General features: G+C 38.6%; 1 protein-coding gene and 1 pseudogene across 5 annotated transcripts; both read left to right on the top strand.

Moving 5' to 3' along the window:
* Positions 1-38,267: 38,267 nt before the first annotated feature.
* ZBTB44 (zinc finger and BTB domain containing 44) lies at positions 38,268-129,886 on the top strand. Of its 4 annotated transcripts, none has more exons than XM_081038001.1 (6): positions 38,268-38,802; positions 99,750-100,823; positions 120,831-120,915; positions 123,458-123,621; positions 124,975-125,275; positions 127,547-129,886. In XM_081038001.1, the coding sequence occupies exons 2-6, from the start codon at positions 99,806-99,808 to the stop codon at positions 127,827-127,829; spliced, it is 1,851 nt and encodes a 616-aa protein (XP_080894127.1). In that variant the 5' UTR covers positions 38,268-38,802; positions 99,750-99,805; the 3' UTR covers positions 127,830-129,886. The 4 variants fall into 4 exon arrangements, with proteins under 4 accessions (XP_080894127.1, XP_080894130.1, XP_080894129.1 ...); XM_081038004.1 differs by having other exon boundaries at positions 38,269-38,802; positions 123,509-123,621; positions 124,975-125,058; XM_081038003.1 differs by having other exon boundaries at positions 38,269-38,802; positions 124,975-125,058.
* LOC308492422 (high mobility group protein B2-like) lies at positions 54,813-55,405 on the top strand (annotated as a pseudogene). Its single transcript has one exon. The product of its transcript is annotated as a high mobility group protein B2-like (transcript).
* Positions 129,887-144,179: the final 14,293 nt, after the last annotated feature.

The following is a 144,179-nucleotide window of genomic DNA, read 5'->3' as shown; positions in this document are numbered from 1 at the left end:
TATATCCATACAATGGAATATTATTCAGCCATTAAAAAGAAGGAAATCCTACCATTTGCATCAACATGGATGGACCTTGAGAGCATGATGCTAAGTGAAATAAGTCACAGAGAAAAACAAATACTTATGATCTCATTTACATGTGGAATCTGAAATAATCAAATTCATAAAAGCAAAGAGCAGATTGGTGATTGCCAGAGCAGGAGGTAAGAGTGGGGAAAATGGGTGAAGGTTGTCAAAAGGTACAAACTTCCAGTTATAAGACAAGTTCTGGGCATGTAATGTACAGCATGGTGACCATGAGATCTGACAATTAGGTTTGCGAACTCATCCTAGAAAGAGTGCTACATACCTCATTGCTGAATATCACTACAGTCACCTTCAAAGTACTCCCTTTGGGAAGCAATGCAACTAGTTCACCCTTCAAAGAAATTGTGGAACTCTTTCTCTGGAATGGCCATCAGAGCTGTCATTGTATTACCCTTGATGTCCTGAACGTCATCAAAATGTCTCCCTTTCAATATTTCCTGTATCTTCAAGTAAACAAAGAAGTCATGGGGGCCAGATCAGGTGAGTAAGAAGGGTGTTCCAATGCCGTTATTTGTTTACTGGCTAAAAACTCCCTCACAGACAGTGCCTTGTGAGCTGGTGTATTGTTATGATGCAAGACCCATGAATTGTTGGCGAAAAGTTTAGGTTGTCTTAACTTTTTCACACAGCCTTTTCAACACTTCCAAATAGTAAAATTGGTTAACTGTTTGTCCAGCTGGTACAAATTCATGGTGAATAATCCCTCTGATATCAAAAAAGGTTAGCAACATCATTTTGAGTCTTGATTTGGATTGACAGAACTTTTTTGGTCATGGAGAATTGGCTGATTTCCATTGTGGACTTTGATGCTTTGTTTCAGGGTCACATTGGTACACCCATGATTCATGACCAGTGATAACATGGCCCAAAACATCATCTTGCCTCTCCAAAAGGTCTTGGTAAACTTTGACTCTCCTTTGCTTTTGTTCATAAGTAAGCTCTTTCAGGACCATTTTTGTGCACACCTTTCTCATGCCCAGATTTTCGGTTAAGATTTTCCTAACTGTTTCTCTGTTCCTAACTGTTTACTTGGTCTGCTATGCTTCTCACAGTCAGCCAACAATTTTGACACACAATTTGATGAATTTTTGCAATGTTTTCATCAGTTCTGCTCATTATTGGCTGCCTTGACCTCTCTTCATCAGTGACGTGTTCTCTCCCTTCAGAAAAATGTTTAATCCATTTGTACACTGCCATTTTCTTCATGGCATTATCCCCACAAACTTAGACTAACATGTCCCTGATTTCACTTCCACTCTTGCCAAGTTTAACAAGATATTTGACGTTTGTTCGTTGCTCTAATTCAAGCTCAGACATTCTCACGATGGCACACAAAAACACGCAACAACAATAATGAATGCCACTCAGCAAGACACCACACATTGACACAAACACAGCTGTGAGACCCTGATATACCAAGTTTATGACACCTTACTGAGTTGTTGGTACAGTGCTGCCAATGTAAATACATGGTGACAAGTTTGTTCCCCTCTTCCACCTCCCCCCTTCTCACTCTCCCATTTGAGAACAAGCCATTGTTCTCAATCTAGCTGTAGAGGGCTCAGCTCACTGACCCATGTGGTGACCTCGGTATTAGGAGCACAACACTCCAACCACCTGAGCCACCTGGCCACCCCTCTACTTTCATTTTTTTTCTAAAAGTCTATCCAGTTGTCTTACACCAGTTGTTGAATTATCCATTTTTTCCCACTGATTTGTAAAGCTTTCTTCATATGATGCAGGTTTCTTGATTTTAATGATCATAGTATTTACCATTATTTGAATAATAAATTTCAATTTTGATTGTAGTTTATAAACAGCTTCCCTGTGTCTGCACATTTGAATTTTTATCCAGTAGTGGCAGGTTTGGTAGATTATAATAGCTATAATATTTTTTATGCCCAGCATACTTTCCCATCTTCTGTTTCCTGAATCCTTTAGGGAATACTCTCTCCATGCTGTGAGAGCCTGGAGATGCAGTCAGTTATGGTATTCTAACCAAATCACGGGTGATACATATGACCTAAGCTGGCCAATAAAAAAAAAAAAAATTCCCACCACGCAGTGATTGGCTAGGGTTTAGACATCGGACCTGAGCAAAGCAATATCATCTTCCCTGGGAGTAATATTTGAGTGAGATTTTTCTGTTGGAATTGTTAAGCTGGGCGATAACTTTTTAAAATCTTCTTAAATGACATAAATTAAAACTGCCTGAGGATAAAGCTAAGTAAACACAAGCAGAGCTAAGAAATGGAGAGTTGGAGAGGTCTAAAGGCATCCTTGCTCAAAAGCCAATGCCCCTTAGACATCCAGGAATGAAAGCCTCTAAATTCTTTTTTTCTTTTCACTTAATTTAATTTAATATGCTTTCTTGTAATTTGCAATCAAAACAGTTTTAACTCTTTTTCAATAGCTATTATTGTTCCCACATTACAGAGGAAGAAGCAGGTTGGGAGAGGTTAAATTCAATCACAGTGATAAAGTATTTCCCACTCTTAACTCTTACTTTCTGGTAACCATACTTCTAGAATTGGCAGACTGACACTCACTTGTGTACTGTATCCCAAAGATTCTCTGATGATGACTAGGAAGAAAGGCCATATAAAGGTATGGAGGCTGCTTATTCTCTTCTAAAATAGTCAAGATCTTGAATTAGAAGACCTGTTATATTCCAGCTCATTAGCCTTTGTTTTCTCATAGCAAGGTGAAAATCTCCCTGACCTGACTTCTTAGGTCATAATACGGCTCATAATACCAGCATGGGCCAGGGAGGTGTGTCCTACACAACTAGATTGAGAAACAAGGGCTTGAACCGGAGTGGGCGGGTGGGCAGAAGAAGGGAAAAATAAAAAAGAATGAATTGAATTATACAGGTTTTCTGAGCCCTGAGGGAAGGCTCTAAGTTAATGCCAGAACTAGTCATTCTTTTCACATATTCTTCTATTTGGTCATTTTTGGCATTGCTCAAGACCCTTCATGAGCTGGAATTAATTTGCATCCAGAAATCAGACCCAACCATTCATAGCATGTAACTGCAGCTGTCCCATGCTGTCAACAAACACCAGCTCCCCAAGCAATTTACTACCTGGACAGAACTCATTTCATATGTTTATCTGTTCTCAACTGTCAGCCAATATCCTTGTAGATTCTTCGTCTATAAAAGTTTAATTCTCCAAACAAATTACTATTCCAGACCTCTTTACCGTGGCTAAGAGTGTCTTTGTTCCCACCGTTTTTTTGTGACTGTACACACTTTCATTTAGGTTATACGCCAAGTCCTCTGATGGTCCAAGTGAAGGCAAAGCTATGTTGAAGAAGAAAATGACAAACTAGAAAGCTCCAAGCTTTCGATCCCCCCACAGAAATATTATTTTTTCAATTTTTCAATTACAGTTGACATATTAGTTTGAGGTGTACAACATAGTAATTAGACATTTATATACCTTATGAAGTAATCACCGCCATAACTCTAGTATCTATATGACACCATACACAGTTATCATAATATTATTGACTATATTTCTTGTGCTATACTTTACATCCCCACATCCCATGACTATTATTATAACTGTCAATTTATACTTCTTCATCTTTTTCACCTTTTTCACCATTCCCCCTAACCCCTCTCCCATCTGGCAAACATCAATTTGTTTTTTGTATCTACCCCCACAGAAACTGTCTGAACCAACCTTATTGGAGCTCCGGAAAACAGTCAGAGGTTTACAGCCACCAACCAAATGCACAATAAAAAAATAAATAAAATTTTTAAAAAGTCATGCTTAAAATGATAAGACAGTTTTGTGGCATTTTTACTCATTCTTACTCTACCCCTCCCCAGCATGGCAGTAGTTTTGGTCTTGAAGTGGTGGCAGCCTGGTTTACAGTACCATACCTCCAACTAAAAGGAGAAAGCAGACCTTATTTGCAAATTATTGTGTATATCTATTCTAAACTGTCTGGGGGATACCTGAAGGACTGACACAAGGAGCTTGTCTATGTTCTGTTTAACTCAGAACTTAGGTGGGGAAAGTGATGGACACTTCTTGTAAAACTTGCAAGATGACTATAGACACAGACTCCTGAGGCAAGAGATTACAGGTGGGGACAAACAATAGACCATCTAAGGCCCAGAAGAAAAGCTGAGGTGAGACAGGAAAATTAAGACATTTAAAAGCACACACATATATGTGGGAATTTAGGAAGCTATATGCACAACCAGGCAAGATGTATGCTTGGAAAAGACCTGAGAAGATCGTAAGCTTTCAACTCGGGCTGATTGTTAGCTTTAGCTAAGTGTTGCCCCTAGCACAGAGCCAAACTGAAAACTTACCTGAGACTCAAGGAAATCTCTGTCAAAATTTCAGCTGAATGTGAGCTAAAGGAACAGAAACTAGTGAGCACACATGACAAGGAAGAGCCTCTGCAAAAATAGTTAGGAAAACTCTCAAAATAAACTACAATAGCCTTCAACAACAACAACAACAACAACAACAATAACCCTAGGGAAGCGGAGAATGTGATTTCTAGAGTTACCATATTATAATAGTTAAATATCTAATTTTCAGCCAAAAAAAAAAGAAAAAGAACTATCACAGGGCATAAAAAGGAACAGAAAAACATGCATCATTCAAAAGAACAAAATTAATTCACAGAAATCATTCTTGAGGAAGCCCAGACATCAGACTTACTAGACAAAACTTAAGTATGCTCAAAGAGTTAAAGGAAAACATAGATAAAGAACTAAAGGAAATTAGAAATATGATATATGAACAAAATGAGAATATCAACAAAAAATAGAAATTATAAAAAGGAATCAAACAGAAATTCTGGAGCTGAAAATTACAATAATTGAAATGAAAATTTCACTAGAAAGATTCAACAGCAGATTTGAGCAAGCAGAAAAAAGAACCAGAAAACTTGAGAATAAGATAATAGAAATTATGGAGTCTGAGCAGTAGAAACAAAAACAAAAAAAAAGAAAAGTAAACATAAACTAAGAGACTTGTGGGACACCATGAAGCAGACCAACATACACATATGAAAGTCCCAGAAGGAGAAGAGGGAAAAGGGGGGAAAAGATTATTTGAGAAAATAATGGCAAAAACATCCCAAATTTGATAAAAATTCAACCCAAAACAGTACACAATAACATAGCTTTATAATTATTGTTGATACGTTTGTCTCAAATCCTTTATCAGAGATCTTTATTTCTTCAAACAGCTTGAAGTTACTATCTAGAATCCATTCATTTTAACCTGAAGGACTCCCCTTAGCCTTTCTTGTAGAGCAGGTCTAGTGGTAATGAATTCCCTTGGCTTTTGTTTTACTAAGAGTGTCTTAATTTCTCCCTTATTTTTTTTCAATTGAGGAATATTGGGGAACAGTGTGTTCTTCCAGGATGTCAAGTCATTGTTTTTCAATCTAGTTGTGGAGGGCACAGCTCACTGGCCCATGGGGGACTCAAACTGGCGACCTTGGTGTAATAAGCACCTTGCTCTAACCACTGAGAAAACCGGCTACCCTCTCCTTTATTTTTGAAGGAAAGTTTTACCAGATATAGTGTTGGGGTTGAAACCTTTTTTTTTATCTTTCAGTACTTTAAACATTTCATCTTGTGTCCTTCTGGCCTCCAAGGTTTCTGATAAGATACTGACTCATGTTCTCATTGAGGATCCCTAGTATGTGATGATTCACCTTTCTCTTGCTGCTTTCAAGACTCTCTTTTTGTCTTTGGGCAGTTTTATTATAATGTGCTTTGGTTGGGTCTTTTGAGTTTGTCCTCCTTAGAGGTCATTGGGCTTCTTGGGGTTGCAGATTTATGTACTTCATCAAATTTGGGGTGTTTTGCCATTCTTTCTAGCTCCTCTGTCTAGAATTCCCAGTACAGTTTTACGTAAAATTGGCAAAAGTGGGCATCCTTGTCTAATTCCTGATCTTATAGAAAAAGTTTTCAGTCTTTTCAGCATTGAGTACGATGTTAGCTATGTACTTTTGATATATGGACTTTATCAGGCCAAGGAAATTTATTTCTGTTCCTAGTTTATTGGTTGTTTATCACAAAATTGTTTTCTGTACCAGTTGTTTTTTCCTTTCATTTTATTAATTCTATTAATAAAAGGTATCCAAATTGAGCAAAACAATAAGTAAAATTATCTGTGTTTGCAGACAACATTATTTTATATGTAAAACCCTAAAGACACACACACACACACACACACACACACACACCCGTTAGAATAAACAAATTCAGAAAACTTGCAGGATACAAAATCAACACTCAAAAACAGTGCATTTCTATACAATAGCAACAATTTGAAAATAAAATTAAGGAAATTCCATTTACAATAGCAACAAATATAATAAAATACTCAGGAATACATTTAACCAAGAAGGAGAAAGAATTGTGCGTTTACAACTATAAAATGTTGCTGAAAGAAATTAAAGACCAAAATAAACGGAAAGACATCTCATATTTGTGAATTGGGAGACTTCATATTGTGATGACATAAATACTACCCAAAGCAATCTACAGATTCAATGCTATTCCAATCAAAATCCCAATGACATATTTTTTTTTCAGAAACAGAAAAATCCACACTAAAATTCATGTGGAATCTCAAAGGATCTCGAATAGCCAAAACAATTTTGAAAAGTGAAAACAAACTTGGAGGACTCATACTTCTTAATTTCAAAACTTAATCCAAAGCCACAGTAACCAAAACAGTGTGCTACTGGCATAAAGACAAACATATAAACCAATGAAAGAGAATAGAGACCCCAGAAAGAAATCCTCATGTATATGATCAAATGATTTCCAACAGGGATGCTAAGACTATTCAATGGGGAAAGGACAGTCTTTCAACAAATGGTGTTGTGAAAACTGGATATCTACATGCAAAAAAAAATGAACTTGGACCCTTATCTTACATAATATGCAAAAATTAACCCAAAATGTAGCAAAGACCTAGACATAAGACCTGAAACTATAAAACTCTTAGAGGAAAACATAGAGAAAAGTTTCATGACATTAGATTTGGCAAAGATTTCTTGGATATGACACAAAAAACACAGACAACAAAAGAAAAATGAGATAAATTGGATTTCATTAAAATAAAAACTTTTGTGAATCAAAGGATGCTATCAAGAAAATAAAAAGACAACCCACAAAAAGGGATAAAATATTTGCCAATCACATATCTTATATCCAGAATATATAAAAAACACTTATAACTCAACAACAAAAAAGTAAACAACCCAATTTAAAAATAGGCTTGAAAAGACATTTCTCCAAAGAAGAAACACAATTGGCCCTCAAGAACATGAAACGATGTTCAACGTCTCTAGCCATTTGGGAAATGCAAATCGAAACCACCAGGACATGCTACTTCATATTCAAAATGATGGCTATTATTAAAAAAGGAGGGGGAGGGGTGGGAAGAAAGAAAAAGAAAATAACTGTTGGTGAGGATATGGAGAAATTGGAACCCTTGTTCATTACTGGTAAGGTAAAATGGTGTGGGCACTGTGGATAACAGTATGGTGATTCTCAAAAAAGTAAACATAAAATGACCATATGATCCAGCAGTTCCACTTCCAGGTATATATATCCAAAAAAAGTGAAAGCAGTGACTCACATAGATACTTCTACACCAATATTCATAGCAGCATCATTTACAATAGCAAAAGGTGGAGACAATCCAAGTGTTCATCAATATATGAATGGATAAACCAAATGCAATATATACATACATTGGAATATTTTTTAGCTTTAAAAATGAATGAAATTCTAGTATATGCTACAATATAAATAAATCTAGTAAACATTATGCTAAGTGAAATAAGTCACAAAAAGACAAATATTGTGTGATTCTACTTATTTGAGTTACCAAGCATAGACAAATTCATAGAAATAGAAAGTAGAATAGAAGTTACCAAGGGCTGGGAGGAGGGTTGAATGGATACAAAGTTTCTGTTTGGGATAACGAAAAAGTTCTGGAAAGGGTTAGTGGTAATGGTCGTACAATTTGAATATACTTTGTCTCACTGAAGTGTGCACTTAAAAATGGTCAATTTTATGTTATGTATATTTACCACAAAAATTAACCATATTAAAGATAAAATGTGTTTTCATAGCCCTCTGAAACCACCTATTAAGTGCCATTTAATTTTTTCCCTTTATAACCAAAATGTATTGAATGCTAACCAAATGTCACCTCTCTGATACGTCCTCAGCTTTCAAAGATACACAAAATAGTCTCTTTTTCATCAAAGACTTCATAATCTGTTTGGAATGACATGGAAGTAAAATTAACAAACAAAACCATGTAATAAATACCATGATATTGGTAAATATAAGGAATTTAGGAAGGTAGGAGTGTTTAGCTTAGGCAGGAAATATCTGGAAACACTTTCAGAAAGATGGGAGTGACTAAGCTAAGTCTCAACGTATGTGAGTTAGCCAGGAGAAACTGCAAAAGTGTTTCTCAGGCAAGAGGAGTAATATGCAAAAAGACAAAGAGAGTAAAGATGACATGAGCAGATTGGGAAAATATGATAAAATATTCTATTAAATGGGTGCAGGTGGGGTGGAGAGAGGAAGATGAATTTTGAAGAGCTGGATGAGGTTCAGAAAAATGGATATTTTACATAATATGGAAGTTTGCACTTTATCCTAAGGACAATAAGTAGCCATTGTATAAAATTTCAGAAAGAGGAATCATGTGATCCACTATGTCTTTAAAGCAGACCTCCCTGACTGCACTGGAGAATGGACAGAAGAGGGCCTTGACTCTACAATCAAGTGAGAACTGATGCAGAGCCTGAATTAAGGCACTGGTAATGGCCATGGAGAGTAGTAGACAGAGTCAAGAAATGTTCAAGATAGTGACTCAGAAGCCTAGTTACTGGTTGGAAGTGGATCTCAGGCAGACTCTTGGGTTTCTAGCTTGGGAAATTTGGTGAATGGTAGTACAATTCAAATGAGAAAGTCAGATGAAGAAATAGGTCCGGGGCAAGAGAGATCATTTCTGTTTGGAGATGTTGCATTTGAGGTGACTGTGGAGCAAAAACAGATGACTATTTAGGTGTGGGATTTAGGAAAAATGCTTGATATACAGATATAGATTGGAGAGCCCACTGAATTGAAAGGAGAATTTTCTTAAGTTAAAGGAATTGGTGTCTAAATGTACAATCTCATTATAGAAGTAAGTATATTCCTCCCACCACAGGGCAATTTAAAGAATGGAGCAGCTCCCCCATATGGCATCAAAATCAAACCACATGGGCAGTTGTCCACTCAACATGGCATGTAATAAGGCTTATGAAAGTGAACTGGTTATAGATAAACTTGGAAGCTTTTCAAACTGATTTTTATTTTGAAGCAATGAGGGACTTCTAATACGTATTTTGTTTATGGTGAATCAAAATTCTGTATCTCTTTTTACTTGTATATTTTAGATCAATCCTTTGAGAATTTTGTCACTAATCAGAAAAAAAGTGACTAACAATCAAAAACCAAAATAAAATAAAAACAAAACAAGTGTTAGTGTGCTCTTTTTTTTAATTTTTTTTATTTTTTTATTTTTTGTGTGTGCTCTTTTTTTTTCTTAATGGGCATTCATCAATTTTCCCCATATCTGTTCTTCTTTCCTTCGGCTGCTGACAGAAATTAATGTTCCTAGCAACTGGATCTATCTGCAGAATTTCTAAGGAACTGTATCACATCACATATGGAAGAAGAAGACTGGGTTTTAGAGTAAAAGTGCCATTTATGTGATTTATAGGCAAATTTATTTATTCACTCAGTCTTTCATTCATGCAACAAACTTGTATAGAGCACGTTCTACACTATAGAACCTGTCCTATTACATATAATACTGAGTTTAAAATGCAATCCTTGTTCATAGACCAGTGAGGAAGCAGACATACAAACCCAGAGTTATAGAATGATGTAAATGAGAGAAAATTGGGGAAGTAGGTACATCCAACTCTACTTTTAAAAAAAATTATTAAAATATATCTAACATACAATATTATATTAGTTTCAGGCCTACACCATACTTATTCAACATTATATATCTAAAGAAGTGATCAGGGGCCGGCCCGGTGGCTCAGGTGGTTGGAGCTCCGAGCTCCGAGCTCCTAACGCCAAAGACTGCCAGGCTGCCTGTTCGATTCCCACATGGGGCAGTGGGCTCTCAACCACAAGGTTACCGATTGGATTCCTTAACTCCCGAAAGGGATGGTGGGCTCCGCCCCCTGTAACTAAGATCAAACATGCCACCTTGAGCTGAGCTGCTGCTGAGCTCCTAGATGGCTCAGTTGGTTGGAGCGCGTCCTCTCAACCACAAGGTTGCGGTTGGACCTCCACCAAGGGATGGTGGGCTCCGCCCCCTGTAACTAAGATCAAACATGCCACCTTGAGCTGAGCTGCTGCTGAGCTCCTAGATGGCTCAGTTGGTTGGAGCGCGTCCTCTCAACCACAAGGTTGCGGTTGGACCTCCACCAAGGGATGGTGGGCTGTGCCTCCTGCAATTAACAACGGCAACTGGACCGGGAGCTGAGCTGCGCTCTCCATAGCTAAGATTGAAAGAACAACTTGACTTGGAAAAAAAAAAGTCCTGGAAGTACACACTGTTCCCCAATAAAAAAGTCTTGTTTCCCTTCCCCAATTAAAAAAAAGTATGTAAAAAAAAAAAAAAAAAGAAGTGATCACCATAAGTCCAGCAACCGTCTGACATCGTCCCACGCTTCCGTGTTTCCCCGAAAATAAGACCTAACCGGAAAATAAGCCCTAGAATGATTTTTTAGGATGACATCCTGTGAACATAAGCCCTGATGCGTCTTTTGGAGCAAAAATTAATATAAGACCCAGTCTTATTTTCAGAGAAATACAGTATCACAATATTATTGACTATATTCCCTATGCTGTACGTTATATCCCCATGACTTATTTGTTTTATACCTGGGAATTTGGACTCCCCTTTATCTTTTCCCCTCTTTTTGAATTTTTCAATTACAACTGACATTCAATATTGTTTTATATTAATTTCAGATGTACAACATAGTGGTCAGACATTTATACAATTTGTGACATGATCCTCCTGACTAGTCTAATACCCACCTGGCACTATGCATAGTTGTTACCATATTATTGACTATATTCCCTGCTTTACTTTACAGTCCATGACTACCTACCAATTTGTGTTTCTTAATCCATTCATCTTTTCACCCTTCCCCCAACCCCTCTCCCGTTTATCACCCAATAAATCTAATACCCATCTGACACAATACGTAGATATTACAATATTACTGACTATATTCCTTATGCTATACCCTACATCCTCATGACTACTGTGTAACAACCAATTTCTACTTCTTAATCCATTCTCCTTTTCACTCACCCCCAACCACCCTTCTATCTGGCAACCATTAAAATGTTCTCTGTGTCTGTGAGTTTCTGTTTTGTCTGTTTATTTTGTTCTTTAGATTCCACTTATAAGTTAAATTATATGACATTTGTCTTTCTTTCACTACACTCAGCACAATACCCTTCAGGTCTATCCATGTAGTTGCAGATGTCAAGATTTCATTCTTTCTTTATGGCTCAGTAATATTCCAATGTATGTATGCACCACTTCCTCTTTATCTATTCAACCATTCAGAGATACCCAGGTTGTCTTCATATCTTGGTTATTGTAAATAATGCTGCAATGAATATATGGATGCGCATGTTCCCTTAAACTAGTGTTTTGGGTTTCTTTGGATAAATACTCAGAAGTGGGATTACTAGGTCCTTCTTAAACTCTTGTTTGTTTCTTTTGTTTTATTTTTTTTTAATTAAAGTTTATTGGGGTAACAACCGTTGGTAAAGTTTCAGGTTTCAGGTGTACAATTCTGTAATACTATATAGAATACTATATATACTATATATATTATTACTCTATATAATATATTACATATTATATCTATATATTATATATCTATATATTATACTCTATATAATACTATACAGAATACTGTAATAATATATAGAATTACAATTCTGTAATTCTATATATCACATTGTGTGTTCACCAGCCTTTTTTGTTTGAAAGTCTGTTTTGTCTGGTATATAAGTATTACTACTCCAGTTTTTTGTTTGTTTTCATTTTCATGAAATATCTTTTTCCATCTCCTTACTCAGTCTATGTGTGGCTTTCAATCTGAAGTGAGTCTCTTATAGGCAGCACATTTTGGGTCTTGTTTTTTATCCATTCAGCCACCCTGTGTCTTTTGATTGGAGTATTTAATCCATTTACATTTAAAGTAATTGTTGATAGATATGTAGTTTTTGTTTCTATGTAGTTATTATTTCTGTTTTCTTATCTTTTTTTTCCCCATCTTAAAGAGGTCCCTCTAACATTCCTTGTAATACTGGTTTGGTGGTGATGAACTTCTTTAGCTTTCTCTTGTCTGAGAAGCTCTTTGTTCTTTAATTATGAATGATAGCTTTGCTGGGTAGACTAATCCTGGCTGTAGGTCCTTGTTCCTCATAAATTTGAATATTCCATGCTAATCCCTTCTGGCCTGCAAAGTTTCTGTTGAGAAATCTGCTGATAGTCTTATGGGAGTGCCCTTGTACAGAATTAACTGCTTTTCTCTTGCTTTTGTTTTTTTATTTACTTTTTAATTAGTTTCAGGTGCACCAAACAATGTAATAGTTAGACATTTACCATTTATATCCCTCACACAGTGACAACCCCTCTTCCCCCATCCACTACCCCGCTGACATCGCACACATCCATTATATTTCCACTCTCTATTCCTAATGCTGTAGTCCACTTCTTGTGTGTGTGTGTGTGTATCAAACTGTAGTTGACTTTGATTATTGTTCAGCTTCAGGTGTACAGTGCAGTGATCAGGCATCTACATCATCCCTGAGGTGGTCTCCCTAATGAGACAAGTGTCCATTGGATACCCTACAAAATATTAATGACATTATTGATTACATTCCCCAAATTGACTTTCATATCCCCATGGCAATCTTGTGGTTACCGACTGTGCTTTCTAATTCTCTCACCTTTCCCCTTATCCTAATCCCCCCTCCCATCTATCAACCCTCAGTTTTTCCTCAATGTCTCTGAGACTGTTTCTGATTAGTTCATTTATTTATTCTTTTCTTCAGAGTCCACATATAAGTGAGATCATATGGGATTTGTCTTTCTCTGTCTGACTTATTTCACTTCACATATGTTCTCTAGGTCCATCCACATTGTTGAAAATGGTAAGATTTCCTTCTTTATGGCTGCGTAATACTCCATTGTATAAATGTACCACAGTTTCTTAATCCAGTCGTCTACTGATGGGCATTTCGGTTGTTTCCACGTCTTGACTATTGTGTATAGTGCTGCAATAAGCATAGGAGTATATACATTTTTTTGAATTAGAGTTTTGGATTTCTCCGGTTAGATACCTAGGAGTGGAATTGCTAGGTGATAAGGTAGTTTCGCTTTCAGATTTTTGAGATACCTCCATATTGTTCTCCATAGTGGCTGCACCAATCTGCAATCCCACCAACAGTGCACAAGGTTCCCTTTTCTCCACATACTCGCCAGCACTTGTTTGTTGATTTATTGATGATAGCCATTTTGACTGGGGTGAAGTGGTATCTCATTGTGGTTTTTATTTGCATTTCTCTAATGATTAGTGAGGTTAAGCATTTTTTCATATGTCTGTTTGCCATCTGTATGTCCGTTTTAGAAAAATGTCTCTTCATGTCCTCTGCCCATTTTTTAATTGGTTTGTTTGTTTTTTTTGGAGTTGAATTGAGTGAGTTTTTTATAAATTTGGGATATAAACCCCTTATCAGATATATCTTTGGCAAATATGTTCTCCCATTCATTAAGATCCCTTTTTGGTTTATTTATGGTTTCATTTGCTATGAAAAACTCTTTAGTTTGATGTAATCCCACTTTTATTTTTTCTCTTACTTCCCTTGCCCGAGGGGATATATCAGTAAAAATCTTACTCCAGGTGATATCTGTGAAGTTTCTTCCTATATTTTCTTCTAGGATTTTTACGGTTTCAGATCTTCCATTTAAGTCTTTAATCCATTTTGAATTTATTCTTGTATATGGTGTAAAGAAGTGGTCTGGCTTCATTTTTTTGCATGTGTCTGTTCAGGTTTCCAAGCCCCATTTATTGAATAGACTATCTTTACCACACTGTAGTTTCTTGCTTCCATTGTCGTAGATTAAATGACCACATAGGCATACATTTATTTCTGGGCTCTATTCTGCTCAATTGATCTATGTGTCTGTTTTTATGCCAGTACTATGCTGTTTTGATTACAGTAGGCTTGTAGTATAATTTGATGCCAGGTATCGTTATACCTCCCACTTTGTTCTTATTTCTCAAGATTGCCATGGCTATCTGGGGTCTTTTATGGTTCCATGTAAATTTTAGGATTCTATGTTCTATTTCTGTGAAAAATGTCCTTGGTAGTTTGATGGGAATTGCAATGAATCTGTATATTGCTTTAGGCAGTATGGACATTTTAACTATATTAATTCTTCCTATCCATGAGCATGGTATGTGTTTCCATCTATTTGTATCCTCTTTAATTTCTCTCTTCAGCATCTTATAATTTTCTGAGTACAAATCTTTTACTTCTTTGGTTAAATTTATTCCCAGGTATTTTATAGTCTTTGAAGCAATTGTAAATGAGATTGTTCTCTTAATTTCTCCTTCTGATATTTTAGTTTTGGTATATACAAATGCAACTGATTTCTGAACATTAATTTTGTATCCTGCTACTTTACTAAATTTATTTATCAGTTCTAATAGTTTCTTGATGGAGTCTTTAGGTTTCTCTCCATATAATATCATGTCATCTGCATATAATGACAATTTTACTTCCTCCTTACCAATTTGGATGTCTTTTATTTCTTTTTCTTGTCTGATTGCTGTGGCTAGAACTTCCAGCACTATGTTGAATAGGAGTGGAGAAAGTGGGCAACCTTGCTTTGTCCCCAAACTTAAGGGGAATAGTTTTAGCTTTCCCCATTGAATATGATGTTAGCTGTGGGTTTATCATATATGGCCTTTATTCTGTTGAGATATGGTCCCTTTATTCCTACTTTCTTAAGAGTTTTTATCATTAATGCCTGCTGGATTTTGTCAAAGGCTTTTTCTGCATATATTGATATGATCATATGATTTTTTTTTCATTTTGTTAACGTGGTGTATCACATTAATTGATTTGCAGATGTTGATCCATCCTCGCATACCAGGAATTAATCCCACTTAATCAACGTATTGCTGAATTCTGTTCGCTAATGTTTTGTTGAGGATTTTTCTTCTATGTTCATTAGAGATATCAGCCTGTAGTTTTCTTTTTTTGTAGTGCCTTTGTCTGTTTTTGGGATCAGGGTGATAGTGGCCTCGTAAAAAGTTTTTGGGAGACTTCCCTCCTTCTGGATTTTTTGGAAGAGCTTGAGGAGAATAGGTGATTTTTTTTTTTTTGAATGTTTTGTAAAATTCACCTATAAAGCCATCTGGTCCAGGGCTTTTGTTTGTTGGGAGTTTGTTGATTACTGATTCAATTTCCCTGATGGTAATCAGTCTACTCAGGTTTTCTGTTTCTTCTTGAGTTAGCCTTGGAAAGTTGTATGCTTCTAGAAAATTGTCCATTTCTTCCAGATTGTCTAATTTGTTGGCATATAGTTGTTCATAGTAATTTCTTAAATTTTTTTGTATTTCTGTGGTGTCTGTTGTCACTTTTCCTCTTTCATTTCTGGTTTTATTAATTTGGGTCCTCTCTTTTTTTTTTTTTTTTTTTTTTGGATGAGTCTGGCTAAAGGTTTGTTTATCTTTGTTTATCTTCTCTAAAAATCAACTCTTGGATTCATTGATCTTTTATAGTGTTTTTCTGGTTTCTATTTCATTTATTTCCACTCTGATTTTTATTATCGCCTTCCTTGTACTTCCTTTGGGCTTATTTTGCTGTTCTTTTTCCACATCCCTTAAATGTGAAGATAAACTGTTGATTAGTGATTTTTCTTGTTTCTTTAGGTAGGCCTGCGGTGCTATGAATTTCCCTTTTAGGACTGCTTTCACTGCATCCCATAGATTTTGGGTCGTCTTGTTTTCATTTGCGTTTGTCTCGAGATATCTTTTTATTTCTTCCTTGATCTCAAGGTTGACCCATTCATTTTTTTAGTACCATGTTATTCAGCCTCCAAAAATTGGTGTGTCTTCCAGTTTCTTTCCTGTGGTTGATTTCTAATTTCATAGCACTGTGGTCAGAGAAGACAGTGGAATGATTTCAATTTTCTTAAATTTATCAAGACTTGTTTTGTGGCCTAACATGTGATCTAACTTGGAAAATGTTCCATGTGCGCTTAAGAAGAACGTGTATTCTGCAGCTTTGGGGTGAAATGCTCTGAAAATACCGATTAAATCCAACTGGTCCAATGTGTCATTTATGGCCATTGTTTCCATATTGATTTTCTGTCTGGAAGACCTGTCCCTTGTTGTCAGAGGTGTGTTGCAGTCCCCTACTATGATAGTGTTACTGTTGATCTCTGTCTTTATGTCAGTCAATATCTGTTTTATATATTTAGGTGCTTCTATGTTGGGTGCATAGATGTTTACTAGAGTTATGTCCTCTTGTCGGTTTGATCCCTTTATTATTATGTAGTGCCCATCTTTGTCTTTTAATACATTTTTCATTTTTTCATTTTGTCAGATACAAGTATTGCAACTCCAGCTTTTTTCTCATTTCTATTTGCATGAAATATCTTACTCCAACTCTTCACTTTCAGCCTGTGTAATTGGATGCACACACGGGGGAGTGAGGTAAGATGTGGTAAAAATCTGTCAATTTTCTTCTTACTGCTTTTCTTTTCTCTCTGAAATAGGAAGGGTTGTCATTGTGGTACACAGAGTAATGGCCCCTCAAAGATGTCCAGGTCCTACTGTGTTTCCCCAAAAATAAGACCTAGCTGGACCATCAGCTCTAATGCATGTTTTGGAGCAAAAATTAATATAAAACCCAGTCTTATCTTACTATAATATAAGACCGGGTCTTATCTAGCACAATATAATATAAGACTGGGTTTTATATTAATTTTTGCTCCAAAACATGCATTAGAGTTGATGGTCCAGCTAGGTCTTATTTTCGGGGAAACACGGTAATCCCTGGAAACTGACTTACTTTACATGGCCAAAGGGAATTCACAGATGTGATTAAGGATAATGACTTCAGATAGGAAGATTATGATGGATTATCTGTGTAGGACCAATCTAATCGCATGAGTTGTTAAAACTGGAAGAGGGAAATGAAATATTGATACATGCTACAACATGGATGAAAACATGCTAAGTGAAAGAAGCCAGGCACAAATGAGCACATATTTTATGATTCCATTTTATATGAAATGTCCGGAATAGGCAAATCTATAAATAGAAAGTAGATTAGTGATTGCCAGGGTTTGGGGGTGGGGAGAATAAAAGTGACTGGTAAAGAGTACAAGGGTTCCTTTTGAGGAGGATGAAAACTGATGTATAATTGGTTGTGGTGAAAAATACACAATTCCACGAGTATAATAAAACAATCAAATTGTATACTTTAAATGGGTGAATTGCATGGTATGTGAATTATATTATATCTTCAACACAGCTGTTACTACAAATGTGGAAAAAAGAAACAGAAGATTGGGTCAGAGTAACATATGACAATGGTGTGGAAAAGATGTTAGGAAAATTTGCCTTCATTGGCTGATGTTATCTTTTGTCTGTTCGCTTTTTGTTCTTTTGTGCCCTCACATGAGACTGCATGTGAGGTACTGGTTAGCTGATTAACTTTTTGTTCCTTTGTTCCCCCACATGAGAGACTGCATGTGAGGTTCCCTCACTTGACAGACTGCACGTAAGGTACTGGTTAGCCTTTTGTTGCCTCACATGTGGAGGACTGCATGTGAGGTTTGGTTTGTTTGTTCCCTCACATGTGGAGGACTACATGTGAGATTTGTACCAGACTAACTCAGAGTTGGTTTTTTTACTATTTTGCCCACATCAGCAGATGAGGTAGGAAAAAGTAACTAAGTAAATCAGAATGATGTAACAGGCATGTTGCCTGGCTTTGGAAGGCTTGAGGCCAACGGTCCCAGGCAAAAACAGTATTTTTTGTTTGAATAAACTGGCCCTTCGGCCAGATAAACAATATTTTTATCACAGTAACTGCCAGACCCTCCTGGAACTGGCCATTCCCTGAGAGGGAGGCAGGAACAAGGAGCTTGGCTCTAAGGAACATCTGAAAAAATATGACAGACCTGAGTTGGCAGTGTGATATTTTTTGTCTTTTGTCATTGGTGATTCTTCATCAGTCTAACATTTTGGAAACTCATATACAACATGCAGCTTACAACACCAGGAGACTCCCTGACTTCCAGCCGCGGATCTGGTGAGGTCTGGTTGGTTCCCTATCTCTCCAGTGTTGTTCTGTGTCCCATCCCGTCTCCCCACCCCCCAACCCTGTTAGCCTTAAGAACTTGTTAGCCATTTTTGGAAACTTGTATGCAGCTTGCAGCTTGCAGCATCGGGAGATGCCCTAACTTCCAGCAACAACAATGGCAACAGCAATAGCATTCTTGGGAACTTGTTAGCATTTTGGAAACGTGTATGCAGCTTGCAACATCAGGAGATGCCACAGTTTCCCAGCCACAGAGCAGACAGGTTTTGATTCTTGACCTTTCCATTGTTGTTTCCCCACAGTTTGGTGAGGTTTCGGCATCTACTGTAATAGTTGCTATCCTATAAAATTTATTTACTGTTTTTGGATACTCCTTATTAATGTTATTTGTGTGTTTGTTTGGCCAAGTGATTTTTGATCAATAGTGAACATATGTTGGGATCTCTTAAACTTATATATATGTATACTCCTTTGGTATATAGTTTAGTCTTAACCGCCATCACTTTCTGTCATTAGCATATTGTTTTAATTTCCTTTGTCTTTTGCTACTGCATATTGCTAAATAAATTGATTAGATATTGCTAAATAAATCAATTAATCCCTCTCTAGCGTGTCCTCCCCTTTCTTTTCCCTGCTCGTTGTTACACATGGAAAAAGGGTCAGAGTTGCTGACTTTTACTTAGAAGGAGACCATGAGCCAAGGAATGCAGGTGGCCTCTAGAAACTGGAAAAGACAAGGAAAGAGTGTGGGGACGGAGTCCCAGACAGCAGTTTCCATGCTCTTGGCCTCACGTGGAGAGGTGCTGACTCGGGTAGTAGATGGCCATCAACTGTGACTAGTTGGCCGTCAGCTGCAACCAGTTAGCCAATTAGCCACTGATACAGCTGCCATGGCTGCGCTGTTGGAGTGAGTCGAGTCAGTCGGTTGGTTGGCAGGCAGAGAGGTGACGGCAGGTTGCAGGTTGTGTAGATCCAGCCTCCAGTGAGACGATAGTGGTATGACTCCCCTATCTATGGCCCCGTGGGTGTTCCTTTTTGGCCTAGCCATATCCTGCGTTCTTATGTGGGGAGCGGGACCAGAGACCCTTAAAGGCTGCCTCGCGTGATATATGGTGGAGCAAGCAGGGTCTCTCCCACGACAAATGGCACAGCGAGCAGGGTATGGCGCCAGCCAAATCTTTCCGAAGGATGGTGGAGCAGTTTGTGAGTGTGAAAACTCAGTCTTAGGAAGCCCATGAGGAGCAGCTCCAGAGACAGGGAGCACAATCTGCCTGGGAGAGACGTGACCCCTCAGTGAATTGGTGGTCCTCTCAAGGCTCCGGATGGCATGCCGCCCTGTTGGCCATAACAGGCATCACCGGCTTTTTGGTGGGCTGCCGCCTTAGGCTCCGAGGGTTGAGGACATCTTACGCAGAGGCCATCACCCACTCAGACACCTGGCACGGCGAGCAGGATTCCGACCAGGTAGGAATGGAGTCTGACTCTGGGCAGGAGGACAGGTGGCCCCCACACAGTGTATGCCCAGTGGCCACTGTTCTCAGGAGTTGGACCCCCAAGGAGGGGTGGGAGGACATGGATGGCTCTCCGGCCAGTGTGGAGAGGGCCCTGCAGGCTCTGGCTGAGCAGTTGCCGGAGGAGGCGAAGGCTATAGCCGGCCGTGTGGGCTGGATGTTCCTCACGGCCTTGAGTCTCAATACGGAAAATGCGCTTCATGAAATGGCCCAGGTGTCCCAGTTGGAAGCGTTGGAAGCTCGGGTCCGCCTGTTAGAAGAGGGGCCACACAGTGGAGACTGAAGCAGAGGCAGAGGAAGCGAGTGGAGACAATGTAGCTCCCAATCCCCAAGCCCGGCCAATCTTGAAGCAAAAGGTAAAACATGAGCAACACTTGGGCCCCGGGGGCATTGCTGCCGGCAACCCAGCTGTGACTGAGTTCACAACCTACACCCTTTACACTCCCACTGAGTGGCAGGAGCTGGGGAGACAGCACCCTGGAGAGCCAGTCTCGGCTTGGCTTTTACGTTAATGGGATGAGGGAGCAGACAACATTCTCTGCTCCCCAGGAGAGATGGAAAAGCTTAGACTTCGTGACAGTGCATCCGTCCCTGCGACAAAGGTTACAGAACTGCCATAGGTTGGCCCAAAACCAGGGCAACCACTCTCTAATGGAGTGGCTCACTGCTGGGGTACGCACAGTATGGGGACAGGCTGGAGAGCTGCCAGACTCTGTGAGTCAATGGTAGTCATATACGGAACTTACTCAAATCATCCGTGAAATGTGTACGAGACATGCTATTTTCAACCCCAGCATGCGGGGGCTGGATGATGAGCTTTTTACAGCCAGCATGAGAGATCTGGTTTTGGATACTGCACCTGAGAGTGCTTTTGGATCCTTGGTTGCCATTCTTACGCCCTATGTGGGGTGACAGATCCATGAAGTTATCATCGCCATGGCCACCCTAGGGGATGTTGAAAGCTGGAGGCAAAGGAAGTTAACACAGGAGGTCCACGCTGTTGAGACCTAGAAGCCCAAACCAAAGGTAAAGGGGCAAGGTCACGGGCCTCAGAGAGTAACACGCGCACAGATGTGGCGTGATCTCGTGCCAGCAGGGATCGATCAGGAAAAAATAGATAGACCAACAACCCAATGCACTCTTGTTGTAACTTTGGAAAGAGTTGTGTCTGGAACAGCGATTCTGGAGAAGCCTAAAGGAGAAATCTGGGAAAGCACGACCTGTGTCCCTCCAGGACTTCATGCGGTCACTTAAGGCCAAATCCTTTCAGCTTGATTAGGGTGGGGCCAAGGTGCCAGGTCAGAAAGGAAGGGCAGGGACAAGAGGCCCCACGTGGAACTGTTTATACATTGGTCCCCTTCTAATGTGCAGAGGGTTTTGGCCCTAGTGGACACTGGCGCAGACTGCAGTCTTGTTTATGGGAACCCAGACTGTTCCCCAGACCATCAATCTGCATTGATGGCTAAAGAGGAAAGACTGTGACTATAAAAGCAATTTCCTTACCACTGGGTATAGGAAGGCTTCCCCCTCGTACCTATAAAGTTTATGTCTCCCCCATTCTGGAGTATATTCTAGGGGTGGACGTGCTATATGACGTCAGCTTACAGACGTCAGTAGGAGAGTTCCGTCTCTGGATCCGGGTGGTGAAAGCGGTGACACGCGGGCATGCTCACCACCCTCCTCAAGTGTTGCCACAGCCCTGGCGCGTGGTTACAGTGCGACAGTACCGCCTGCCAGGAGGGCAGAAGGAGATTGGTCGTGCAATATTGGAATTGGAGAAGGCACATATTGTGAGGCCGACGCACAGTCCCTTTAACTCCCCAGTATGGCCTGTCAAGAAGCCAGATGGGACCTGGCGAATGACTGTGGACTATAGGGAGTTAAATAAGGTGACGCCAACTTTGCACATGGCAGTGCCTTCAATACATGATTTGATGGATCGTCTGACTGTCCACCTGGGAACGTATCGCTATGTAGTGGACTTGGCCAATGCTTTTTTCTCCATTGTCAAGAGCAGTTTGCTTTTACTTGGGATGGGTGGCAGTGGACTTTTCAAGTCCTTCCGCAAGTATACTTCCACAGTCCCACTATCTGCCATGGGCTCGTAGCCCAGGACTTGGCACAGTGGGATCGCCCGTATTCTGTGGCCTTGTTTCATTATGATATTTTATTAACATCTGATTCTCTTTCAGATTTAGAGCAAGCAGCTCCCTCTCTTCTCTGCCACCTGAAGTCACATGGCTGGGTGGTGAATGAGGAAAAGGTCCAAGGTCCTGAATTATCTGTCAAGTTTTTGGGTGTCATGTGGTCAGGTAAGACAAAGGTGATTATTACCTGAGGTGATTATTTACAAAATACAAGCCTTTCCCCGACCAACCGAGAGCTCCCAACTGCAGACGTATTTGGGTCTGCTAGGATATTGGCGGGCGTTTCTACCCCATTTAGCACAAATGGCAAGGCCCTTGCATAACATGATTTAAAAAGGCGCCTCATGGGATTGGACAGAGGCTATAGAGCAAGGCTTCATTGCCACGAAACGGGCAGTGCAGCAGGCCCAGGCTCTGCAAGTAGTGGACCCTGGCCGCCCATTTGAACTTGATGTTCATGTAACCCAAGAGGGGTACGGTTGGGGCCTCTGGCAATGGCAGGAGCATCTCTGGTTGCCAGTGGGCTTTTGGTCCCAATTATGGAAAAGAGCGGAGGTCCACTACTCTCTAATAAAGAAACAGCTGGCTGCTGTGTACGCAGCCCTAGTGGCCACAGAAGCCATCACAGTAACAGCACGGGTAGTGGTTCGAACAACTTATCCTGTCCAGGAGTGGGTCCATACATGGGCCCAGGGACCCAAAACGGGGGTGGCACAGACCACCACCCTCGCCAAGTGGGTTGCCTACGTGGAGCAACGTGGCACCCTTAGTTCAAGCCCTTCGAGCACAGAGCTACAACAGGTCCTGGGGCCTGTGGAGCTTGTAGCCCAGGTTGAGCCAAGCGCTCTGCCTAGAGGGGAGGACTTGGAGCCCTCGCCCTACAAAGAAGGACAGTCCCCAGTACCTGAGGATGCCTGTTTTACCGATGGTTCTAGCCGAGGAGCTGCAGCCGTTTGGACGACTATTGGTGTGCAGCCCCAAACAGACACCATTTGGTTTGACAAAGGGACGGGCCAGAGTAGCCAGTGAGCTGAGCTACGGGCTGTGTGGATGGTAATCAGCCACGAGCCCAGGCCCCTAGTTATTTGTACTGACAGCTGGGCAGTGTTCCGGGGCCTAACGTTGTGGTTCCCTACATGGAAACACCAAAACTGTTGGTAGTTCACCATCTACTGTGGGGTCAAGCCCCACATGTGGCAGGACCTCTGGGACCTAGGGCAGAGAAAGGAGGTGACCCTAATGCATGTCACAGGTCACTCCCCCTCAGTGTCCCCAGGTAATGATGAAGCAGATGCCCTAGCACGGGTCCGATGGTTAGAACGGGCTCCTGCCACTGATGTGGCCCATTGGCTGCACAGGAAATTGCAGCACTCTGGAAGCCGAACCATGTGGCAGGCGAGCAGACGCTGGTGTCTGCCTTTGAAATGGCAGGAGATAGCAGATGCCTGCTATGATGGTGCCATCTGTGCCCAGGACAGCACCCAAAGGCGGAGGCTCCCCTGGGAGACACAGCAGATTATGTGAGGGAGGGTGCCCCTCACTCGCTGGCAAGTGGATTACATTGGACCCCTGCCTAAGGCCCGCAATGCAATATACGCGTTCACAGCAGTGGACACTGCTACGGGGTTGATGTTTGCTTGGCCGTGTCCCGCTGAGGATCAGCGGCATACAGTGGTCACTCTTACACGGCTGTGTGTGCTCTATGGGCGCCCCCAAGTCATTGAAAGTGACAGGGGTAATTATTTTACGGGGAAAGAAGTGCAGCGCTGGGCTGCCAGGATGGACATGCAATGGTTGTTTCATGCTCCGTATAACCCACAAGCAGCTGGCATGATTGAACGCAATAATGGCCTTTTGAAGCAAGGTCTCCGGGTGTCAAAACACCCTCCCACGATGCGCGACTGGGCCTCGAGTCTATGGGACGTCCTGAGAGTCCTGAATGAGAGACCACAGAAGGGAGGGCCTGCACCAGTAGAAGCTCTGCTACATCTAACAGCCGCTCCCATTCAATTACAAGTTACCACCAGTGAGATTCTGTTAAAGCCAGGCTACGGCAGAAATGGAAACATTTTGCTGCCAGCACCCACATGTTTGAAAGCAGGGGAACGGCAGCAATGGACTTGGCCCTGGCAGGTCAAAAGCTCCCACTGTCGATGGTTGGGCCTGATAGCCCCATGGGGGGCCGGTTGGGCTCATGATTTGCAAGTGACGCCAGGGGTGGTGGCTGAGTGGCCACCGCAAGTGACTGTAGTATATGGAGGTCCCTATACCGGGATGATTTTGCGGGGAACCTATGTGCTCTCACTATGGCCTATTGTGGGGTCCCCTGTACTGTTACATGTTGAAACTACGCGAGGGACCCCAAGCAATGCCGTCAACGTCTGGTACCACTAACCAGGAAAGGTGCCAGTGGCAGAGACCCTCCTTTCCCAGGACAGGAAGCTAGCATGTATCCTCCCAGATGGAAGGGATTTGCCATTGTTGGTTCCTAAGACTACTGTTTCTTTCCATCCATAGGTGCCTGTAGGCTCATATGACCAGGGACCCTCAGGGAACATGCTTGTCATGTAAATTGTGAGGCATGACTCTGTAGGGTGGAGTGTGGGGACACAGTCCCAGACAGCAGTTTCCAGGCTCTCGGCCTCACGTGGAGATGTGCTGACTCAGGTAGTAGATGGCCATCAGCTGTGGCTAGTTGGCCGTCAGCTGTAACCGGTGAGCCATTGGCCACTGATATAGCTGCCACGGCTGCGCTGGTTGGAGTGAGTCTAGTCGGTCGGTCGGTTGGCAGGCAGAGAGGTGACGGCAGGTTGCAGGTCATGTGACTCCAGCCTCTAGTGAGACTATAGTGACGCCAGTGAGACTATAGTGGTATGACTCCCCTATCTATGACTCCGTGGGTGTTCCTTTTTGGCCTAGCCATGTCCTGCGTTCTTATGTGGAGAGGGGGACCAGAGACCCCCAAAGGCAGCCTCACTTGACAAATGGTGGAGCGAGCAGGGTCTCCCGCATGACAAAGGGATTCTCATCTTAAGCTTCCAGAAAGGGCACAGCCCTGCCAACACCTTGATTTTACGCCCTGTGAGAGCTGTGTCAAATTTTTGACCTACAGAACTCTAAGAAAACAAATTTGTGTTGTTTTAAGCCATTACATGTGTGGTAATTAATGTCATGGCATTCATCAATTGTGAGTGAGAATAGAGAACAAGATATTGGAGGTTTGACAGAGATGTTAGGAAATAGTCATCAAAGAAAGTAAAAGAATGAATTGGCTAGGAAAATGTAGTATGGTTACCAACCGGCATTAGGAACACACTTAAGGGAACTGGGAACAACTTTTCCCCTTCTAGATGGCTACTGTGGGAGTTTTGTTTCTTTATTATCCACCAGTGGGCAATATTTTATTGATTCAAAGATGACCATTTGTTAAAAGTTGGGCAAATCACTATATCACACTCCTAACCACAAATGATTTCTGGACTGGGTTATTAACAAACACTGTCCCTCCAAGTGGAAGCAATAGGCAATTAACTAAAGTCTTAAAGAACTAAAGACAACAAAAAACTCAATCCTTGCCAAGGGAGTTGTGACTGTTGTTACACCCTTAAGCAGAGCCCAATGTATTCACCAACAGAGAGTACACTGCTGAGATAGTCAAATCCTCTACAGAGGATTCTCCCCCAAACCCTTTCTCAGGGATGGCCCTGTGGGGTACAAACAAGGCAAATTCTACCCGACATCACCTGGGACAGAAATACTGAACTCATTCCATTATTAAGTGATTTAACAAACAGATGCTGTGGGGACAGGGCCCCAGGGAGCAGTTTCCAGGCTCTCGGCCTCACATAGAAAGGTGCTGGCTCAGGTAGTAGATGGTCATTAGCTGTGACTAGTTGGCCATCGGCTGTTACCGGTTAGCCATTAGCCATTGATATAACTGCCACAGCTAAGCTCCAAAGTAGTGTAGTGGCATGGTGGTGTGGCGTCCTGGCGTGGAGTGGTGTGGTGGCGTGTGGATTACGGATTACAGAGAGGCGGATTGCAGTTAGCAAGTGAAGTTGGTTGGCAGACACAAGTGGACGGCAGGTTGCGGATTGTGTTGCTCCTGCTTCCTGTGTCTCCAACAGAGCCGCCAGTGAGACTATAGTGGTATGACTCCCCTATCTATGGCTCTGTGGGTGTTCCATTTTGGCCTCACCATATCCTATGTTCCTATGTGGGGAGCAGGACCAGAGATCCCACCTGACTCCCCGCATGACACATGGCGCAGCGAGCAGGGTACGGTGCTGGTCAAAGTTCTCAGAAGGGCAAAGGGCAGTGGAGCAGTTTGTGCGTATGAACACTCAGTTTCAGGGAGACCAGGAGGAGCAGCTGCCTGAGAGCTGGACCCCTGTGGAGGGGTAGGAAGATGTGGATGGCATAGACTAGAGAAAGCAAAGATTGTTGCGGGCCTGTGGACTGGGAAGTGCTTGCTGAGGCCCTCACCCCCAGGTTGGGGAGGACTTGGAGCCCTCGCGCTGCAGAGAGGGCACACAATGTGAGGCCAATGCGCAGTCCTGGCGAATGACTGTGGACTATAAGGAATTGCCTTCCATCCCTGATTTGATGAACCGCATGACTATTTGCTTGGGAACATACCACCTTGTAGTGGAAATGGTGGATGTTTGCTTCCTGTGTCTTGACCAGCCGCCACCGAGAGTATGTAAGCACCTTGACTGTGAGCCACTGTTGTTCCTGCATAGTACCCTGAGAGGCCCAGAGAGAGTGGCAGTGCCCTGAGAAAGCCTGGCTATGCCCAGGAAGTCTGGCTGTGCCCAGAAGGACTGGTGGTGCTCGGAGAAACCCTGGCTGTGTCCAGGATATTGCATTCACCTCCAGGTTCCTCGCAAAGGGCCCTCGCGGAAGACGCTTGTCACGTAGATTGTGAGGCGAGACCCTGTATGGGTGGAGTGTGGGGACAGAGCTAGGAGTGCAGTTTCCAGGCTCTTGGCCTCATGTGGAAAGGCACTGGCTCAGATAGTAAATGGCCATCAACTGTGATTGGATGGCCATCAGCTGTGGCTAGTTGGCCGTCAGCTGTAACCAGTGAGCCATTGGCCACTAATATGACTGCCGTGGCTACACTAGCAGCAAATGGGGGCTAGCAAGAAGATGGTAGCTGAGCTGGCAAGCGCGGCTTGCCGTTAGCACAGCGGATTGCAGCTAGCAAGTGAGGTTGGTTGGCAGAGAGAAGTGGACGGCAGGTTGCGGATCGTGTGGCTCCCGATCAGCTCCAAGTCCATTTTCGGGAATTGAATTGGCAGACCTTGTTGTTGAGAGCTTACTCTCTAACCAACTGAGCCACCCGGCTGTCCCAAGAATTTTCAATTTTACTGTAGATGATAAAAAACAAGGAAGCTAAATGAAACTGAGTATAGAAGCAAATGGCATGTGAGGTATGTTGGAGATATAAAAATAAGTGGGGCATACATGTTCTGAACTAGATAGAAAGAAAAGAACTAAGACGTACCAATATTCATGATTCACTAAATATACATGAGGCACATTAAGAATTCGACATTTATGAGGTCTAAAATCAGTCAGACATAAATGATACCATTCTGGCCCACTTGTCCCTCTGCCCAAGAAATGTAGATGAAATCCATAGCTACTCATCAGGCTAATTGCTGAGATACAGCTACTTGCTAGGCACACCTGTCCCTGCATCTTTTCCATAGACGAGCGTGTGCATTGGCTCCATGCACTTTTAGTCTGTAGGACCTCCTTGCTCAAACCTCAACTGATCCCGATAATCCCACCATCAGAGAGGGAAGCTGACAAAGCAGGGAAAAAACAGGAATACGAATATTGTATGACCCAGATTCAGGGAGTAGCGTTCTTCTAACCCACTTGTAAGTTGTCCAAAATGTGTTAATCTACCCCACTTCTTTGCCCTTACTTCTTGCTGTGTGTTTTAAATTTTTCCAATTAACTGTGTGATTTGAGCTTTACTTTGGTCTATGAGCCTTTCTTTTCTGTGGCCTCTGGGATATCTTTGCCTAAGAAGGGTCTTGGAGACCCTTGCCCCAAGGTAATTTCTCACATGGCAGGTACTAACTTAAAAACCTTTGCAACAGATCATGACTCTACTGTTTTGAGGGTCATTCAATTTGTCATTTAGCCCATAGGTTGCAAAATTCTGTGCAACCATATCCAGATCTGATCAAGAGAGATTCTGGGAATCAGAGATGAATATAATAGCTAGTCATATCTTTGAAAACTTTTTCATTGAGGATACAAGGTATCTGTTGTTCTATGTGGGAAAACTACATTATGTTAAAGGGAATTTATGAAATTGGATGTACAGGAAGAAATACGTGTGTGCTCTACTCTGAGACCGTCTGCCTGGCATGCTCCCTTCTAGAACCTGTCCCTCAGCATCTGGCATGGAAGTGACATGTGCTTATAGTGTCTTGATTATCACCTTGATTTTAGCTGATTGGTTTATGGATGAGTATTCAACCTGAGATAAGCCAATAAGCCCCTTCTCTGGGATTCTTGAATTTAGGACTCAAAGAACTAAGGTCAGTTCTTTTCCAATGTAGTTTCTGTGTGGTATAGTCCTATAGATTGCAATATATTAGGATTTTAACTTGATACCTTAGGTTCTAGAGCCAATTGCTTAGATTTGAATCCTGACTCTGACATTTACTATCTATGTGAGCTTGCACAGTTTCCTTATCTGTCAAGAGAGACAATTATATTATCCGTTGTTGTGAATATTAGAACTTATTGTGAATAATGTAGAACAATACCTTATACTCAATAAATGTGAATAAGGTAGAACAATATCTTATACTCAATAAATATTAGTTATCTTTACTCTAGACAAATCAAGACAAAGGATTGTATTTTTCCCCAATCTGACTTCAATTCAATGTTATTCAAGTCAACATTTATTTTGTACACATACTATACAGGCATCTGTATAATCTGTATACAGAAATCTTGTGGGTTTTGTTTCAGATCACCAGCATAAAGCAAGTCTCACAATAAAGCGAGTCAAAATCTTTTTGTTAGTGGAGGGTCTTGCCTTCAGTTTGTAAAAAATATAACATCTGTGAAGCATAATAAAATGAAGCACAATAAAACAAGGTATGCCTGTATTACAAGTATTAAGTTTAGGGAAAAAAAAATGGTGCCAAAAGAGACATGGTCCCAGCCTTCATGGAATTTATGTGGGGAGGCAAATATTAAACAAACAGTCATATAAAAATCATAAATAAAAACTATGAGATGTGCTATGAAGGATAAGTAGAAAGTGATATGAGAAGTTATAATTGGAATACCAGTCTAATTTTCCTTAAGAAAGTAATGTAATCCCAGACAAGAAAAAGCTGAAGGAGTTCATCACCACCAAACCATCATTACAAGAAATGTTAAAGGAACTTCTTTAAGAAGAAGAAAGAAAATCAAAACAATGAATAGGAAAATATCACAAAGAAAAAATTCTTACTAACAAAGGCAAACACATATAAAAGCAATGGATTAACCAACACTAAAATTAGTACAAAGGTAAAAAGGCAAAAGTAGGAAGATCATGTGTAATTACAACAGTAAACTAAGGGATACAAAAAAACACACAGACACACAGGGGCTGGCCCGGTGGCTTAGGCAATTGGAGCTCCATGCTCCTAATGCCAAAGGCTGCCGGTTCGATTCCCACATGGGCCAGTGGGCTCTCAACCACAAGGTTGCCGGTTCGACTCCCTGAATCCCACAAGGGATAGTGGGCTGTGCCCCCTGCAACTAACAACGCAACTGGACTTGGAGCTGAACTGCACCCTCCACAACTACGATTGAAAGGACAACAACTTGACTTGGAAAAAATCCTGGAAGTACACACTATTCCCTAATAAAGTCCTGTTTCCCTTCCCCAATAAAAAAATAAAACCACAAAAAAGAAATAAAAAATAATGAAATAATGACAAAAACATAAACATGGAGGGAGTAAAAATGCTAGTGATTATAGAATGTGTTCGAACTTAAGTGGTCATCAACTTAAAATAGACTGCTATACACATAGCTTGGTATATATGAAGCACACAGTAACCACAAATCAAAAATCTCCAAGAGATATGCAAGAAAAAATGAGAAAGGAATCTAAACATAACACCACAGAAAATCATCAACATACAAGAGAGCAAGAGAATGAGAAACAGAAAAGAACTACAAAAACAATCAGAACACAATTATTAAAATGATAATAACTATATACCTACCCTGTTTCCCCAAAAATAAGACCTAGCTGGACAATCAGCTCTAGCTCTAATGTGTCTTTTGGAGCAAAAAATTAATATATAAACGTGGTATTATATTATACTATATTATATTATGTTATGTTATATTATATTATATTATATTATATTATACCAGGTTTTATAGTAAAATAAGACCAGGTCTTAATTTTTGCTCCAAAAGACACATTAGAGCTGATTGGCTAGGTCTTATTTTGGAGGAAATAGGGTATCAATACTTTAAATGTAAATGGAATAAATGCTCCAATAAAAAAATTAACGGATAAAGAAGATGTGGTACATATATACAATGGAATATCATTCAGCTATAAAAAAGAATGAAGTCTTACCATTTGCAACAACATGGATGGGCCTACAGAGTATTGAGCTAAGTGAAATAGGTTGGACAAAGACATACCATATGATTCCACTTACATGTGGAAGCTAAAATACAAAATAAATGAACAAACAAGACGGAAGCAAACTCATAGAGACAGAGAACTGATGGTTGCCAGACAGACGGGGGGTTGGAAGGATGGGTGAAAAAGGTAAAGGGATTAAATACAAATTGGCAGTTACAAAATATCACAGGGATGTAAGTACGGCTTGGGGAATATAGTCAACAATACTGTAATAACTATATATGGTGTCAAGTGGGTGTAAGACTTATCAAGGAGATCACTTTGTAAGTTATATAAAAGTCTAACCACTATGCTGTACACCAAAACTAATATAATATTGAATGTCAACTGTAATTGAAAAATAAGTTTAAAAAAATTAAAAATTTAAAAAGCAGTATAAAAGTTAGCAAGAGAAGAGGAAGTTGGAGAAAGCTTATCAGAGAGAGGAGTCATGTGCAAAGGCCCTGAAATAGGAAAGAGCTTGATGACTTAGGAAATGAAAAAAAGGTCAGTGTGGCTTGGCTATAGTGAGAAAAGAAGGAGGAAAGTGGCATGAAATGAGACTGGAGAAATAGGCAGGACAAGGTCATTCCGGATCTTACAAGATGCGTCAGATACTAATAATTAAGATCTTGTAGGTTAGGTTAAGGATTTTTGATCAGGATGGCAGTGGTTGAAAATGAGACAAGTAGACAGGGTTGCAAGATATTTAGGAAAAGGGCAAGAATCAAGTATTTATCCTGCTTTCTTACTTAAACTACTAAGTAATTACATAATTAATGAGGGGTAATTTCCCTTTGTAGAAACACTGCAGCTAATAAGTGAACAATGATAGAATTATATCACCATTTAAAAATTCCTGGGCCGGCCCGGTGGCTCAGGCGGTTAGAGCTCCGTGCTCCTAACACTGAAGGCTGCCGGTTCGATTCCCACATGGGCCAGTGGGCTCTCAACCACAAGGTTGCCAGCTCAACTCCTCGAGTCCCGCAAGGGATAGTGGGCAGCGCCCCCTGCAACTGAGATTGAACACGGCACCTTGAGCTGAGCTGCCACTGAGCTCCCGGATGGCTCAGTTTATTGGAGCGCGGGCTCTCAACCACAAGGTTGCTGGTTCGGCTACCGCGGGGGATGGTGGGCTGTGCCCCCTGCAACTAGTAACGGCAACTGGACCTGGAGCTGAGCTGCGCCCTCCACAACTAAGACTGAAAGGACAACAACTTGAAGTTGAATGGCACCCTCCACAACTAAGATTGAAAGGACAATACCTTGACTTGGAAAAAAGGCCTGGAAGTACACACTGTTCCCCAATAAAAAAATAAATAAATAAATAAATAAAAAGACTGATTGGTGACGATGATCAGTTAGTTAAAAAAAAAAAAAAAAAAAAAAAATTCCTAAGGATGCGGCAGCCGGTTAGCTCAGTTGGTTAGAGCACGGTGCTCTTAACAAGGTTGCCGGTTTGATCCCCACATGGGTCACTGTGAACTGCGCCCTCCACAACTAGAGTGAAACAACTACTTGACTTGGAACTCATGGGTCCCGGAAAAACACAATTAAAATAAATAAAAGTTTTGTAAAAAAAAAAAAGTTTCCTAAGGACTGAATTGATCCAGGCATTTAACATTGATACATAGCAGTTAACATTACAAAAGAAAGACAAGCACACACTGTGTGTCTCCTAATGGAAAATACATGGCCACCTATGAAGATATATTGCCAAAAAAATTCAGCATGAATCTGATAAAACATCTAGATTTACTACCAGTGTGCAGAGGACAATGGAATGTGTTAAAATACACCGTGGGGATGCCACTGACAAAACTCAGATTGTGGCAAAAACTATAGGACAATCTAGTTCCTTAAATAAAAATTTTAAATTACTGGGAAAACAAAGAGAAAAAATACAGAGGACTTAAAAGGTATACAACCAAACACAATATAGCTCCTCACTGAAGTATATTGTAAAAAGAAAAGAAAAAAGTAAGATTAATAAGTCTATTGGAAATGTGAATACTAACTCAATATTTTACATTAAGAAATCATTGTTATTTTTCAATCATGATAATGGCATCGTGTGATTTTTTAAATGTCTATCTCTTTTAGAGAGTAATCTGGGATTTTCTTCAAAATAATGTGGGAAGGGGAAGATTGATGGGGTATGGATGAAGCAGCATTGGCCATTGGTTGAATTTGGGGGCTGAGGTGATAGTTACATGTTTACATTTTATAAAAATTTTCTTTCTATTGTTTATATGTTTGAAATTTTCAATAGTAAAAAAAAGGTGTTCTTTGAAAGAAACTTGGAAAGTAAAATTGACTAAGTTAATAATAAATTGGATATTTGGCAAATATAAGTGTGATGGAAGAGTCAGAAATGACCCTGGGTTTCTGATTTTTGCGTCTGGATCTAAAGTGGTACCCTTCTGTGATTTAGAGAGCAATAAGCAAGAACTATGTTTATAGAAGGCCGTTAATCTACTTTGGACCTGTTCAACCTGAGGTATCTCTGAGACAACTAAGCAAAGTAGAAATAGACGACAGTTAGATGGGTAGATCTGGAGCTAGGCAGAGAGATCTGGGCTAATGTTGTACATTTAAGAATCAATAGCTCACAGAGTTTATGATTGAGTGGGATTGCCTGCGCACTGGTTCTCAAATTTGAGCATGAATCCAAATTACCTGGAGAGTTCACTCAAAGACGAAGTGCTGGGCCCCAACCCCAGAGCTTCTGATTTAGTAGTTCTAGGTGTGACTTAACAATTTACATTTCTAAAAATTTGACAGGTGATGCTGATGCTGTAGGTTTGGGGGCCACATTTGGAGAACCACTGGCCTAGGAAGGTAGTATACACACTAGTTCTCAGCCTTGGATGCACAGTGAGAAGAATGTCAAGAAGACAAGGAAGAGAGAGCTTCCAGTTGAAGGGAATGCTCAGCAGACCAAATGCTGCTCAAAAGTCCAGTAGGATGAAGGCGAAAAATGTCCTTTGGATCAGCACCATAGAAATAATTGGTGACTTTAAGGAGATAACATTTCAGTGGAGTGAAGGGAAAATCAAATTAGACGGGTTAAAAAGTAAAGAAGGAGGTGCAAAAATAAACGGTGAGTACAGATAACAGTTTTGAGAAGTTTGGTTATGAAGCCTGCAAAGGGGAAGAAAAATAGCATTGTGGCTAGTAGGAAGGTAGGGCTGAGAGCAGACATAAACATTAAGATCAAATCACTGAGATCAAACACTGCCCTCCATTTGAATTAAAAAAAAAATTAAACCACCAATTCCCTTTCTGAAGATGAGTTGTTCAATAGTTTCATCTTTAAAACCTGAAGAGTCTTCAAAAAATCCAAAGGATGGACTTTGATCTTGGATATTTGGGCATTTTGCAGAGGAATGGGTAAGTTTATTGAAGCACAAGCTTCTTCCCAGACATCACATGTCTTAGGAAGCTGCCATTCTACTACCTGATAAAATTGACCTCCACTTTCATTTATTTCATCATTGACTCATTCATCCATTAAACATTCATCAAATACCTATTATGTGGTAGACATTGTGCTAAGCTCTGGGATTACAGTAGTGAATGACAAGAGTCATTAGAATTAGAAGTGTTAGAGAACTGCAGGGAGCTCTCAGAATATATACCATAGGATGTAACGTAATCTGGTGAGCCAGGGGAAGGTGGCATTGAATGAATATGAAATGTCCAGAATCAGCAAATCTGTAGAGAGGTAGATATATTAGTGGTTGCCTATGCCTGAGTAGTTGGGGGGTGGGGGAATGGGAGTGACTGCTAATGGCTACGAGTTTCTTTTTGGGGTGATGAGAATGTTCTACAATTTATTGTGGTAATGGAGGCACAACTCTGTGAATATACTAAAAACCACTGAATTGTACACTTTAAATGAGTGAATTCTATGGTATGTGAATTATATCTCAATCATATATATATCTCAATCATATATATGGCTCAATCAACATATGTGTGTGTGTATATATATATGATTTGAAGATTGAATTAGTTAAAGAATAAAGTATTTTTTCACAGAGAAAATAATGCATACATTGGAAGAAAGAGTGTGGCATCTTAGATGTGAAAAAAAAATTCTGTGACTGGCATGTTTCTTGAAAGAGTATATGAGTACAATGAGAGATGAAGTTGAAGATATGGAAAGGGCCCAGATTGTGTAGTGTTGTAAAAGCCATGCTCAAGTTTTGGGATTTTATCCTAAGAACAACAGGAAACCATTGTTATGTGATATGGCTATGCATTATAACTCTGCCTACCATATAGAGTAAGAAGGGAGAGTATATTTGGGAAACCAGATAACTGATATTTCAATTCTCCAGGTACAAGGCATTGGTATCTTAGATTAGGATGGTGGCAATGAATGGACAAATTCAGTAAGACTTATTGATGGATTGGAATTGAGATGTAGTAGATTGAAGTAGCAAAGCTGACTTGCTCAACCAGGTGGATGGCGAAATGGCAATACTAGAAAAGGTGCAAGCTTCAGGGTGGGGAAGCATGATTGATTTTTTATTTTTCAAATATAGTTGGGATGATCTAATGAGGAGCAGGGATGATTTGTGCAATAATGAGCTCTCCATTGGGATTATTCAAGTCAGCCTAGAGATCTTTCTGTTGAGTGGAAAGCATTCTTGCTCTAAAATAAGTTGTGGACTAAATAACAAAGTTCCCATTAAGCTCTAATGGTCCACCACAAGAAAGTCCAACCCCTTTTTTTGCCAGAATTTGGTCCCCCAAATAGCTCATGGCTGCAATAAAACCTTGTTGCCTGGAATTTGAATTCCTCAGAATCATCTATACTAGGTTAATAATTGAAGGTTCCTCATACTGGTATCTACATGGTTTATTTCACCTGTGTGCAGGATTCCAGTTTCATAAAATCCTTCCAGAAGTATTATTTAACCTAGTATCGAAGAAAGGTATAACCCAAAAGCAAGTCTCTACTGGCCCAGGAAGAAAAAGGTGGAAAGCTACAGAAACCATAGAAACTGACCCTGCCCAAAGTCAAAACAGAAAAGAGGCCTCTTACATAGTTAATCTTAATATTTTTTTCTCACATCCACTTTAAGTATCTAGCACTCTGTTCTGAGGGGCCAATTGTCATTTGTTGATTGATTTTCCAGATCTGGGAGGAGGAGGGGATGACAAAATTTTAAAATGTAACGTGAAAAATAGAAAAGCACCAATGGGAGGGAAAGGGAAAAAAGATGACAATCCAAGGAAGGCTATTTTTTGTGCTAGGCTTGCCATGAAAGGGAGCTGCCATCTCATTCCCCTGAGAAACACTTAGTAAAGACTTGCCGAATAGGTCTTTTATTAACTGTCCTATTAAATGCCCTAATGTCCTATTAAGGGAGGTAGAGGGAATTTATTTGACTACTGTTAAAGAGAAAAACCACAGGCCCAAAATGGAGTCACTTGAGCCCATGACCCCAAACCTAGATTCCATACCTGACCTTACTGCAGTTTCAACCTTCTCTGGGAATGTAATTTTAGTCTGTCAGACTGGAGTTTTTCTGCTCCTTACCATTGAGGCCATCTGTCACCTGGGCTCATTCCATCCCCCAAAGGAAGCCAAGGCAATCCTGCCTTCCCCTAAGGGAAGGTAACCTTGCCTGAGATAATCCTTTCTTTTCTTTTGCTAATGACTTTTTTGTTCTGCCCAGTTTCTGCTTACAGAAACCTTCAATATTGTAGAGGAAGCTTGCTAGAGGGGATGCTGCCCAATTCATGAATTGCTTCATGTAAAGCCAATTAGACCTTCAGATTTACTTGAATTTTTATTCTTTAACACTTTTTTCTCACCCTGATTCTTCTCCAGTTTCTACCTTGCACATAATATTCTAATACACACCCTACCAATGCTTCAAGCTCCTGCCCTTTCATGAGCCTTGCTCTCCTGGAGTGAGCATTCCGCCTTTTTCTTCTTCAACTCTCAGCACAAAATTTTTTGGGCCTAATTCACAACTTTCTAGTTTTCCTCATCTCTGAAATGGGAATAATAAAAAATGATGGTGGGAAAAATAGTAAAATCTATGCATTACAATTGCTGTGAAGATTAAATATTATATACTTGAAAATTTGTTGGAAATGCAAAAGGCCTATACAATTAGACGTTTTTATTATGTTTATTTCTACAGTGATTTCAGTTGTTAGAATTAGGGTGCTTGGCTGCTTGTGCCTCAGAAAAATCCACTATACTTCAAGTGGAAGTCAACTCACCTTGCACAAAGCCCTTCGCAGAGGTCTTTCGGTTTAAAAGCTGGAGGTGTGGGAAAAAAAAGTATGCAAATCCAGAGCGCCGGAGGCCCACTAGGCACACACCCCACTCCACCTCTAGGCACCTTGGCAGGTAGGCTTCACCTGGGGTCGCTTCCGCCTGCTGCCTTCAGGGCCCCTCTTTACCACTAGGTCTGGTCCGGAGCGCCTGGGGAAGCTAAGACTTAGCGTCCTGGGAGTTTTAACACTTTTCACGATTTTGCAGTTGACCAAGAACTCTAACCCTCCGCCTCCCACCCCCCGACCCCAGGTAGTACCAGCAACTTCGGGGTGCCCCGCACATTCCCCACGCTGAAATGAAAGCCTAGATGATGGTGTAATAAAGTGAGATTCAAGGTTGTGGAAGGAATAGGCAGTTTTTGCAGCAGCTCTAGGTGCCCTGTGTTGGGGGAAGAGACAGACTTGGGACTCGATTTTCCAGTATTTTCAGAACAGCACGCCTCTCCATGTGGCCCAGGAAAATGATAGAGCAATCTTCGGGCACTGATGCCAGGGGATGCGAAGGCGGTACGGAATCGGGGATACCTGGCCGGGTGTCTGAAAAGGAAGCGGAACCCTCACCTGTCGGGGGCGCCACCTCTTCCAAGGCTTCGGTTTCCAAGTGTGAAGAAGGGGCGGATTACCAGCCAACCGCTCTTACCGAGAGAAAGGGGCTGCGGTGTTCCGGTTTCAGTCCGGCTACAGAAACCACTCGAGAAAACAGAGAAGTTTCTTTCGCTTTTAGTTCAAGAAAAGAAAAATTGCGGAAGCATAAACCATGCCCAGAAATGCTTATGTCAGTGCAAGCGGGGACCTGGCTGAGGGGACAGCTGGAAGAAGGACAAGTTGGGCAGAGCTTATGCAGCCTATGAATGTACATCTGCACGCGTGCACATATGCAAAGGTGCAGACAGTGTCGAAACGCACGGTGTACGAGCAGACAGACTCGCCAGCATTTCAACTCCGGACTCCCGCGAGCGAGCCCTTGTGCGCTTGCGCAATAACTCTGTCCCCGCCCCCGAGTCCGCCGCGCCCCGCCCACTTCCCCTCCCGCCCACTTCCCCTCCCGCCCCCCAGCCCGGCGGCTTGCGCGGAGCATTGTGGGACACAAACAAAGTGCCCCCAAACGGGCTGGAGTGAACCGAGCGGCCACGGCGGCGGCGCCGGCCCGCACGCGCGCGGCGGCGGCTCCCTCCCAACCTCCCCTCCCCTCCCCTCACTCCCCTTCCCCTTCCCCACCCCGCCCCGCCGGGAAAACGCGAGCGGTCGCCGCGCTCCCTAAACCGCCGTCTGCCTTCGGCCAACCGCCCCCAACGGCCGTCCCCTCGCTCCTCCCCTCTGGCTCCTCGGAGCGCCGCGGGCGCTTTCCTCCCGCTGCTTCGCACTCTCCCACCCCGCGGGCACGCTGCTGCTGTGCGCCGCCATGCCCCAGCCCCGGGCTGCCCACGGGCCTAGGCGCGGCGGCCCGAGATAGGGTCCCCTCGGTCTCCCGGGGGAGGAGAGAGGCCGCGAGCTGCGCGCTCCGCCCCCTCCCCCCGGGCTGTCGCCGCCGCCGCCGCCGCCACCTCGCCGCCTCAGCCTGGCGGGGCGGAGGAGGAGGAGCACCAGGCCTCCGGGCCCCGGCACCGCCGCCCGCAGGTAATGGGAAGGGGAGGGCGGACGGGCCGCCCGGCCGGAGCGGGGCGCTGGCCAGCCGCGCGTGCCCTCGGGGTGCGCCCGCCCGGGGGCTGGCACCGCGCGTCCCCCACCTGGCCACCCCTCCGCTCCGGGAGACGCCGCACAGGGTCCCCTCAATGGCATTGAACGCTTCGGGGAGGAGACTGGCCTTGGGCCCCGCAGTTCAGGAGCAGGGACCCGCACCTTGCAGGCTGCTGCCCGTCATTTGCACGCCCGTTTGCCCCACAGCCTCCCCGAAGAGGCAGAGGTGTGCGCCTCCTCTCACCTGGGCGAGCCGGGGAGCCCGAAGCCGGACTTCTTTTCCCTCTCCTGCCCTGCTGCTTTTTCTCTGCTACTGGCAAGAAAAGGACGGCACTTCTTTAAAAAAAAAAATAGTATAATACAATCACCTCTTTTTCTTCCCTACCTGAGGATCACTCAGCAGCTAGTCAGTTTCCTGCTGGCCTAACCAGAAAGGGGGTTACCTGGAGTGAGATGACAACTGTGTCGGACCTGAGAAAGGGAAATGACATCCTTGTGAGTCACAGGAATCTTAACCAGAAGTTAGAATAAAGCCGAATAATTTTGCACCTTATGGGAACTTATAAAAATGAAGGCAAAAAGAATTTTAATTGTTCAACACGTAGGTAGATAAGTAGATCTGTTGTGGTCAGGAAAAAAAATTCTCTTTAACTTCCACTTATTTTCTTACTGTTCTACCAGGATATATAGGCCAATACCTGAAGCAAACTTCACATTGGATAGATGGCAAGGAGTTTGGATAGGTAGAGATTAGAGAGTTTTAAGGTTTCCTTTTGCCTAGGGTTTCAGTTGAAATTACGAGATTTTAAAAAAATTGTATAAATCTTCATTTCCCTCATTGTTTCAGGTTGACCGCCAATGCATATTTAATTTTACCTAACGTAGTTTCCTCATGAATGTGAGAATAGTGAAAGGAATGTTTTCCTGTACCCGTGTTTTAGGATGATTGCATTCATTAATTATGAAAAACAGTTACTTATTTTGTGTAACACTTTTAGGCATTTCACATGTGATCTTATTTAATTCTCAGAACAACCCAATGACTTAGATATTATTACTTGAATTTTATAGATAGAAACTTAAGTGATATTAAGTAACTTGCCCTAGGCCACACGGCTAGTTAAGTAATAAAGATGAGATTTGTATCCAGATGCAGTTCCAGTGTAGGTATATTTTCTACTGAACCTTTCAGTACAGGTACACTTTTTAAAATTTTTATTATGAAAAGTTTCAGTCTTACGGAGGTTGAGAAAAAAATACAATGAATACTCCACTACCTAGATTCAGTGATAAACATTTTTGCCACATTGTTCCCCCTCTCTTACCCCATTCTGTATGTGTCTGTGTGTAACCATTTGAAAGTTAAGTTGCAAACGTTATGACACTCAAATATTTCAGCATGCAGTTTCCTAAAAATAAGCACATTCTCCTTCTAACCCCAATTATCAACAAATGCAAATTTCCTCAGTATTCCAAAGTCTCTTTGGAGAACCCACCCACCCCCCATCTGTATTCAAACAAGATTCATGCATTGCATTTGGTGATTATGCCTTTAGTTCCTTAAAAAGAAAAAAAATAGTACCCATCTCCTTTTTTTCTGACAATTGACCAAGCTATTTGTCTTATAGAATGCTTCCACATTCTGGACATGTCTGTTTCCCCAAGTGTCATTTAATTTATTCCTTTATCCCCCTGAATTTCCTGTTACTGGAAGTTAGGTCTAAAGAAAATCTTGATTAGCTTAAACTTCCTTTGGCAAGAATATTTAATAGGTGATACTATGTACTTCACACTATTAATGATGCTAAATGTGACCACTTGATTAAAGTGGTGACTAACATGTTTTATAAAGGTGTGGTTTGCCTGTTCGTGATTTGGATATAATCTTGGGGTCCTACTTTAACACCAAGCAAATACCATTTCTGACTACCTTTTTGCTTAGTAATTTTAGCACCCATAGATGACTCTGTATCAGTTATTTTATGGAGCTTTTCTATAAGGAAGACTTTTCTTCCTTATAGAACTAAAGTTCCTCCTAGAAATGAGGAGCAAATCTTTAATTTCTTTAATTATCAATATTCAGAGTAAAGAGCTGGGGAAATATCACCCCCAATGGTGGCAAGTGAGATATTTTTTTCTTTTTTTATGGGGATACCATTATCGTGAGTTTTAATTTATCCATTTTTTTATAACCACTACAGTTTTTCTTTTTGATGATGAAATTGTCCCAAATTTGGACAATAGGACCCCTTTCAAGCTGGCTCCCGTGTCTTTTTAACACTCCTACTCACCATTTAGTCTTAGAGTGCTTTTTTGTCACAAATTATTCCAGCCTTGCTTTGGTACTCTTATTTGTTCCAGGTATGGAATGGGCTGTTTTAAGGAGTCTTGGTTCTTTTTAGTGAGAAATGGTATGTGGCAACCAAGTTCTGGGTGTTTGGCATGTTCCTTGCTGCTGGAGTGTCTCTGCTTTTAGGCCCTTTAAGAGGAAAGAACTACAGCTGGTTTTTTATTTGTTTGCTTAATCATAAGTTCATAGTGATATATCCAATTTAAATTTAACATAGCAGACTTCTAGACTTTTTTAATTGTCTCTTTTGTCTTAAGTGAAAATATTAGTGCCTGATAGAATTAAATGCTTTCTACTTGCTACTTGTATATATAAAATATATACTTGCTACTATGTATGTATAAAATATTTCAAAATTACCATACAATATTACTGTCAGTAAATTTTTGAATAAAGTTTAAGATTTTTTTTTACATTTTTATCCTTAGAGTATATTGCATGAAGGATGTACAATCAGAGTACTTACAGTATTCAGAAGTCAGTTGAAATACTTTTCTCTGTTTGGTTATGCTACCAATTTAATATGGTTCTTTGGTTTCGTTTTTTATTTTAAAATTTTTTAAAATTTTATTTTTGAATAAGTAAAATATATACATAGTTAAAAAGTCAAAAAGCGTTTTAAAAGTATTTTTAAAGAAACCTCACCCAAATTAGTTCCTAAGATGAAGAAATATTCTTTGCCTTTGCCATACCTTTTAATAGTTAATATTTTCTCATATATCTTAACAAGAAAGATTCGCAGTAGACAGGTATATTGAAGCAACATAGGAGTACGACTTAAATTTTTCAATTAGATTCTGATTCCTCTGGAGAAGAGAAAGCACTAAGACTGATCTTTAGAAAAGTAGATTTCAAGTTTGCTTTTGCAAGTTTCTCTTAAATATCATTTCTTTAAAGAGGCATGTAGTTGGTAGATCTTTTATGAATCTATCTACCTGTACTTGTATGTCACACAACAAAACTGACATATACATATGCTAGCTGCAAATATAAAAGGCATTTGGACATCAGTGAAGACAGCACATTTTGTTTGGAACAAAATTTGATAGAAATTATGTCTTCAAAAGAGGGTGCAATGGTTGTCTAAAGTAGACAGAGCACAGTTAGTTTATCAGCCTCCTGTCACCCGGGTGCTGAAAAGCAAAAGATGTGTGTTTTTATGTGTACTACCTTGGGTAAGAGAAAGAGCATCTGTTTCCTTTAGGGAGTGGACTGGGAAAATGGAGAATGCATATGCGTTGGACCCATTCACCCTCATTCTGTCTTTAATCTCAGTAAAATAGATTGCCCAAGATTATTAGAACACATAGGTGATAAAAAAGAGGCCACAAAAAATAGCATAGGTATGTATAACCACATATCGTAGCAGTTAGAACCTACTGTGGTAGGTTGAGTGGACTAATATGATGATGATGATAGTACTAACTTTTGTAGAGCCCTTTCAAAAAGCCAGCAGTATGCTAAACATTTTATACATCATCTTGTTTAAATCTCACATTAACTCATTGATATTGCTGCTAGTTGTCTTACTTAGCAGGTAAGAAGCATGCTCAGTATCTCGTTTTCAAACTCAAGTCTGTTGGTCTTCAGAGTTAGTGCTTAACTACTTTGCTACAGCTGACAAATATAACACATCATAACATTGAATATATTTTCATACCATGAATTAAAGGAACTACAATGATTGATTTTGTTCTATAGCAACACCAAAGATTGCCTGCCAAGAGCCCCATGTGCTTGTATTGTCTATTACATATCCTTGGTATATCATCAGATCTTGCTTCAGAAACTGTATTTAGGTAACATTTTAATAGGCATTTAAAAAGTAGAACATCAAAAACCAAGACGTATTGCTGGATTGATAGATATGTGATAAAACAAGTATAGTAGAATGTTAATGGTACAATCTAGGTCTGGCTATCCGGACATTAACCTGTAAAATTCTTTAAATTTGCTGTATCTGCAAATTTTCATAAAAAAATGTTGGAGTGGCTAAAAATATACTCTTATATTATTGACAGTTGTATAAAAACCAATAACATGCTATATCCTCTATGTTTACAATGGTCCTCTTAAAAACTTTAGTACGTTGTTCTAGCCTTGTAAAGGATAAAACCGTTTTGTCATTGAATACGGTCAAGCATCAAGGACTATTAGGGGGCTCCTAATTGATTAGGTTACTTCCAACTATAATTTTTAAATATCTTTATAAATAGTACATATATCGAATACGAGTATATATGTATATTTTTTCCTTGTTTTCTGGTATTTTGTAGACTGCTATTGAGCATGCTTTTAGTATAAGCTTTATGGGTTTTTACTTTAAATGTCACCACATTCATGACTGAAACAGATAGTTTTTCATGTACTTCAGAATGATTGCGTAAAATTTATCTCCTTGTTAAGTTGAAAGCCACATTAGTTTTTCTTTGTTCTTTATATTACAAATACTTCACCTCATTTTAGGCAATGAGCTGGAAATCTCTAGATTTTTGGTCACAGGATCTAAAATAATGTATATGTGCCTTTAAAAATATAAAGATACATCTGAAAGTAAAACAAACAAACATACTTTATTTTTGAGTAAATATATTAAAATGTATACATACATACATTGGGTTTGTATTACACTCCTGCTTGAAGGGCACATTGAGTATTACATTAATTTCTTCACTAACATTATTATTAGTGCCAAGTGACCTTAGCCAGCACATTTTTACATAGCTGGTCCTGGAGTAAATCCCTGACTTATGTTGTCATCTTTCACATTAATAATTTTGTCTTATAAGAGTGAATATTGGTAGATGAAACTTATTAATGTTTCACTTAATTAGTAATCCTTTAAGAAGAGTGAGCTCTTCTTGGAGAACATCTTCCTTGGTCCACATCGAATGTTCTTCCATTTTAATAATTTTCTTTCATAGCTTTTTAAAAACCTTAAAACTACAAATGTTTGATACCCAGTTTGCGATTTCAATATTCTTTCTATATTGCTATCCTTCTACAAGTACTGTAGTAATGGTATATTTCTTTATGTTGACGTGATTTTCTATTTTGGTTTTGATAGTTTTTAATGCATTCAGCATAACTACAAACATCTTGGGATAGCATATAACTGAGACTATGAAACTCTGGAATCAGGATTTTGTGGAACCTACTTCCCTCTGGCTTCAGAAGCAACTTTAGATAAACCCTTTTTTAAATGATTTGTTCTTAATTCAGTTCTTAATCTGCTAAGAATCTGATTCCTAGCCTACTCTTAGCAAGCAAGTTTGTTCATTACTATTCTATTAAATATTTTATTTATGCTCTTTGATAAAATTAGTAAAATCTTTGGTCCAAACAAAGAAAATAAAATGTAAGAGTTTTCAGAGACTCAGTCATACTTGCTTGACTTCTACTTCATTTTTCTCTTTTACTGGTATTTACCGGTGTGTGTATATGTGTCTTCTTCCACTTTTACCCCTTTTTACATGTTGACTCAGGGTTTTACTTTTTCCTTGGCTGTTTGCTTTCTTTCTTTCTGCTCTGGATCTTTCAACACTGCTCATTTCCTTTTTGTGGCTTTCCATTACTGTATGAGGACAGTTTCTTTTATCTTTGGTGCCTTTTACATGTAGTATAAAACTATACAAACCATACTTCTATGAGAATTCTATTTACAGGAATCACTGCCTCTCTCTGTTTTTTGGCCCACCTGGTATTGTTTCTTCCTCATTTCTTTCTATTTTCTTCAAGTAGGTTTACTCAGCTTTACTTTGAGAGGTACGCATACTGTTACGAGCACAAACTGAACAACCACCTGGATTCATATCTTGACTCTGATGCTTACTAATTTTGTGGCTTTGGGTTCCTTAACTTCTCTGTGCTTCATTTTTCTTACTGGTAAATTAAGATACCAAGTAGTACCTGTCTCAAAAGGTTGTGTGAAAATTAAATTAATATGTAAAAAGTACTTTTAAAAAATGCCTGGTACATACTAAGTACTATGTAAGTATTAACTATTCGCTAATGATTATTGTAGTTCATTTTTTAGAAACTGATTCAAAGCCATTGATTATTTTTTGACAGTTTATTGAGATACGACTCAAAAGCCATAGAATATTGCCACTACAAATTTGTGGTCTCCGATTGGATTTTCCAATTTGTGGTCTCCAATTGGGTTTTTCAGTGCCTCCTAGCCGTCCTTCTTTTTCTTGTCTCCACACAGATTTCTCATGTTTTATTTTCCTCAAAATTCTGCCTTCTTTTCAAGTCTACTTCTGCCTATAACTTCAAAGAGAAATGAAAGCCATAGCTGTCAGACAAAAACTTGTACTGCTTCTTACCACCCATCTATAAACTTAACTGTAACTACACCCTTTCTTTGCTGTTTTTCTATCACTGAGTCTCCTGTTTAAGGCTAATTCTTTCACTCATGCAGTGAATCCAGTTCCTTTCTACCTATCCAGAGACCTTATATTATCTGCTATCACCTTTTCCTGTTTTTTTAACTTTTTCTTCTCTGCATCTTTTTCCAACAATAATCAAAACATTCTCTTATATTTTACCACAATTAAAAAAACAAGACATATCTGGGGGGAAAATTGTCTAGTTTCTCCCATTGTATAAAAATACCAGTATCCTCCCTTGAGCTCTTATTTCCCTCCAGCTAACCCCTTGCTCTGTCTTTAGAACTAAACTTCTTAAGACTGAATTGTCTATACTCAAAATTTTCACTTCCTCATTTCTGTACACTCTTTATCTTTGTCTATCCCAATCTAGCATCTGACTGTTATCTCTTCCTTATGTGCTATTATAAGGTCATCAGTGACTCTTTGTGGCTAAATTGAATAGACTTTGGTCCATATCTTATTTGACCTTTCAATAGCATTTGACACTGTCAGCCACTTTTTGAAATAATTCTACCGTCCTGTACATGTATATTTCTTTCCCTGTTTTTTTTTTCCTGCTGCTCCACCCCTTTTTTTCTCTTTTTTTTCCTTGATCAGTCTAGCTAAAGGTTTATCAATTTTGCTTGTCTGTTCAGAGAATCAAGTTTTGGCTTTAATTTTTTTCTGTGGCTTCTCTGTTTTCCATTTAATTTATGTTTGTACTTTATTTCCTTCTATTTGTTTTGGGTTTGTCTTGCACTTTTTCTAGCTTCTTAAGGTAGAAGACTAGGCCATTAACTTTTTTTTAATTGTAGTGAAATACACATTAAAAAATTAGCACCATAACCATTTTTTAAGTGTACAGTTCAGTGGCATAAAGTACATTTTTACATGTTGACTTTCTGGGTTTTACTTTTTCCTTAGCTGTTTGCTTTCTTTCATTCATCACCACCATTCATTTCCAGAACTCTTCATCTTGTAAAATTGTAACTATACCTATTAAACAAAAACTCATTCCCCTCTGCCCCCTGCCCCTGGCAACCACCCTTCTACTTTCTGTCTCTATGAATATGACTACTCTAGAGACTTCATATAATTGGAATCAGATAATAATTGTCTTTTTGTGTCTGGTTTAGTTCACTTAACATAATGTTCTCAAGATTGATATGGTAGCACATATCAGAATTTACTTCTTTTAAAAGGCTGAATAATATTCTCTGTCTGTATATAACACATTTTCTCTATTGTGAATAATGCTCTGATGAACATTTGTGTACAAATAGACGTTCGTGTGCTCACTTTCAATACTTTAGGATACATACCCAGAAGTAGAATTGCTAGATCATATGGTAATTCTATTTTTAATTTTGTGAAGAACCAGCATACTGTTTTCCATAGTTTCTACACTTACAATTTCCCTCAAGGGTTTCATTTATCCACATCCTTGTTACGTGTTTTTTTTTTATAGTAGCCCTTTTAATGAGTGTGAGGTGGTAGGGTGTGTGGTGGGAGGCCATTGATTTTTTTTTACTTTTCTATGTGTGTGCACGCACACGCACATATACAGAGGGTGCCAAAAAAATGTATACCGATAACAAAAGATAAATACAGGTCACATTTGACTACTGTAATTACCAGAGGTGCTCAAAGTGGTTCCCATCAGCGTCCAGACACTTCTGATTATGGAGAACTACTGCTTGAGCAACGTTGACCAAAGTGTTAATGTCTCTTTAAATGTGTGCATTTTTTGGCACCCCTGGTATATATGTGTATATATACATACATACGTACACACCCATATATACATATATGTGTATATTTAAAGCAATGGGAGGAAATTCTAATAGTTTAATGTTATTGATTTGAGTTATTGTTTAACTCCAGGTAAATTTCAGTCTCTCTTTCTCAAAGCTCTAAAATAGAAAGGACTTCTTTATGTAGTAAAATGATAAAAAAAAAGTTATGAAAGTTAAATGAATATGAATGTCTAACCACTGTGATACCCTCCGAAACTACTGTAAAATAATATTGAATGTCAACTGTAATTAAGAAATTTAAAAATAATTAAAGTTAAATGACTTTTTTATAACTCAGATACAGTAACCCATTTGCAATTCTTCCTGAAAACTTAACAAACATTTAAGGAAGATCCTTGGGAAATAAACGATCATCAAATAAAGATCACATACACTTTTGTTAGTGTTCAAAGTAAGTAAAAGCATGTTCTCAAATATGAGTACTTACGTGAATTCATTATAAAATGTGGTTCCTTTCATGAAAAAGTATAGATATTTGTTCTTGCTTATATTGACAACAGAATGATAATGCTTTTTTGGAACAAAACTTAAAATATGAGGTACTGTATGTAATATTTGTAAAGAAAATAGTGAAAAACTTCATATTTTAACAGTAACTTTCTGGAAAAGTAAGTAGAGTTGTCATTTTCACTGGTTCACTCAAATTTTCTATGTAAGTTTAGACTGAAGTTTTTACTTTGAGTTAGGGCTCTTCCATTCTTAAACCATCTATATTAACAAGTTTTCTATAAAACGTTTTCATGTGTTATATATGTTAAATTCTTTAAAAATATTTCTCAGGTTCTATTTTGTTCATCATTTGCTGTTATACTTTTATTAATGTGATTAAACATAAAGGAATATGCGTATTCCAAAAACAAACACCATAAACCACAAACATTTATTCAACATTTTAAAAATGCCCTCTGTGTTGGGCAGTTACAGAATACGCACAGGCTCAGCCTCTTCCCTCAAGTAGCATGTGGATCTATAGAAGGCAAGGTCTGTAAACGACTGATTGATCACCTGTTTTACATAAAATACTCCATGAGGAATAGAACAGTGATCTTTTTGTGGCCATAAAGGGATGCTCAGTTGAGAATTACTGCCCTGTAATAAGCAGTATTACTGCTTATTATAACACATGTTGTAAGTGGTGTGGAAACAGCAATGATTAAGAACCTCTGCTGGTGTGGCCACAGAAAGACCTGTACACACATGTTCACAGCACCTTTATTGATAATAGCCCCAAACTGGAAACACCCTAAAAGTCTATCAACAGTTAAATGGTAAACATTATGGTACACCCATACAATGGAATAGTATTTAATAATATGAAGGAACAAAAAATTCTTGAGCCTGGGGCCGGCCCGGTGGCTCAGGCGGTTAGAGCTCCGTGCTCCTAACTCCGAAGGCTGCCGGTTTGATTCCCACATGGGCCAGTGGGCTCTCAACCACAAGGTTGCCAGTTCAATTCCTCAAGTCCTGCAAGGGATGGTGGGCAGCGCCCCCTGCAACTAAAATTGAACACAGCACGTTAAGCTGAGTTGCCGCTGAGCTCCCGGATGGCTCAGTTGGTTAGAATGCATCCTCTCAACCACAAGGAAGCCAGTTCAACTCCCGCAGGGGATGGTGGGCTGTGCCCCCTGCAACTAGAAAACGGCAACTGGATTTGGAGCTGAGCTGCGCCCCCCCTACAACTAAGACTGAAAGGACAGCGACTTGAAGCTGAACGGCACCCTCCACAACTAAGATTGAAAGGACAACAACTTGACTTGGAAAAAAGTCCTGGAAGCACACACTGTTCCCCAATAAAGTCCTATTCCCCTTCCCCAATAAAAATAAAAAATAAAAATTCTTGAGCCTAACAACATGGATGAATCTCAAAAATAATTATATCCAGTGAAATAGATCAGTAAGAAAGTATATATTGTCTGATTCCATTTATATAAAATTCTAGAAAATGAACCTTATGTAAAATAGAAAGCAAACCAGTGGCTGCTGGGGGAGGGGCAGGAGGGAGAGACTCGCAAAGAGGCATGAAACTTATAGGGGTCATGGAAATGTTCCTTATCTTGATTGTGGTGATGATATATGTCAAAACTGATCAAATTGTGCATTTTAAACATATGCAGTTTATTGTGCATCAGTTTTATCTGAAGCATTCAAATGATTTTTTAAAATAAATTTTATTGGGGAACAGTGTGTTCCTCCAGGGCCCATCAGCTCCAAGTTGTTGACTTTCAATCAAGTTGTGGAGGGCGCAGCTCAGCTCCAAATCCAGTTGCCGTTTTGAATCTTTAGTTGCAGGGGGCGCAGCCCACCGTCCATGTGGGAATTGAACCGGCAACCTTGTTGTTGAGAGCTGGCGCTCTAAACCGCGGTGCCATCCGACCGCCCCTCCGGAAGCTCAGTGGCAGCTTGTCTTCAATGTAGTTGGTTGTGGATGGCACAGCTCATTGGCCCACGTGGGAATCGAACCGGCAACCTTGTTTTTCAGAGCTCGTGCTCTAACCAACTGAGCCACCTGGCCACCCTTCATTCAAATGATTCTTAACACAGATATGATAGATTCCAAAATATGTTGGAATTATCCTTGGAGACACAGGACATACACTCTGGTAAACCTGTTGGTGCTATATCAAATGCCAGGTCAGTTGTCATGACAGATACTACAGGAGTTCAGTGAAGGGACAAGCAGCATAGGTTAATAATAAAAAGAGGACAGGATTTAAATAAAGTCAGAGTTCCTGATTTTGAGCCCCTACTAGGCCACTTATTTTCTCTAATCTTTATGTTCCTTGATCTTTAAACTTTCCTCATCTACTTCATAAGGTTTTTAAAATCCAAAGAAAATGTATTTAAAAACACATTGTAATCTGAAAAGTGACATACAGATGGAAGGTATTGCTGACATGTAGGGTGGAAGGAAGAACAAAGCAGAGAAGTATCTGACTGTTCAGAGCAATAAGGAGGGGAGTTCCAAAAAGAGACCAGAAGTAGGGAAATGTAAATCCATATGGTGTATTCAAAGAGTAAGTCAAAATCAATTTGGAGTTAATAATTAATATTGCAGACTAAGGAAAAGGTAGCAGCCTAAGGCATCTAAAGATGTAAAAGAGCTGAGAGAATATGAGGTACATGGCAAGAAAGCTTAGCATCAGTATGTAAATTGCTGTTTACTAGCGCTATGACCTTGAATGAGTCATTTATTCTCTGAACTTCAATTTCTTTATCAATGTAATGGGAGGATTTCAAGGGTTTTATATATTGAACTTGGTATCAATTGTATACAAACGTGTTGAAAAGAACAAAATGTTATTAAGAGTTGTTCAGTGTGACAACGAAGGCATGAGGTAATAAGTGCTGGATTCAGATTGTTGTATTTTAGAGGGTATTTGAATAATGGAGGGTTTATTCAAGGCTGGTGACACTAAAGGCAAGGAGACCAGTCAGGATGCTATTTAAGTAATCGTAGGCAGTGGCTAAAGGAGAAAAGAAAGAATGGATCTGAGAAAGGTCTTGGTATCCAAGTCTGTGTTGGGAGGAAAAGGGAAAGATAGAAGTTGTATTAGTTTCCTGTGGCTTTTATAATAAATCATCATAAACTAGATGGCTGAAAACAACAAATTTATTCTCATAGTTCTGGAGCACAAAAGTTCAAAATTAGTATCACTGCGTTGAAATCAAGGTATTGACAGATAACTACTCCATCCAAAAGCTCTAGGGGAAAATCCATTCCTTGCCTCTCCCAGTTTCTGGTGGCTACAGGCATTCTGTGGGTTGTGGCGACATTACTCTGATTTCTGCCCCGTCTTTTCATCACCTCTGATAGGTGTGTCATCTCCTCTGCCTCTTATAAGGATGCTCTTTAGAGCCCACTTGGATAATCCAGGCTAATCTCCCTGTCCCAAGATACTTAATCACACCTGCAAAGTCTTTGCCATAAAGGTAACATTCTCAAATTCCAGAGATTAAGACATGGACATATTTGGGGGGAGTGACCTTTTAAGTCTACCACAGAAGTCAAAGATAACTCTCAGGTTTTCTACTTTTTGGAATGGTGGTATCATAAAAGAAAATAGCATTTGTGAGAAATGATGATGACTTCATTTGGACCTGCCGAAGTACCTACCTATGGGATTTCTGTGTGTGGATACTCATTTTATGTATCAGAAAATCTTGAATTAAGTGGCTTAAATGCCAAGGACATTTATCATTTTAAACAAAAAACAAGGAATCCTGGAGTGAGGCAACTTCAGACTTGATTGTTAGCAATTCATTGACATCATCAGGGACCTAAGTGCTGAACTTTTTTCTTTGCCATACTTAAACTGGCTTTCCTTATGATCACAATTCTAGGTCTTAAATCCAAAGATGAGCACATATAGCTGGCTTGTTTTGTGTGCCTTGTTTTATCAGCAAGGAGACCTAACCCTAACCCCTGAAGCTCCCTAGCAGGCTCTATTCCTCTTTGCCAGATAGATATTTAAAACATTTTCTTGATTATCTTTTACCTAAATAGACCTATTATATCTACATTGCAAATTTGTTGAGGTAGGTACCCTCCCCCACCTTTCCCCCACACTGTACACAATCCTCCTTTATGATTATCTTAAGTGACAAATGGATTTTACTACTCATTGATGTGCAAATTTGAAGATAGGAAACCAGCTTTTTCTGGCGCGGGTCAGAAGTTTAAACAACAGCCCATTCACCTTGCTTAGCCTTCTTTAAGTTCTTGTTAACAATTTCCTAACTGTCTCCTGATTTAACGTTAAGGCAGTGGTTTAGTGTGGTATATGGACTCGCCTGGGTATCCCCGGAACCTTTCTGAGGGTCCACAAGGTCAAAACTTTTTCATAACAGTATTAACATACTATTTGTCATTTTCATTCTCAGTCTCACGATATTCAGTGGAGTTTTCCAAAGGCTACTTGAAATGTACTATCACAATAGACTCAATACAGATGCAGATGAGGGATCTGGCTGCTGTAAATCATACTTTAAGAGATTTGCAAAAATCAAGTGCCACTTTTTCTGAGAAAATGTAGTTTTTTAAAAAAAATAACATGTAATATGCTTATTTAAATAAATCATTTTTTTTACATTTCTAAATTTTTTTTACTTATGACACGGTAATTATTAGTAGATATCATTCACATAAACAAGGGGTCCTGAGACTATAAAGAGTTTGAAATCTTGCCATCGAGTGTTGATGCTACTCTAATTACATAGTCAAAAGTTTTTCAATTTCACCAATCATTTTCCCTTGTTACTTGCTGACTATTATCAATTATGTAGACAAAGCATCTTCATATGTTGCAAGATTTGCTGTGGGTACTTCAGAATCATTCATACTATTCAGTGATTTATCCCATTCATGGAGCAGCATGCTTTCTTACTCTTTATTAATATGTTTAACTGCATTTTATTTCCAACATAATCAAAGACTTCTGTGAATCACAGACTAACCTCTAAGATAGTATTCAAGTTTACACTTTTAGCATTCTTAGGATTTTTTGCTTACTGACTATGCTGGATTTAATAACATCCATAACCACCTCAAAACTAAGCAGAGGACAATGTAATGAAGACTAGAGAGCAATGACTCAACCACCTTGCAAGGCCATTGTTACCATCTCTTGGTCGTGGGCATAATTAACTCTCTTGCTCTGGAGAATGACTTTGATTTATGAATAAACATTCATGAGCAGAAGAGTAATTTTTCTAAATTGGTTTGTAAAGGGAGAATAGCTGAGGGAAGATTTCCAGGTGTTGACAAAAGATGGGAGGTGGTGAATCAAAAACGAGTACCAGATTTTAAGCTCTGGGTGACTGAGCAATTGAAAGCATCCATCATTAACAGAATTAGAAAATCTGCAGTGGCGTATCATTTGGGGAGAAAGAATTTAAGTTCGGTTTCAGGTGGTGAATTTGAAAGATAGCAAACACATTTAGATGGAATTGTCCAGCACTAGCTGGTCATGAGAGGCCCAGAATTGAAATTCAGGAAGAATAATGGGGTTAGAGATTTGAGGTGAATTCAGCCAGAATTGATAGAGTCAGAGATCTGTCATTAAAGATACTTCTTCTGTTACTTAGTGTTGTGTCACATTCTTGTGTATATAGTATGTGTTATGCACAGGTGCTTTCCATATACAGCTAGTCCCTGACTTACGAAGTTGACAACAATTTTTCAACTTTACAGTGGTGCGAAAGTGTTACACATTCAGTAGAAACTGTACTGAAACTGATGAGTTTTGATCTTTTCCTGGGCTAGTGATATCTACTGTGAAACTCTCGTGATGCTATGTTGTTTTGCAGCAAGTACTACAATTGATACTCAGCTTGTAAAATTCTGGCCTGATAGCAATGTCTTTTTCAAATATCATTTTATTATAGAATTTGCCTGACTTTCTATCAGTTTGACAATTTTCAAAAGTATTTACTGGAATGAGTCATAACTTTTCCCATTCCAGTCTGTTTAGTTGTACAAAAATGGTTTGTCGTTTTCAGGATAGTTGATTACTAATTTGAACAGATTGACTGTGAGTTCTAGAAGTAATAAGATAAAATTTTATTTCAATAAGAACAATTGTTTCTATATGGAAACTGAATAGTTCTTACAGTATTATCAAATTAATGGCAGGAGTGCTTTAACTTAGGAATACTGGCTCCAGGGCCTGTTTTTCAGTATGATTATTATACAAAGCAGTAGATTCCCAAGAATAAAGTAATCTGGGTTCCACTCCCATCTTACATTAATTTACTGACTTGGTTAACCTTTCCGGGGTTTTTTTTTAGCACAGCATCTAGTCCGATAAATGTTTCCTGAACTAAACTTAATTTCTTAAACTATAAAATAATCTCCTTATACCCCTTTCAGCTTCAAAATTCAAATTCCTTTATTCTATTTCTGAGGGGTTTTTTTCTAGTTGAGGGGAGAAAAATGCCTCTTTACGATCTTTTCCTCCATCCTTTATCTCTTTTAACCTCTAAGATAGTATTCAAGGCATGAGTAGTAATATCTGTAGTATAAGAGAATGAAAACTATCAGGTCCAGAGTCATACCTCACAGTTTGGCTTATGTATGGTAGCTCTGGAGACACTTAAAATAGTATTGACTGTATTAAAACTAGATGTTTTCCCATAAATGTCTATATCTTCAAAGGCTGGTGATTTCCAGAGTTGCTATAAGAAGTCCTTTTCTTGAGCAGCTTTAGTCGGGGTCCTCAAAGAAGCAGATCTTACCAGAGGTTTTATAATTGCTATCTCTTTATCAGTTGTGAGTTAAAACTAGAGCTTAAAGAATGGGGCTTCCAAAACCAATTCACACCAGAGCTCAGTGAAGGCAGAGCCTGTGGAGTCCTGTTCTGTGGAACACCGAGGAAAAGCTACTACCGGACGCCATCTGTCACCAGGGGTAAAGGAGACCCCAATGAGCCGAGGGGCAAGATGTCCTCGTATGCTTTCTTTGTGCAAACCTGCCAGGAAGAGCACAAGAACACCCAGACTGTTCCGTCAGTTTTGCCGAATTCTCCAAGAAATGTTCAGAGAGATGGAAGACCATGTCTGCAAAGGAAAAGTCAAAGTTCGAAGATAATGGCAAAAAGTGACAAAGCTCGCTATGACAGGGAGATGAAAAATTATGTTCCTCCCAAAGGTGATAAGAAAGGAAAGGAAAAAGATCCCAATGCTCCTAAAGGCCTCCATCTGCCTTCTTCCTGTTTTGCTCTGAACATCGTCCAAAGATCAAAAGTGAACACCCTGGCATTGGGGATACTGCAAAAAAATTGGGTGAAATGTGGTCTGAACAGTCAGCCAAAGATAAGCAACCATATGAACAGAAGGCAGCTAAGCTAAAGGAGAAACATGAAAATGATATTGCTGCGTACCGCGCCAAGGGCAAAAGTGAAGCGGGAAAGAAGGGCCCTGGCAGGCCAACAGGCTCAAAGAAGAAGGAACCAGATGAGAAGGAGGAAGAGGACAAAGATGATGAGGAGGAGGAAGATGAAGAATAAATGGCTGTCCTGTAATGATGTGTAGAGTGTGTGTCTGTGCTTAGGCAGTTGTTTTGCTAAGAATGTGAATTTAAGTGCGGCTCAATATTAGCTTCAGTATAAAAACTACAGATTTTTGTATAGCTGATAAGATTCTTTATAGAGAAAATACTTTTTTAAAAATGCAGGTTGTAGCTTTTTGAGGGGCTGCTACATACAGTTAGATTTTAAGGCTTCTGATGTTAAATGTTTCTAAATATTAAATGTTTTCTTAGTTTCTTGTGTATGGTAGCACAGCAAACTTAGAGAAATTAGTATCAATAGTAAATTTGGGGTTTTTAGAATATTGCATTTTGTTTCTTTAAAAGATTTTGTAATAAAATTATGTATATTAAAAAATGGGGCTTCCATATCTTAATTGCCACAACCTAATGTGTAGTACCATTAATAGTTTTAGGAATTATGAATTACTTAAGTATTTGTCATTATTGCAGTTACTTCAGCTTTATTTTGTCCATGAATACACTTCTCATGAGAAGGGTGAGGAAGCAAAGTGTGCATATTGTCTATTAGCAAGAATGACACAATGAAACAATTTTCAGTAACATAACACACAGTGTAATTATGTAAAATTTACCTACATGGTTGCTGCATTTTAAATATTACATGTGGCTAGAGAATCAGAAAAAAAATCAAGATTTTCATCTCAGTGTCAAAGCTTAATTTTTTTCCCCCTTCTTTCGCCTCCCTCCCCCCACTCCGGTTTAAGCCATTGTTTCTCCATCTAGTTGTAGGGCACAGCTCCCTGGCCCATGCTGATAGTATTATGAGCTTTGCGCTCCCCCCCCCCCCCCCGCCCCCTGAGGCAGTTGGTGACGTGTCGTTGGTTGGCTGCTCATAGCAGCTCACGGCAGCTCTCACTGGCTGCGGGCCACTCATGCTGGCCACCGACTGCTCCTGGCAGCACATGGTAGCCCGTGGCTGCTCATGGCAGTCCAGCTCCAGGGAGAGCCGTTGTTCACAATCTTAACTGTAGAGGGCGCAGCTCACTGGCCCTTGTGGGAACCCAACTGGTGATCTCAGCATTAGGAGGAGTACGACGCTCCAACCACCTGGGCCATCGGGCCGGCCCTATTTTATCTATATTTTATGCAGTTTTTAAAAAAATCTGGCCTTTCCCATGGAGGTGTATCACGTGTGAACATCATCTGTCATGTGTCATGGCTAAATTAATTAAAATACTGATAACTGCCAACTTGAAAAGAGACTGTGAATAGTTTGAATTGGTAGCTACCCATACTCAAGATGAAACTGCGAAATACCAGAATTTTATGATTGTGATCGCTTCTACCAAGTGATGTATTAGAAGGCGGAGGAACTCGGTGACTTCAAACATTCCTCTCTACCTGAAGATTCTTTGATTTTGTGAATAATCCTTGCTTTTATTAGTTAAATAGGGGATTGAAAACCCGTGGAAACAACCTGAATATCCAGCAACAGATGAATAGATCATATATATATATACGTGTGTGTGTGTGTGTGTGTGTGTATATCTACATAGGTGAATCTTATGTAGCCTTTTAAAAAGAAAAAAATACTGATGCATGGATGAACCTTGAAGAAATTATGCTAAGTAATCCAGTCAGTCAGAAAGGGACAAATAAATATTGGGTGATTCCACCTACTTGAGGTACCTAGAGTAGTAAAATTCATAGAGACAAAATAGAAGAAGTGTGGTTACTAGGGGCTGGGGTGTTGTTTCTTGGGTCTTAAGGTCTCTAGATAGTTTTTATCCACCTTTCAGAGTTGTTTTATATTTATTTTATATATAAAGTACATAGTACTTAACTGCTAAGTGGAAGGAACAGGAAGAAGTACAGTAGTACCTCAGTTTTCAAATATAATCTGTTCCGGAAGACCATTCGAGTTCTGAAACGTTCGAAAACAGCTGACAGCTAGGCCTAAGGCTCTTGCACTCAGCGGAAGCTACGTGATATGTTCGACTTCCGAAGGTGTTCGAAAACCCAGGTTTACGGCATTCGTAAACCAAAATGTTCGTCAACGGAGATGTTCAAAAACCGAGGTACTACTGTGTATTTCATCTTGGCCCAGAATCTAGTCTCTTGCCCATCTTTTCATTGGGTTGTTTGTTTTCTTACCATTGAGTTGTAAAAGTTTTTTTTACATATTCTGGGTACAAGTTCTTTGATAGGTGCGTGATTTGCAAATAATTTCTCTTAATGTAGTGTTTTCACACAGCAAAAGTTTTAAATTTTCATGAAGTCCAGTTTATCATTTTTTTCTTTTGATTGTGCTTTTCATTTAATGTCTATGAATTCTTTGCCTAACCCTTTATCCCCTGCCTGGACATACAGGTTTTTTCCTATCTTACAAATGTTTTATAGTTTTAGTTTTACATGTAGATCTATGACCCATTTTTAGTTAATTTTGGGATAAGGTGTGAGGTTTCAGTCAAGGTGGTTTTTTTTTTGTTTGTTTTGAGGGTAGTTTGTATATGGATGCTCAATTGTTGCAACATTTATTGAAATGACTATCTTCTCTATTGAATTGCTTTCGCACCTTTGTCAAAAATCAGCCATATTCGTGTGCACATATTTTTGAACTCTCTTCTGTTCCATTCATCTCTGTGTCTATCCCTTGGCCAATACCACTCTGTCTGGATTACTGTAGTTTTATAGTAAGTCTTTAATTTAGTGTGATAAAACTTTTTCTTTTTCAAAACTGTTTTGTCTATTTTACTTCCTTTGCTTTTCTGTATAAATTTTAGAATCAGCTTGTTTATATATACAAAAAAAATCCTGTAATTGTAATTATGTTAAATCTTTACATCAATTTAAGTAGAATTGACATCTCTACTATGTTGAATCTTCAATGCGTGAACCTGCCTCTTCATTTACTTAGGTCTTCCTTAATTTCTTTTTATCCATGTTTTGTGCTTTCAGCATGTGGGTTATGTACCTGTTTTGTTAGATTTATATTTAAGTATTTTGTTTGTTCTGCAGTTGTTATAATGATACTGAATTTTTTTAAATTTAGATTTCTTACTCTTCATTGCTACTATATAAAAATATAATTGACCTTGTGTACTGTCATGTTCATCCTGTATCCTGTCACTTACTAGCTCTAGGAGGTGCGTTTTGTTTTGTTTTTAAGAATCCTTGGGTGTAGACAATCATGTCTAAGTAGGAACAGTTATTTTTTTCCTTTCCGATACATATATACCTTTTGGGTTTCTTTTCCTTGCCTTTTTTTTTGATTATAGCGGGAAAGCATGTAGTCTTCAACCAGCAGATGTGCCAACTTGTAGATTTTTTTGTAGTTGTCCTTTATCAGGTTGAAAAAATTCCCTTCTATTTCTAGTTTGCTAAGATTTTATCATGAAGGAATGTTTTGGGTTTTTTTAAATGCTTTTTCTGCATCAGTTGAAATTATGTGGTATTTCGTACTCAAACTGTGCATATGGTGGATTAAATTGATGGATTGTTTTTAATATTGAACCCCAGGATAACTCCCTCCTCTTGATTGTGGTATTGTTTGTGTTGCTAAATTTGATTTGTTATTATTTTGTTGAGGATTTTTACATCTGTGTTCATAGGGGGTATTGTTTTGTAGTTTTTTGTACTGACTGTCTGGCTTTTATATCAGAGTACTGCTGACCTCATAAAACAAGAAGTGTTCTTTTTTTTCCTGGAAAAGATTGTGTGGTTGGTGTTACTTCTTTAAGTGTTTGGCAGGATTCTGTAGTGAAACCATCTTGGCCTTGAAGATTTCTTTACAAGGACTTTAATTATGAATTCAATTTCTGTAACAGGATTATTTAGGGTATCTATTTCATCTTGGTTGAATTTTGTGTGTGGTTATCTCAAGAATTGGCCCATTTTATCTTTGTTGTCAAGTTTAGGGGTATAGTTGTTTGTAATAGTCTCATACTTTTTATGTTTGTACTATGTTAAAGAAAAAAATGAAACAATCATAAATTTTGACAAGATCTGGTTGACTTTATTCAGCAATTCACGAATCTGGCAGTATCCAGTCTAGACATAGAGTGGAGCTCCGAAAGAGTTGTATAGAGTGAGAGAATTTTATAGACCAAAGTGAATAGGAGCAAGGAAGTTTTACTGGGCATTTGCTGTTTGGGTAATATAGCGTTACTTTCCTTATATGGAGAGATGTCTTGCAGCACAGTTAGGTAACTTGTGCTGAGCAGGCAAGTGCTGATTGGTTGGCTTCAGGCCTTTTCTGGGAGAGCCGAGTATAGAAACTTAGTTAAGTTCCGGTTTGCTGACATGGACCTTAGGGTAAGCAACTCCATCTTGGGCCTATTTGGACACTTCAGCAATTGATGTCCTGTTTTTCAATCCTGATATCAGTAATTTGTTTCTTTTCTTTTTCTTTGTCAGTCTTGCTAGAGCTTTATCAATTTTATCGATCTTTTTAAAGACCAAACATTTGGTTTTATTGATTTTTTTTTTCAGTTTTATTGATTTCTGCTCTTTATTAATTCCTTCCTTCTACTTGCTTTTGTTTTATTTTGTTCTTTTCTAGTTTCTTAAAAGAGAAACCCTAGATTACAGATTTGAGACCTTACTCATTTTCTGATATAAGCTTTTACTGGTATAAATTTCCCTCTAAGGGGGTTCTGTGTTCAATTTTAATGTGGAGGGAGTGTCCCCACACCAACAGGCAATTCTTCGACGCTAGCTGGGTGTTTCACAATTTAACTAAATTCTGACATTATCTGAAGATGGCATCAGCCTCTCCATTTAAGGTGTTAGTCCTATAAGACTGTGCCCTCTCACTCTTACTGCATGGGCCAATTAAAAGTCCAGCTTGTCACCTATGCTTCTGACAGACCAGCTATAGATTGGAGGTTCCTACAACCCCTTCCTTGGAAGTTTAATTAGAATTAGAGCAGCTCATAGAACTAAGGGAAGTGTTTTACTTACTAGATTACTGATTTATTATAAAACTAAATAACTCAAAAAAAGCCAGGTTGAAGAGCTGCATAGGACAAGGTTTGGGGAAAGGGCGTGAAGCTGTCACGTTTTCTCGTAGTATGACACTTTCCCCCAAATCTCCACATGTTGAACTGCCCAGAGGCTCCCCAAGCCCCATCCTTTGGGGGCTTTATGGAGACTTGATTACATAGGCATAAGTGATTCACCTCGAGTCCTTCTCCTCTCCCTGGTTGTCAAGGGGGTTGGAAATGAAAAGTTCAGTGCTCTAAGAATCATATGGTTGGTGCTCCTGGCAGCCAGCCCCCATCCTTCTAAAAGCCAATTCATTAACAAAGCAAGAGACACCTTTGTTGCTGTCATCACTTAGGAAATTCCAAGGGTTTTTCTTACTAGCTCTGTGCCAGAAGTGGGGATGAAGACCAAATATATGTTTATTATAAATCATAGCATCGCGCATTCTAAACACTTATTTTTAGCTGCATCCCATAAATTTTGATACGTTGTTTTTGTTGAGTTCACTATACTGCCTGACTTCCCTTGTGTCTTGCTCTATGATCCATGAATTACTTAACAGTATGTTGTTTAATTTCCAAGTGTTTGGGGATTTTTTTGTTATCTTTCTGTTACTTACTTTTTGTTTGTTTAAATCCATTAGAATCAGAGAACATACTTTGGAAACAATGTATATTCTGTTAGTGGGTGGAATGTTTTATGAATGTCAGTGTTATCCAGTTGGTTGATTATGTTGTTTAGTTCTGCATCTTTCCTAATTTTCTGTCTGCCAATTCCATTGATAGCTGAGACAGGGGTGTTGAAATCTCCAAATAAAATTGGGGACTTGTGTATTTCTCTCTTCATTTCTGTCAATAACAGAAATAAAAAATTCACTAAAGGTGAAACCAGTGTAACTTTACTAACAGTTGTCACCCCAATAAACTTTAATTAAAAAAAAAATGTACTTAAGGGACTCAACAGTAAGTTTGACCTGGCAGAAGAAAGATTTAGCAGCCTTTGTCATAGCTTAATAAAGATTATGCAAACAACAACAACAAAAAAACAGAAAGGGGGGGAAAAGGATAAAGAAAAGTAAACAGTCTCAAAAAAAAATGTGGGTCACCATCCAGCAAACCAACATAAGTGTAATGGGAGTACAGTGGTACCTCGGTTTTCGAATGTGTCCGTTGACGAACATTTCAGTTTACGAACACCGCAAATTTTATGTATCTATGGTATCATTAGATAGTAAAATTCATGCTAAATTTGCATTTTTAGGGGTTGATTTTAAAGGTGTAAAATGGATTAAACCATTTTGCATTACTTTCTATAGGGAAACGTGCCTCGATTTTCAAATGTTTCAGAACTCGGTCTTCCGGAATGGATTATGTTCGAAAACCAAGGTGCCACTGTACTAGAAAGAGAAGAGGTAGGAGTAGAAAAAAATAATGGCAGGAAATGCCCCAAATTTCTTGAAAAATAATAACCTACACATCCAGGAAGCTCTATGAATTCCAAGTAAGAAAAATACAAAGAGATCTACAAACATACACATCATGGTAAAAATGCTGAAAGTTAAAGACTAGGAGAAAACTTTGTAAGCAGAAAAACAACTCATCACTTACCATGGAGCACCCCTCCCCCATGAGATTAACAGCTGACTTCTTATTAGAAATAGGGGAGGCCAGAAAGCAGTGGGATAACATAGTCAAAGTGCTCAAAGAAAAACTGTCAAGCAAGAATCCTCTTTCTAAAATGAAAGCAAAATACTTTCCCATATAAACAAAAAGTGAATTTCTTGCTGTCAGACCCACCTTACAAGAAAGAAATAACTACAGGAAGTTTTTAAGACTGGAAGCAGATGACTCCCAGATGGTAATTCAAATGTACACATACAAAAAAGAACACTGGTATAGGTAAATATGTAATTATGCAAAATAATAGAAATTAGTATTTCCACCTTTCTCCTCACTGATTTTAAAAGCAACTTATAAAATATGTGTATCATGTAATGTGGAACCTATAATATACAGACATGTAATGGATGTATAATATGCCAGTCACACCACAAACACCGTAGGTAGGAGCAAAGCTGTATTGGGCTACATGAATTATTACTGATGGTAAAGTAATAATTATAACAATGTGTTACTGTGTTTTTAACAATATACACAGTATACATATAATAAAAAGGGGAAGGATTAGAGCTATATAGGAGTAATGTTCCTATATATCACTAATGTTAAGCTAGTAAAAGTCAGAAGCTGATTGTGATGTTAAGATTTATATGGTAAACTTGTGAGCAACCATTGAAAATATGACTCAAAAATTGGAAAAATTGTTAAAGAAATTAAAATGATATATAGATTAGAAAATGCTCACTGGATGGATTCAAGATGGCAGCATAAGAAGATTCTGAACTCACCTTCTCCCATGGAAATACATAATATAGAGCTACATATGAATCAACTTCCTGTGAAACCTGAAAACTAGCTGAACAGCTTCCACAACAAAAAATGAAAGGACCACATTGAGACTAGTAAGAGAGGCAGAGACATAGTCTCGCAAAAATCCTACCCCCGTCACCCACAGTTGGGAGGGAATCTCAAAAATATAGAGCTTCTCCCTAAGGAGTTTGGGATTTGTGTGCTGCATTAGGCACCCCAATTCTTGGAACCTGCACCAGAGATATGAGCCCACAAAACACCTGGCTTTGAAAACCAGCAGAGCTTACATCCAGGATACCCAAAAGCCTGTGGGGAATGGAAAGTCTGCTCTTGATGGGCTCATGCTCAGACTCATTTATCCCACAACACAGGACAAAAGCAAAAGTTTGAAAGCGTCTAGATCATACATGAAGGAGATTCATTAGCTAATCTTAAAGCATCTGCTGAAGGCATAGGAGTATGTTGGGTCTTTCTCCAGGGATGGAGATGCTGGTGGGCACCATTTTTGTGCTTTCACTCCACCTTGTTACCATGTTTCCCCAAAAGTAAGACCTAGCCAGACAATCAGCTCTAATGCATCTTTTGGAGCAAAAATTAATATAAGATCTGGTATTGTATTATACTATATATTGCATCATATATCATATGTCATATCCTGGTCTTATAGTATAAGAAGACTGGGTCCTATATTAATTTTTGCTCCAAAAGACGCATTAGAGCTAATTGTCTGGCTAGGTCTTATTTTGGGGGAAACACGGTAGCACTGACACTGATAGATGCCATTTTGAACGTCTTCTATCTTGCTAGGGCCAGCAGACTTACCCTGGCTCTGGGCTCCCTATTGAGCCCACTGAAGTTAGTGGGTATACACAGTCCAAACAGGATGCCCCTTGAGCACTTGGCTCTGGTGGCCAGGAGGGCCTCAGTGCTGGGCTCCAACATAACTGAAACAAATCAGAGAGACAAGATACCACCCTAGGGTACAGCACAGACAGCAGACTGAAACTCAACCCCAGTCTACATGTGAAAAAAAGCACATTATTTTGGAGCTTCAGCCTGAAGGAAGGTTTCATGTCCACCGTACAGCTAGGGCTATGGAGGACCTGTCAGGGAATGTAGGCCAAAGGGCATCATCTTTGCATTCTCCCTTGGCCACACAACTTGGTGGAACCGCCTAGAAAGGAGATTATACACTTGTCTGGATCCCCCATTTTTGTAACTGTCCCCCATTTTGTAACTTCAGATATGCTGGCCTAGAGATCAGCAGAGATTATGACTACAGTCCCAGAGGACTGTGTAAGTTTGCATACTTTAAAGGATGCTTCCTGAGGATTTGGCTTCCATTCAGCCTCAGTCTAATTGCTGAGTGCGATCCCTCCCTTTGAAACACTGACAGCTTGGCACAACATTAACAGCTGGATACACAGTCCAAACAGGATGCCCCTTGAGCACTTGGCTCTGGTGGCAACCTATCAAGGATAAATCAGGCTACTTAGACATCAGAAAGGTTCTAGAGCCAGACTAGAGCTAGGACAAAGTTGAACAACAAGGTTCATTGCCTACACAAGGCCACTTCTTTGAGAGATAGTTGTCTCACCAAATACATAGAAGCAAAAACAGGGAGATAAGTATAATGATGTAACAAAGGAATGTGTTCCAAATAAGATAAAATCCCAGAAAAAAACCTTAATGAAACGGAGATAACTAATTTACCTAATAAAGAGTTCAAAATAAGTCATAAAGATGCTCACTGAACTCGGTAGAATGGATGAACTAAGTGAGAACTTCAACAAAGAGAGAAAAATATAAGAAATTATTAGATAGAAGCCACAAAGTTGAAGACTACAATAACTGAACTAAAAATACACTACAGTAGCGGACGAGATGAAGCACCAGAACGGATCAGTGACCTGGAAGAGAGGGTAGTGGAACTCACCCAAACAGAGCAGCAAAAAGAAAAAAAAAAAATGCTAAAAAAGTGCAAATAGATGAAGGGACCTATGGGACAACAGTAAATAGAATAATATTCTTATTACAGGATCTCAGGAGAAGAGAGAGAGAAGGGCAGAAAACCTATTTGAAGAAACAATGGCTGAAAACTTCCCTAACCTGCACCTAACCGGGTCCAGGAAGTACAGAGATTTCCAAATAAGATGAACCCAAAGAGATCCACACCAAAACAGATTATAATTAAAAGGTCAAAAGTTAAAGAATCTTAAAAGTAGCAAGAGAAAAACAACTTATTACATACAAAGGACTTGCCTCCATAAGACAATAAGCTGATTTTTCAGCAGAAATGTTTCAGTCTAGAAGGCTGTAGCATGATTTAATCAAAGTACTGAAATATGAAAGCTTACGACCAAGAATAGTCTACCCAGTAAGGTTATCATTCAGAATTGAAGGAGAGATAGTTTTTCAGATAAGCAAAAGCTAAAGGAGTTCATCACCATTAAACCGGCCTTATAGAAAATATTAAAGGGACTTCTTTAAGCTGAAAAGAAAAGGCACTAGTAACAAGAAAACATGAAAGTAAAAAGCTCACTGGTAAAGACAAAAAAATAGTAAAGGTAGTGGATTTGCCATCTATAAAACTACTGTGGAGGTTAAAAGATAAAAGTACAGTCATGCACCACTTAATAACAGGAATAAGTTATGAGAAATGAGTCATTAGGCAATTTCGTCATTGTACAAACATCGCCGAGTATACGTTTGCAAACCTGGATGGTATTCCTGCTACTGTAATTGTATGTGCTATACTTTTATATGACTGGTAGTACAGTAGGTTTGTTTACACCAGCATCACCACAAACATGAGTAATGTGTTGCACTACAATGTTACGATGGCTGCAGTATCACTAGGCAATAGGAATTTTTCAGCTCCATTATAATCTTATGAAACTACCATTGTCTCTGAGGTCCATCATTGATAGAAATTTCATTATGTGTCACGTACTGTAATAAAATTAATTATAATAACTAGTTAAGGCATACACAAAATGGTGTAAAATATGACATTTAAAACAGAAGAGGAAGTAAAAATATAGTTTTTAGAATGCATTCAAACTTAAACTATCAACTTAAAAAGACTGATGTGTGTTTTTTTGTATATGTATGTGTGTATATACACACACATATGTATATGTATCTATGTATATGTTATACGTGAACCTCATGGAAACTACAAAGCAAAAAGAGTATAAACATAACACTAAAGAAAGTCATCAAACCATGAGGGCAGATAGCGAGCGAAGTAAGGAACAACAAGAAACTAGAAAAATAGCCAAAAAAATAGTTAACATAGTGTCAAGTTAATACCTATCAGTAGTTACTTAAATGTGTATAGACTGAATTATCCAATTAAAAGACTTACAGTAATTTTAAAAGAAAGAAGACCCATCTATACGTTGCCTACAAGAGATTCACTTTAGATCTAAGGATACACAGAGTGAAAGTAAAGGGATGCAAAAAGATAATCCAAACAAATGGAAATGGAAAATAGGAGTTGTAGCTATATTTATATCAGACAAAATAGACTTTAAAAAAAACTAGTGAAAGACAAAGGACATTACATAATGATAAAAAGGGGTCCAACAACATGGTATAACATTTGTAAATGTCTATTTTCTCAAATAGGAAAACCTAAATATAGTATAAAGCCAACATTAACAGACCTGAAGAGAGAAATAGCATAAAGATAATAGACTTTAATACCCCACTTACATTAATGGATAGATCATGCAAACAGAAAATCGGTAAGGGAACATTGGCCTTACATGACACATTTGACTGTATGGACTTAATAGTTATATAGAGAAGAACATTTCATTCAAAAAACAACACATGGGAACATTTTCCAGGATAGATCACATATTAGGCCACAAAACAAATGTTAATAAATTTAAGAAGATTGAAATCATATCAAGCATCTTTTCTGACCATAATGGTATGAAACTAGAAATCAATTACAAGAAGAAAACGTGAAGATTAAACAACATACTCCTGAACAACCAATGGATCAGCCACAAAATCAAAGGAGAAATCAAAAAATACCTTGAAACAAATGAAAATGGACATACAACATTCCAACATCTATGGGATGCAGCAATAGCAGGTCTATGAAGGAAGTTCATAACGATACAGACCTACTTTAAGAAACAAGAAAAATCTCAGTCTAACGTTACACCTAATGGAACTGTCAAAAGAAGGACAAACGAAGCCCAAAGTTAGTAGAAGGAAGGAAATAAAGATCAGAGCAAAAATAAATGAAGGACAGAAAAACAATAGAAAAGATAAATGAAACTTAGAGCTCATTCTTTGAAAACATAAGCAAAGTTGACAAACCTTTAGACTCACCAAGAAGAAAGAAGATTAAAAAAATAAAATCATATAAGTAGTTACAACTGATTCCACAGAAATACAAAGAATTGTAAGAGGCCTTTATGAACAACAATACACCAACAAATTGGACAACTTAGAAATGGATAGATTCCTAGAAACATCTCCCCAGACTGAATCATGATGAAATAGAAAATCTTGAGTAGTAATCATACGAGGGAAGAGATTGAGTCAGTAATCAAAAAAACCCCAACAAACTAAAAGTCCAGGACCAGATGGCTCCACTAGCAAATTATACCAAACATACCTGTCCATCTCAAATTCTTCTAAAGAATTGCAGAAAAGGGAGAACTTCCAAGCTCATTTTACAAGACCAGCATTAGCTTGATACCAGACCTTGATAGGGACACCACAAAAAGAAAAAAAAAGAAAAGAAAGAAACTTATAGGAGAATATCCCTGATGAACATTGATGCAAAAATCCTCAACAAAATATTAGCAAATTGAATCCAACAATGTTAAAAGGATTACATACCATGATCAAATGGGATTTATTCCAGGAATAAAAGGATGATTCATTGTCTAAAGTCAATCAATGTGATACACCACATTAACAATGAAGGATATAATCATATGGTCATCCAATAGATACAGAAAAAGCAATTGACAAAATTCAACATTCATTTATGATAAATACTCTCAAGAAAATGGATATAGAGGGAATGTACCCCTACATAATAAAGGCCATATATGACATCCACAGGTACTCGGTGAAAAGCTGAACGTTTTTCCTTTAAGATCAGGAACAAAAAAATAATGCCCACTACTTTTACTCAACATAGTATTGGCTAGTCCTACTCATAGCAGGTAAGCAAGAAAAATAAATAAAAAGGATCCAAATTGGAAAGGAAGTGGTGAAACTATTTACAGATGACATTCTAGATATAGAAAACCCTAAAGACTCCAACAATAAATTGTTAGAACTAGTGAATGAGTTTAGTCAAGTTGCAGGATGCAAAAGTCAATATACAGAAATTTGTTGTGTTTTTATACAGTAATTTTGAACTATCAGAAAGAAATTAAGAAAAAAATTAAAAATTTACAATTGCATCCAAAAGAATAAAATACCTAGGAATAAATTTAACCAAGGAGGTCAAAGACCTGTACACTGAAAACTATAACACATTGATAAAAGAAATTGAAGACACAAATCCTGTGTTTGTGGATTGGAAGAATTAATACCATTAAAATGTCCATAATCCAAAGCAATCTACAGATTCAGTGCAATCTCTATCAAAATTCCCATTGCATTTTTCACAGAACTAGAACAGTAATCCTGAAATTTGTATGGAACCGCAAAAGACCATGAATAGGCAAAGTAATTTGGAAAAAGAAGAACAAAGTTGGAGGTATCGTGCTCCGTGATTTTACTGTACTACAAAGCTATAGCAATCAAAAACTTGTGGTATTTGCACAAAAATAGACACATAGATCAATGGAACAAAATTGAGAACCAGAAATATACTTAACGCATTTGTGGTCAACTAACTTACAACGAAGAATACACAGTGGGGAAAGGATAATCTCTTCAATAAATAGTGTTGGGAAAAATGGACAATTACATGGAAAAGAATTAACCTAGATCTCTGTCTTACACCATACACAAAAATTAACTGAAAATTGATTAAAGACTCGAATGTAAGACCTGAAACCATAAAACTCCTAGAAGAAAACATAGGCAGTAATCTCTTTCACTCCTAGAAGAAAACATAGGCAGTAATCTCTTTTACATCCATCTAAGTGTTGCATTTTGGATATGACTCCAAAAGCAAAGGCAGCAAAAGGAAAAATAAACATGTGCGACTACAACAAACTAAAAGTCTGCATAGCAAACTAAAAATCTTCTGCATAGCAAAGTAAGTCATCAACAAAAATGAAAAAGGAACCTGAATGGTGGAAAATATTTGCAAATCATCTGTCCAGTAAGAGTTTAATAACCAAAATATTTAAAGAACTCAACGGCAAAAACACATACTTCTAAATAACGAATGGGTCAAAGAAGAAATCAGAAAACATTCTGAGGTGGTTGAAAATGAAGATACAATATCCCAGTCATGTCAAACTGGAGACATGTTTGTTGTGGGGACATTGCGCCAACCACAAGAAACATTTCATGGACAAGCGAAATTGGTATTCAAGAGCAAGGCTCTTGGCTTCATGTTGCAGATGGCTGAGTAGGAAGATCCCAAGCTCACCTCCTCTCATTGACACCAAAACTACAATTACACATGGAACAGCTACCGTGTTTCCCTGAAAATAAGACCTAGCCGGACCATCAGCTGTAACACGTCTTTTGGAGCAAAAATTAATGTAAGACCCAGTATTATATTATACTATATTACATACCTGGTCTCATTTTAATTTAATTTAAAATTCTATTTAATTAAAATAAAGACTGGGTCTTATATTAATTTTTGCTCCAAAAGATGCATTAGAGTTGCTGGTCCAGCTAGGTCTTATTTTGGGGGAAACACGGTATCTCTGAGAATAACCTGAAGACTTGCGGAACAGATTTTCTACAACTAAGGATATAGAGAAAACCACATTGAGCCAGGTAGGAGGGGATCACTTTGCTTACTTTGCTATGCAGAGTCATGACTAGATCATGACTCAATCTAGTCATGATGCACCATACTTCCCACTTCCCACGTGGTGACCCACAAGTGAGAGATATTTCACAACTTTGGAGGCCTCCCTCAAAGAGTGAGGGACCCAAGCCCCAGCCTAGGGTTCCTGCACCAAGAAGGGGAGCTCCATAACATCTGGCTTGGGGCTTGGATCTGAGAGAGCCAAAGGGCTGTAGGAAATCAAGGTTGGGCTTTTTCCAATCCCAGTGCAGAGGCAGCAGTTTGAAAAGCCCCTGGCTTATACGTGAATGTGATGCATTGACTAATTTTAGGGTGTGTGTCGGAGAGGCAGGGATCGGTTGGAACTTTCTCCAAGGACAGAGTGCTTTTGGTTGCCCTTTTTTTTTCTGTTTCTTTATTCTCCTTCCACCTATCTGGTCTGACACTGGTAGGTACCTCACAACTGCATCAAAAAGAATTTCCTCTGTTATCATTTTACCTCACGTGAGATATCTAAAGCTCCTAGTGTTATATCTGCTACATAGTAGGCAGTCAACTAGTACAAACAATTTCATATATAAATTTCCATCTGGATATACCCTTTACAGTAATCTTAAACTCTGTATGCTCTTCTCCTTAACCTTCTTTTCTGTCCTTAATTGGTTTTAATTACAATATACGGTGGGAATGGAATTGTGTCAGTTCAGTTTTAACGTAATTAAAATCTTGTATCAGTTGTGAAGTTTTGAGATGTGGCCGGGTATTTATGCAAATTCACATTAAATACGACGTTTCCTCTTCCTCCCAAATTACTTTCAAGGTTAGCAGTCTCATTACTTTCCCTTTAATCATTTTAATAGGAGGCTACCTTACTTTGTATGCTAAGAGCTAATACTGCATTTTAATCGGATCCTCTGATAATTCTCATGCACTAATCTTTATAACAAAATAGGCATGTTGAAGATGTGCTCTATATCATGTAAGAAATACAGTAGACATTTTGAAATTTAATCTATTTTCACATTTTTCCCTAGGGTAATAGTAGTAGTTCACATTTATTGAATGCTTACTTTATGCCAAGAATTGTGCTGTTTAATCCTGTTGACTATCTTGAAAGTATAATTTTCATTATTCCTGTGTTACATATGAGAAAACTAAAGCATAGGCAGATAAAATAATTTGAGTAAGATTTAATGCCTGACTGGTAAGTGGAAGAGTCAGAATCCAAAAGTTAGGGTTTGGGTAACTAAGATTTCTCTTTTAATGAGTACATTATATGAAGTGTGACAATTAAGTTCGTGAACTTGTTGCAACGATGTTACTAACCTTTTTTTGCTATAAATGGGATTATTGATTATGAATTTGTTCCAATTAAATAGTTGACCAAGTTTACTGTTTGCAAGTGCTAGGAAAGCTGCGTGAAAAAGACCACTCGAACTTTTCGCTAACAATCATGACAGTGCACCAGCTCAATGAATATCAGAGCCCGTATATCTTTAAGAATAAATTTTTTCAGATTTTTGGGGTAGATACCCCAGGAGAGAGATTGCTGGGTTACATGGTAATTTTATTCTTAATTTTTGGGGGAACTTCCACATTGCCTTCCATAGCAGCTGCACCAGTCTGCATTCCCACCAACAGTGTATGAGGGTTTCCTTTTTCTCCACAGCCTCTCCAACACTTGTTGCTGTTTGTCTTGATGATAGCCATGGGGTGAGGTGATATCTCATTGTGGTTTTTATTTTAATTTCTCTGATGATGAGTGATATTGACCATCTTTTTATATGTCTATTGGCCATCTGTATGTACTCTTTGAAGAAATCTCTGTTCAGGTCCTTTGCCCATTTTTTAATTGGATTGCTTGTTTTTTGTTGTTGAGTTATATGGGTTCCTTATATAATTTGGATATTAGCCCCTTATTGGAGGCGTTCTTTGCAAAAATCTCCCATTCGGTAGGTTGCCTCTTTATTTTGTCGATGGTTTCTTTTGCTGTAGAGAAGCTTTTTAGTTTGATACAGTCCTATTCATTTATTTGAGCTTTTACTTCCCTTGCCTTTGAGGTCAAATTCATAAAATCCTCTTTGAACCCAAGGTCCATAAGTTTAGTACCTATGTTTTCTTCTATGCAGTTTATTGTTTGAGGTCTTATGTTTGGGTCTTTGATCCATTTTGAGTTAATGTTGGTATACAGTGACAGATAACAGGTAACAGTCTAGTTTCATTCTTTTGCACGTGGTTTTGCAATTCTCCCAGCACAACTTATTGAAGAGGCTGTCTGTTCTCCATTGTATGTTTTTAGCTCCTTTGTCGAAAATTATCGGTCCATATTTATGTGGGTTTATTTCTGCGTTTTTAGTTCTATTCCATTGATCCGTGTGTCTGGTTTTTTGTTTGTTTGTTTGTTTTGCCAATACCATTACTGTTTTGATTATTATTGCTCTGTAGTATAAGCTGAAGTCAGGGAGTGTGATACCTCCAGCACTGTTCTTTTTTCTTAGGATTGCTTTGGCTATTTGGGGTTTTTTGTGGTTCCATACAAATTTGATGATTATTTTTTCTTTTTCTTTTTTTTTTTTTAAGAAATGCCATTGGGATTTTGATGGGGAATTGCATTAAATCTATATATTGCTTTGGGTAATATGGCCCTTTTCACTATGTTGATTCTTCCATTCCATGAGCACAGAATATCTTTCCATTTCTTTGTATATTCTTCAGTTTCTTTTTAAAATGTCTCATAGTTTTCAGTGTATGGGTCTATCACATCCTTGGTTAAGTTTATTCCTAGGTATTTTATTCTTTTTGTTCCAATTGTGAAAGGAACTGTGCTTTTTTAAAATTTATTTTTCTGAGATTTCATTGTATACAGGAATGCAATGGATTGTTGTATGTTGACTTTGTAGTAGGCAACTTTACTATATTTGTTTATCGATTTTGACAGCTTTTTGGTGGAATCTTTAGGGTTTTCTATTTATAGCATTATGTCATGTGCAAAAAGTGACAATTTAACTTCATTCCCAGTTTGAATGCCTTTTCTTTTTTGATTGCTCTGGCTAGGACTTCCAATACTGTGTTGAAAAGCAGAGGTGATAGGGGGCAGCTCTGTCGTGTTCCTGAACATAAAGCAAAGGGCTTCAGTGTTTCACCGTTAATTATGATACTAGCTGAGGGTTTGTCACATATGGACTTTATTATGTTATGCATTTTCCTTCTATACCCATTTTATTAAGTGTTTTAATAATAAATGGATGTTCATATCTTGTCAATTGCTTTTTCTGCATCTATTGATATAATCATGATTTTTGTCCTTTATTTTGTTTATGTGATGTAGCACATTGATCGATTTGCATATGACGAAACATCTTTGTGGCCCTGGGATGAAACCCACTGGGTCGTGATGAATAATCTTTTTAATGCATTGTTGCATTCGATTTGCTGGGATTTTGTTTAGGATTTTTATCAGAGATACTGGTCTGTAATTTTTTGTGTGAGTGTTATCCTTACCAGGTTTTGATATCAGGGTAATGTTGGCCTCATAAAATGAATTATTGAAGAGTATTGTCTCCAGTGTTTTGTAAGATTTTGAGTAGGACAGGTATTAGATCCTCTTTGAATATTTGGTAGAATTCATGAGTGAAACCATGTGGTCCTGGACTTTTGCTTTTTGAAAGGTTTCAGATGACTGGTTCATTTTCCTTACTGTTGATCAGTCAGTCTATTTAGATTTTCCAGTTCTTCATGAATCAGCCTAGGAAAGCTATGTTTCCAAGAACTTGCCCATTTCTTCTAGGTCATTGAATTTGGTGGTATATAGTTTTCTTGGATGATGCTTTATATTTCTGTGGTATCTGTGGTAACTTCCCCTCTTTCCTTTCTGATTTTGTTTATTTTTTTTATCTTAGTCTAGCCAGTGATTTGTCACTTTTATTAATGTTTTCCAAGATCCAGCTCTTTTTTGCATTAATTGTTTTCTGTTGTCTTTTTGTTGTCTATTTCATTTAGTTTTACTCTGATTTTTATTATTTCCTTCTTTCTGCTGACTTTGTGTTTAATTTGTTCTTCTTTTTCAAGTTCTTTAAGGTGTAATGTGATGTTATCTGGGATTTTTTTTTTCTTTCTTGAGATAGGCCTGTAATGATATAAATTTTTGTGTGATGATATTAATACTGCTTTCACCACTTCCCAAAAATTTTGGTAGGATGTATTTTCATTCTAATTTGTTTCTATGTATCTTTTGATCTCTCATTTTTTCTTTGACCCAGTCATTCTTTAAAAGTATGTTCTTAAACCTCTACATATTTATTGTTTTTCCTGCTTTCTTTTTGCAGTTGATATCCAATTTCAAGACCATGTGATCAGAGAATATGCTTGATATGATTTCAGTCTTCTTAAATTTGCTGAGGCTAGTTTTATGTCCCAATATATGGTCTATCCTTGTGACTGTTTCGTGTACACTAGAAAATAATGGTATAGTCTGATGTTCTAGGATGAAGTGCTCTATCAATGTCAGTTATATCCATTTCATCTAATGTGTCATTTAGGGCTGAGTTTTCTTTATTTTCTGTTTAGATGGTCTATGCATAGCTGTCAACGATGTATTTAGGTTCCCTACTATAATTGTATTTTGGTCAGTTTCTCCCTTTAGTTCTGTTAGTTGCTTTGTACATTTCAGTGATCCCTGCCTGGGGGTATAAACATTGACTGTTATGTCTTGTTGTATAGTTCCCTTTATCATTATGAAGTGTCCATATTTGTCCTTGTTACCTTTTTTATTCTGAAGTCTGTTTCATTTTATATCAGTGTGGTTACATCTGCTTTACTCTGAATACCATTTGCTTGGAATGTCAATTTCCACTCTTTCCCTCTGAGTCTGTATTTGTCCTTGTAGCTGAGATGTGTCTCTTGGAGGCAGCATATGGTTGTGCTTACTTTCTTGATCCCGTCTGCTGTTCTGTGCCTTCTTATTGGTGAGTTCAGTCCATTTACATTTAGGGTAATTATTGACGTATGAGGATTTCCTATCATTCTGTCTTTGGTTTTCTGGCTGGACAGTGTCTCTACTGTTTCTTTCCTTTTTGTTGCTGTCTGTCATTTCAGTGTGATTTTTTTTCTACGATTTTTACCTCTATTCTTTCTTTGTTAATATATTTCAATAATGCATTGTTTTTGAGTGGTTAGCATTAAGTTTATGTAAAAGAAAGCTTCATATTTAGAGCATTTCATTTTTTTGTGGATGCTTACTTTCTCCATTCCACTTTGCTGGTTTAGACCTTTACTCTTCCTTTTTATGTTTTTGTTGTCACAGATTATCCCTATTTGTGCTTTGAGTTGATTTTTGTGTGGCATTAGCAAGTTACCTTTCCTTTTTTTTTTGAAATGATTTTTTTTCCCTTTACCCTGTATTGTTTAAATGTATAGTGCATTATTTGGTATAGGGGTAGTCATTTCCTGCCTCTGTCTGTCCGTTCATAATACTACTCATGATTTTGTGTTCTTTTTTTTTATTAGTTTCGGGTGTACAAAGCAGTGTAATAGTTATACATCTAAACCCCTCACAAAGTGATAACCCCCCGCCCCAAGTGACTGTCCCTCTGACAACTCACATAGCTGTTACAATACCATTGACGAAATCTTCCCTATGTTGTACTCCACGTCCTGTAACTATATATACCTATATATTATAGTTGACATTTAGTATTATTCTACTTCAGCTTCAGGTGTATAGCGCATTGGACACAGTGTATGAACTGATCCCTTAATAAGCCCAGTGCCCATCTTGCACCTTAAATGATCTTTAAAATTTTGTTGATTATATTACCTCATACTGTATTAACCACCAATTTGTATTTTTTAACACCTCCACCTTTTTCACCCTGCCCCCAACCCCATTGCCATCTATCACCCTGATCTAGTACCTGTCTGGCACCCTACCTAGTTATTACAGTGTTATTGACAATATTCATTATGGTATACCCTACATCCTCATGACTACAGTGAACAACCAGCTTGTACTTGTTAATCCCTTCCCCTTTCACCCATCCTAACCCCCCCGCCCATCTCAAAGAAGTTCTTAAGAGTTGTAATACTGGTTTGGTGGTGATGAACTCCTTCAGCTTTTTCTTATTTGGGAAGCTCCTTATCTGTCTTTCAATTCTAAATGATAGTTTTGCTGGGTAGAATAATGTTGGTTGTAGGTCCTAGGTTTTCATCACTTTGAATATTTCCTGCCACTCTCTTCTTTCCTGCAAAGTTTTCGTTGAGAAATCAGCTGATAGTCTTATGAGGGCTCCCTTGTAGGTAACTAACTGCTTTTCTCTTGCGGCTTTTAAGATTTTCTCTTGGTCTTTAACGTTTGGCATTTTAATTATGATGTGTCTTGGTGTGGGCCTGTTTGGGTTTTCCTTGCTTGGGACTCTACTTCCTGGGCTTGTCTGTCCATTTCCTTCACCAGGTTAGGGAAGTTTTTGATCCTTATTTCTTCAAATAGGCTTTCAATTCCTTGCTCTCTCTTTTCCTTCTGGTACCCTTATAATGCAAATGTTGGTACGCTTGATATTGTCCCCGAAGTCCCTTAAACTCTCCTATTTTTTGGATTCTTTTTTCTTTTTGCTGTTCTGGTTATGTGTTTTCTGCTACATTCTACGTTGCTGGTTGTATTCTTTGCTTCATTTAATCTGTTGATTCCCGGTAATGAACTCTTCATTTCCATTATTGTATTCTTTATTTCTGACTGTTTCTGTTACATGGTTTCCATCTCCATTTTTATGTTTCCTATTTCTTTGTTGAAGTTCTCCCTGAGATCATTGCACATCTTTATAACCAGTGTTTGGAACTCTGCATTTGATAGATTGCTTATCTCCATTTTGCTTAGTTCTTTTTCTGGAGCTTTGTTCTGTTGTTGTATTTGGGAGATGTTTCTTTGTCTGCCCGTTTTTGCTGCCTCCCTGTGTTTGTTTCTGTGTATTAGGTAGAGCTGCTATGTCTTCTGTTCTTAGTAGAGTGTCCTTAAGTAATACACGTACTGTGGAGTTCAGTGGTGCACTCTCTGGTCACATGATCCATGCAGTCCAGGTGTATCCCTTGTGTGGGTTGTGTGTGTCCTCCTTTTATACTTGAGCTTTGGGTGATAATTGCACATCAGTGTAATTATCTGATCTTTGGGCTCACTAGTTGTGAGGACTGTCCTTGACTACAGTGGAAGAGTTGTTGTTCAGGGGCTGATCCTAAAGCAGGATACACCTCAGTAGCACTCTGGTGCCTGCCCAAACTGCCCGTTGGGTGTGTTGTACTGGGAGGCAGCTGTGTGATGCTCTAGCTAATTTTGAAGCTGGCCACTGGGGGCATCAGCCTAGGACCACCTTGGAGGGGATCTGCTGTAGGTCTGCGTCAGCCACAGCCCACCCAGGACCACCCTCAGGAGCCAGAAAGAAATCGGCAGATGGCTGCCATCGTCCTGTGCTTGGATGCACCTTGAGAGGCCAAGCCAGGAACCAAGGCTGGCTACCAGTAGTGCCTCACTTAGGGCTGTTCGGCCAGAGGTACAGTACGTGATCAGTACATGCTGAAGCCAGATGCTGCTTGTCTGGGTTTCATGAACCTTTGAGCGACCCTAGGAAAGTATGTAGCTTGAGCCAAGGCAGGCAGTCTGCACGAAAAATCCACTGGAAGCATCCAGTTGTACCTGAAAGTTGGGCCGGGCCGGGTCTTGAATTGCCAGGACTTGGTGAACGAATGGCGGAGACTCAGATATGGTGTCTGCCTGCGTCCAGAAGTGGGAGGGCTCAGCAAGGAAACTGGCCTTCACCAGCTCCCCCATCCAAGAGAAAGCTGCCTCTCCAGTCCCTGTCCCAAGCCAGACAACTCAGTTCCCAAACCGCCTATCCCCCCTGTATGTCCCTGCTGCCTCTCCAGATGCTGCCCTAGTGCTGGATATCAGAGTGAGGAATTCCGTTGCTGGGTAAGTACATGAGCAGGCCTTTTACGAGGAGCACTTGGGAGTGCAGGCACACTCAGTCTCACTCAGTCACAATCTCTGTTGGTTTTCGCAACCAGAAATTATGGAGATTTCTCTCCATGTCACTGAAACCCTCGGCTGGGTTGAGACTGGGACTTCTCGCTTTCTGTGGCATAGAGGGGACCTCCATAGCCTAAATGTCCCTCCCAGTCTTTAATGGTCACACATGGGTGTGGGACCAGCCTGTCCCACTTCTCAGCCCTTCCTCCAGGTCTGGAGGTGGCTACTTCTCCTCGTCCTTAACTGAAAGGCTTTAGTTCAGCTTGATTTTTAGGTGAGTCTTGTTAATGGTTATTTTATAGATTAGCTATAATTTTGATGTGGTTGTGAGAGAAGGTAAAGCACAACTACCTACTATAGCATCTTGGTTGTCTTCTTTTGCTTTTTTGTTTCAGATCGAATAATCTTCAGTGTTTCTTGTATGCAGGTTGTATGTTAGAAAATTCCCTCAGCTTCTGTATGTCTGGAAAAGTCATTATTCCTCCTTTAGATCTAAAGGATATCTTTACTGGATATTTTATTCTTGGCTCTTAATTTCTTCCTTTCAATAGTTTGAATATTTGATTGCACTCTCTTCTGGCTTGTAGAGTTTCTGCTGGAAAAATCTGGTGATAATCTAATGGGCTTTCCTTTGTAAGTTACCGTCTTTTTCCTGACTGCCGTGAGGATTCTTTCTTTGTCGTTAATTTTTGACAGCTTCAATACACTGTGCCTTGGAGTCCTGTTGGGATTGAGGTAATTAGATGTTCTATTTGCTTCTTGGATTGGGGATCCAGTTCTTTCCACAATTTGGGAAGTTCTAATCAACTGTTTGTTTGAATATAGTCTCTGTTCCCTTCTCCCTTTCTTCTCCTTCTGGTATGCCTATTATTCTTTTTTTTCTTTTTTTTTTCTTTTTTTTTAAAGATTTTATTGGGGAAGGGCAACAGGACTTTATTGGGGAACAGAATGTACTTCCGGGACTTTTTCCAAGTCAAGTTGTTGTCCTTTCAATCTTAGTAGTGGAGGGCACAACTCAGCTCCAGGTCCAGTTGCTATCGTTAGTTGCACGGGGCATAGCCCACCATCCCTTGCTGGAGTCAAACCCGCAACCTTGTGGTTTAGAGGACGTGCTCCAACCAACTAAGCCATCCGGGACCTCAGTGGCAGCTCAGCTCAAAGTGCCTGTTCAATCTTAGTTGCGGGGGGCGGAGCCCACCATCTCTTGTGGGAGTCGAGGAGTCAAACCAACATTCTTGTGGTTGAGAGCCCACGCTCCAACCACCTGAGCCATCTGGCCACCTGGGAGCTGAGCGGCAGCTCATTGACTTCATTCTAGTTGCAGAGGGCGCAGCTCGCTGGCCCATGTGGGAATCGAACTGACAGCCCCGGTGCCTAGAGCTCGTGCTCTAACCAACTGAGCCACCCATCCACCCCCGCCTATTATTCTTATGTTGCCCTTTCTGTTGGAGTCAGAAAGTTCTTCAGAGTTCTTTCATTTCTGTTAACTTTCAAGTCTCTCTCTTCTTCTCTCTCTGTCATTTCTAGATTTCTGTCTTCGATGTCACTGATTCTTTGCTCCATCTGGTCAGCTCTATTGCCTAAGCTGGCTATTTCATTCTTCATTTCTTTTATTGAGTTCTTAATCTCCAGAAATTCTATTAGTTTTTTTTATTTCAACATCTTCGTTAAAATGTTCATGTTCTTTGATTGTGTTTTCGAGTTCATTAAACTGAGTTCATTAAACTGCTTGTCTGTGTTTTCTTACATCTCACTGAGTCTTTTCAGAATTGCAGTCTTGAATTCTCTGTTACTTAAGTCACATATTTCCATGTCTTTAAGTTTATTTTCTGAAGTCCTTTCATTTTGTTGCTGAGCTGCCTTGTTACCTTGGTTATTCATTGCAATGAATGAGTTATTATTTCTCTTCCTAGGCATCTGCTGGAGTGGGTTCTGCAACAGGTTGATAGGAAGAGGGTTTTTTTTTTTGCTTTCCAGTAGATGTTGTTGGAATGTTTTATTTTCTTTTTTGCTGTAGCCTTTTATTCTCTCTCACACTTTAGTGTTATATTTTCTCTTGGAGTGTTCCAGCTTTAAGTGTAATGTGGGGGATCCGCCCAGATAGGTGGGAGTGGAGGTGGGGTGGGTTGTGAGATGTGACTCTGAGCAATGGTGCAGACTACCAGCACTGTTGTCTTGCCCCTTTCAGCAGAATTGCTGAGTCTGACTGCGGGACTACAGTTCTCAGAGCTGTAAATATTTTGTTATTTTGATCTGACATTGTTACTGTTCCGCTTCAAGCACTGGGAGGGTGGGAGTACGGCGAGCTCTGGGAGGGTAGGGAAAGGTCGGCTAGGCTCTCTGCCTATGTCTTCTGTCCTTTGCTTGGCAGTGATGGCTTCAACCACTGTTCTCACCCTTCCTTCAGTTTTGTTCCGAGGTCTCTGCCCTGAGCATTGGGTTCAGCCATGTTATATGCTGATTCCTCGGTGGGACTGTGGGCTATAAGAGGAGCACTAACAGTTCAAATTTTTCCCTTTCCCACAACTGTGATAGCTCTGGAATGAAGGTAGCACCGAACTCCAGTCTGAATCTAATGGCTTGCATCTCCTTACTTCCTCCTTCGCCCTTCCTCACTAGCTCAATTTGATCACCTTTAGATGATTCCAATTGCGTGTCTCTTTGTCTTGCCTGTATGCTGTGCTGGGATTCCTTTGTGGAGTTATAGCTGTTCAATTTGTTGTAAATACTATGGGAGATTTCAGGAGACTCACCTCCTGCCACTTCTGTGACGTCACCTCATGGTGGTTTTAATTGTCATTTCTCTGATGATTACTCATGTTAGCGTCTTTTATATGCCTCTTGGCCATGTCTATGTCCTGTTTGGAGAAATGTCTAATTGGGTCCTCTGTGTATTTGTTAATTGGATTGTTTTTGTTTGGTGTTGAGTTGTATGAGTTTTCTTTAATAAATTTTGGATATTAACCACCTATTAGAGGTATCATTAGCAAATATATTCTCTCGTTGAGTAGGCTTTCTTTTAATTTTATTGGTGGTTTCCTTTGACATTGGAAAACGTTTTAGTTTGACATAGTCCCTCTTTTTTGTGTTTTGTTTTGTTTCCCTTGCCCAAGGAGATATATCAGAAAGAATATTACTGAGAGCACTGTCAAAGAGTTTACTGCCTGTTTTATTTTAGGAGTTTTATGTTTTTGGGTCTTACACTTAAGTGTTTAATCTATTTTGAGTTTATTCTTGTACATGGTGTAAGAAAGTGGTCTGGTTTCTTCCTTTTCTTTTGTTTTCTATTTTTCGCATGTATCTGCCCAGTTTTCACAACACCATTTATTGAATAGACTGTCTTTACTGCATTGTATATTCTTGCCATCTTTGTCTAGATTAAATGACCATATATTCATGGGTAGAATTCTGGGCTCTCTATTCTGTTCCATTGATCAATGTCTGTTTTTATGCGAGTACCATGCTTTTTTGATTACTGTATCATTGAAGTAAAATTTGATACCAAATTTTGGAGGTAGCGTGATACTTCCAACTTTGTTCTTTCTCACAATTGTTGTGGCTCTTCGGGGTATTTTGTGGTTCCATATAAGTTTTAAGGTTATTTGTTCTAGTTCTGTAGAATTTTGATAGGGATTGTACTGAATCTGTGTATTGCTTTGGGTAGTACGGACATTTTAACTATAGGAGTTTTTCTTATCCATGGTCACAGTATATGCTTCCGTTTATTTAGATCTTCAGTTTCTTTCTTCAATGTCTTACAGTGTTCCAAGTACAAGTTTTTTATCCCATTGGTTAAATTTATTCTTAGGTTTTTTTGTTTGTTTTCTTGTTTTTGATGCATTTGTAAATGGAATTGTTTTCTTAATTTCTGTTCTGACAGGTCATTATTGGTGTATAAAAAAATATAACCAATTTCTGAATATTAATTTTGTATCCTGCACTCATTTATCAGTTCTAATTAATCAGTTCTACTAATTGTTTGGTAGAATATTTAAGGTTCCCTACATATAGTGTCATGCCATCTGTAAATTACAGCAGTTCTTCATTTCCAATTTGGATGCCTTTTGTTTCTTGTCTGATTGCTGTGGCTAGGTCTTCTAAAACTATGTTGAATAAAAGTGGTGAAAGTGGGCATCCTTGTCTTCTTCCTGATCTTCAGAAGAAAAGCTTTTAGCTTTTCCCTGTTGACTATGATGTTAGCTGTGGGTTTTGTCATAGATGGCCTTTATGATGTTGAGATATGTTCTCTCTATTTCCACTTTGCTGACAGTTTTTATCATAAGTGGATGCTGAATTTTGTCACTTTCTTTGCATCTGTTGATATGATCATGTTTTTTATTCTTCATTTTCTTTATGTGGTGTATCATGTTACTTGATTAGCAGATATTGAACTAACCTTGCATACCAGGCAAGAATCCCACTTAATCATGTTGTATGACCTTTTTAATGTATTGCTGAATTTGCTTTGCTAATATCTTGTTGAGGTTTTTTGCATCTATGTTCATTAGGGATATCAGCCTATAGTTTTCTTATAAAGTCTTTATCTGGTTTTGAAATCAGGGTAATGGTGACCTCATAAAATGAGTTTGGGGCCTTTCTCTTGAACATTTTGGAATAGTTTGAGAACAATCAGTGTTAATTCTTTTTTGAATGTTTGGTAAAATTCACCTGTAAAGCAATCCTGCCCAAGACTTTTGTTTGTTGGGGTTTTCTGATTACTGGTTCAATTTCATTAGGAGTAATCAGTTGGTTCAGATTTTCTGTTTTGATTTAGACTGGAAGATTGTATATTTTTAGGAATTTTTCCATTTCTTCCAGATTGTCCAGTTTGTTGTCATATACTTTATAATATTTTCATATATATGTATATATATGTGTATATATATGTGTGTGTATATATATACACATATATATGTGTATACATATACATATATATATATATCTCCTTTGTATTTTTGTGGTATCCTTTGTCACTTCCCCTCTTTCATTTCTGATTTTGGGTTCTCTCTTTCTTGATGAGCCTGTTTAAAGGTTTATCCATTTTGTTTATCTTTTCATAGAACCAGCTCTTAGTTTCCTTGATCTTTTATATGGTTTTTTTTTTTTTTTTTTTTTTTTTAGAGACTGCTTTGTTCATTTCTGCTCTGATCTTTATTTCCTTCTACTTACCTGGGGCTTTGTTTGCTGTTCTTTTTCTACTTCCTTTAAATGTGAGATTGATTGTTTATTTGAGATTTTTCTTCTTTCTTCAGGTAGGCCTGTTATTACTATAAATTTCCCTCTTAGGCCTCCTTCCACTGTGTCCCGTAGATTGTGGGTCATTGCGTTTTCATTTTCATTTGTCTCAAGCTACCTTTTTACTTCTCCCTTGAGCTCATTGTTGACCCATTCATTATTTAGTAGCATGTTATTTAGCCTCCATGTATTGTGTGTTTTTCAGTTTTTTTATTGTAATTGATTTCTAGTTTCATACCATTGTGGTCAGAGAAGACATTTGATATGATTTCAGTCTTATTAAATTTATTGAGACTTGTTTCATGGCCTAACATATGGTCTGTCTTAGAAAATATTCCATGTGTAAAGAATGTATATTTTGCTGCTTTGGGGTGAAATGCTCTAAAAATATCAATTAAATCCATCTGCTCTAGTGTATCATTTAAGGCCTCTGTTTATTTTTTGTCTGCAAGAGTTGTCCACTGGTGTTAGTAGTGTGTTCAAGTCCCATACTAGGATGTATTGCTATTGCTCTTAACTTTATGTTGGTCAATATGTGCTTTACATATTTAGGTGTACCTGTTTGGTGAATAAATGTTTACAAAGGTTATCCTCTTGTTGGATTGATTCCCTTATCATTATGTGATGTCCCTTTTTGTCTCTTATATAGCCTTTGTTTTAAAGTGTATTTTACAAGACAGACAAATGAGAAACAAAGACTCATAGACACAGACAACAGTTTAGTGGTTACCAGAGGATAAGGGAGATGGGGGGTGGGAGATGAGGTTAAGGGGGATCAAATATATAGTGATGGAAGGAGAGCTGACTCCGGGTGGTGAACACACAATGGGATTTATAGATGATGTAATACAGAATTGTACACCTGAAATCTATGTAATTTTACTAACAGTTGTCACCTCAATAAATTAAAAATAAAAATAAAACATAAATTTTATTTTGTCTGATAGAGAAGTATTGCTACTCTAGCTTGTTTTAAATTTACATTCCCGTGAAATGTCTTTTTTATCCCTCTACTTTTAGTCTGTGTGTGCCTTTCAATCTGAAGTCAGTCACTGTAGACAGTATATATATGGATCTTGTTTTCTTATCCATCCAACTACCCCATATGTGTTTTGATTGGGGTATTTAAACTATTTACATTTAAAGATATAATTGATAGGTACATGGTTATTGCCATCGTGTTATTCATATTTTTTATGTTTTTCCCCTTATTCTTAGTAAAGAAATCCCTTTAACATTTCTTAATAGTAATAAATTACTTTAGCTTTTTCTTGTCTGGCAAGATTTTAAATGATAGCTTTGTTGGGTAGAGTAGTCTTGGTTGTAGACCCTTGCTTTTTATCACTTTCAATGTTTTGTGCCACTCCCTTCTTGCCTGCAAAATTTCTATTGAGAAATCAGCTGAGCGTTTCATTAGAACTCCCTTATAAGTACTAGTTGCCTTTTTCTTGCCGCTTTTAGGATTTTCTTTGTCTTTAACCTTTGCAGTTTTAATTATGGTGTGTCTTGGTGTACACCTCATTGGGTTCATCTTGTTTGTGAGTAACTGTGTTTTCTGGACTTGTATGTCTATTTCCTTTATTATATTAGAAAAGTTTTTAGTTGTTATCATTCACAAGGTTCTCAGTCCCTTGGTTTCTCTCTTCTTCTCGTACCCCTGCGATGCGGATGTTATTAAACTTGATGTTGTCCCAGAGTTCTCTTTAAACTGTTCCTATCTTTTTGTCTTTTTGCTGTTCGGATTGGGTGTTTTGTTGCTACCTTGTCTTCCAAATCACTGATTCAATCCTGTGCTTCATCTAGTCTGCTACTGATTCCTTCTAGTGCATTCTTCATTTCAGTTATTGTATTCTTCATTTCTGACTGGTTCTTTTATGATTTCTGTATCCTTTTTTATGCTTATTATCTCTTCATTGAAGTTCTCACTGAGTTCATGTAGTCTTCTCCTAATTCATTAAGCATCCTTATAACCATTGTTTTGAACTCTGTATTATGTTAGATTACTTGCCTCCATTTCACTTAGGTTTTTTTCTGGAGTTTTTTCCTGTTCTTCCATTTGGGATATACATCTTTGCTCGTTTGGGCTGCATCTCTTTTTTGTTTCTATTTATTACATAGATCTACTATGTCTCCTAGTCTTGGCCCGGTGGCCTTATGTAGTAGGTGCCCGGTGGAGACCAGTGATACAGTCTCTCTCGTCACTTGTGCCAGATGCTCCAGGACTGTCCTTTGTGTGGATTGTTTCTGCCCTCCTGTTATAGTTGAACCTTGATTCCTACTGCCACATCACTGGGTAGGATTCACTCTAAGGCTGACTGGTTGTGGGGTTTGGTCACATCCACAGCTTACAGGCTGCTGTGTGGGGGGCTTACCCCACTGAGTGGGATTTGCCCCATCTAGTTCTGGTGCCTGCTGACACAGCCCTTGGATGTGCCTCTTGTGAGGCTAATTGGGTCTGAAGACATCTTCCAGGCATGTTAATTCTGGGGCCTTTTCGGATGGGCTCCAGTGCAGGCCTAGGTCACCCACTGTCTGTGATCGGCCAAGGAGTCTCTGGTAGGAACTACAAAACAATCCATAATTGGTCACTCTCTGTGCCGGACCTGGAGGCGTGTGGAAGAGACCACGCTGCAAACCACACATGCCTGGTACCAGTATCTGTTCTGGGGTAGCTCCTCAAAATGCACACGACAACCTGAGGCCTGATGCTGCTTGCCGGCTTCCATAAGGCTTGGCCCCTTACAGAGCCTGCAATACGCGAGTTGGGTGAGGTGGGAAAAAGGAGTTACCAGGGTGGATGAGTGGTGATGTGGGAAATATATTAGGAAAATTTGCCTTCATTGGCTGATGTTAGTTTCTTTTGTTTTGTTTTGTTCCCTCACGTGCGAGACTGCATGTGAATGTGCTGGTTAGCGTTTTTTTGGGTTTTTTTGTATAATTTATTGGGGTGACAATTGTTAGTAAAATTACTTAGATTTCAGGTGTACAATTCTGTATTACATCATCTATAAATCCCATTGTGTGTTCACCAGCCAGAGTCAGTTCTCCTTCCATCACCATATATTTCATCTCCTTTATCCTCATCTCCGACTCCCCACCCACTTACCCTTTGGTAACCACTAAACTATTGTCTGTGTCTATGAGTTTTTGTTTCTCATTTGTTTGTCTTGTTCTTTTGTTGTTTTTGGTTTATATACCACATATCAGTGAGATCATATCGTTCTCTGCTTTTTCTGTCTGCCTTATTTCACTTAGCCTTATACTCTCAAGATCCATCCATGTTGTCACAAATGTTCCTATATCATCTTTTCTTACCGCCGAATAGTATTCCATTGTGTATATATACCACAACTTCTTTATCCATTCATCTATCAAAGGACATTTTCATTGTTTCCATGTCTTGGCCGCCGTAAACAAAGCTGCAATGAACATTGGAGCACACGTGTCTTTATGTATAAATGTTTTCAGATTTTTTGGGGTACATGCCCAGGAGAGGAATTGCTGGGTCACATGGTAATTCTATTCGTAATTTTTTGAGGAACCTCCACACTGACATAACGGCTGCAGCAGTCTGCATTCCCACCAGCAGTGTATGAGGGTTCCTTTTTTTCCACAGCCTCTCCAACACTTGTTACTATTTGTCTTGTTGATGATAGCCATTCTGACTGGCGTGAGGTGATATCTCGTTGTGGTTTTTATTTGCATTTCTCTGATGATTAGTGATGTTGAGCATTTTTTCATATGTCTATTTGCCATGTGTATGTCCTCTTTGGAGAAATGTTGCTTCAGGTCCTCTGCCCATTTTTCAATTGCGTTGTTTTTTTGTTGTTGAGTTTCATGAGTTCCTTATATATTTTGGATATTAGCCCCTTATCGGAAGCACTGTTTGCAAAAATCTTATCCCATTCGGTTGGTTGCCTCTATTTTCTCGATAGTTTCTTTTGCTGTGCAGAAGCTTTTAAGTTTCATATAGTTCCATTTGTTTATTTTAGCTTTTATTTCCCTTGCCTTTGGAGTCAATTTCATAAAATGCTCTTTCAATCCAAGCTCCATAAGTTTAGTACCTATGTTTTCTTCTATGCAGTTAATTGTGTCAGGTCTTATGCTTAAGTCTTTGATCCATTTTGAATTAATTTTGGTTCATGGTGACAGATAGCAGTCCAGTTTCATTCGTTTGCACGTGGCTATCCAATTCTCTGAGCACCATTTATTGAAGAGGCTGTCTTTTGTCCACTGTATGTTTTTAGCTTCTTTGTCAAAAATTATCTGTCCATATTCATGTGGTTTTATTTCTGGGTTCTCAGTTTTATTCCATTGGTCTATGTGTTTGTTTTTCTGCCATACCATGCTGTTTTGATTATTGTAGCCCTGTAGTACAAGTTAAAGTCAGGGAGTGCGATACCTCCAGTATTGTTCTTTTTTCTTAAGGTTGCTTTGGCTATTCGGGGTCTTTTGTGGTTCCAAAAAAATCTGATGATTTTTTTGTTCTATTTCTTTAAAAAATGCCATTGGGATTTTGATGAGGATTTTATTAAATCTGTATATTGCTTTGGGTAATATGGCCATTTTAACCATGTTGATTCTTTCAATCCATGAGCATGGAATGTCTTTCCATTTCTTTGTGTCTTCTTCAATTTCTTTCAAATACGTCTTATAGTTTTCAGCATATAGGTCCTTCACATCCTTGGTTAAGTTTATTCCTAGGTATTTTATTCTTTTTGCTGCAATTGCAAAGGGAATTGTTTTTTGTATTTCTTTTTCTGAGATTTCATTGTTAGTACATAGGAATGCAATGGACTTTTGTACGTTGATTTTGTAGCCAGCAACTTCATTGTATTCGTTGATTGTTTCTAATAGCTTTTTGGTGGAGTCTTTAGGGTTTTCTATATATAGAATCATGTCATCTGCAAAGAGTGATAATTTAACTTCTTCATTCCCAATTTGGATGCCTTTTATTTCTTTCTCTTGCCTGATTGCTCTGGCAAGGACTTCCAGTGCTATGTTGAAAAGCAGAAGTGATAGGGGACAGCCCTGTCGTGTTCCTGAACTTAGAGCAAAGGGCTTCACTTTTTTACCATTAATTATGAGATTAGCTATGGGCTTGTCATATATGGCCTTTACTAACGTAAGGTATTTTCCTTCAATACCTATTTTATTAAGTGTTTTAATCATAAATGGATGTTGTATCTTGTCAAATGCTTTTTCTGCATCAATTGACATAATCATATGATTTTTGTCCTTTATTTTGTTTATGTGATGTATCACATTGATGGATTTGCGGATGTTGAACCATCCTTGTGACCCAGGGATGAACCCTACTTGGTTATGATGAATAACCTTTCTAATGCATTGTTGTATTCGATTTGCTACAATTTTGTTTAGGATTTTTGCATCTGTATTCATCGGAGATATTGGTCTGTAGTTTTCTTTTCTTGTGTTGTCCCTACCAGGTTTTTGTATCAGGGTAATGTTGGCCTCATAAAATGAGTTAGTTAGGGACTTCTGTCTCTTCTTCAATTTTTTGGAAGAGTTTGAGCAGGATTGGTATTAGATCCTCTTTGAAGGTTTGATAGAATTCACTAGTGAAGCCATCTTGTCCCGGACTTTTGCTTTTGGGAAGGTTTTGGATGACTGATTCAATTTTGTTACCGGTGATCGGTCTGTCTAGATTTTCCAGTTCTTGATGGTTCAGCCTTGGAAGGCTATATGTTCCTAAGAACTTGTCCATTTCTTCTAGGTTATTGAATATGGTGGCATATAGTCCTTCATAGTGTTCTTGCATGATCCTTTGTATTTCTGTGGTGTCCGTGATAACTTCCCCTTTTTCATTTCTGATTTTGTTAATTAGTGTCTTCTCTCTTTTTATCTTAGTGAGTCTAGCCGAGGGTTTGTCAATTTTGTTAATCTTTTCAAAGAACCAACTCATTGGCACATTAGTTGTTCTATTGTCTTTTTGTTCTCTATTTCATGTAGTTCTGCTCTGATTTTTGTTATTTCCTTTCTTCTGCTGACCTTGGGTTTCACTTGTTCTTCTTTTTCTAGTTCTTTGAGGTGTAACATGAGGTTATTTATTTGGGATTTTTCTTGTTTCTTGAGATAGGCCTGTAGTGATACAAATTTCCCTCTTAAAACTGCTTTCACTGCATCCCAAAAATTTTGATCGGATGTATTTTCATTGTCATTTGTTTCTATGTATCCTTTGATCTCTCCTCTAACTTTTTGACCCAGTCGTTCTTTATAAGTATGTTGTTTAATCTCCATGTATTTGTGTTTTTTTCTGCTTTATTTTCGCAGTTGATATCCAATTTCAAAGCCTTGTGATCAGAGAATATTCTTGGTTTGATTTCAATCTTCTTAAATTTGCAAAGGCTGATTTTATGTCCCAACATATGGTCTATCCTTGAGACTGTTCATATACACTAGAAAAGAATGTGTAGTCTGATTTTTTAGGATGAATTGCTCTATATATGTCAATTATGTCCATTTCATCTAATGTGTCATTTAGGGCTGCTATTTCATTATTTATTTTCTGTTTGGATGATCATCCATAGCTGTCAATGATGTATTTAAGTCCCCTAGTATAATTGTGTTTTGGTCAATTTCTCCCTTTAGTTCTGTTAGTAGTTGCTTGGTATATTTCGGTGCTCCCTGATTGGGGGCATAAATATTGATGACTGTTATGTCTTCTTGTTGTATAGTCCCCTTTACCATTATGAAATGTCCATCTTTGTCTCTTGTTATCTTTTTCACCCTGAAGTCTATTTCATCGGAAATCATTATGGCTACACCTGATTTTTTCTGGGTACCATTTGCTTGAAGTGTCAATTTTCACCCTTTCACTTTGAGTCTATACTTGTCCTTGTAGCTGAGATGTGTCTCTTGGAGACAGCATATGGTTGGGTTTAGTTTTTTGATCCAATCTGCTACTCTGCGCCTTTTTATTGGTGAGTTCAGTCCATTTACATTTAGGGTGATTATTGATATGTGAGGATTTCCTGTCATTCTATCTGTAGTTTTCTGGTAAGGCTGTGTCTCCATTGTTTCTTTGCCTTTTTGTTGTCCGTTATTTCTGTGTGGTGGTATTCTATGATGTTTCCCTCCGTTTCTTCCTTTATTGCAGTATATATTTCAGTTCTGGATTTTTTTTGAGTGGTTACCCTTAAGCTTATGTAAAAGTAAGTTTGATATTTAGAGTATTTCAGTTTCTTCAGCATGCTTACTTTCTCTATTCCCATATTCCAGTTCAGGCCTTTACTCTCCCCCTTTTTATGTTTTGGTTGCCACAAGTTGTCCCTGTTGATGGTGGTTTAATAGCCTCCTTTAGTATTTCTTGTAGTGCAGTCGTGTATTAGAAAATTCTCTCAGCTTTTGTATGTCTGGAAAGGTCTTTATTTCTCATTCATATCTAAAGGGTATGTTTGCTGGATATATTTTTCTTGGCTCAGAATTTCTCTTTCAATAATTTGAATATTTGGTTCCACACTTTCCTAACTTGTAGAGTTTCTGTCAAAAAATCTGATGATAATCTAATGGGCTTTCCTTTGTAGGTTACCGTCTTCTTTTCCTTGGCTGCCTTGAGGATTCTTTCTTTGTCGTTGATTTTAGACAGCTTCAAACAATGTGCCTTGGAGAAGGCCTGCTGGGATTGAGGTAATTAGGTGTTCTATTTGCTTCTTGAATTCGAGGATCCAGTTCTGTCTACAAGTTTGGGAAGTTCTCATCAACAACTTGTTTGAATATATTCTCTGTTCCCTTCTCTCTTTCTTCTCCTTCTGGTATGCCCGTTATTCTTATATTGCTTTTTCTGATAGAGTCAGAAAGTTTTTGTAGGTTTCTTTCATTTATTTTAAGTCTCAAGTCTCTTTCTTCTTCCATCTTTTTAATTTCTAGGTTTCTATCTTCAACGTCACTGATTCTTTCCTCCATCTGGTCAACTCTACTACCTAAGCTGGTTATTTAATTTTTAATTTTTTGTATTGAGTTCTTAATCTCCAGAAATTACATTTAGTCCTTTTTTAAAATTTCAATCTCTTTCGTAAAATGCTCATGTTTTTCTTTGATTGCGTTTCTGAGTTCACTGAATTACCTTTGTGTGTTTTCTTGCATCTCGTTGAGATTTTTCAGAACTGCAATCTTGAATTCTCTGTCATTTAAGTCACAGATTTCCATATGTTTAAGTTCCTTTTCTGGAGACTTTTCGCTTTCTTTCTGAGTTGTCTTGTTGCCTTGGTTATTCATGGCAATTACTGATTTGTTATTTCTCTTCTTAGACGTCTACACAGTGCCTTCTGCAACAGTTTGATAGAAATAGGTCTTTTTTTTTTTTCTCCAGTACTTGTTGGTAGAATGTGTTATTTTCTCTCTGACTGCAGCCTTTTTTCTCTCTCACACAGTAGTGCTATGTTTTCTCCACACTATTCCAGCTTCTCACACAATGTGGGGATTCCCTTGGAAACGGGCTTCTTTTCTGTTAACAGTTCGCCTGGTTCATTATGCGCCACTTTCCTGTGGGGATGCGGAGAGCTTTTGAAGTTCCAAAGCTCTTTATGCACCAGATTCAGAGCCCTTATGTTTCAGCAGTTCTGTTTACTCCTGCAGAGATCCGCCTAGATTGGTGGGGCTAGGGGCGGGGTGAGTTATGAGAGGTGTCCCAGAGCAATGGCGGTGACCACCAGCACAGCCGGTCCTGCTTCCACAGCTCCCTCCCCTTTTCCAGAACTAGTTGGGCTGCCACTCTGCGTATGCGGTTCTCAGAACAGCAAATATTCTGTTCTTTTGATCTAACACTGCTGTTGTTCTGCTTGCAGCACCAGACATGTGGGGGTGAGGCGTGCTCTCGGAGGTTACGGAGGGGGTGGCTCATCTCAGAGCCTAAGGCTTCTGTTCTCTGCTCCGCAGTGAGCGTTTAAACCACCATTTTCAGCCTTCTTTCCTCAGTCTTTTCTCTGAGCTCTCTGCCATGATCGTTGGCTTCAGCCGTGTTATATGCTGTCCCCTCAGCCCTGTGGGCCATAATCAGAGCCCTAGTAGTCCGAGTTCTTCACTCTACTGCAGCTACGGTTATTCCTGGGGTGCAGCGAGCTCGGTGCACTGAGCTAGGTCTGCGTCCTGCGCCCGTGTGGGTCCGTCTCCGCACCCCTCCCTGCCCTCCTCCCCCGCTCTTGCGATTCTCCCACCTTTAGGTGAAGTCAGAAGTGGGCCTCTTCGTCTTGCCTGTCTGCTGTGCAGGGAGTCCTTCGTGAAGTTATTGTTGTTCGATTCGTTGTAAATTCCAAGGGAGATTTACAATGGCTCACCTCATGCCGCCATTTTGATGACATCTCCTCGTTAGCTTTTTGTTTCCTCACATGAGAGATTGCATGTGAGGTAATAGTTATCTTAGGGTCAAGAAAATTCTCCCTCGTCTCATCCTCAGCAGGAGAGATATGAGATAAGGTTGCTTTCTGTCTGTTTTGCCTATGGTGAGGTAGATAAGTAACTAAGTTATATCAGTATGATGTGGCAGGCATGTTGCTAGGCTTCGGAAGGCCTTGGGTGGATGGTCCCAGGCGAGAACAGCAGGTGTTGCTTGTCTTAATAAACTGGCCCTTCAATCAGATAAGCAATATTTTTGTCGCAGTAACTGCCGAACCCTCCTGGAACTGGCCATTCCCTGAGGGGGAGGAAGGAATAAGGAGCTTGGTTTGGCTGCAAGATCATCTGAAATAGTATATAAGACAGATTTCAGTTGGCAGTGTAATTTCGTCATTTGTCATTGGTGATTCTTCGTCATTCTAACATTTTGGAAACTTGTATACAACATGCAGCTTAGAACATCAGGAAACACCCTGACTTCCAGCTGCGGACCTGGTGAGGTCTGGCTGGTTTCCGACCTCTCCAGTGTTGTTCCCCATGGTTGGCCTTCTTGAAAACTTGTTAGCATTTTGGAAACTTATATACAGCTTGCAGCATCAGGAGACGCCCTAACTTCCAGCGACAACAATGGCAACAGCAGCAGCATTCTTGGTAACTTGTTAGCATTTTGAAAACTTGTATGCAGCTTCCAGCCTCAGGAGACACCTCAGTTTTCCAGTCGCGGACCTGGCAAGGCTTTGATTTCTGACTTTTCCACTGTTGTTTCCCCAGTTTGTTGAGCTTTTTGTGTCTAGTGTAATAGTTGCTATCCTATAAAATTTATTACTGCATTTAGGTACTTCTTATCGATGTTAATTTTGTATTTAGCCGACTGATTCTTGATCATTAATAAACATGTCGGGATGTCTTAAACTTGTATGTATGTATACTCTTTTGATAGGACATTGTTGTCAATGTATATAGTTTAGTCTTAACTGCCTTTACTTTCTGTCATTAACACATTCTTTTAAGTACCTTTGTGTTTTGCCACTGTATATTGTTAAATAAATTGATTAGATATTGCTAAATAAATTAATTAACCCCTCTCTAGTGTGTGCTCCTCTTTCTTTTTCTCGGTCGTCATTACAGGTGGACACCAGGTTAATGTAGATTCTGGTTTGCTGCTAGTGCTGAGCCTGGAGCTAGCTACTCAGCAAAAGTCCCAGAGCACATCGAGGCCACATTGCCCCCTGCCTGGGATCTATCAACTCCCCAGAGTTTGTCTAAGAAAGTGTGCAACACAGGTGGCGCTGGCTGCTGGCTGAAAATGTGCCTCTGGTGTTCCACAAGTTGGGTGGGGCAGCATCCCAGGGATTCACTAGGGTGGAATGAGCAGAACTCACCAAGCCAGTCAGATTCACATTTGGCCTGTGAGGGAATGTTCAACACAGGAAATATGGCAGCCGCCTGCTGGTTGCATAAGAGGAAGATTCTATACAGAGGAAATGGTGACTGTCCCTTTAGTCCTTGCCCTGAAGCCACACAACTCATTCTCTCCCTATGTCTCTGACTCCACCGAACTGTTCCTCCACCTTCTGCCTGAGTTCAGGGTGAGTGCCTACAAGTTAGTGAATCTCCGGAGAGGCCCGTGTAGAGGACATCTGTGTTTTCTGCAGCCCTCCATCTCACTTGGATAGTCAAAATCTCCACTTTTTTCACAGTCAGATGTTGTAGGAGTTGGCTCCTCTTCCCAGCACCAGTACTCTGAACTGGAGGCCCCAATGTGGGCCTGAGGGTCCCTCACTCCTCCAGGGGGCTCTCCACATCTGAGATATCCCTCCCAATTCTCAACCACCACACTCAGGTGTGGTGCTGTCTCTACCCATCCTACCAGTCTTGACCTGGCTTCTTTATATCCTTAGTTATAGGACTTCTGTTCAGCTAGTTTTTAGATTGTTCTTCAAGTTGCTGTTCTATAATTTGGTTGTAATTTTAACGTGATCACAGGAGGCGGCAAGCACAGAGTTTCTCTACTATCTTGGGTCATCTTTTCCACAATATTGCTTTTGCATACTGTTGGGAAATCATAAGTACTCTTCATTATCTTGACCAGAGAGTAAATCAGATTTGTACCCCTCCGATTTTTCTAAAGTGTCACACATTTTGCATAGACCTGAGACAGAGCATCATCCTCTTTCCCTAGCTGAGGAGTAGGAGGGTATGAGATAGGGTTTGGAACTCACAACTTAGTGATCACTCTCCACAAAAATTCTTTTCTAATATTTAACTCTGAACATTGAAAGTAGGTGTCACTCAAGGTTGAAAAATAGTATTCCACCAATTCCTTACCTAATTGGCCTTGCATCTCACTTTGTTATTTGGGGTTTCCACCCAAACCAAGATTGAAATGGTTTTATTTTAACACCCTGTTGCACATATTCTCCAGATATGCTGTTTAATTTCTTGCCTTTACACTGTTGTTCATACATATGGTTGCTAGATTAAGACTATGTCGCATACTCGGAAGGCATGTTTCCTCCCGGAACCACTCGATCCTAGTCAAAATAAGCACTCTTGATGGCCAGGCTTTTAAAGAAGAAGCCAATTTACTGGAGTGTAGCAAATGAACAAAACACTTTATACAGCCCTCCTATTTTCTTCCTCTTCATCTCATTCCTATGAGAAAGAAATCAGCAAATATGTTAAATGATGGTTTGCTTAGACCAATCCTTTGTCTAAGTGTCTCATTTTGATACTTGTCTTTGGAAAAGTACATGGAACAAGTTTATATTTGAACTGTTAACTTTGACTGTGGTCAGCATAATTATTTCAGTGACCTTACGTGGCTTTCTTTGCACAGGGTTTTATGCCTTTTATCCTGTAGTGTTAGTCAGACAAAAAAGTGTCCCAGATTGATCATTTTGTCCTCCCATATTAGAATATTCAGCAGTCTTTTTATGTTTATTCAGCAGCAAATTTGTAGGGTTTTTTTTTTCCTTTTCTGCTTCACATATACATTTACCTACATAGAACATTTGAAGGAATGTTTACACAATGGATTGTCTGATGTTTGAACTGACATTGCCCTCTGCATACTCACATTTAGAACATCTTACAGTGCCCGTTTACAAGTTGCCAGTACAGTGCATACATTGAACGGGGAGGCACATCAGGATGGAGCACTCACCAAGATTGTGTGTGATCCCATGATAGCCTGGAACTGCCCTCTATGATGCCTTTTCCACCTTACAGATTGAAAATTAAGTATTCCATAGTATTCCATTTTCACTTTCAATATCACTGCAGCACACCTCTTATAGTCTTAGGCACTTACGTCTTCTTCATAGGGCTGTCAACTTACTGAGGTCAAGGAGAATATTTTATTAGTATTTGTGTTCCTCCTTTCACATAACAAAGTGCCTCATATTTAGTAATTATTATGCTAAGTTTGGGATAACATAAACAAAATCATTGGTATGATTTGACTGTCAGAATACCTAATTTAGTCTTACAATATTTTTGTTCAGACCAAGGAGGTAAAAATACTAAAGTGTGCTCAATTATAATCCTACCGTACGTACCATATTGTGTGGAACCAGTCTTAAAGGAGTATTGGGAAGTGGAGATTGTTTACAACAGAGCAATCTGGATGGCAAAGGTCTTAATCAGATTTTAAGGAGCACCAAAAAGGACCAGGGACATTTAGTTTAGAGAAACTTCAGGAAAGAGTGAAGTGTGATTGCCATCTTCAATTTTTGAAAGTCTTTTCAAGGGGAAAGGAAAGGAAGACCAACTATGTATGGCTTTTAGAGTTTGAAACAAAAATACTTGAAACCCCATGGTTTTGCAGCAGTGTGCTGTTTTGTTTTTATTTAAGGAAAAAAAGTTTGTTTAATGTGCAAGAAGAGCATAAAACACCCATTCTGCTATCACTGGTTCCCTTGGGTCTGATGAAAGCTACTGTATATACCTGGAGACATTATTCCATATACAGCTTCAGAAGGATCGTAGCTTCCTTAGGGAATCCATGAATCTCTAGTTAAAACCTCATATTCCATTGCTCTGTGTGTGTGTGTGTGTGTTTGTGTGTATACAAATACAGATATATATTTCACAAAAATGGTGTTATAGTCGATATTCTTTGTTCACATTTTTCACTAAATATATACCATATTTTGTTGTGTATAATGTGCACTTTTTTGCCCAAATTTGTGAGGGAAAAACAAGGATGTGTGCATTATACAGGAGTAGTACTAATTTTCTATCTATATAAATGTTTTTAATTCTTTTACTTATGCTTATGAGCTAAAAGTGTAACTATAACGATATCTGTATGCAAAATAATACTCTGGAATATTATAATAGGTTTTGTTGAACTTACGACAAACTTACAATGATGAAGAGTTCTTGGCCTTCTATAATGCATAAATATCATAAATTTGTTACTGGTACGTAAAGTTTCTTGTACCTTGTATCTGTTCTTGTGTTTTATAATTTGTTACATAAAATTTCTTGTACCATAATATGTTAAAAAATAGATGCTAAAATTCCTTTATAAGACAAAAAACAAGTACCTAAATGTAAAATAAAAATTTGAATTAAATTAAAACAAAAGATTTGTTTACCCGAAAGTTTGGGCCAAAAACGTATACACATGTATTTTTATACACGAGCACATTATACATGGTAAAATAACGGTAATAATAATAATTATCACTATTGAGTATTCAGTGTACGTCAGTAATTATGCATTCGTTTAATAAACACAACCAAAGATTTTCCAGGTTCATTAAATATTCATCTTTAACATAATTTTTAATTGGTGGTTATATTTTTGAGGCATTTGGTATCTTTTTAATCTAGAGATAATTTTTTCAAACAGTATTTCCCCAGATGTGCTTTGTTTTGTATTTATTTCAGACCAACTAGTTAAGAAAGTTATTTGTCTTAGATGAAATAATTGATACACGTTCTGGTTGCATTGGAAAGGTACTGTGACCTGAGTGTCAGAAGACTCAGATCCAGCTTTGGTTGTCATTTATTTGTTAGTCACTTACCTTTTCTGAGCATTAGTTTTCTTATCTTTATCAAAAGGTTTAATATAAGCTTCCCTGACTTTACATAGAGGGTATAAAAAAGAGGTTAGAGGGAAAGTACTGTTAAAACTGAAGCATTATTGGATTTGCCAATTTAAAAGTGTTTGAGAGTGTCAATTCTTGATATTTTTAGTAAATAAATGTAAAAGCTGATAGTAGCAAACCAATTGCCTTTTTCTTTTTTTCTCTCTTTTTCTTTTTTGCGTTTTTTTTTTCTTTTTGGAAAATTTAATCAGATGATTGATTACTAAGCATTTCTTAAATTTACTTCCAGAAAAGTTGTTTTCTTATATTAGTAATATAAACAACAATAATAACTGCTTTTATTTGGTGAGCATTCATGAAGTGCGAAATACTGTGCTAAAGCATTTACTACACATACTGTTTCATTTAGTCCTTACAACAACCACAGAGGAATTGTTGAGGAAAGATGCAGACCCGTCACATTCTAAAACCTGGCCTCTTACCCACTTACATTTACTCCCTTTATACCCTGGAAGAGGCAGTGTGTGGCATTGAGGTTAAGAACATCGGTTCTGGAGCCGGCCTGCCTAGATGTGATCCCTCGGTCTGCTACTTAGTCAATTTTTGACTTCAGCAAGGTTGTTAAACCCTTTCCTGTCAAACAGAGATAATAATGCATATATTGCTAGAGATACAACAATCAAATGATCAAATGTGAAGCATTTAAATAGTGTCTGGCACGTAGAGAAAACTCTATAATTGTCATAATTTACAAACTTATTATTTAAAACTATGTAGCTGATTAGACAGTTTGGGAGCCTGGGAATTCTTTTTATATTTTCTTTTTTTTTTCTTAATGTAAAGGTTTCCATGAAAAGATGGTTTTGCTTTTTTATTAAATTTATTGTGGTAACTTTGATTAATAACATTACATAAATTTCACATGTACATTATAATTCGACATCTGTATACTCTTGTGTGCTTACCATCAAAATCTAGTCTCCTTCTGTCACTGTATATTTGATCCCCTTTACCCTGTTCACTTTCCCTGCCCGCCCTTGCCCTTTAGTAACCACCATTCTGTTGTCTGTGTCTATGAGTTTGTTTTTGTTTTTTCGTTTGCTGCTTTTTGTTTTATATCCCACATATAAGTGAAATCATATGGTTCTTGTCCTTTTCCAGCTGACTTACTTCACTTAGCATTATACTTTCAGGATCTATCCATGTTGTTATGAATGGCAATATTTCGTCTTTCTTAGGGCTGAGGACTATTCCATTGAAGTATATAGTTTACTTCATCTTCTTTATCCAGTCATCTGTCTGTGGATACTTAGGTTTCCGTTTCATGGCTGTTATAAATCATACATGAGGGTACATATATCTTTACAAGTAAGTGTTTTCAAACTTTTCAGGTAAATACACAGAAGAGGGATTGCTGGCTCATATGGTAGTTGTGTTCTTATTTTTTTTGAGAAACCTCCATACACCAATTTACATTACCATCAGCAGCGTATGAGGGTTCCCGTTTCTCCACATTCTCTCCAACACGTATATGTCTTATTGATATTAGCTACTCTAACAGGTGTGAGGTGCTGTCTCATTGTGGGTTTGATTTGCATTTTCCTAATAAGTAGTGATGTTGAACATCTTTTCATATGTCTGTTGTCATCTGTATGTCTTCCTTGGAAAAATATCTAGTCAGGTTCTCTGCCTATTTTTTAAATCAGATGGTTTGGTTTTGTTGTTGTTGTTGAGTAGTATGGATTCTTTATATAGTATTTTGGATATTAGCCCCTTATCAGACGTATCATTTGCAAATATCTTTTCTCATTTGATTGGTTGCCTTTTTGTTTTGTTGATGGTTTCTTTTGCTGTACAGAAGCTTTTTAGTTTGATATAGTACCATTCATTTATTTTTGCTTTTGTTTTCTTTGTCTTTGGAGTCAAGTTCACAAAAACATTTCTGAGACCAGTGTCCATAAACTTAGTGGGATGTTTTCTTTTACGTATTTTATTGTTTCAGGTCCTACATTCAAGTCTTTAATTCGTTTTGAGTTAATTTTTTGTATACTGTGTAAGACAGTAGTCTAGTTTCATTCTCTTGCATATGGCTGTCCAGTTTTCCCAACACCATTGAAAACTTTCCTTTCTGGATTGCATATTCTTGGCTCCTATGTCAGAAATTAGTTGCCCATATGTGTGTGTGGGAATGTATTTTAATATGTTTCCTACCTTGAACTTTCTCTCTCACAGCCATATTTCAGCTTTTTGATTTAGCACAGTGGCCACATAAAAACTATCTAACTCACCTATTTCAACTAATGCTTATTTTATATATTTTTTAGGTCATTTCTGATTCATTTGCATCTTTGAAGAGCATCTGTAGAAGAGGAAGGAAAAGATGGGTGTGAAAACATTTACTCATAGCTCCTCTTCCCACAGCCAGGAAATGCTTGGAAAACTAAATATGCTGCGAAATGATGGACATTTTTGTGATATCACTATTCGTGTCCAGGACAAAATCTTCCGGGCACATAAGGTGGTACTAGCAGCTTGCAGTGATTTTTTTCGCACCAAACTTGTAGGCCAAGCAGAGGATGAGAACAAGAATGTGTTGGATTTGCATCATGTTACAGTGACTGGCTTTATACCCCTTTTAGAATACGCTTACACAGCCACTCTGTCAATTAACACAGAAAATATCATTGATGTTCTAGCTGCAGCCAGCTATATGCAAATGTTTAGTGTTGCTAGCACCTGCTCAGAATTCATGAAATCAAGCATTTTATGGAATACACCCAACAGCCAACCAGAAAAGGGTCTAGATGCTGGACAAGAAAATAACTCTAACTGCAATTTTACTTCTCGAGATGGAAGCATTTCTCCAGTGTCTTCAGAGTGCAGTGTGGTAGAAAGAACCATTCCTGTCTGCCGAGAATCCCGGAGAAAGCGCAAAAGCTACATTGTTATGTCTCCTGAAAGTCCTGTAAAGTGTAGCACACAAACAAGTTCTCCCCAGGTATTGAATTCTTCAGCTTCCTACTCAGAAAATAGAAATCAACCAGTTGACTCTTCTTTAGCTTTTCCCTGGACTTTTCCTTTTGGAATTGATCGAAGGATACAGCCTGATAAGGTTAAGCAGGCAGAAAATGCCCGGACTTTAGAATTACCTGGCCCATCGGAGACAGGTAGAAGAATGGCTGATTTTGTGACTTGTGAGAGCACAAAAACTACCTTGCCTCTGGGTACCGAAGAAGATGTCCGGGTCAAAGTAGAAAGATTAAGTGATGAGGAGGTCCATGAGGAAGTATCCCAGCCTGTCAGTGCATCTCAGAGTTCACTGAGTGACCAGCAGACAGTGCCAGGAAGTGAACAAGTCCAAGAGGACCCGCTGATTAGTCCACAGTCTTCCTCTATAGGTATAATATCTTCTGTGTTTTTCATGGTGCTATGAAGTCAGTTCAAGAATTTTTAAGTACTTACTTGATGAAAAGTATTTTGCTGGGTCCTGTAAGAAATATCAGGAAGAATAAAACATGATAACTGGATTTTCAAAGATGCTACTAGTACTATAATTTTTTTTAACAAGTTACGCATTGGGATAGAAAGAAAGTAGTTGAACATTATCTGATGTGACAAAGGCAGATAAGGGTGAATGAATTGTGAATTACTTTCAATGCAAAAAACACCAGTTTAAAAAAATCCAGTTAGTGTTTTATTCTTCATTAAAATTATATATTGAACACTTAACCTATGCGAAACATTGGGAATACATGATAAAAAAGAGATAGTTGCTACATCTGAGGAGTTACCGTGTTTCCCTGAAAATAAGACCTAGCCAGACAATCGGAGCAAAAATTAATATAAGACCTGATCTTATTTTACTATAATGTAAGACCCGGTCTAATGCAATACAATACAGTACAGTACAGTACAGTATAAAATACCGGGTGTTACATTAATTTTATTTTTTTAATCAGGGTTTTATTTTTAAATTGGTTTTCTGTTTTCTTTCCCTCTCCCCCATTCTACCGCCTCCCCCCACCACACTCCAGTTCAAGCCGTTGTTTCTCAGTCTAGTTATGTATGACACAGCTCTCTGGCCTTTGCTGGTATTATGAGCCTTGCACTCCCCCTGGCTGAGGCAGGTGGTCACCGGTCGTTGGTCTGCCTCTCATGGCAGCACACGGCAGCGCACGGCAGCCCACACCAACCTCTGGCTGCTCACAGCAGCCCAGCTCCAGGGAGAGCTGTTGTTCACAATCTTAGCTGTAGAGGGTGCAGCTCACTGGCCCATGTGGGAATCGAACCGGTGACCTCAGTGTTAGGAGCACGGCACTCCAACCACCTGAGCCACTGGAATGGCCCTTATATTAATTTTTGCTCCAAAAGATGCATTAGAGCTGATTGTCTCGCTAGACCTTATTTTTGGGGAAACACGGTAATAGTCTGAGAAAGCAGATGTGTAAATCAACGATTAATGCTAGCCTAGAGGTATGAACAAAATGTGAGCATGTTCACAAAGGAAAGAATAAGTTAATGCTATATGTTTGAGCTGGATCTTAACAAATGAGAGTTTGCCCAGACAAGGGAATGCCATTTCTTTGAGAATATATAAAAGCACAGACGTGTGGTAGAGCATTGCCTGTTTGGTAAGCAGTGAATCTGATGCAAAATGAGGTGAATAAAGCATGAAAGCCTGCAAGTATGGAAAATAATGGGAGGTAAGACAAAATGAGTGATTGAGAGCATTTTGTGAAGAGCCTTGAATACTAGTTAGAATTGCATTCAGCTACATGAAGCAGAGTCCTTTCAGAGTGGTTTAAACCAAACTGGATTTTATTTTTATTGCATAAAACGTTCAGAAATAGGAAGTCCAGGGCAAGTACTGTAGCTCTACAATGTAATCAGTTGTTGAGCCCTTGTATGTTTATAACCCACCATTTTTTGTCAGTTTGAGTTGTATACTTATTGTTTCAGGGTTACAAAATGCTTCATTGTTAGCCTTATTAATTCTAGAAAGGAGTAGTGTTTATATCAGGAAAGCACAGATGTTCCCAGAAGTCCCTAAAGAGCTTCTGCCAGATTATGTCACATGGTTTTTCTAGCAGCAAGAGAATCTGGGAAGACATGTATATTAGTTGGGTGTGTAATTGCCTCAGACACAATTAGAGGAGGATGGATATTATATGCAACTAGCAGTGTCTGCCACAGCTACGCCAAGTAAGCTTCGATTTTATCCTACCGTGTTTCCCCAAAAATAAGACCTAGCCAGACAGTCAGCTCTAAATTGTCTTTTGGAGCAAAAATTAATATAAGACTTGTATTATATTATATTATGTTATATTATGTTATATTGTATTATATTATATTATATTTTATTATTATATTATTATATAAGACCCGGTCTTATTTTTCTTAGTTTACTTATAGTAAAATAAGACCGGCTCTTACATTAATTTTTGCTTCAAAAGACGCATTAGAGATGATTGTCCGGCTAGGTCTTATTTTCGGGGAAACACGGTAGTGGTGATAAGGAGTCTAGCTTAAAGGGAGTAAAAAATAAAACATTTATAGCTATTTTAGGAAAATTAGTTTGGTATTGGTATAGCTGGGGAAAGACAGTCTCAGAAACCAGTTACCATATAGTTGTCTTTGTATAAATATGAATGAATATGCTTAGAGTAAAACTATAAAGAAAATGGGTATTAAGAGACTTTGTAAAGGAAGAATCATTACTACCTGATGATATCTGAATATGTGGATTGAGGGAATGGGAGGGGTCAGAGTACTCTGGATGACTAGGAAAATATTGATAATGTTATATTTGTTGATTCTAAGTCACAATTTTTCATATTATCTGAATTCAGATGTGTCTTACAATTAAGTCTTATAGTTTTTCTTAAATGGTACAAAAAATAATGATAATCATTTAAAAGAGTCTATTAAATTCAGTAACTACAATATGAACATCAGAAGGAAATGGGAACCCAATTCTAAGAGTATATCAGCAAGGTCAATGCTGTATGATTTATACTTGGGGGATTACCATGCAATATCATGCCAAAAAGCACCTTAAAAGGTAGGATTGGTGAGCTCATGACTGAAGATTACCAATTTGGGTCTTTTGTTTTAGCACTGACAGATTTACTCTCAATGGGAAATTTTATATATATATAAATATCTTGAGAAATATCTATATTCAGGGAGAGAAGAAAAGCCAACAAAGAATAGTAAAGAGGATTTCTCCAAATGAAGAACCAGGAAGGCCATAACAACTTTGTTACTTTCTTGAATTTTGACCTGCTACTTAAGTTTCCCACTGTTGCCACAACAGAGTATCACAAACTGGATGGTTTAAACAACAGGAATTCTCACAGTTCAGGAGGCCAGAAGTCTGAAGTTAGGTGTTGACAGGGCTATTCCCTTTGAAAGCTATAGGGAAGGATCTTTCTTTGCCTCTTCCCATCTTCTGGCAGTTAACAGATACTCCTTGACATTCTTCAACTTGTAGCTACATCCCTCCGATTTCTACCTCCATCTTCATGGGACATTTCTTCAGCTTCAGATCCAAATCTTCCTCTCCTTATCAAACATACCAGTCATTGGATTGGGGCCCACCCTATTCCAGTATGAGCTCATCTCACTTCATTATATCTGCAAAGACCCTATTTCCAAATAGGCAAATTCACAGATACCAGGGGTTAGGATTTGAATATGTCTTTTTTTTTTTTCTTAAGTGGTGAAAAAGTAGTTTATTAAAAGAGATAGTACACTCCAAAAAATTAGGAGTGGACCCAAGCAGCAGAGAATGGCTCAAGGGCCCCCACTAACCTTGAATATATCTTTTGAGGGGTACACAGTTCAACCCACAACACCAACTAAAAATCATATTCCTGAATTTGAGTCAAGATACTTTTGAAGAATTCAAGTGACCACACATCCAATAAGATATTTGATGACAAGAGAGCATAGCTATTTGTTGATACGACACAAGTTTTTTTAAGTTACTAGAGTCCTTAATCCTTAAACAGTTTGATACCTTCTGAATAATGAGCTGTTTAATGAATTATTACTGTTTTAATCATTTGTCTGAGAACTTAGAAATATTAATATAACTGAATATCTTGCTAACTAGACATGTTAAATAGTCTTATTTTAACACTTTCAAATATATTTATATTTTTCCTTTACTATATTAACATGATTAAACAGTTATATAGCATAATCTATTTCTAATATACTATTATGAATGTAGGTTCTATTACAAAGCAGACACAACTCTGATCTGAATATCATGTAATCAAATAATACAGATGAAGTTTTCTTCCCTTGCCTTCATACCAAATGTACTAATCACTCTCAACTAACCTGTCTTAAATCCAAACCTATGCACTAAAACAAAGCCTTACAGAAAAAAGTTAAATTCCTGGTATGTGGTAGGCAGTCAAAAAATGTGGAAGGGAGAAAGAGAAGATGTGTATGAGACGTTTTTCCATGTTCATAGGAATGCTTCATAAGAGTACTTAATTTTACTAACTTATTCAAGAAGATACCTAAATGTAAGTTTCTCATTCTAGAGACTAAGACTATAGTATTTAATATATTCATTATGAAATTCTGAAATAATAATTATTTGATTATCCATGAAATTCAAATAAGATTTTACCTGTTCTTTTAAATTACTTTATTACCAATTGCCCACCAAAAGATTGTAAAATCTAATACCCACAACATAGAGCAAATAAAAGCAATAAATACAGCAAACTTAGAAAAGAGACTGGTAAGTTCAGGTTGGGTTTTGCTACTCACAAAGGTGACCATAAGTATCTGAGATACTTTAAGAAAATATTTATAAATGAGAAGGACTTTTATGATATGGCTTCGTTATTTATCTTGAAGTATTCAATTATCTGCATGTACCAATGACAAATATAAATAGTTCTAGGTAGGGAGCGGCCGGTTAGCTCAGTTGGTTAGAGCACAGTGCTCTTAACAAGGTTGCCAGTTCAGTCCCCACATTGGCCACTGTGAGCTGCGCCCTCCACAACCATATTGAAACAACTACTTGACTTGGAGCTGATGGGTCATTAAAAAAAATAATAATAAAAAAGTAAATACAAGTTTTTTAAAAAAGAAATACTCCTTATAAAAAATAAAATAGGGCCAGCCCAGTGGCTCAGGCGGTTAGAACTCCATGCTCCTGACTCCGAAGGCTGCCGGTTCGAGTCCCACATGGGCCAGTGGAATCTCAACCACAAGGTTGCCAGTTCAATTCCTCGAGTCCCGCAAGGGATGGTGGGCTCTGCCCTGCCCCCTGCACCTAAGATTGAACATGGCACCTTGAGCTGAGCTGCCTCCCAGATAGCTCAGTTGGTTGGAGCACATCCTCTCAACCACAAGGTTGCCGGTTTGACTCCCACAAGGAATGGTGGGCTGCGCCCCCTGCAACTAGCAAGGCAACTGGACCTGGAGCTGAGCTGCACCCTCCACAACTAAGACCAAAAGGACAAAAACTTGACTTGGAAAAACAAGTCCTGGAGGTACACACTGTTCCCCCAATAAAGTCCTGTTCCCCTTCCCCAATAAAATCTTTAAAAAATAAATAAATAAAATACAAAAAAAAGTAAAATAAATAAATAAATAGTTCTAGGTAACCCACAGTTTGCTGTGTTAACAAAGGAATTCAGTTTTTTCCAGACTCTAAAATCTTTCATTAAAAGAAAAGTGATCATGATGGTGGTAGGTAAAAATATTAAGAAATAACTTCACAATTTACTCAGCAGTAGTGAATAGATAAACTTATTGAGGTGGGCAGCTAGAATAATGGTGGAATTGCAACATGGTTCATATATACTGTACAGCATAATGATTAAAAGTTCAGGACGTGGAGTCAGACAGATCTAGATTCTGCTACTAGTTTCTGTAAAGTAAGAATAGTAATAGCTACCTATTAAGGATGTCAGTGCCCTCTAGCAGTAGACCACCAGGAACACACCTATAGTTGAACAAGTTGGGGTGGGTGGTAGTTTCAATATCTGAAAATCCCTCACAGTAACCCTAAATACATAGAATAAGTTAGTGTGCAGCACACATGTCTAACTCCCCTGCACGTAAGTAGTGTCTTAGTGGTAGGAGTATTAGAAATACAAGTGTCAATCATTACAACAAGAGTGAGCCAATTTTGTGTCCCTTAAAATGGACAAATTCCTGATGGAGAGATCCAAGATGGTGGAGTAGATAAACACTGTGCCTGCTTCTTTCTATGAACACATTAAAATTACAACTAAATTATAGAACAATCAACCTGTAGAACCATCTGAAATCCAGCTGAACAGAAATTTTATAACTAAGGATATAAAGAAGAGGCCATGTCAAGACTGGTATGAGGGACGGAAACTTGAAATGGGCTCGCCCTAAACCTGTGCGTGACGGTTGAGAATCAGGAGGGATCTCTTGACCATGGGGGTTCTCCCAGTAGAAGCAAGGGACCCCAGCCCCACACCATGCTCCTTAGCCCGGAGTATGGGTACCAGGAAGAAGAGACCCCACAACATCTGGCTGTAAAAGACAGTAAGGATTCTGACCATTACTGTCTTTCACAGCCAGATGGTGGGATGAAAGGCAGTAGGAAACCCAGACATCCTCTTAAAGAGCCCTCACACAGTCTCACAGCCAATTACCCTGGGCTCCGGCAGAGGATGGTGACTAGTGGGCCATCAGAGGCATATAGGGGGTAAGACACTGAGGTGTGTGGGTTTGGAGTGAGGGCTGGTGGACAGTCACCATTATCCCTGTGCAGGATCTTTCTCATGCAGCTGGCAGGCAGGTGCCATCTTTCCTGTGTTGAGCCCTCCCCCCACACAGCCAAATCTGAATCTGGATTGGTCTGGCGAGCTTTGCTGGGACTCTGCCCCACCCAACACTGGAAGCATTTTCTTGGGGAGCAGCCAGTGCCTCCCACATTGCACTGTTTCTTAGAAAACCATCAGTCTGCAGGCCCCAGGCAGGCGACGACTGGCCTCAGTGTGCTCTGAGACTTTACCTCAGTCACTCCAGGCTCAGCACTGGCACCAAACTAGAATCTACATTAGCCTGATTACCTCAACTCTTCCCACTCTAGTGATGCCCTGAGACCCTGCCTCACCCACTTGCATACCTTACGAGTCTTTATCAGTGGCTAAACCGTAAGGGAGCCAGAAGGTGGCAGCAGGCCTAGAATTGTTCTGGATTTTTACAGAGCTACCCCAAGCCCAGCACTGGTGGCAGGAATCCTTGGTTTGCAGTGTGGCCTCTACCACATGCCTTCGGGTTTAGCACAGGCAGTCAACAACCGCGGATCACTTTGCAGCTCTTACCAGGTAGTACCCGGCCAGTCACAGGCAGTGGGTGACCTGGGTCTGCACGGGAGCCCCTCCCAAGAGGCCCCAGAACCAAACTTTGAGGTTGGCTTCAGACCATAGCAGAGTACCACCCAATTAGCCCCACAAGCAGCACACACAACAGGCACTAGAGTCTGCTGGGGCGAATCCCACTCAGTGGAGTAAGCCCCTGCACAGCAGCCCATAAGCTGTGGACATGGCCAGTCCCCACAGCCAGTCAGCCTGAGGTCAGTCCCACCAACTGATGTGCCCATAGCAATCAAGGCTCAAGTATAACAGGAGGGCACACACAACCCACACAAGGGACACTACTGGAGCACCTGGAGCAGGTAACTAGGGAACCTGTGCCAGGGCCCCACACGGCATCTACTACATAAAGCCACCTGGCCAAGACTAGGAGACATAGCAGATCTACCTAATATATAGAAACAAACAGAGGTAGCCAAAATGAGGAAACAAATACATCCCAAATGAAAGAAAAGGAGAAAACTCCAGAAAAAGAACTAAACAAAATGGAAGCAAGCAACCTACCAGAGACAGAGGTTAACTCTTTTGCTGTGACAGTCGGGTATACCCGAATGAATATATCCAAAAATTTTATACATAAAAATAATGTCATTTATATACAAAGCAGCTCAAATTGCTATTAAATGCATAAAATAGTCAAAATATCAACTTTTTGTGGATTTCTGACACTGGGGAAAAAAACTTGAAATCAACACAGCAAAAGTTAAAAACAGTGGTTATAAGGATGCTCAAAGAACTTAGTGAGAACTTCAGCAGAGAGATAGCAAGTATAAAAAAGACATAGAAACCATAAAAAAGAACCAGTCAGAAGTGAAGAATACAATAACTGAAATGAAGAATGAACTAGAAGGAATTACCAGGAGACTAGCTGAAACACAGGACCAAATCAGCAATTTGAAGACAAGGTAGCAGAAAACACCCAGTCAGAACAATAAAAAGAAAAAAGAATCCAAAAGAGGATTATTTAAGAGATCTCTGGGACACCATCAAGCTTAACAACGTTTGCATCATAGGGGTACCAGAGGGAAGAGAGAAAGAAAGCAAGGGATTGAGAAGCTACTTGAAAACATAATGACTGAAAATTTTCCTAACCTGGTGAAGGAAATAGACATACTAGCCAAGGAAGCGCAGAGAGTCCTAAACAAGATGAACTCAAAGAGGCCAACACCAAGACACATTATAATTAAGATGGCAAAGGTTAAAGACAAAGAATTCTAAAAGCAGTGAGAAAAAGGCAACCAGTAACGTAAAAGGGAGTGCCTGTAAGATTGTCAGCTGATTTCTGAACAGAAACTTTGCAGGACAAAGAGCTTCCCAGAAAAGGAAAAGCTAAAGGAGTTCACCTCCAAACCAATATTACAAGGAGTGTTAGATGGACTTGTTTAAGATGGGGGGCGGGGGGGGGATAAAAAATACAAATAATAAAATGGCAATAAATACATATCTATCAACAGTTACTTTAAATGTAAATGGATTAAATGCTCCAATCAAAAACATGGGGTTGCTAAATGGATTAAAAAACAAAACCCTTACATATGCTGCCTATAAGAGACTCACTTCAGATTGAAAGACACAGACTGAAAGTAAAGGGATAGAGAAAGTTATTTCATGAAAATGGGCAGGGGGGAGGGGAAAACTGGTGTAGCAATACTTACAACAGACAAAATAGACTTTAAAACATGAGACAGAGATCTAGTAATCTTACTTCTGTGTATTTATCCAAAGAAACTCAAAACGCTATTTTGAGGGGACGTGCATTCATATGCTTATTGCAGCATTGTTTACAAAGGCCAAGATGTGGAGGCAACCTGGGTGTCCGTTGATGGATGAGTGAATAAAAAGTAGGTGGAACACAGTATACGTGAACAGACAATTAAGTTTGAGAACTTATTCTAGAAAAAGTGCTACATACCTCATTGCTGAATGTCACTATGGTCACCTTCGAAGTACTCTCCTTGGGAAGCTGCACCAATGCCAGCGCCTAGTCCATCTTTCACAGCAATTTTGGAACTCTGTTTTCTGGAATGGCCACCAGCGCCATTGTCATATTACCCTTGATGTCCTGAATGTTATCAAAATGTCTTTCTTTCAATATTTCCTTTATCTTCGGGTAAAGAAAGAAGTCATTGGGGGCCAGATCAGGTGAGTAGGGAGGGTGTTTCAATACAGTTATTTGTTTACTGGCTAAAAACTCCCTCACTGACAGTGCTGTGGGAGCTTGTGCATTGTCGGGATGCAAGAGCCATGAATTGTTGGCAAAAAGTTCGTCAGGTCGTCTCACTTTTTTATGCAGCCTTTTTACCACTTGCAAATAGTAAACTTGGTTAACTGTCCAGTTGGTACAAATTCATAATGAATAATAATTCCTCTGATATCAATAAAGGTAAGGAACATTGGTGCAAAAAGTTCATGAACTTAATTGTCAGTCCTCATATACAAAGGAATATTACTCGTCCAGGGAAGGGAATGGGTTCTTGCCATCTGTGGCAGCGTGGATGGACTGAAGGGTATTGTGCTGAGTGGAGTATGTCAGACAGAAAAACAGATGCAATGTGATTTTTCTTATATAGAATCTAAAGAACAAAATAAACAAAACAGAAACAAACTCATAGATACAGAGACTATTTTGATGGTTGCCAGATTGGAGGGTGTTCTGGTGGAGCAGGGAGAAAAAGGGGAAGGGATAAAGAAGTACAAATTGGTTGTTACAAAGTATTCATGGGTATGTAGGGTATATATAGCATGAGAAATACAGTCAATAATATTGTAATAACTCTATGATGTCATATGGGTACTAGATGTATTGGGGTGATAGATGAGGGGGTTGGGGGGCAGACTGAAAAAGGTGAAGGGATTAAGAAATACAAATTGGTAGTTACAAAATAGTCATGGGGATGCAAAGTAAAGCACAGGGAAGGGAATATAGTCAATAACATGGCAATAACTATGTATAGTGCCAGGTGGGTACTAGACTAGTCAGGGGGATCACTTCTTAAATTATATAAATGCCTAACCACTATTGATATATGCCTGAAATTAATATAAAATAATATTGAATGTCAGTTATAATTGAAAAATTTAAAAAGGAAAGAAAAGGTGAAGAGGAATAAGAGGTCCGAATTTCCAGATATAAAACAAGTCATGGGCATGTCATGTACAGCATGGGGAATATAGTCAGTAGTATTGTGATAGCATTGTACAGTGTCAGATGGTTGCTCTGCTTATCATAGTGATCATTTCTTTAGGTATATAAATGTTGAATGACTGTGGTACACCCCTGAAACTATTGTATGTTAGCTATAATTTTAATAAAAATCTAAAAACAAAAACAAAAAAAATGGGCAAATTCCTTTAATGGAGTTGTAAACAGTTCCAGCAAACCAGGCTGAAGTAGCTCTGAAGAGAACAAAGTATCATAGTCAGGATAGCCCCAGTATAAGTGTTTTTCTGATTGAATAGTCCTTCCTGATAGGATTGCAGTGACTTCAGCAGAAGCTTTTTGATGATGTAGGTCAAGGCCCATTTATTTTTACAAGGCTGAGGGCTGGAATGTGGTATATGATACAAGGGGCCTATAAAAGAGAATCTACCTTCTGAAGTATTTAAAGAACCAGTTACTAAAAGTTTTGTCATCAGGTCAGATGGAGGATAATATGTCCAGCAATCTGTCAAATTCAGAGTAGTACCTATGGTCTGGAAGTAAACATACAAGAGTTTTTGTTTTTCCTTAAATGGCAGAAGGAGATCTTAACGGGGTCAAAAACGATAGGATGAAGATGAGAGATATTAGTTATAATAGCCAAGATTAGTAGTGATTAGTAGTAAAGATACAGAAAAGAATACTGAAGAATCAGAAAATTAATTTGATTTTGTCATCTTGGGTAGGAGCTGTCCACTTTTGAAGTAATATCTTCAGGAGAATCCCTCAGAAGGAATGGATGTACAATATGTCTCTAAAGTTGCAAAACGCGAATCCAGTGAACAACACCTTGAAGTTTTACTGCTGAGTCAGTTGTTAACAATATCCGATTAGTTTCTTTTTACTGATACTCAGTGGCAAGCTTCCTCTAGTTGCATCTTTTCCAGACGACCAAAACTCCAGATTATAAATGATTCAGAAGCTGCTCTGGTGAATGTAGCTCATACCTGTTTGTGATAAAGCTAGAGGCATCATAAGAATCTCTTGTAGTGTTTAATCATATCAGATGGTAATAGGGTAGAAAATTCCCACTTGTGAAAGGCAGCCTATTGTTAACTAGGATTTATCTTATTGCCATCAGGCTTTTGGCAGTACTTAGAAGAATGAGGGTGTTTAAGCACTTTGATTATTATAGTTATCTTTATTTTATTTATTATCTTTTGTTTTCTTTATTTTGATCTCTGTGGATAAGGACAGTGAATGGTCTGAGTGAAGATAACGTTTATTTATGTCTTTAACAACAATGTGTGGTCCTGCAACTGGAGAAATAAGCTGGGATTTCTCTAGTCAGGAATACAGACTCTAGTACCCCTTTTTCTACCATTATAGCATAGCTTTTTAGCATGAGAAAACCTCAGTCCACCCTAAAAATAAATAATATACTCAGAGCTTCATTGGAGGTGTACCTTAATGCTTGGTTCCTATCTTCATCTTACCAAGGTTGTAATATTGACAAGAAGGCCATACATTGGAAACATCCATGGCAGTACCTTTTAAAAGCCATACTCTAATTTAGGTACAGTGCTGATACATCTCAGATGAACAGCCTTTTCATGGCAGAAACTCCCCCCAAAATGGCCACTTGCAACTCCAAATTGTTCTTGGTGAAATTCAGTCAGTTGAGAGATAAGTATAACCAAGCTCGTGTTACAGTGAGAAAACATGAAGCAGATGTTTGGTCTGGAAGAGGTTCAATTTTAGTTTGAAACAACCCATGAGAACTGTAATGGTCCTTAAGAATAATGCTTATGTAACTTTATTTGCAGGGCTTGGCTAAAGGCCAGTTGTCATTGATCAGGGACCAGAAAAAACTTGATTCCTGTCATTTGAAACTAAATAAGCAAAGCAGTTCTCAGGACACAAAGGCAAAATTGAAGAACTCCTTATAAGTTTTTTTTAAAAACATCTTCATTAAAATACAACTTACATATCATAAAATTCATGCATTTAAAGTGTATTCTTAGTGGTTTTTTTTAGTATATTCACAGTTGTGCAACTATCTCCACAATCTAAGTTTATAACATTTTCATCACCCTGAAAAGAAACTGTACCACTTAGCAGTAACTCCTATCCCACACCTAGCTCTAGACAACCACTAATAAACTGTCTCTATAGATTTGCCCATTTTGAATATATCATATAAATGCCATCACGCAGTATGTGGTCTTTTTTACTAGCTTCTGGCACTTCCCATATTTTCAAGGTTTATCTATGTCATACCTTTCAAAGTTTTGAAATGTTTTTGCCAGTCACAGTCTCCAGGGCCAGTTCAGATAGACTAATCTGGCCTATGTTCATCCGCTCATTATAGTCTCTTCCTCTTGTAGACAAGTGTCAATGCACTAGACAGATCATAGGAGCAGATGTTAGAAGTCTAGAAAACAATTTCACCAGGGAACAATGACATCTAATTGGATAACCAAAATATTTCCCGAAGACCTTTTTCTGGAAAAACAAGCCCAACACTGAAGGCTCAAGTGAAATATTTCAGCTCAATTCAACATGAACTTACCTCCCAGCCAAGGGCGTGTTTTATCTTAAAAGGTATAACACCTGATGTCAAAAGGGATTTTAGACAATCCCTAATGTCAAAAGGGATTTTAGACATGCACTCTATTATTGAGGTTCCTAGTGCAAGGCAATGGGAACTATAGCTGAATCTTGATGGGTCCTCCATTTCTGCCAGTGCCCTGTTATCAGCATCAACCCAGGAGCACACGTGTAATTAAACAAGTTTGAGTTCATTGCTCATTTTCAGCATGGGAGATCACGTACCATGGGATCTTTAGGGCTTATCAGTAAGAGGGTTTTAGTAAGTACTTACAGGATTTGGACTTGTGTTTAGGTGATTTTTAGGGAGGATTCAAGAAAGCGGGGTTTTCTCAAGACGTGATGTCAGAAAGCAGGGATAATCCTATGATTGAGTATCTTAACAAATGCCTATAAATAAAGACCAAAGTGGACCTAAAGCAGACTTGTATTAGCTAGAGAGCAGGATATTGGCAGTTTTGTGATTGCACAGTGACCTGTTCTTGTCAGTACTTAAACAAAATTATGTGTTTTGTCTCAGACCAGTGTGATCTGGTCTGATGTTGGTTTTCTGTGATACTGTTTTATGTCCAACAGGAAAATACCAGGACCTAGCTTTGAACACCAGGCACACTCATAAGTGTCAGTGTCAGTCCAAGTCCTAAATATTAGGGGCTACTTTTCAAGTAAGAAATGAGATACTGTATTTAAAACCTTTAATTTAGAGCAGTGGCTGGCACATGGTAAATGCTTAGTAACGGATGGCCACTGTAATTATTTTTTACCACTGTAAGAGTTTTTGTAAGTGTCTTATATACTTGATGGTTAGCAGAAAACAGGATTCAGTTTAATGCCACAGTAGCTATCATACAGCAGTCTTTGTTGGTAGAGGAGAGTAGCATCTCTCTTGATAAGGTAGCACTTACCATATAAAGCTGGTTGTTTACTGTTACATAAGGTGAGAGGGTTCTGTTCAGAATTCCTAGCCCTGATTACTATGAGAGCAGAATCCCTGTAGTGTAGAAAGGAAACTTCATTTTAATAATTTTAAGAAATACCACTGTCACCTCAGGAAAGTAATATTGCTGGTATATCCTGTCATTAAATCAGTTCAATTAAAATTCCGATTTATATGATTACTTTTGTTATCATTGGTAAAACCATCATCTCAGGAGAAAGAGTTTACAAGATTTGTTTTTGCCGATATTTTTAAGTAATATAACACTATGTGTTATAATGCCCAGTGGATAGAATTCTAAAAGTGTATTTTGTTTTAACTCTTAATTTAGCTTGGAGTGGTTTTTATTTTTATCTTTTGGTGCATTTAATAGCCATGGTCAAGAGGCGAATGCCCTTTGTTTTACTTTCCATGCTCCAAATCCATTAAATTAGGGATCTAGAGGCCAAGTTTTAGATGATATTTTAGAATGTGGAAATAAATAACTTTGTTGTAAGAGAGACCTTCTGCTAGATGTATCTTGTACTCCATTTTAGTTCTTTTTGACCAGCTTTTTAAGCAAACTCGTGACAAGATCAGTCAAAAGCAGAGTGGTTGTGTATTTTCTCCTTACCAAGACCTCATCCCCTCCTAGAAATATAGCTTACCCAATGGTGAGGAGCAAATGTCAGTTAGATCAGTATTCCTGGCCGGTCTTACTCACACTTCCAGCCCTTTTTTACAAGTCTTTGCCTATAGGCTTTAATATTGGCTGTATTCTGAATATCTGCAGAATATTGCTATAAAGTAGTTTTTATGTGTGTCCATGGTGACAAGTTCCAAATATTGGGATTTTTCCACTTTTTATCCCAGGATAGATTGAAATATTAATTCCATTTTCTTTAAAGAAAAAAGTGAGAATGGGAAGATACTAACAAGTGAACACCTATTTCTTATACTGCAGCATTATCTGGCCCTCGAACCCACAGCTGAATTAAAAACAAATCAGAAGGATCAGGAATAAGTTGAATAAGTAGGCATAGGGGAAAAGCATAAATGTCTTTGACAGTAAGGGAAAGAGAAAAAGAAAAGGCATACATAGAAATATTAAGCACATACCAGTAAGGGTGAGATGGGGTGGGGACAGGAAGAATGGGGGTGCAGTTGAGGATGAATGTAAAACCGCTGTCAGTGTATTAGAATATAGTGCAATAATTGGTGTTCTTGATTTTCATGAGTCATCAAGAAACGAAAAAAAACTATTATTTAAGAAATCAAGGCAAAATGTAACCATGTCACAAAATTTCTAGCACAAATAATTTAATAAAGTAAATTTGAATGCCTTAAAAAGGGATTAAGTTAGTGTTTTGGAAAATTTTTCTTAAGTGGAAAATGTATTCATTTCCTAATAATATCAGCTAATTGAAGTGTTCCAAAGGGGAAAGCTGAAGTATTAGATTGCAAATATTCATTGGGAGGAAATTTCACCCTATGTATCTGTTAACAGATGATATTTATTAAAATATACATGGTGTTGAGAAACTGTTATAATTAGTACATTTTAGTTTTCATTAAAATATTGCAACCAAAAATTGCTTCTTGTTAATGGACTACACAGCTTCAGCAGCTCAGATTTGTTCATTTAGTACAGCGCAGCTTATTTGCATATGGTAAAGACATTGGCAGAGTTCTGTACCTGATAACAGGCTAGGTTGTTTAGATCTACCCTCCCACTAAAAACAACAGTATGATTTTTTTTAAAGCACTTAAAAGTGTTTGAAGAGTTGGTTAGGGTACTGCCAGGTTGATTTTAGGGGGACAGCCTGCCTCAGACAGGTAAGTAGATACTAAAACCAGTGTTTCCCTAAGACATTTGCCAAAATACAAATGGATATGAAAGTTGTGAAATCTTAGAGAGAAGTTGCTCCACACGTTAAGTAGGGACCCCTAAGTTCTATAACAGGAGAACTAAACCTGCTCTGCTTCCTCCCAACTCCAGGAGACTATAGAAACAGCTGCCTTGGCAATTGGCAGACTAGAATTTTAAAAAGGAGAAAGGAGGAAACACATCTCTGAGAAGTTGTGGCCACCAGCCAGCCCTCTTGCAGATTTATATCTTAATTCTTTCTGGCACAAGTAGGCCAAGGAATCTCAGTGAGTTTGGTTTAGTAGTGCCCTCCAGGAATCTAGCAGAAGCAAACATACAGACAGCTCTGAAAAGGGGCATATTCATCCTAACCGCAGCAAGTCAGTCCCTTACAAACCATTTTCAAGGGCCATAACTCACTGTCAAAAACACATAAGGAAGTGTAGCAGAAGAGAACCAACTGGAAAAAATAAATAAATTGGCACAGCTAATTGTCATAGTTTTCCACACACAGATATAAAATAAATATCCTTACTATGTTTAGCAAAATAAACAAGCTTGAATAATAGTGTCAGAGAACAGTAAGATAAAAAAATAATATAGCAGGTTTGAGGAGGAAAAAACAAGTAGGACTTTTAGAAAAGAAAAAAAATGACCAAAATAAAAAAACTCAGTCAACATTTCGGCAGTAGGTTGGACTTAGCAAAGAAGAGAATTGGTGAATCAGAAAATAAATTAGAAGAAATCACCTGAATGCTGCACAGAGACTGTATTAGTATTCTCCAGAGAAACAGAACTAATAGGCTATATATAAATATATAGAAAGAGATTTATTAGGAGGGATTCACTGACATGATTATAGAGGATGAGAAGTTGCAGAAGTTGCACACTTTTCCATCTGCCAACTGGAGGCCCAGGAAAGCTGGTGGTGTAGTTCCAGTCCAAACCCAAAGACCTGATAGTATAAGTCCAACAAGTCCAAAGGCCCGAGAACCAGGAGTATTGCAGGAGATCGATATCCCAGCTCAAGCAGGGAGAACAAATTTGCCCTCCTCCTACCTTTTGTTATATTTGGTCCACAGATTGGATGATCATCTTTACTCAGTCTACAGATTCAAATGCCACTTTTTTCCAGAAACACCCTCACAGATACACTAAGAAATAATGTTTTTAAAATAATAATAATAATAATAATATTTTACCAGCTCTGTGGGCATCCCTTAGCCCAGTCAAGTTGATAACATAAAATTAACCATCACAGAGACAATGCTACAGTGCAAATTAGGGCTATGGACAATACAAACGTAGGTTTGGTGGAAGTCCTACAAGGAGAAAAGAGAATGGCTGAGAATTTTCCAGAATTGACGAAAGACACCAGTCCATGCATTAAAGGCCAGCAAAATCCCAAATAAGTAATAAAAGAAACACAAACCTTAGACACAGAGACAATTCAGAAAAAAAAATTTTTTAATGGCATTACCTTCAGAATATCTGCCTTTTTATAACATCAGAAGCCAGTGGAATGATTATCTTCAGTATGCTGAAAGAAAATACTGCCAATCTAGATGGCTACACACAGTGGAAATATCTTGCAAAAAAGAAGATGATAACATATTTACAATGAAATACTACTCAGCCATAAGGAAGGGTGAAATACTGCCCTTTGTGACAACATGGATGGATCTTGAGAGAATCATGCTAAGCAAAATAAGACAGAAAAAGACAAAAAAATGTATGATTTCACTCATGGGGGATATAAAACAGAAAGCAACAAACAAAAAGAAAGTCATAGACACAGATAACAGTAGGGTGGTTACCAGAGGAGAGGGGAGGGGAGGATGAAGAGGGTAAAGGGAATCAAATAGATGGTGATGGAAGGAGACTAGACTGGGTGGTGAGCACACAATGCAAAATACAGCTGATATGTTATAGAATTGTTCACTTGAAACTTATAAAATGTTATTAGCCAATCTAACTTTAAGAATGAAGGTGAAATAAAGACATTTTCAAAGAAACCAAATCAATTCATCAGCAACAAATCATCACTAAGGAAATTCTTAATTGGTACATACTACAATGGAATATATTACTTGGCCATAAAAAAGAATGAAGTCTTGCCATTTGTGACAACATCAATAGAACTAGAGGGTATTATGCTAAGTAAAATAAGTTAGAGAAAGACAAATACCATATAATACCACTTATACGGTATGTAGAATCTAAAAAAACAAATGAACAAACAAAACAGAAACTCAGATACAAAGAACAAATTGATGGTTGCCAGATGGTAGGGACTTGAGGGGAATAGGTGAAAAAGGTGAAGGGATTAAGAAGTATAAACTGCCAGTTATAAAAACAGTCACAGGGGATATAAAGTACAGCATAGGGAATATAGCCAATAATATTGTAATAACTATTATATGGGGTCAGGTGGGTACTAATCAGGGTGATCACTTTGTAAGTTATATAAATGCCTAATCACTATGTTGTACACCTGATATATATAATAATACTGTATGTCAGCTGTAATTGAAAAAATAGGTGACTGATTTCTAAAGTAAGCAGTAAAAAAGAATAAGAAAGGATTGTGTCATTTCCAAACAATAAAAGGGGAGAAATGGAATGATTATCGTCACTTGTATTTAACAAGCTGATTCTGAAACATATAAAGAAATGTAAAGGGCCAAGAATAGCTACGATATTCAGGAAGCAGATGAACAGGGTGAGAAGATTTGCTCTACCTGATACCAAGATTTATTATAAAGCTGTCGTAACTACAGTTTGGCATTAATGCAAGTACAGACAAGCAGACGGAACTAGTAGAAAAACCTGGAAACACCCATGCGTTTAGAGCACTGCAAAGCAGAAAAGATGGGTTTTTCAATAAATGTTCAGTCAGTCACAAAATCAACTTCAGGTGGATTAAAGAAAAGACCTAAATGTTAAGGAAAAAATATAAATCTTTCACAAGATAATTTGAGATAGGGAAGGATTTTTAAGACACCACCAAGAAGCCATAACCATAAAGGAAAAGACTAATAAATTCAATTAAATTAAAACTTGGTTATCAAAAGAAATAATTAAAAAGATAAGCCGTAGAAGAGGGAAAAATACTTGTAACATGTATCACTGACAACGGGCTTGTGTCAGAAATATGAAAAGAAGTCTTATAATAAAAAGCAAACAACTCAATAACAAGGCCTTTCCCAAGAGGGGATTCAATAAATATATGAAAAGGTACTCAACCTCATTAGTGTTGAGGCAAATGAAACTCGAACACAGTGAAATACTGCTACACACCCACCAGATTGGCAAAATTTCAAAAATCTGATAATACCAAGTGTTTGTGAGGAGGTAGAGCAAAAGAGTTCACACTACGTGTAGTCATGTAAATTTAGTATAATCACTTTGGGAAAGAGTCTGGTATTTTCTAATAAAGTCAAAGATAAACACACCCTATGATCCAGCAATTCCGTTCTAAGTATAGATACCCTAGGAAAAAAAATGCCTATATGCATTAAGTTACTTACACAAAAAATATTCATAGTAGCATTGTCTATAACAAACTGTCAATCCAAAGTGAAGTGGGTAGATTATAAATATCATACAACAATTTTTAAACTTACCCTAGGTAAGTTTAAACAACATGGGTAAGTCTACAATCTTGAAGGAAAGAAGCAAGACACAAGAATACAAGCTATGTGACTCTATATAAGTTTACAACCAGACAACACTAACGTGTACCATTTCTGGTGACAGTGGCAGACTTTCCCTTAAAGGGCGTGATGGTAAGTTTTTAGACTTAACTGCCACGTTGTCTCGTCTCTGCCACTAGTGTAAAAGCAGCCCTAGACAGTACGTGTCTGTGTTCCAGCAAAAACCACTTCAAGTTTCTGGGTACATGTATTTGAGATAAAATTGCTTTTTAAAAGAAGGGGGACAAGAAAAAAAGGAATGGAATGCTAACCAGAAAAGACCGGATGAGGGTTACTTCTTGGAAGGAGAGGTTTGTGATCAGGGAAGGGTAAATGGGAACTTCTGGGATGCTGGCAGTATTTCAATGGGACTTGTGTAGAGCTTACACAGGTGTTCACTTTATACCTATCTTCATTATGTAAAAGTTGTATGTACAATAAATAAGTTGTCTGTCACAAATAAGTTAAAAAATAGAAACTGTTACATTTAATTTTTATGTGAATTTTTGTTTAGTTAACATTTGAATTGCTCTGCTTATTTCTAAAATTTGTATCAAAGAAATACTAAAAGAATTTAAGTAGTAATACAAGGCTGTTGTCTTACATATGATTTTTTAAATCACATAAACATTTAATTAACATAAAGTAAAATATAGAACACTTAGTTTTGATTAGTAATTCAGGATATACATATACATTAGTCTGTGTTTAGAGGCTTGGAGATACAGCTTGCAATTAATACCTTGTCTTATTTACACCAAAATATTGACAACTGTCCTCTTCTTTGCAGGCTCAGTAGATGAAGGCGTCACCGAAGGGTTACCTACACTTCAGAGCACTTCTAGCACTAACGCTCACCCAGATGAGGATGATCGGTTAGTACCAACATGGTGTGTCATTTTCTTGTAGGGGCTATGCTTGCAACTCTTAAATTTAAGCATTTTATCTGGGAATTATATAAGAAGTTTATTGGGACCTCACTTTAGTATATTTTTCAGATTAATGAGGTAGCATCATCACATAAATCAGCTCACTTCTGCGAGCGTTTTTTGGCATTTCCAAAACCGCCCAGTCCCGTCACTTTGAGTAGTATTTATATCAGAGGTTGGCAAACTGGACCACAGGCTAATTCCAGCCCACCAACCTTTATTTGTAAATCATGTTGTTTTGGAACATAGCCACACTCATTGTTTTATATATTGACTGTAGGTCGCAGAGTTGAATGAAACAGAGATCCTGTAAGTAAAAAATATTTACTTACCCAACCCGCTACAGAAACTGTTTGCCAAACCCTCATCTATACCCATAATTCCCAAGTCATTATCTTCAGATTGACTGTCTCTGCTTGTATTTCCACATAGATATATCAGGGGCATTTCAGAATTAACATGGCCGAGACAAAAATGCAAACTTCTAACTCCCCTTCAAAGCCTGCTCCTCCATCCAGTCTTTCCCATCTCAGTGAACATCATCATCATCCCCCAACATTGCTCAAGCAGCATCTCTGGGAATTATACGTGATCCTTTTTTCCCTCACCACTCTCACGGTTGCCCCTCCCCATATTTAATCCTTAAGCAAGTCCTGTCAGCCCTCCCTCTAAAACATATCCTCTACCAGTCCACTTTCCTCCTCCTCCACCCCCCTAGCCCAAGTCACCACCAGATTTTGCATTGACTGCTGCAGTAGCCTTCAGCTGGTCCCTGATTTCATCCTCCCCCTACTCCAGTCATTCTCCATGTATCAGCTAGAGTGATCTTTTTATTTGTACTAAGTCAGGTTATGTTGCTGTTCTAAGTCATAAATTCTAAATGTTTCCTATAGATTCATACTTCAAATCTAAACTCCTTATTAGGCCTTTTAAAGCCCTACATGATATGACTTCTGCCTACCTCCCTTCAGACCATTCTTGCATACTACATTTTAGCCACGTAGATCTCCTTTCAGTACCTAGAACAGTCCGTATTTGCGTCTGCTTTGGATCTTTCTGCCATGTAGGGCTTTTACTCTCCCTGAAATGCTTTCTCCCTTGATTTTTACATTGTTGGCTCCTTGACCTTCAGATCACTGTCTAGATGTCAATTCTCAAGGAAGCTTTTCCTGACCACCAGTCTAAAGTAAAGCAGTACCAATCACTATTGGATCACCCTGTTTTAATTCTCTATTCTGAAAATTTTCTTGAGTTATTGTATGTCTGACCACTGAATATAGATTCCACTGAGTTAGTAACTCCTCATGTGATAGTCCAGGACAGACCTAAAAACTGTATTTGTTGGAAACTTGAAGGATTCACAGAACTCAAGCAAGGTTTATTCTTGAATAGCTAAACCTTGTAGAGCAGGTTATGTACCAGAGTCATTTAAATAAATTAATGAAGGTGTAAAAAATGGAAATGTGCCTAGATTCCTTAATTTCAAACGTTAATGCAGTTGTCTTGTTCTATACCAGATGCTGTGCTGAGTAGTGAAGATACTAGAGACGAAATATGTAACCCTTGCCCTCAAAGAGATCAAACCATTTTAGGGGAGGGAGAGAGGTTGAAGATAAGTAAACAAATCTGCAGAGAGTTCTGTTGCTCTGCATAGAAGGATACCTACTTAAGCCACAGATGAATCAAAGGCTTCCCAGGAGGAGGTGACTTTGCTATATGTCATGAGATGAAATGACTAGGCATTATCTAGGCAAAGAAGGTAGCCTAATAGAGGAAGTTAAATGTACAAAAGCACAGCATTGAGAGAGAACTATTAGGAGGAACTGCTTGGTATAGGTTATATCTGGGGAGTATGACAAGACATGAGGCTCGAAAAGTCCACAGAACCCAGATGAGGAGTGCCTTGCAAAGGGGTTTAGACTTTCTTCTGAAGATAACAGTGAACCGTTGCAGGAGTTTAAACGGGGGACTGATGGAATCAGTTCAGAGGGCTTTAGGGCTAAAAGAGAGGGTGTACAATACAATGTGAATACAATGATGAAGGCCAAAATTAAAACACTGGTCAGAAGGAAAGGATTAGAAAGATTAAGGATATGGTCAAATATATGGTGATGGAAGGACAACTGACTGGGTGGGGAATACATAATGCAATATACTATAAATTACGTATTATAGAATTGTACACTTGAAACCTATAAAGTTTTGTTGACCATTGTCACCCCAATAAATTTTAATTTAAAAAAAAGAAAGATTAAGGATATCTTAGGTAAAATCGTTTATGATATATTAAGTGGCCTTACATCCTTGCTTAACTTAAGATGGTGAAACTTCTGGACAATAATGTTTTTCATATTGCTGTAAATAAAACGTTAAACAGTTTCAAAAAGTCTCTTAAGTGTTTTTTCTTTTCTTCATTTCAAGTTGTGCAGAAGTATTTGTTCAACTTAAAAATCAAGAGTCTGGTTGCCCTCTTTGGTCTGTTTTTTAGATTGGAAAATGTTCAGTATCCCTACCAACTCTACATTGCTCCTTCTACCAGCAGTACAGAACGGCCAAGTCCAAATGGTCCAGACAGACCTTTTCAGTGTCCAACTTGTGGGGTGCGATTCACCCGTATTCAGAACCTAAAACAGCACATGCTCATCCACTCAGGTAATGTCATCTTCCCTCTTGTAGTGTAAATGAGTACTCTAAAACATTTTATTTTGGAATCCCAATTAAAAATAGAAAACAGGTGTTATTGAGTTAAAAAAATATATATAGTTCTGGGAAGTCAAATGAGAACAGATAGGTCTAAGTCTATTGCTGAAATGGTACAGTGTCAGAAATTATTTGCTTGATACACTTTCCATTGGCATAAGCATTCTGATTAAAACTTAGAGCAGTGTATGTGTATAATACATAAATTAAAAAGATATTGCATATATTAGGTGTACTGTATATATATGAGGTAGAAAAGCACGTATACAGATGGTAGAGTAAATGGGGTTAACAAGGTATATATTAGTTTCCTTTGTATGTAAGTTTGAAATTATTTCCAAATAAAAGGTTTTTAAAAATTTAATAATGATAATTTTAATTCTGCAATCCTGAATTTCTCTGTAGCTAATTAGCCCTGTAGTATTTACTTATTTAGTATGAAAGTGATTCTGAATAAATAATGTGTAAAACAGATTTGAAACTTAAGTTCAGTGATCACATAAAGGCAACAGAAGTCTTGTGGGTAAAACACTGACCTCTGATTAGAAATCTTTGCTCTTGTTTTCAGCTGTGATATTATCTCATTTTCCCCTTCTTTAGATAGGTCTAATAGTCCCTTTGACCAACACCAATTCTCTATGACTTTGTTAAATCAACAGATTGTATTTTGAAGGTTTTATAATTTTTTTGCCAAAACTGTGATAGTGAATTGGAGGAGACCATTAATATAATTTATAATTAATTAATTTCTACATATTTTTTCTATCACTATTACATTAAATACCCAAAAACCCAAGTCATCAAATGATAGTTCTGTCACGATCGTTAATTATGTTCAGAGATGTTAGAATTTTTTTTTTTCTCATTTCTCTTTGAGATAGGGGAGGAAGAGTTAGGTACTGATCATTTTCACATCTTTTCAACATAAACCTCATTACTTTAATGAAATGAAATAAATGTGATATGAGGATCTGAGTTCCGTTTAAATACTGTGGTTAGATTGTGTTTTCAAGTCTGTGAAATAGATAATTTAGAAGGGTATTCAAAAATCAGTTTGAGTATATGTTACCTAGTTTACTCCACCCCCTCTTGCCTTTCTTTTTTTTTAAAGCACTTTTTTAAAAAAGTGCTTCATATGTTCTATACTTCTTCTGAGATAATGAATTAGAATTTATTTTCAGTGGTAATTTTTGTCTTTTCAAATTCATCTGTTGCTGCAAAATTGTAGTTCAGAAATTTGTGAGGTTTATGACCTTTCAGTTGATTTTGTTTTTACGTAATATTTCCTTTTGCTTTATTTTATAGGAATTAAACCATTTCAGTGTGACCGCTGTGGGAAGAAGTTCACCAGGGCTTACTCGCTAAAGATGCATCGCCTAAAGCATGAAGGTAAACGCTGTTTCCGGTGCCAGATATGTAGTGCCACTTTCGCTTCCTTCGGGGAATATAAACACCACATGAGGGTTTCCCGGCACATTATCCGCAAGCCTCGGATTTACGAGTGCAAAACATGTGGCGCCATGTTCACCAACTCTGGAAATTTAATCGTGCACCTGAGGAGTCTGAACCATGAAGCGTCAGAGCTAGCAAACTACTTCCAGAGCAGGTGAGGTGCACAACGAAAACTGAACCAGGAAAACTGCTTTTTCTAAACTCTCTTTTCCTGCTTTTAGGGCAGCCTCCTGTGTTTTTATCAGGTTGCCAGGTAATCAGTAACATTCCTTTTAAATTCCCACTGTCCATACTCTGATCTCCTGATCTGATAAAATTTTGCTGAATCTTCTAAGTATATACAATTAAAAATATTATAGTTGGAATTAGAAATCTTTTCGTACAGGAGTAGACTACTTATCTTCTTAGGGGTTTTGTTTTTATAACATGGAATTAAAATAATTCTGTAGTGGATCTTAAATGACCTTATTGGAAAATTTACCATGTCAGATGATACTTAATGATATTGGATTACTTCAGACTCTTTGGACGTTAGTAAAATTCTTGACCACTTCTCTGTTTTCTTTAAATTTTATATAAAAGAATATACAATAAGAGAAAATTTAATAGGAGTTACGTATAATGGATTATTATTTAGATCAAATGAAGTTTTCCTTTTTTCTTTCTGCTTAAAGCTTCATGCTTTTAATATTAATAATTTATAATAGAGTTACCTTTCTGATTTATGGTGTATCCAAGGAAATCAGGTTCTAGTTCCAGCTCTACCACTAATTGCTGTTATGATTGAATATGTCACTTGACAGGTGAAGAAGCTTGAAAGTTAGAGAAAGATAAAAATGTAAGCTTTAAAGGTGATTTCTAAGGTCTCACCTAGATATAATCTTCTATTGTCTACTTTTAATACAGCTATAGGAATCCTTAGTTTCTTATAAAATGTGAAATCTTAATTTTAAACCACTTTTATTTTTTAATCTTATTTTTTAATAAATTCCAGTTTTTTCCTGCATAGATTTTGTTTTTCTCTTCAAATCAGACATTCATTTTGTTTAATGTAATCATTTCTAACTGAGTGTCTGCTTGTCATTATCACAAAGCCTAAGTTATACTTGTCATATGAAACATTGTTCAGGACTAAAATAGTGTCTCAGTTAACCACTCCTATTGTCTGTTGTATCTTCCCTATACACAGCTCTCTATTCTCCACTCTTCTTGTCTAACACCTGAAGACTTTTTAGAAAATATAAGACATCTTAAATTGCTTTGTACGTGAGCAGATTTTGTTTTATTAATACTTGACAAATTATAAAATAACCTTACTCAGTATGTCAGTTGTTGACATTCCTGGTATTACGAAGCAATAAAAATTTAAAGCACCTAAGATAAGATTTATTTCATAATGTTTGTTTTAACTACCAAAATACTTACAGTAGAAAATTTAGACAATATAAAGAAGTTTAAAATATAAGAAATTAAAGATCTTTTCTGATTTCACCACTCAGGAATAATAGCCACTGTTGTTAAAATTTTGGTATATTTTACTGTCTACATTCAGTAATCAAATTTAATTATTGTATCAATAGAATATTAAATACTTTCAATATTAATAAATTAATTACCTTCTGAGGACTAACATATAACTAATCTCGTGGCATTCATTTCCAAATACTGATTCAAAGATAAATATTACTCTTTTCATATACCAAATTTAATAGCAGGACACACATAAATTAGTTTTTTACATTTCTCTATATAGAAGATTTTGCATAAGGTCACTTATGCGTAAAGATTTAGTTTCTTAACTAACATTCAGGAAGTAATGAAACTAGGTTTATATACCTTTTAATTAGTGTGTAATTCAAGAAAGGTTAAGCATAAATTATTCAAATGATCTTTGCATAAGTGAGCATGCTAATTGCATTTGTTTTGTGTACAGAAACTCTTCTAAAGAAAACAAGACTATTTAGGTGCCCAAGGTGACACTCAATTTTATCTGTTGGTGGTGGTGAGGGTTGATATACTTTGGTTCTAATGTATGGCTTTGGTTCATATTTAGCCTTTTTGCCTCGATGATTGGATATATCCGAATGAATATATCCAAAATTTTTATACTTCAAAATAATGTCATTTATATACAAAACAGTTCAAATTTTTATTAAATGCATAAAATAGTCAAAATAGCAACTTTTTGTTTTTTGTGGATATCTGACATTTTGAAAAAAAACCTTGAAATCAATTAATGCAGCAAAATAGTTAAGAAAGTTTACAAGTTGAAAATTCCGGAGTTTAATCTTCATTCAAGGATCATCATTCAAGAATTAGAAAAATGAAAACTCCCAATCCTGTTTTACAAATCAGGTCTTTTTATGTGTCTTACTTAATACTGGTTTGAAAGTTAACTCCATTTCATCCTTTGCTTCTTATCTAGTGATTTCCTAGTACCGGACTACTTAAACCAGGAGCAAGAAGAGACCCTTGTTCAGTATGATCTTGGAGAACACAGTTTTGAAAGCAACTCCTCTGTTCAAATGCCTGTAATTTCACAGGTCTCCTCAACCCAGAATTGTGAAAGCACTTTTCCCTTGGGGTCTCTTGGTGGGCTGGCAGAAAAGGAGGAAGAAATGCCAGAGCAACCAAAGACCAGTGCTTGTGCCGAGACTCCCGGAGGTGATCCCCCGAAATCAGAGCTGTCTTCTGTAACTATTGAGTAATTTCATGATTTGGCTTCGGTTTTGGTTTTTGGAAAGTGCCTGTGCTTGGTCTTGTACATTTAAATTTAGTTCAATTTTTTTAAAGAAAAAGGGGTTTGGGAAAGAATTTCCCTTTTTTACTTTGTAAACGCTGCAACTGATGTTTTATTTTTCATGACTGAGAGATTGCTTCTGTAAGTGCACAATAACTTGATGTTGAAACATAATAGAAGCTATAAGACTTAAGGAGAACCAGTTGACTTAAAACATGTATCAGTTTCTCCTTCCATTGTTAAAAGTAGGCTAACAACAGATTATTAGGTAAAGAAGAAATCAGATCAATATTGACCTTCCTGAGATGAAACGGTACACCAGAAACAAAGTGTTAAAAAGAATTTGACAAATGGCCCAAATAGATGTTTACTCCTATACACAGGATGTTGTACAATATTTTGTAAAGCCTGTTGTTTTTGGAAGTATTTAAGGTAAGCTGTGTTAAAAATTATTAGGTTAAAAACTGCTGAAATACAAAATACTCCTTTTTTTTTTTTTGTAAGCTTCATCATTTTTATTCTGATTATTTTCATAGTGAAAATTTGATATTGGGGTAGGCAGTCCCTGTACCTTATAGTACTACTCATTCAAATAATCTTTCTTCTATAAAAGAAGACAGAGAACCATGATTGAGAATAGTCAAGCTGTGCATGGGGTGACCAGGAATGGAGAATGTAGTGTGTAAATCCCAGCTTCATAGGAAATCTAATACTGCTTTTCTGGCTGAAATTGTTATTTACCTGGTATTTGAATGTTAATGCCTGACTAATTATGTCACTGCCAAAATCAGTTTTCCTCTTGCCCCATTGACAATACTTTCACTTGCATATATTGGCGTGATACTATATAAAGGAAAAATATTAGAGATAATCTATATTTCATATGTAGGTTTATGTATTGTTGGGGATGTTTTTATTGTGCTGTTTTGGACAAAATAAAGAATTCTCTATTAAGGCTACATTCCTAACCCAACTAAGATTGTTTATAAAAATCCCATATGACAGTGAAACATTGTCCTTGTTCTAAAAAACTTTTAACTATTGCCAAGTTTATTAAAAGTAGTTCATGTAGTTTTTACACAATGTAAGCAATAATGTAAAAGATGAGAAAAGCCTATAAAATGATCTCTGACTCATAAATCTGGGGGAAAATGTTAAGACTAAAGAAAAACTAAAAACCTTGAATTAATGACTAGCACCTCTTTTGCTGCTAAAAAATGCAACTTTCTTTTTTAGTTGAAATTTATGATACTCTAGGCTGGAGTATACTTTTCATCTAGTGCCATTTACAGTATCACTTTGATCCTAAATATTCATGAGTTCATGAACAATGAACTTTTGAGTAACTTCTATTTATATATATATATATATATCTCCAAACTTTAATAATCATGAAAGCACCTGATTCAATCAGAAAAAAAGAAATAAAATACACTTTTCTTATTTTACACACAAGATCTGAATTTTGTCCAGGTGCTAGACCTTAATAATAAAATATATTTTTAAGTTTTAGTGATTTAACTGTTCCATTTTTAAAAATGTGCTCATTCTGTAATTTGTTTTGCCTCCCACAAATGGAAAGAAAAGGAAAGGAAACTTACTGAGGATTTTTTTAGGCTAATGTTCTTTCTGTCTCTTTCCATATTCTGCTGTCTTTAACTTGTTTCCAACTCCTTATCTCACTCATGAGCCTGTTTTTACCCCTTTGCTCTCAAACGTAGGTGTATCACCTTCAGGAAAGTCAACATATACAGGTTATGATGGGCTTCCACCATTTATGCATCTTTACTAATAGGGTTGAATTACTTTGTGCAACGGATTGGTACTTACTAGTAATGGCACTGCTGTGTCTCAACTAGAAAGGTCAGGAGTTTTTATTTTTAATGTCATATATATTCTTGGAAAACTGTTAATGCCTACCAATAGATAAATGTCAAAGTTAATATAAAATCTTATATGGACTAGACAAAGAATAGGCAAAATTATGACCAGCAATTGTTGTTGCCTTCAGTTTTATGAGTTACTAAAAAAAGAAGAAGAAAAAGGAAGGAAGAAAATAAGGAAAGAAATAGGGCTAAAGAAATGTATTAGAATCATTTGGGGATTTGTTGGTTGAAAATGTTTAGCACATCTCCTGTCCTGAGACCTCTACATTAAGAGCGCCTTGCACAGTTTTGGCAGTTCTGAGGTGTTCTGTGTTCTCACAATATAGAATTACTACCACTGGCTATTCTTTCTCAAATGGAAATTTTATATTTTCATTGGTAATTACAATTGCACAGATTTCCAACTTATATGAAAAATTTAAATACAGTACTGTGAAAATGCATACTTGGTTAGTTGTCTGCTTCCCAAATCTTACCAATACAGTTAACTAATTAATATCCAACAAAGTCCTTCCTTTTCTACTTCAAGGAGGCTCTACATTTTTCTTGATACACAGTTTAAGGATATTTAGCTTACAGATCTGTTTTAGGAAACGAAGCTGCAAGGGATAACTGTATATAGTGTTATTTAGATTTATTTAAAGTTTACTAAGAAAGGGATGTTTGGATATATACTTTTTACCAAAATATATGGAAAACATTGCAAAGAGATGAAAGGCAGTTACATTATCTTATTCATTAGAAACTACCAGTAAAACTAAACATTAAAAATTCCAGGTTAAAATACTTAAGCATAGCTGTCATAAGTCCCATGAGGGTAACTGTGATATTTAAGGGCTTAGAATACAGGTTAAATTGCCTTTTTAAAACCAAGTATTTTATACAAGAAAAGCATTTATTTTCCATTTTTAAACTACCAAATAGGTATGATATGCTTTAGAAATGAGCAAAGATATTTGCCATGATACTAGATATACACTTCCTACAGTCTTTCTTTGCATTTTTAAGGGTGTATTCTAACAGTGGAAGCATCTACCGTGTTTCCCCGAAAATAAGACCTAGCCAGACAGTCAGCTCTAATGCATCCTTTGGAGCAAAAATTAATATAAGATACGCTCTCATATTATAGTAAAATAAGACCAGGTCTTATATTAATTTTTGTTCCAAAAGACACATTAAAGCTGATTGTCCGGCAAGGTCTTATTTTCGGGGAAACACGGTAGCATATCAGTCAGTGATTGTACTAATTCAGAAACAAAGGGATTAATATTGGGCTTTTATTGAATCTTAAGTTTTTTATAAAGGGGAGCAGATGGAATTTGTCACCCACCAATATATTTAAATGGATTTTTCTTAATTTGAATTTCAAGTAATCTTAATTTTTATCTCAAGTAATTAGTTATACATTTAGTACATTACCAGCTTCTAAAATTCTCAATTTCAGTGAGACAAAGAGTGCTAAAAACTAAAATGTAAGACAAAGTCTTATATTTTAACACTTCAGCAACCATTCTGGTTTACAATAATTGGTTTCATGTTATGACATATGCCCTTTGGCTTTTAAAACAAACAAAAAAGCTTCCATTATTAAACTATTTTATCAAATGGAATGGACTAGTCAGGACATCTAATGTACTTCTCATCAGTAACTCTGTTACCTTCTAACTACTGAGCCAGTCTTTCCCGATGTATAAATGGTTCTCGGAAAGCCTTTGAAAGCTGTATTAATCTTTCAGTCTTTTATCTCTTATTTTTTTATTCTTGTACTTACCTTATGCTAAATAGAGGCCACTCACCTAGTTTAGTGGCTTTTATTTTGAAGATTCTCAGATCATATTTTAGCCTCCTTTAACTTTGTAGTCCCAGAAAAATACATTGCTGTATGGTAATTTGTACTAGTATACCACATGGAGAGAGTTATTCTTATTACTTGATGAATGAACAGTCCTAAAATTGTAATATTTAACTGAAAGGAGTTTGAGATTTGAGGAATTGGTGAAGAGAATTAGATACTTTCGTGCAGCACTTATTCTATTTTCACTCATCTGCAAAATGTGAAGTTATAACTGAAATCTACATCCAAGTGAGGGAGAATAGTTTTCTAGATGTTAATATTAATTGGGGAAGGGGGACTAGTAAAGTTTGCTTTGGAAGAGACCCAAAGTTGCTAAAAGGTAATAAATGTGGTTTTTTTTCACTATAAGTTATTGACATGAGATACTTTATTTATAATATATTTAGATTTTGAAAGTTACTGAGAGGAGAATATATAGAAACTTGATTTTCTTTTCTGAAGCAGTGAAACAAAATTGGAGAAAGCTCTGTTATAGTAAACACATCTATGAGGAATATTTATCACTAAACATAGACCTTTAAGCTAAAGTCGTCAAAATTTAAATTAAGTTATTCCTTACTTTGCCTATACCCATTTTTCTTTCAGTTGCTTGACAGAATGTGGTGACAATAGAGTATTTTTTTATTTGGAAAGCCCTCAGCAAGACACTATTGCCAAAAGCAATAATGATTCAGATTAAACAAAGAAATAGAATTGAACCGATTTCTAGGTTTAACTAAGGAACAGACACTCTGTGGATATTTCATTTTTTGATTATAAATATGTTGAGATTTATTAATGGGTAGTTAAGTCTATGTCAGATTATGGGATGAAGCCTCTTGGTGACATCATAGTTGTACTTTACTTCATACTAAACTAATAGATATTCCATTACGTCATAGTGATTATATTTTTATGATAGAATAAAATAATAGATCCATGTCTTTACAAATAGTCTCTGCAGAGATGTCAGGCAATGTTATCGGAATCTCAATTTGGCAGTATCCGAAAATGAGACTGTCTTAGTTTGTGCTATTTTAATTTAGTAAGCTCCCTCTGTATAGGACGCAGGCCAGTTCCAACTAATACCAAGGTTCCTGTTTACATAATAGTTTACAAAGAATTTAAGAGTTCAGACCATAGATAGAAAACAAAAACTTTAAAAAAATTTTTTAAAAACTCAATTTTTTAATTTCAGTTTGAAGTGCCTGGTTTATAAAATCAAATTTTGATTATTGCCTTTCTCTTTTCAGTTGACTGATTTTGCTGATTAAGCTTAAAGCCCTGGGCTCAATTGTGATGATTTATTGATAAAATTTCTGCTGGATGGTTTGAGGGGCTACAATTTCATGACTTTATTAAATTGTCCTTGTTTTCCTAAATGTCGTCTAACCATATCCAGATTTCATTATTCAATTAAATAAGTTAAAAAACCTTCCTGTAAATGAAATTCAGGTTGCCAAAGTACATCACCTACCGAGGAAGGATAAATCTTCCCTACGTTAAGAAGAGCCCGTCACCTCTTAACACACATCGTTTCCCTCAGTGTTAGTGGGGGTTGTGATCATTTAAAGATGGGAGGCCTTTTGCGCAGTTCCTAGAAACACCTGTTTTCTACCGTAGAGGGAACCTTTTCTATGATTAACTTATAAGTGTGTTTTCTTTAAGAGCTTTCTTTATTGCAGTTATCAATTGAATTTTCCAGTTGACAGAAGCTATGTAGTAAGTCTCTCATACTGAGAGTGGTCCATTAAGTTATTGGAAGTTGCACTGCTTTTCATCTTTCAGGTGCCTGAAATGAATGCCGTCAGGTATTTGGAAGAGTCAGATCATTAAATTTTATTCATTTTCTTCCTTGTACAAAGTGATGGCTTCAAATGCCTATATTTCAAGATACCTTTAAAAAGCAACAGTCCCTAAAAGGGTAAAATTTGGTTTCAATCCAAGTCCCAATAATATATTTGATTTTTCTGTTGTTACTGATGCCTCCTGTTGCATCAGCTAGAGATTGCCTGCCTCTTTGTAGGGCACACTTGTGGCACCTTATGTCCAATTGGAGGATAGTATGTGGCTTCTTGGTGCCTCTACTATCTTTTCAAAAGCCATTTTATAAAAATCCTATGTAGCCTATTTTAATATTTAAATATATATATTTGTGAGAGATACTTTTAGAACAGACTTTTTTTTTTCACTTTAAAATTCCTGTATTTCCATTTTTAAGAGTAAATTTAAGCTTTTCAGGATTAGGACATGTCTTTTTCCACCACAATATAATGAGAAAGTCAGATTGAGATAAAAGACCATAATTCAGTGATAAAAGAAATTGGTGTCTGGTTAAAGGAGACAAATGTGAAGGAAAAATAATGTTTCGGTGTAACAGAAATGAATTTTTAAATAAATTTGTGTCTTTGTGTAATTTCATATTTGCTGCTACATTAGCTCAATATTTTACAGAGCTAACATATAAATCTGGCTCCATTTAAAAACTGGAGTACTTTCTAGTACAACCAGCCTAGGAGGAAACTGTACCACAGTCTTCCAGATGAGTGACTGCTTTGTTTATCTGATGCATGCTTTAATATTTGCCTATAGCCCGACATCAAGGAAGTTTGGGGGAAGCTTTTGTACCTTGCTAGTTATAGCATTATGATTCTTTGGGAGCACTGGCATTTTGTGAAACCCTTGGGGGTGGGTATGCTAGGGAGGAAATGTGAATTAAATTATGTAAATGGGTGTTTTTATGTCTTCTACCCTCACCTAGAACCAATACAGTTCTCTAAACTGTGCCAGTCCCCAATTCACCAGCTTTGTATCCAGTTGTCATCTCATTCAAGTATGGCTTTACTTGGTGACAGTGGCCATAGCTAAGTTACTTGGCATGTTTGACTTTCAACAATAACAAAAATAGTTTTGGATTTTGTTTTATTTCCTAAAAATGTATACAATGTCAGAACTTCACGTTTTATATACTAGCATCTGGCTATTAGTATTTTACAGGAACCATAGTTCTTGATGACTACATATATATAGACATATATATATTTTTGTGACTTTTTTGTAAACTAAGTGCCGTTTGAACGTTACAATCATTTTTAGAGTTATTGTAATCAATGTGAATATCATGTTTTTTCAAATCTGTTCTGAGCCTATAGTGTTTGCTTTGTGAACATATGTGTGTTGTATATATTCTGTATAGCTACATTGTACTGAAATATTAGCTTGTTTGATATAAGGAAAGTATGTATTGAGTACCTTTTTGCTAGCCTGGTTGTTTAATCTTTTTTAAAAAGGTTTAAACTTTTTAAAAAAATATCTTTAAACTGGCCTTTATTACATGGTCACAAATAAAGTTACAGTTAGAAGAGATGGGCAGGGAAAAACTAGTTTTGAGTGTCTTTGAATAGAAACAAACATAAGACTAAGATACAGAGTTTTTTCCTCATTAAAATACCTTCATGCTTTATGGAGTAAAACTTCCTGCTGTTATTTCTTGTTGGCTGGAATGAAGAATTGGTGGTGTTGCTTGAGGTCAAGTGGATAAGAAAAGTCACCAGAGTAATGCATTGCCTAAGTAGACATCCACTGAGTGTGTACAAGACTAGAGAGTGTTACATTAGATAGCACATGTCAGCTTCCTGGGCGAGTAAGAAAAAAGCCGAAAGAGCAAAGATGGCACAAACACCACCCCTAAGATTGAAAGGGATATAAAGGAGGCTTATTAGAGAGTCATCAAATCCTACAACTGTTAAAAGGCTCTTGTGCAAAGCTACTAACTCAGTGGTGGGCTGTATCTCAAGAAGTTGCTCTGAATCTTCCTAAAGTTATACTTTCTTGATTAGAGACCTATTGGTGACCTTTCAGTAATATCTTACAACCAAGGAGTAGAAAATAGGTACTTACCAGGGGAAAGCAGCTCATTGCGTAGGTAATGAGCTTATGAGAGCCTAAAGGAAGGGCTTTCTAACTTTAGATTCATCTCGATGTGGATTTTGACAATAACTGAACTATAGAATGAGACTTACAGGCAAATAAAATTATTTCATTGACCCCAAGTTAGCAGTATCACTTTAGAATTAAGTTCAGAGAGAAAGAGGATAAATCTGATGAAGCATTCTTTTTCATTCAGTGTGTTGAGTGATTTTAATGACAGTTTGCCAAACTATTCAAGGCCAGCAAACTGTTGGTTTCCTTGGTAGTCTCAAACACAGATGGCATATATCAATGCAAAATGTAGAGTTTAAAATAATTCTATCCTAGAGTTTGATTTGCATATGAATTACATACCTGAAAAATTCCTTTCGGGGAATGATGCTGAAGATAAAAACAAAAAGATGACTATCTCCTTAACTGGTAGAGTTAAAATTAATAGTTTGGGCACTCTCCTTTGAACAGGAATGTTTGTTCTAAGTTCTAAACTGAGAAAGTGAACAAAGTAAAATCTACAGACATACCAAGAGTGTAAGTGGGAGAAACTTGCTTGTAAACATCAAATCCCAAAATTTAATGTAATTCATTTTGTATATGGATAAACTTTTATACAAATGGAAAAACTGACTAAGGTAGGGCTTATTCAATCTAGAAAGAAATTCTTTATCAGCAAACTGATTTAGAACTAGGGTTTGAAAAGCCTTAGGGACAAAGGAAAAGCTGTGTTATCGTTTTCTCCTTAAATTCTGATTGGTGCCCTTGAATTTTCCTACCGAAAAATATTTGAAATTTCTATGCCTACATAAGTGAACAAGTCATTGCAGAGAATCTGGGCAGGGCTGGCATTAGAATCATTTTGCAGGGCTTCCACACGTAATCCCACACCCTTCTTTCTATCCCTGCCTAATTTTTTCCACAGCTAACATTTCTGACTGCCTTGAGCTGGAGGTCATTCAGTGAATGAGCGAGCCTCATTGACCAGAGAACCTGAAAAGTCAGGCAGGCTTAGCAATGCACGCACACACAGACGCACACCCAGTAAAGGGCCAGCCTCAAATGAATTGCCTCTGATGAGTCTCGCCATCTAGAGGGTCTATTGGGAAAGTTGCTTTAGAACATAGGAGGAAATGATCACAACCAAGTAAATTCCTGTATTCCATATTAAATTAGAGGCTGAGGCAGATATGTTCCCCTTGGTAGTTCAGACATCAACAGTATATATGGTAGGACTTGTGTATATGCCAACTTTTGTCCAGGAGCAGAATTCTTTATTGAATGCAAATGAGTCTACTTACAAGATTTGTAAAAATTCCTTTTCAGATGTTTTGCAGTTTATAAAATGCTAGCACTTTCAGTAATATGGTCTCCAAAAACCCAGTGAGATGAGCAGGGCGAGTAATAACAAATGCATGGTCCATAGGTAGTGTCCTTCCTGCCTGTTATGAAAAGACATTAGATCCACTCTGAAATCAGGCCACTAAGGGCTGGAACCTCAGAAGCCTTGGCTCAGGAGCGTCTGTATCCACTGGGCTGAGTGCTCTCCAAGACACAGTGATTGGAATAAAAGCCAGGAACTTTGACCCTGCTAGTTCTAGCATTCTTATTCTTTATGGGCACTAGCATTTTGGGAGACCCTTGAGAGAGGAGGATAATGAGAAGGAAATGTGAATTAATGCAGGTGGGTATCTTTGTCTTTTATGCCAGGACCTAGTTTTCTTAAAGGAGAGTAGGAGGTTGTTTTCTTAACACTAGAAAAAAATTGCATATGGCCTTGTCCTAACATGTGGACTGGTCATGTGCTTTTCTTTGTGTGCCTTAACTTAGTTAATACCTCCACTTGCTTATCTTTCCCATCCCTGTTGATAACAGTTTCCATCATTTTCTCCATTCCTACTGCTATTGGCTTAATTCAAACCTTTGTTGTTTCTACTAACATAAACACCCCCCTAACTGCTCTTCCCCCCTCTCCAGTTGGGCCCCCTCCAGTCTTTCCTTCACATGCCAGAGTCATCTTTCTAATCAGGCCACTGCCCTGCTGAAACTCTGCCTCCCTCTCCCTGGCATATCCCTCCCAGCCTGCTCTGGCTGGCTCTTACAGTTGGACTGTCAAGACAGATCAGGCTTCACCTCTAGAAACCTGCCCTGCAGCCCTCACTCCCACTCCCACCTACTTCCAGTTTGGGTGAAGGTCTATGCACGCCTGTCTATGCCCATAGCAGGTCTTGTTTTGCTCCACCAGACCACTTCGCAGTCACATTGTCTTGGAAGTCTACCTTAGGGTAGTTACGAGAATTAAACAAATCGTACATAAAATGCTCAGAGCAGCACGTAAGGTACAGTAACCACTCTCTAAGTCTAGTGTGCCTCCTTCACCTGACTGAATGCTTGACATCAGAGACTATCTTTCATTTGCGTCTGGCACACAGTAGAACTCAAAAAATGAGTTGAATGAATAAACGTTGCTCAGAAATGGTCATAAGCCTAATTTACCAGAATGCTCAGAGATACTTATCAGAGATCCTTAGGACAGAACACCTAGAATTGTTTTCATCGTGTCACGTGATGATTTACCTCAGCTCTCACTTCATATATATCGGAGTCTTAACTCATTTTTAAAGGAGGATCTAAAATATAAGGCCATATGGGGTTATGAATGTTAACTTTAATCCTCGAACAGTTGCCATCAGCCAAAATTTTGGGCCAAAATTTCCCCACATTGTTCTCTACACTGGTCCTGCCATTTTCTTCCCTTCATCTGGCTCACTAATCCATGAAGTCCACACCTAAATATCAGTTCTTGAAGCTTTCCCAGAGCCTCCCATGGTGGGTTGGAACTTCCTATTAAGTTCGAAGAACATCCTATACTTTTATTACTTTGGTATTGACTATTTAAAATCAGTTGGACTAAACACAAGATTGTTCCATAAGGACAAGGGCCATTTCGGTCTCGTAACAAGGTGGTCCCAGGCCCGGGGTTGGTTGAATGAATGAAGTCTGACCTTAGGAACTTATGATTTCTGAAGTAAACAAGAAAAATAAAACTAACATAGAAGTAACTGGAAGCCATGAGAGAAACATCAAAAAGTGGGAAATTTGAAGGAGGGAGAGAATCAGCTGGAGGGGTCAGGAGAGGCAACAAGGGAGGAGGAACGTCAGAGCTGGGTCTTCCTTGAAAAGAGGTTGAGAATTTGTACAGGAGAAAATGAGGGGAAGGGAGATCGCTCTGGGAAACGACATTGAGCCAAAGAGGTAGAGTGTCCAGGAAAGGAAAGAAGCTTAATTTGCCAAGCATTGCCAATCCCTGAAGGGGAAGAATGGGAGAAAAAAGTACTTTAAAGTAGGCTGGTACTAGATCAGAGAAGGCCTTAAGAATTTGAACTGCATTTGGTAGGAGATAGAGAGCCATCACACATTTTCAGGCAGAGGAACAACTCAATCTGAGCTTGCTCTAGAAAGATGAAGAACAGCATAAAAGTAGATTAGAGGGCAAGCGTGCAGACTGAACTGAGATCACTTAGAAATTACTTCAGTCGTTAAGGAAAGAGGCCAAAAGAAGGCAGTGGGAGTGGGAATAGAGGCGTCGAATGGGAGGGTATTTGGTGAGAGGTGAACCCGTGAAATCAAGACCAGTTATCTCTGAAAAGCGGACAGTATCTGCTCTTCAGTACTACTTACTTGCCCTCATTAAATTCTTAGGCAACCCCCCTTTTGTCTTTGAGGGAGGACCTTGTGTCTAGATAAAATAAGGTAAGAATTTGGCAAAGGTCTAAGCAAATTCCACAGCTGAGCTCAGAGTTAGGCTGGGGAGAGATTCCCACCCCAGGAATAGTCAAGCAAATAAAATTATTTAGCTGGGTGGCCCTTTCTAGCATAACTGCTTCTACTAAACTAAGTTGTTGGCGTTGAAAGTTCCAAAGACAGTGCTCATGTCCTAATTCACTCTGCTGCTTACAATTCTTCCTCCTACTTTCCTTCAGTAAAGCATCAACCAGAACAGAAATCTTGCCCTCATGGAGTTTATATTCTTGGTGGGGGGAAAGGATCAGCAAGAAGGGGGTATTAGCAACAATGAGCAAGCTACACTGTGTTAGTGGGTACGTGAGTGATTTGGGGTAGGATGGCCAAAGTGAGAGAATGACATGTAAGTAAAGGGATTTGAGGGCAAGAGGTGCTACAGGCAAAGGGAACGGCAAGGCAAGGATCCTGAGAAGGCACGTGCCTGCCTGGCATGGTATACTTCCAGGAGGCTGGGGTCCTCACCCAGATGGATTTTGTTCTGAGGCCAAAGCAGAAGATAATGCCAGAGAGACTAAAAAGTGAAACAGAAACTGGGCATGGAGGAGGATTATTGCTTAGGTGTAATGCCATGTTTCCCCAAAAATAAGACCTAGCCAGACCATCAGCTCTAATGCGTCTTTTGGAGCAAACATTAATAGAAGACCCGATCTTATATAAGACCCAGTCTTATTTTAACATAATCTATTAATGTTTGCTCCAAAAGACGCATTAATGCGGATAGTCTGGCTAGGCCTTATTTTCAGGAAAACACGGTAATATATGTCTTTTCCTGGACCGACTCATTCAGAGGAAGCCTGTTTTCTCAACACAAGCCAAGGAACATGTTGCTCTTAATTAGAAACGGAGCTTAAAGGCACTGGCTGCAATTGTAAGTCAGTTTTTTTATGTAGCTGAACTCATTCTCCCTACCCAAATTTTTGGCTTATATGAGTTTAAAACGCCATTTCAAAGACCTGCGTGTGTCAAATCCCCAGACACATCCTTTTCTACAGGGGGACTGCATGTCCACTCCTACATACATACTAAGACTAAGCCCCGACGTGAACACACACACTGCAGTCCATAAGCACGTCATCTGCATTCACCCGGGAAACATGAAGTGGCTTTTGTAGAACAGTTTCTCTTCCCCAAGAACTTCTGTCTGTTTTCAGTACAGATGCAGCCACCCAACTGTCGTAGGCCTCACTACGTAGTACCCGTCAGCAACAGAGTCACTTCCGAATATTTTCCATCTGAGGTTGGTTGAACCTGCTGATGGGGAGGGAACTCACAGATTTGGAGGGCTGATTGTGTGTGTGTGTGTGTGTGTGTGTAAAATGCCTCAATGAAAAGTAGGGTTATCTGAAGAAGGGCCTCTGTTTCAGCTAGGGTACATGTCACGCGGGGTACCCTGCTCGCTGCGCCATTTGTCGTGCAGGGTCTCAGCTCCCACTCCCCGCCCAAGAACGCAGGACACGGTAAGGCCAAAAAGGAATACCCACGGAGCCATAGATAGGGGAATCAAACCAATATATTCTCGCTGGCGGCTGGGCTGGAGACACAGGAAGCAGGATCTACACAATCTGCCTAACAGCAGTCCGTGCTTGCCAGCCACCACCTTCTTGCTAGCCTCATTCCTTTCCCTGCTAGCGTAGCCACAGCCGTTATATTAGTGGCCAATGGCCTACGGGTTACAGCTGACGGCCAACTAGCCACAGCTGCTGGCATCTGATCACAGTTGATGGCCATTTACTACCCGAGCCAGCACCTTTCTATGTGAGGCCGAGAGCCTGGAAACTGCTTTTTGGGGTTTTGTCCCCACACTCCACCCCTACAGGGTCTCGCCTCACAATCTACGCGACAAGCGTCTTCTGCGAGGGGCCCTGTGCAAGGAGCCTGGAGGTGAATGCACTATCCTGAACACAGCCAGGCTCTCTGAGCACAGCCAGGGTTTCTCAGGGCACCACCAGTACTTCTGGGCACAGCCAGACTTCCTGGGCTTCTTAGGGTACCACCTGTCTCCCCGGGCACAGCCAGGTTTTCTCAGGGCACCACCAGTACTTCTGGGCACAGCCAGACTTCCTGGGCTTCTTAGGGTACCACCAGTCTCCCCGGGCACAGCCAGAGTTTTTCAGGGCACTGCCACTCTCTCTGGGCACAGCCAGACTTCCTGGACACAGCCAGGGCCTCTCAGGGCACTGCCACTCTCTCTGGGCACAGCCAGACTTCCTGGACACAGCCAGGGCTCTCAGGGCACTGCCACTCTCTCTGGACACAGCCAGACTTCCTGGACACAGCCAGGGCCTCTCTGGGCATTGCCACTCTCTCTGGACACAGCCAGACTTCCTGGACACAGCCAGGGCTCTCAGGGCACTGCCACTCTCTGGACACAGCCAGACTGCCTGGACACAGTCAGGGCCTCAGGGCACTGCCACTCTCTCTCTGGGCCTCTCGGGGTACTGTGCTGGAACAACAGCGGCTCACATCAAGGTGCTTACATATTATCAATGGCGGCCAGTCAAGACACAAAAGCAAACATCCTCGCCAGTCCCACTACATGGTGGTATGTTCCCAAACAGTCAAGCGTCCATTAAATCAGGGATAGAAGGCAATTCCTCATAGTCCATAGTCATTCGCCAGGGCTGTCCTGAGGGTGAGGGATGACCTTGACCTCACCCTCATCTCCCACGGAGGACTCAGCAAGCGTTTCCTCCTGGGACTAAAAGTCCTGCATCCGGGCTGCCTCAGTAAGCAGTTCCCAGCCCACAGGGCGGCAACAACCTTCGCTTTCTCCGCTTTCTCCGGCCTCTGCTGGTTGGGGAACCATCCACAGCTTTCCACCCCTCCACGGGGATCGAGCTCTTGGCAGCTGCTCCTCCTGGTCTTCCTCAGACTGAGCTTTCATACGCACAAACTGCTCCACTGCCCTTTGGAAAGCTTTGGCCAGCACCGTATCCTGCCGACTACGCCAAGTGTCACGCGGGGTACCCTGCTCGCTGCGCCATTTGTCGTGCAGGGTCTCAGCTCCCACTCCCCGCCCAAGAACGCAGGACACGGTAAGGCCAAAAAGGAATACCCACGGAGCCATAGATAGGGGAATCAAACCAATATATTCTCGCTGGCGGCTGGGCTGGAGACACAGGAAGCAGGATCTACACAATCTGCCTAACAGCAGTCCGTGCTTGCCAGCCACCACCTTCTTGCTAGCCTCATTCCTTTCCCTGCTAGCGTAGCCACAGCCGTTATATTAGTGGCCAATGGCCTACGGGTTACAGCTGACGGCCAACTAGCCACAGCTGCTGGCATCTGATCACAGTTGATGGCCATTTACTACCCGAGCCAGCACCTTTCTATGTGAGGCCGAGAGCCTGGAAACTGCTTTTTGGGGTTTTGTCCCCACAGTACATCTGTAGGTCCAATCCTCCCCCTGTCATTGCAATGCTACTGTAACTATCACGCCTGCCCAGACCCTTCCTTGGGCTGTGGGTCCCTGAGCCTCCTCACGGCAGAAGCACGTGGGACCAAAAGCCCTTTCGTGTTCAGTGAAAATGAGTGTTTTCCCATTTGAGCCTGCTATTCCTGTTTTCACACCACTGCCCTTGTTGTCAGCAACCACCCCCACTCCACAGCCAAACTACATGTCTCACCCCTTAGTTGCCTCTGATTACAAGCACCAGGTGTGGAAGGTTTTTCTCCAGCTTGCTGCTTCTCTTCCACCTGGACCCTTTCACTCACAAGTCATTGGTTTATCCCCGCTCTTATGTGCATCAGTGGATTTTCCAGTTCCTCTCCCATCATAAAGTGTAGGCTGGGAGTCCGGGTGGAGGGGGTGAGCAGAGCCAAGAACAAAGGAAAAACTGAGCAACACAGTTTTGCCCAGCAACCCCCAGTCTCCAGATGGGAACCAGATGCCTCTCTGGGCTCAGCCAACAGCGCGCAACACTCAGCACCTGAGTTCTGAAACCTTGGAACATGGGCCTTCTGCCTGGTTCTCTCCACACATGGTTCCTAGAGGCCATCTTGAAGTATGTTAAATAAATTGTATAACCTGTCTTCAATGTAGACGTGAAAGTTTGGTCCTTGTGTCCCAGAAGTCATCCAAAATGCAGCCCCATGAATAACCTAAGTACAAAATAGAAGAGGTTCACTCACCCTTCTGGGGAAATCAAGGTTGAATATAATTCAGACTCAGCCTAAGATGATGTTAATCCAGGGTGACAGGAACATGTGAAAATAAATAGGCTTACGTTTCCAGAGCCTAAAACTCACCTTTTAGTAGCTGGGCATTGACAGTTTTTATTAAACACTCAGTTCTTCTCCCCGCCCTTTTAAGGTTCTTTTCTTCCCTCCTGTGAAAGATGGCTCAGGACATGGGAGCGCTGTGTGTGAAGTCAGGAAACTTAAGAGTCCAGCATCTGAGCAAGTCTTTAAACTTCCCTGAGCCTCACTTGTCTTGATTTCGGGGTCATCACTGTACCCCCAGTGCAGAGAACAAGGCCTGGCACACAGTAAGAAGTCAGTCAATAAGTATCCTTGGAATGAATACATGAGAAGGTAAGGAAGTGCCTATTGGAAATGGGTCCATAATGATGGCATCTGTTTTTCAGGTTACGGTCCATTAAAAAAAAAAAAGGACAAGTATAATATGAAGCTCAACACACTTCCTACAGAACTCTATTTTCACTCTCAATAATGAAGAAACGCCTAATTATATAAGCTGTTCATAGAGAAGCCGTACTCTTCATCCACTTCCCTGGTATGTCATGTGGACATGGCTAGAAAGCTAAAAAATACCAGTGAAGAAAGCCTGAAGGGGTTAACATTATTTAACCTTGGAGAAGAAAAGCTTTAGAGATGCGAAATGTTTCCAGATACATTCAGTGGGATGAAATCC

Source organism: Rhinolophus hipposideros (assembly GCF_964194185.1).
Source record: "Rhinolophus hipposideros genome assembly, chromosome: 24".
Taxonomy (NCBI): domain Eukaryota; kingdom Metazoa; phylum Chordata; class Mammalia; order Chiroptera; family Rhinolophidae; genus Rhinolophus; species Rhinolophus hipposideros.
This window is presented reverse-complemented; position numbering and strand designations above follow the sequence as displayed.

Excerpts from the sequence above, each read along its gene's own strand:
- ZBTB44 (XM_081038001.1), top strand. The coding sequence starts at position 99,806 with ATGGGTGTGAAAACATTTACTCATAGCTCCTCTTCCCACAGCCAGGAA. Across the intron at positions 100,824-120,830 it reads TCCACAGTCTTCCTCTATAG|GCTCAGTAGATGAAGGCGTC; the intron begins GTATAATATCTT and ends TCTTCTTTGCAG. Across the intron at positions 123,622-124,974 it reads GCACATGCTCATCCACTCAG|GAATTAAACCATTTCAGTGT; the intron begins GTAATGTCATCT and ends TTTATTTTATAG.